The sequence below is a fragment of the Aythya ferina genome (genome assembly GCF_964211825.1).
Source record: "Aythya ferina genome assembly, chromosome: 21".
NCBI classification, from domain to species: Eukaryota; Metazoa; Chordata; class Aves; order Anseriformes; family Anatidae; genus Aythya; species Aythya ferina.
In genome coordinates, this window is record NC_140319.1 from 4597956 (window position 1) to 4725742 (window position 127787).

Here is a 127787-nt window from a genome sequence, read left to right on the forward strand (position 1 = left end):
TTGTGCATGAGGGCAGAGGAAGTGAGGCAGTTTCACTTAGAGCTCTCAGTAGTAGACAACTTCCTCTGTGGCTCCCGAGGATGTGTTTGTGCTTCAACTAAAGGACTGCCTTTTAATCTGCTGTCCAAGCCCAAAAAAATACCTTACAGTAACTACAGATTCCTATTGTTGCAGGCATCAATGGTGAAAATGGACTAAAGTCTGTCTGCTAAAATGAACAAAGGAAGTTTAGTGATGAAATGATTCCCTCCTGTCTGTGCTAGGTGATAAGAGTAAGCATCTTTCCCTGTGATTCAGAGCCCTTGTGGTTTTGGGTCTGTATCCTAATGGGTGAATATACTTCAGAAAGAAGCACTGAGTCTGCTGTCCCTGAGAGCTTCTGGGGTGCTTCCTGAAACTCCGAACCTCTGAAGACCTGGCTGTGCCGTGGCAATGCTTTGTCTGCTGTCTGCTGGTGTTCTCCAGCCTTGTCAGGGCTGAGTGGCAGAGAAATGACACGTCGTGGCTTGTGATGTAAAACACAGACAGATAACTGGCACATAGAGCACTGTAATCATCGGGCTGCCAAAGATCCCCCAGATGTACTTGGTTAGGGTTTAATAGTTCAGGTAACTGAAGTAAATATTGAATGGTTGATAAAGACTTACACATTGACCTTCTGAAAGCAGTATTGGATATAATTGTGCTGGTTATCAGTTTCCTGACTAATTAGTATTCAGCATTGTTTCAGATTTAAGAAAAATAAATCACAAAAGGAGTAGAATATAAGTAGCACATCTGTTATGAGAAGAAACCTCTGACTGCATGGAGGCTTCCTAGTCTGGGCAGAGCTTAGCACAGCCCAACGCTTACACCAGTGTCCCCTCTTGTGTTGATTTCTTACTGAGTGACACAGGCCCAGCCATAGCAGTAGGGATATTTCTCCTGTCCAGGAGACTTTGGAAGCAGTTTAATCAAGGCAAGAAAACCCTGCTATCTATGAACTACTTTTATGGTCTAATACAAGTAGTGGCCCAGGCAGCGTCTGATAGCACAGTACAGCAGGGGAGCTGTGCTGCACTGCATGTCAAAATGCTGATCAGCCCAGCACTGCTGCACTCAGAAGAGCTGAGCTGCAGGAATACGGCTGAGGAAAGCCAAAGGTTGTCTCTGAGTATCTGAAAGCTGCATGGGAAAGCAAAGTCTAAAAGATACCCCTATGCTCTTATCTGAATGCAACATTAAGAGTAGATGGAGATTGATAAAGTTGAAGAGCAAAATCCTTCTTGATTATGATATCTTTGTCCTCCTGTAATGAAGTGAAATGCACCAAAACGCGCTGCCATGGTTCTATTAATGGGCTGTGTTGCAGCAGAAAATTGGTGCAGGGTTTGGGATGATGTATGCTGTTTGGTGCACTCCTTGGCATCTTGCAATTGGAGCTTTATTTCATTAGAGCTGTGCTTTCTCTCATCTTCTCCACTACAGATTAACTATGTGTTTCTGGCTTGCAGAGTGAGTGGCCTTGAAGTATTGTGAAATGCTTCAGTAAATCAATACTTTCAAAGCCTTGGCAGTGCCATGTAAAATTTCAGTAAAAGAGTCGGAGAGTCAGGGGAGGCTCTTGCTGCTGGTTTGAGCTTTCTCTTGGGTTTTTCTGAAGGCCTTCCCTGGGCTTCTTTACACTCAGGATCTCCTCCCTGTTAATGCCAACTCTGCCATGCAGTAGTAAATACTGACAGCAAGGCATAGGTAACTACAAACACCAGGCTGTGTACTCAGCATTGTCTCTTTGCCCTTCTGCTGGAAACCCAGGAGAATTGAGCACGTTGCTTTATGCTGCATGTATAAGAAGTGGAGTAGGACCCAGTCCCTGAATCCTAAGGCTCAATGACTCCTAGCGTGCTGGATGTGAATCTCCATCTGCACGCAGGACATCTCACAGGTACCCTGTGCTTCTGGGTTATGCAACTGATAGGCAGGTGTAAGTGGCCCAGTCCAAAACTAATCTCCAAATGGAAGAGCAGTGGTGGTGAAAAGGAAGGGAAAGGCTTTCAGTCAGCGCCAGGACTCTTTTGGATGCAGATAATCAGCGTATCTGAAAACTTGATCCAAAAGCTTTCAAGGGTGGTATCAAAAGGCAACAATATATTTAGTTTGACCCTGATGTACACTTGGCATTCTGCTATGGTACATTGGAGTATGTGGATGAAAAATTAACGTGTTTCAAAACTATCGGTCTGCAACTGTTGGTTCTAGGGCCAGCTTGCTGTAGGGCTTGTGCCCACGTATTACAAATACTGCCTGGTTTAGTTGTGTCCCCCAGAAATATCCCGCGATAACCTTGAGCTTGGATTTTCTCCGTCTCGCTTAGGAGAGTCTGGAACAGCAGGACCAGAAATCACTACAACTGGTACCTCCAGGATGCAAAGTGAAGTCTCTTCTCTGGACAGTGTTTCTTTTGAGCTACGGGGTTGACTTTCCCATCCAAGCAACAGAGGAGAATGGAGCAATGCATATTGTCTCTGCAATGAAAACAGGGGGCTGGATCCACTGTGAAGCAGGGCTCTGAAAAGCTGCATTGGGTGTACCCCTCTCCTGGCTTCATCAGCGGAGTAGTTGAGGGAGGAACTGCAATCTGTCAAAGCAGTAAGAGGCAGAAATTAAATGCCTCCTGTACACAGGGCAAAAACCTTTCCTGGGCCTGAGCTGGCTGAAGGCAGCGTGGCATTGCTGAAGTTAGGGGTAGGTCTTTGGATCAGGCTTTGCACTGTCCTGTGTCTCAGGAAGGAAATCAGACTAGTTTAACGTTTGTGTAAGGTGTGTGCTTTTTTCCCAGCGCAATACCACGGAGAATGAGATTTCTCCCTGTGTTTTGACATCTCCTGTCCTTACTGATCCCAGTTCAGGTGTGTTCTCCCTGCATCTCCCCAGCGTGTGTTTGCCTGAGCAGGCGTGCTGACTCCTGAGCAAGTTCCAGCCTGCCCCCCAAATTTAGGCTGGCTTAGGTGGGAGCAGAGCCTGTTAGAGAGGCTTCTGCAGATGTCTGACTTGCTTTTCATTCCTTCCCTTGCTAAGAGCAACATCACCAGGTGAGAAAACCCAGCAGGCAATCAAACGGCTCAGCCTCCACCTTGTCGGGAAACAAGGCTGTGCCGAGAGCGAGCGCTTGCTTTTTAGCCACAATCCTATAGGATCAGGGTTCTTGCAGTGTCAGGGATTTAAGATTTTTGAACTCCCCATCCCCCCCCCCCTTTTTTTTCCCTGCCTGTCTGAGCAGCTCTGGGCTCCCCCGGCATCACTTCAGCGCAAGGACCCGTCTGACACTACTTATGCCAGGTCCTGCCTCCCGCGCAGGAGAAGCAGTCTGCAACTTTTGCTGCTCCAGGCAGCACTTCATCTCTGAGCAAGCAGAGCCCTGCAGAGTGGATTTGGGGTAAGAGAGGCAACTTCTGAGGGAGGGAGGGTTTCCTAGCCGGCTTTAATGGAAGCTTGTTCTCTGCATGCTTTTTTTTTTTTGGGGAAGGAGGCATTTTAAAGGGAGGCTGTGGTCCTTCCCCCCACCCCCCCCCCCCTCCACCCTCAGGGTTGTCTTTTATAATTGATAAAAGATGAAAAGGAGTCCAACTTATGGTGGGGGATTTGCTAATTAAACTTCATCCAGTTTGTGTCCTTCCTGCCTTTTTCATTCTCCCTGGGACCTGCATGAGGGAGGCTGAACCAGAACCAAGTCTTTTTTTTTTTTTTTTTTTTTTTTTTTTCTGAGCTGTTTTTTTAAAACGATACCGAGAAGGGGGAGGAGGGGGGGCAAAAAAAGGCAAACCCACCCCCCTGAAACGACTCGTCGGGAGCTGCGTTTTTGCATCCTCTCTCCCGAAAGCTCTTCGAGGCAGGTGCTGGGCTCTGGTGCCGCCGGGCTGGTGCAGTTGTGCTGCAGTCCGAGCCCTGTGCTGAGCTGCAGAGCCTTTGCAGGAGCGCATCAGGACGCGCCGACCTGCTGCTGCTGCTGCTGCTGCTGCTGGTGCAGTGCCTCGGCAAGGGAAACTTCTGCAGCCCCCCCTCCGGCACCTCCACCCCTCTCAGCTCTCCCCAAACCCCCCCGGCACCCCACCATCACCTCCCCCAGCCCTTTGGGGGAGCATCCCGGGGAGGCCGGCGGAGCAATGCGCCCCTGCGGCTTTAAAGGCGCTGCGCTCTCCGCTTTTAGCCTCCTGCGGAGCCCGGCCTCGACCGCGGCCTCTCCGGCCTCAACGGGGGCTTCCCCCGGCCTCTTTGGGGCGGTTTTGGGGGTGTCCGAGCTCGGACCTCCCCTCCCCGCAGCCTCTCCCTCGGTTCCCCCTGCGCGCCCCCGGGGTGCGCGCTCCCGAGCCCGCGGGCGCAATCGCCTTCCCACGGCCTCCCGGAGTCCAACAGGGGATGCTCAGCGCAGCCTTTGCTCTCCTTACCCGAGCACAAGTTGTGTTTTTATCTTTTTATCTTTTTATTTTATTTTATTTTATTTTTTGGAGGCTCCAACGCCGCTTGTGTTGGCGGTGCGGGGCGTGATTGCGCAGCCGCGAAGCACAAAAATTCACCTGGATGCGAATGGTTGGTGGCAACTTGGGGTTTCCATACATAAAAACACACGTTTTTAACCGAAATGTGCCTTCCTGCCCACTCCGCAGGCTTGGTAACTGAATGAATGAATGGGGCAAGGGGGAAAAACTGCAGTTTGTGCAATTGCTGAATCTGTTGAAATAGTGGTGAAGTCAGCGGGGCTGAAGTCCCTGTAGGTCTGGATTTCAGCTCATACCCCACACTGGGGGAAGCTGCTCAGCCCGAGTCAGATCCTTGCTGCTGCTGGATGACATTAGCCGGGTCTGGAATGACCAAATATTTGACTTCCCCCTTTTTTTAGCGATGTCTCCTGACGACAGGAGGGGTGTTCTTGTCCCCGCTGGGACAGAGGCAATTACTGGTGTCTGCGGTTCTGTTTGAGTAGTAGTGTATGTTTATGTTGATTAGATCTATAACTGGGGTGTTTTTTTTTTTTATCTTGTGCTTGCACAAGGACTGGGAAAAGTCAGCCAGATCAGTAGGAAAGGTGAGCGTTGCCCTCGTCGCAGAGGAGGGAAGCTGGGACCAGAGCTTGAACTCTCAAGGTCACGCAACGCAAGCCGGTGGTAGAGGCGAGCCCCTCGGCACCCTCAGCTGCAGAGGCTTTTTTAAATTAAATGAAACCAGCAGATCTTCCATCAGAGCTCTCTGGCCTCGGTCCTGAAGACCCAAGAAGAGTCAGAGATGACGTAAGGACCAAGCCTTTAACTTTGCATGATGTAAATCAAGTGCTAAAGTAACTGAAAGCCTCAAATGGCTGCGATGCAGGCACTTTTTGCACCCTGCTAAGGTTGTTACTTCTGTTTTCCTTATGTCATCACATTAATGAGCAAAGATACTTCAATTCATTTGTGAAGTACTTAGGCATAAGTTTGGCATTTATAAAGGACCACTCGAATTGGTAGAATGGGACCAAAATCAAAATAACCGAGCTAACATCAGGCTTGGTGTAAATTGCCAACGGATAAGGAGTGATGGGGTGTTCCAAAATATGGGCACTGAGAGGGCATCTGTCGTAAAATCAGATCATTCTCTGCCTTTAAAACTGCTACTTAAAAAGCAGTGAAGTGCTCTGGAACTGAACAGGAGAACAGGCTTCACTGGAGTTGGTACAAGTGATAAAAGCATGAGAACTGTAGACACACAGCTAAATTTTCTGGAATTTGGCTTTTTGGAAGTCAGTATGAGAGCCTATTGGAAGGGCTTGCATTGATTCCTTGCAAACTTAGCACGATGACTGTACCAGATATAGAGAATAAGGATCATAGGGGACAAAAATGAGCCAAATTGAGGCTTGTGCCTTTCAAGTAGGAGTCCCTGTTCTGAAGTGCCATCCTACTGGGGCTTCTATTCAGGTGAAGTGTAACTGATTGCATACTGCCAAAAGCAAGGTAAGGGCAAAAACCCTTCAGTGCTGAGCAGTGGGAGGAGAAGTTGCAAAAGGTGAACCAAGAGGAGGGGAAAGGAAGGGGGGTGTGCTTGATGCTCTGCCCTACTACATCCTATGCTGCTCCAGGCTTTACCTGCCTGGGGAGGGATCCTCAGCACACAATAAGTCTTAGCTGGAGCTCACAGCACCTCGAGCACCACCCTAGACTTATGCTGGGTTGCTGTAGGCATAGCACAGGATAGATACCTAAAAAGAATGACTATAACAAGTCAATGTAGTGTAAAGCCTGACTCAGTATCTACATTGTGCTTCTGGAAATCTGAACTCAGCTGCAGCTAGTGAAAGACTGCTGTGGTTGATTTCCTCCTTCAATGCTGGTCTCTCTTCTGGAAAGCAGCTCTGTGTTTTTGACTGCCATATCGTTGCTGGAGTGGGTTTTAGCATTTTGGGCTGCCTGGGGTATTTGCCACTGCTAGAGGTGTCTTTATAGGAGCATAAAGTGTTTTGAGAAAGTACTGGCATTATAAAATGTAAGGAAGATTATTCCCAGTGCCTGCTCTTAGGGCTCATGAGCTTGCATAAAAATCTGTCGTACCAAATTCTTTGTGGTTAAGGCCAGCATTGCTACCAGAGCATCAGATTGCTCTGCTCTACTACATGCTTAATGAGTGGGACTGAAACGGTGGTTTGCTTGTGGATACCAATCCCCCATCATCTGTTTGCAGTGGCTGGTATCACAATAGTTAAAGACTGAGTCAAATGACAGCAGGTATTTTTGGAGGAGAAGGTCATGGGTTCTGAGTGGTGCCCCTCTGCAGAAAGCACACATCTTTTAAATAATTGGAAATGTCTACAGTTTAACTCTTGCTCTTGATGGTGCCGTGAAGTCAAATCAAATGTAGTATAGTGCAAATGTTGCTTATTTCCAAGCTGTGTGCGCTTCTTCCCCCAGGCCCCCTAATTAATGATATACTTCCCGGGTATTATGTGGCACTGCAGCAAATTTGCCATAAATTATTGCCTTCCAAGAGGTCTGGGTTGGAGCAAAGAAATAAAAGTGTTGTGAGGAAGGGCCCGCTGTATTTTACAAAGAGGGATTTAAAAATTGCTGCTGGACCCAAACTGGTGAGCCACTGGTAATGCTGGTTTCGGTGGGGAATATGGGAGATACACTTGCCCTTCCCGAATAACTGTGTCAAGCACTTAGCACTTCTGCCCATTTTCCCACTGACCTGAAAGGCTTGGAGTGGGGCAAGGGAGAGAGGCTGCTGCTTGCAAAACCTCTGCAGATTCATCCAGTTGGCTCTTGCACTGCAGAACCCGGAGCGATGGGGAATGCAGGGGGCGGAGGGAAGTGTTGGCTGTCTCCGTTGTGCAATGTGATGCACCAGTGTATTAAAAAGCCTTACCAGCTGCTGTAAATTGCTTTCTGCCCATCCCCATCTGACATGTGAACACAAGAATTCCCATGTGCCAGGAATCTTAATGGTTTTCCCCTCTACTTCTGTGCCTGGGCATAAATGTCCTTAAGATGCAATTTTTCCAGCTAAACCCTTAGAATTTCTAATTATGCTACGAGATCAGAGCTGCAGCAGGCTTGCCATTCGGTTGCCCTCCTTGTGCCTTTCCCCTGCTTTTCAGACAACTGATCTTTTGAGAAGGAAGAGTCCCTGCTGCTGAGTGAGCAAGAACTGAAATTTGGCAAATCTAAATGGGTTTGAATTTGCATCAATATTCTGCTGCAAGTAACTGTTTATAAACTGAGGGCAAAGCTTACCTCATCTTAAAAGCTTACGTGTGATGAACAGAAAGTACTCTGTTCTCGTCTTAAAGACCAAAATTGAGAAAGGTTGTGCTTATTGAAGATGCCCTTCATTTGGCTCAGCAGTGTTTGTGTTGAATCCTGGGGAGGGGGAAGGTCCCTGCCCCATAAAACTCGGCTGAGAGCAGAATATATTCAAGGGGAGCATGGATTTGGCCTTGAATGAGCTGTTGACCTTGAATTGTTGGTGAAAAATTTGAGGCCTAAAATACACGGATTGTAATTTAGCACCAGTCAGAACTTGTCAATACCTTTTTTAAAAGATGGGGAGTCAGCTGATTAAATGCACTTTGATTAGACGGGGGGGGGGGTTAGCTGGAGATACATCTTCAGCTGTGAAGGTCACTGTCAGAACAGGGGGAAAGTTGCTGGTTGGGGTCGTCCCCAAAGTGCTGCTTTGGCTCGTGTGGAGCTGCCAGGCTCAGAAATGCTTCCTCACACATCCCTGCTCCCAGGGGATGCCCGACTGCAACTTTACACATAGTGCTGAACACACTTCTTTGGGTAGAAGTCACTGCTGGGCTACTGCAGCAGTGCTGTCAGCAGCGGGGCATGCAGCAAGAGCCTGTGTCTCCTTCGTGCAGTGTCTGGAGGTGCTCGCTGTGCTTCAGAGCAACCTTTGGGTGGCTCCAGGCAAAGAGGGGCTTGGGGCAAATGTCCTTGAGCTGGAGGGCAGGAGGAGGCTGGGCACTGAGACCTCTCCCTGGATTAACCTGGGTTGTGCACAAGCTTGTAAGTTAGAACAGCGGGTTGCAGCCTTGAGGGGATGGACCTGGGGCTGAATTTCAGGACATGATCCTGGCTTGAGGCCTTCTTACAGAGCCAGTAAAATCAGCATCCCTCAGGGCAAAAGTGCTCTGCAGAGAAGCTGCGTAAATGAGGTTACGGCATGCTGAGGGTAAAACCAAGCAGGATCCTTGCGTACACCTGGTTTAAAGGAGTTTAAAGGAGGGGTGGTGCAAATGAGACCAGCTCCTCCTCGGAGGCTCGGTCCTATGGACAGGCGAGGCAGTCTGTCAGTCTCCAGTTACCCAATATCAGCTCCAGGGCCCTGGGTAGCTGGGGGAGAAGCGGAGAGGAGGGAGCACTTGGTGGTTTGCTGGCAAGTCACCCGCTCTTTGATGCACTGCAGCAAAAGCCCTATCTGAAAACTCTTCAGCGAAGGACATTGCAGGGAAGGGAGGGGGGGGGGGGACGGGACTGAAAGATGCTGCTGCCAGCACTGTGACAGCCAACCCCTGTCCTCTGCTCCCCTCGCAGTCATTTAGCAATTGAGTTGGCCAAGCCCGTTGCCCTGTGTCTGAGCAGGATGCAGTGTCCTTTCCCTGGATGTCCTTCAACTGCAACGAGGGATGGTCCTGCCTGTAGGCATGTCCCGGGGGCTTTATTTTCACCCTTCGGGTAACAGCCGGGATGAGGAAGCAGCAAAGCTCCAGGAGGTGAGCTGAACTTGGGGGACGAGCCGCCACCACTGCAGCATCTGCTCCGCAACTGCCTGAGCCAGGATGCTACGAGGTTCTGGGGACTGAAGTGACGGATGTGGCGCGTTACGTAGCAGCAGGGCTGGTGGAGAATGAGCGTGGAGCCGGGGAACGGAGAACTGCTGATGCAGTGCAGGTGATGCTTGGACTCGTGTTGCTGCAGCATGCGCAGGGTGTCTGGGCTGCACCGAGACAAACAGCGAGATAAATGGCAATTCATGCGTCCTATCTGCTGGGGATTGAATCTCTTCAAGTGGTAGTAGCCTTTTTTGGACCCCCCCCACCCCAATGAATATATGGCTGCTGCAGGGGAGGTGGGAGCCTGCAGGCCATGCTACCAGATGATCTGTTCTGCCCCTCTTAGGAGAACTGCACCCGGAGCAGCAACCCAAGGGTGGAAGAAGACCCCAATGCTTTGTTGGCCGGCTGCAGTCTGCAGAGGGCTCTGGAGTGCTCCCGAAGGAGATGTGAGCTGTCCTACGGTGCTGCTTCCACGCTGGACCCCTCGGCAGCACAACCTGCTAGCGGAGTAGCGTTTGGCCACATTGCTGTGGAAGGAGTTGCAAGAGAGTGTGGTAAGGGCTTAACTCCTTATACTATGCTCGTAATATTGCAGAGGTGGGGGGACATTTGCTTAGATGACCTTGTGTGGAGTTTCTGGCAACACAAGCAAACTTTTTATCAATGGAAAAGCAAAGTTTGGATGAGACTTTAGCTATGAGAAAACTTGCAGTGGTAGATTTTGCTAATTCTGACTGTTCCTGTACAACACTCGAGCTGAATATATCACACGACAAATGTATTTCTGCTGGTAGGTAGCATTCACGATATTAATGCTTAGCTGATGTTTATTTTCAGGCTCTTTATTTTAAGACACTTACTCAGCTTTACATGTGATGAGTGCTTCTGGTAACAAAGCTATTAATGCAGAGCCCGGTTACTGGCAGTGTTGGTGTGTTTGTTGTCTAAACAACTTGCATGGCACAATGTCTAAAAACAGCCCCTTGAACTGTGAACATGGCATTGGTATTCATGTGCCTGTGCAGCTTGATTTAAAGCAGGGCTCTTTATGTCCCAAGGGGCTGCAGTAGCAGCCAGGAGGGATGGGGACACTCTGCTTGCGTGCTTTCCAAAGCTTTGCTGCAGTTCTGGTCCTGATGACTGCTGTGTGCAGTGCTGTCTCGATGGGTTCAGAGCTGCTTTTCCCTCGGCAGGAATGGGAGGGGAATTTGGAGCAGGACTGATTAGGAGAAGCATTTCTTCCGTGGCAATTGTGTCAAGAGGAATCACAGGGCTGCAGCAGCGATAGAGGAAGTGTGGTGAGGCTGAAGAGCTGTCTGTTTTCACTGCTTTCCCTGTGTGTGAAGGGAGATGCTTGCTGCTGCTGCATGGGCTTCCCTCCTTAAGCAGCTGTGTGCCAGGCACCTGAACTGGACCCTTCCTGGCTGGCAGCTTCGTTGGCTCTACAGTTCTGAGGCATGCAAGAAAATAATTAATACCTGTGCTCTGGTTATCTTAAAAATGCAGAGAACAGAAAATTTTATGGCAAAAAGCTCTCTGCTCTCAAACTGCTTGAGGAAAGTGACCCTTTCCCTCTACCTGTGAACTGGTAGGAAAGAAATGGTGAGCTTCTCCCTGCTGCCCCTGAAGGACTCCTGGATTTGCACCCATCCTGCTGCAGCCCCTGGTGCCTGCAGGGGCCCTGCTGGAGGGCATTGCTGGAGGAGAGCAGGGCGATGTGTCCCCAGGACACGGTGACACCTCGGGGGCTGCTGGCTGCCTGTCCCCCGGCAGAGGGAGGCAGCAGCACGCCGAGTCACAGGCACGCAGCCTACAGCTGCTCTGTGCTCTGTCAGCTTTCGTCTAATTAAAAAAAAAAAAAAATCACTCACCGAGAAAGGCATTTCTCTTGCTGCTTAACGATAAAGCCTTTGAATAGCAGGGATTTGCTACCTGTAATTGCTCCGGCTAATCCTACCGGCAAGCTCCGTCCTTCACCTCGGCTACTGCTCTTAATTCAGTCCCTGTAGGATGTTTGACAGAGCAAAAGCTCAGGCTTGGTCTGTGCCTTTGGAAAGATTAATTGAATGAGTGAATTTGGAAGCATCTTCCATCTCTTTAAGAGGCAAAGGCATGCAGGAGATTGATGGAGACCCTACTCTCCTCCTTTTCTGAGGGAGGTAAGTCAAATATCGGTGTGCACACTGAGAAAGTGGTGGAAATACTAACGAACTCAGCGACCTGCAGTTAGCTCTAACCCTGTCCGAGGGAGCTGACCGAATAACTTAAGTTTCTTGCAACTCTGCTCTCATGATCTTAGGACAGAAGTCTGCCTTCTGGCATCCTGCATTTTATTTTTATTTTTTGTTTTATCTGTTGCTGGGACCCTGGCTTGCTGCTCTTCATTTGCTCCATCAGCTATTGTGCAGGATCCCTGAGCCATCCAGGCCCTGCCCTCGTGCATGGGTGCAACACCAGGGAGGAGAGATGGTCCTGGAGGAGATTAGAGGCTGGTCGAAGAGGCATCTGCTTCTTGGAGAAGTAATGTGGCTGCATCCTCTGTAGCTTTCTCTTCTGAGTCTGCAGAGACAGGATTTTACATTGCAGAAAAGCAGAATATGTCAAAGTGCTTCAGCACTGGTCTTTTGCCTGGCTGGGAGCTTCAGTGTCTCAGTCCATCTGGCACAAGTCCTTTCTAAGAGGGAAGATGCAAACTCTGTCACTGCGTTGAGGTGTAGCTGCACCTGGCACTTATCTCTGCATGCCTTGCCATGCGCAGCATCTGGCGAGCTGCTGTGTGTGTGTGTGTCCTTGCTTTAGTTTAGGAGGGAGAGAAAGAATCTTGGAGGAAAATGCTGATCTTGCAACTGGTGCATGTCTGAGCAAGGCCAGGGTGGATGGGGAGCTTGAGAGGTCAGATGCTTCAGTCGTCACTGCTCGGTGGCCCGGAACTTCATCCCTTGCTCTGTGCTTGAATTAGTACAGTTCCTTCTGCTAATCGCTCTGCCTCCGTTTCCTGTTTCTGAAAAAAAAAAAAAAAAAAAAGGGGAAATGTTCACAGGCTGTCGCGAGGACTAATTACCCACAAAATGTGCTGGGGGAGAGTTTACCGGCAGCCTTGGAGACCAGGAGCTTCTGGGAGATGATGCTCCTGGTGATATCCAAAGAGGTTTTTAGCTGTATAATGAGGCAGTGCATGGCTGGAATGAACCCGAGCTGCTGCACACTGATGGGGGAGGCAAATTGGCACGTGGTATGCAGTGCTGGCTGGTATTAGACCATCTGCAAGGTGGTCTTTCAAAAAGAAATCTCAAATATTATATTTCTCCCCTCTTAGGCAAAATATACCTGCACAAATGAATGCTGAGATAGCTATAGATGTATTTCCTTCCACCACATTCACTGACTGCTCGTCTCTTCAATCCCAGCGCCTCTGGCAGTTGTGGAACCGTGAGCACAGCCAGAGTGCTGCCAGCCAGGACACCCCGCCAGCAACACAGGGGTTGGGAAGGCTCGCTGAGCTCTGCAGGCTCCTGCCTCCTTGTGGCTTTTCTGTTCTTCTTGCCAGAGCTCCAGCAGCTTGTTTTGTTACTTTCTCCTTAAATGTGAGGCAAAAGAAAACCCAGAGCTGGCAGGTGTATTTGTTCTGTGTGACTTTTTTTTCCTCTGTTCTGAAGACCTAAGTTGTTTCAGGATGGCTTTGTTCCAGGGCAGTAGCTGAAAGTTGTGTTCATTTTCTACATAACTTTGTTTTTTAAGAAAATATTTATTAGCCCTGAAAGTACCGAGAACTCGATGGTTGCTGGCATTTTTTTGTCTGTTGGTATAGAGCTAAAACTTGCAGAGACCTGGAACATGAACTTAAAACTTAAAGCAAAACTTTGGCTGGACGTGATGCTCGCAGGGTGACAGAAAAGCAAGCATGGCCTGAGAGCTAGAAGGGACAGAAGCAGAGCACAGACTTCTTTAGGGGCTGCCTTTCTCCACTCAGTAACCAGCTAATTGAGGTATTTGCTTTTATATCAGACTCTCACTGTTAGCTCACCAAGCTTTTCATCTTGTTTGTTTTCTACTCCATTCTTCAATGAATGACAAATAAGAATGTGTTTTTATGCACAGGGCATAGGAAAGTATCCAGGCTGTAGGTGCATGTGTGATTCCCTCTGGAGACTCCTAAGTGTTCCTTAAACTGTACCAAGTTCTCCCAACCTTGCTTTATCTCCAAACCCTTGTAAAAATTCAGTCTCTGGTCACCTACTTTATCCTCTTTTCTGTCTCTGCACCTGTAAACAGTGATTGGGTTGCCAAACTATTGCATTTTCCATGCCGTTATTCATATTGTAAATCTGAATTAGCAATTTTGCAGCCACAGGAAGGACCCAGGTCTTTCTAATCCTGTATGTAGTTTCTGTATTTTTTATATATTTTTTATTTTTTAGCTGTCATTCTGCAAAAAGGTATGGGGATGGGGAGTGCTTGTGGGAAAGGTTTCTTTAAGCTTGTGGGAAATGTGATGGTCTAAGTAGAACCGACCATTGTGCTCCCCCATGCTTTTTCTGCCATGCTAGCTTAGCTTTGTGCTGCGGCATAGCAGACAGCTTCACTTTGAGCAGACCTCTAACATCCCCAACAGATGTGTTTTGTAGAGTGAAAGGGTTACTAAATGTTTCCTCAGTTTAAAGCGGACTTCACATTTGCAGTGTTTCAAGGGTAGCGGTGGGGGCTGTGCCTGCAGCACGCTTGCTGAGTGGCAGCATGCTCACTGCTGCCAGTCACTTCGCTCTGGCTTTATGCCTGTGCAACTGAAGGGACTTTGTCCCCATCTCATTAGCTATAATTAGCCTCTACAAAGTATGCATATACAGGCGTGTGCATCTGTGGCAGCCTTACTAGAAGACAGCTTACAGAGAAGCTATCTGCAAAGGAGCTGAGGAGAGCTGGACTTCTATCTGAGTTTTCAAGTCAGTGAGTCCATGACAGCTTGTATTCATCTGGCAGCCTGAGAGCTGCTTTGGCTGATGTTCAAGTTCCAGGTGGTTAATGTGTCTTAGTCTCCAGCCCTTATCCATCTAGCTGCTACAGGTAATAACTCTAGTAGTGAGATCACTGCAAGAGTGAAGGGATGACATGCTTAGACTCTAGTTGTCTCATTTCAGGTTCAGATGGTAGATGGAATGTGCTTTTGTGCTTGCAGACTATGGCAAATAAGGGGCACCTGAGTCAGGTTAGCACTCCCTCTCTGAGCTGACACTCATTGCTAACTGTGAATGCAGGCTTGGAGCTTGTGCACACAGGCAGCAAGTGCAGCTCTGAAGCGAAGTGTGTGGAGCTAAGCTGAGGGAACTTGTTCAAACATATGACTGTAGTTAGATGCCTTCCACACTTACTTGCAGCTGAAGGTTCCTGACTTAGGCTCCAACCAAGCTTCTTCCCCAAAGGAAGATGTAAAACAGGTTATTGAGGTTTGTCAGGTTTGTATGAAGACCTCTGGCTATGCTTAGCCATGTTTCACTTAGCCTGTGGGAAATGCTCATGAGATAAGGCCAAAGGGCTTGTTGAGTAGGCACAAACTCTTTATATAACAAATACAGCTGTGAATACAATAAATGCTGCTGTATATTGAGTATTTAGGTCCATTCCCAGGCCTCCGCTGCAATTAAGGAAGCTGGTTTCTCTGCTTGGCACAAGTGGACAGCTGCACTCACCCGCTCTGCTCAGCTGCTTTTGCAAGGGAGACCTCGAAATACATAATCTGGGAAAAGTCTGGATTCTTTTACCTCTTTCTCAGGGAATTTACCACCTGTATGTTAGTGACATTTATTTAAGGGGAGAGAAATCACATATTAGTGGCTTTGTCACAGACAATTTACATCAGTGTCTGTGAACCTGTCTCCGTAGTGGTAGTGTTGGTGGGAGTGGATGGGGAGTGGTTGGGACCTTAAAGGATACACTGAAATTGCTGTGATCCTCCACACTATCTGATGATGTTGTACCCTTGGTAGGCGAAGTGGTAATATGGTGCACTATGATGTCTTGGATGTAGGATGGAGATCAACAAGTTGGCACTCAGCAGAGAGGGTAAGTAACTTCCCTGTGTATGTAAATTTTTCTCTTCTGGCATTAAAACCTACTTCCAATACCTGTATATAACGCAAGTTTTTAATTAATGCATGATACTGTGATCAAGGATAACTGAAGACATGAGTTTAAACAAATCCACATTTGGATCATAGTTCCCTGGAGTCTGAGGATGGAAGGGATCCACTGAAGTAATCTGACCACTAAGCAGCAATAATTCATTCTGTTACTCTATTAGCTCGCTGGGCTGAACTAGAATGCCAGAAAGGTGAATCACCTTGATTTGAAGATGAAATAAGCCACTGTTAGCTAGGGACTGAATTTCAGTCCCTGATGTCTTGTTAAATCTTCTGTTTAGTTTGAGCTGGGTCTCTGGAGTTGGCCTTCAGCCAGTAGCTGCAGCAGCATCCAGTGCTTCTCACTGGGAAGAGGGTCCTGCGCTGTAATCAAGTTATGTCTGAAGGCAGCTTGGTTTGGCAGTAAGGGCACTGTCAGTGGGATGTGCTCAAGTGCTCCCCAAGTGTCAGTAGAGCCCTGAACTCTCAACAAGAGTAAGCAGGGTTGAAACTGCAGCAAGAATAGCTCAGCTGTTAGTTGCTGTTCCTGTGCTCTGGAGAGCTTTCATCAGCAAGGCCCATCCTTAATGAACTTTAGGTGTAATCATGGTTCTGAAGTGGTGGCGGCTCACATGGTGTAGAGGCAGCAGTTGCCCCTTGTATGGCAGGGTGCCAGTCTGTCTTCAAAAACTGTTCAGTCATGGTGCCAGCATGCCTGTGGGAAGCCTTGGATTGTTGGCTTCCAGATATGTGCCCTTTAATGAGGTTGTTCAGTTTAATTTTTCCATTCAACTATCAAGTCTCAACTGTCTGGGCAGTGCCCAGAATTCCCTTGTCCCTGTAGTAATTGGGAATAGGTGTGTATTTACAGCCGTTAATCTCCTTGGGGTATGTCAGAGGAATACCCACCTGTGCTTGCCAAATCCCAGGCATTTGGCTCAAACCTCGTGTTTAGAGAGAATTTCCAGGCCTGCCCTAACCTGTGGTGTTACCACAAGGCTAGCCCAAAAGAATTGATGTGCAGTGTGGAGCTGGCACAGCCACAGACGTGCACCTGGGGATGCTCCTCTCGAGCTGCAGCCTGTCACTTCATGCACACAAGGATAGAAATTCATCCAGGCTGTCTATGCAGCACAGTTCCCTCAGGCCACTTCTCATCTACCTACTTATTGCTCCCTTCTTTAAACCTTTGGTTGGTTGGGTTACCGAAACCAGGTCTGGCTGGACTCTCTTGCTGAGTGGGGGCCCTTGATGTCTGGTGGAAGCTTAGGAGTTTGTAGCGCTTCCCAAATTGGGGATATGGTCAGTTGTTCTTTGTGAATATGCCAGTAAGTAATGACAGAGTTTTGATGCTTTGGCAAACCATAGCCTTGGTAAAAAAAGAGACACTGGTTATCTCTGCCTGATAATCCAGGCAGAAGCCTCCTTTTCCTTCTATATTCATCCTTTTTCCTGTGCTGAGAACGGAAGTGTTTTCCCATCCTTATCACTCCAGCCAAGAGGACTCTGATGAATCTAAGGGACAGCAGTAATCACCCAGGCTGGAGCCTGTTTTCTAAACTTTATTCCTGCTTCTGTTCCCAGAGTAGTTAACATCCCATCTTTCTTCCTAACTTTCAGATACAAACAAGGAGGCTGGGCAGCATTGTATTTTCTAGTGTTGGGGAAGTAGTAGCTCAGTTAAGCTTGATGAAGTTTTTGTTTAGCTTGCGAAGGACACTGCACACTTTCTCTGAATGTTTCTGAGATCTCAAAGCCTTTGCATTTTTTTGAGCAACTACAATCATGTCTACAGCTTCTTCAAAACTACAGCAAATTTTGAATTTCCTGACAAAAACTCAGACTTCAAATGGCTGCATGACACATCTCAGAGATAATTGCTCCATTCATCGTTAGATCTAATTACAATCAAATCTGCATCATGAGTGATCTCTGTAGGCATCATTTGGATATCAAAGTTATACCCCAGCTGGGTCAGACACTGAAATTCCACTAGATCATCTTAAATCTGAAATAGTTTTATGTTTTTAGTGTTCAAAACACTTCTCCAAACCGAGAAGCTCCACTAATGTTATAGTGAGCACAGTAATTGTGTGGCCTTTTAAGACTTCTTTCTTTTTTTGTGGTCATGAAATGTTTTTTTCCCCCTGCTCATCTCCCTTTCCAAGTCTGTCTTGTCACCCTAGTGCTTTGACTTATTAGATCTGTTCTTTGTGGCCTGGCTTTTCTCTTTGAAAGCTGAACAATTCCCTCCTTCATCTTGATAGTGTTTATAGACTCATAAAACATCCTTCTTGCTCCTGTCATTTTCTTTGACCTAGAATGTATGTTGAAGGTAAATTTCTCCAGACCCTCTAATTACAATTTCCGCTTATACCTATTTTTTATACTGTATATCATATTATAAACTGTATTTCTAGTGACTGAGCTCTTTCTAATTTGATTTTTGTTTCCAGTAGCTCTGTCTCAGTGAGTTACAGACAAGGGAGTTGAACTATTTTTATAGGATGTGGCTGGGGGGGAATCTTTGACTGGAGACTTGAAATACTGCTAAATTGTACTAAATGAGTCCACCTCTGTATCACTCTGAATATCAGGAAGTGGGAGACTCTGAGTGCCTCTGAGCAGTGTTTAGTAGGATAAAATCAACAAGGTAGAGTTCTTTTCAATATATAGTTATATACATCTTGGTGAAGCTATTACGTGCTGCATGGAGATTTATTAGCCTCTGGAAAATCACGCTGAAGATCTCCCTCTGCAGAAGGATAAGGCTGTGGTTGTGAGGGGTGGTGGGTGGAAAAGCAATGTTATTTCCTGGGCTGCAAAGAGCTCTCCTCTCTCACCTTCTAAGGAAAAGAGGCTGTTCAGTTGTTTCTTATTTGAGACTGCTCACCTTGGTAGCTCGAGTAAGGTGGGAATAAGTGTTGGAGTCTCTCACAGCAGCCCTGCTGCCTTCCTGGGCTTGTGCTGCCCCGAAATCAGGATCTGGCCCTGCAGCTTTCCTAATACAGAAAAGTAAATGTGATCACGCACTGATACGAAGGTGAGTTTCAAAAAAAGTCTGCATTATGTGAGAGGGGTGGAGGCTGCTGCGGTTGTCTCTGAAGGGCTTGTTATTAATTAGGTGTGTGCACAGCTCGGGAGAGGGAGCGAGGTGCCTGGGCCTCCTTCCACAGCCTCCCTGCTTGTGCCCAAATTGGTGCTGGAGATGAGGGGACACATTTGGGGTGGGTGGGATGGCACAAGGAAAGCCTCTGGACCCCGACGGCTGGGTTTTCATGCTTCGAGACCTGACTTTCTGGTGTCGCTGCCACAGCACGCATCTCAATATTTTTTCTCTGATTAACAGAGCCTCCAACGTGACTGAAGTTGTGGGTTACGTTCCTTTGCCAGGGAGAATCCCGGAGAAATCCTGCGTTCTTCCTCACGTGGGATCCCGCCAGAGAGAGATGAAATGCAGCCCTCACAGCGCTGCCCACGGGTGTCATCTGTGTCGGCGGCGATGGGCGATGCCACCATGGGGCATCCAGGCCCCACGTGGCTCCATAGAGCCCGGCCGCAGCGTGTGGGGCTGCTGAGGCAGGGCAGGCTCGGGGAGAGGCTTCCTTGGGGCTTGTCTGGGCTTGTCCAGGCCTGAGCCTGCCTCTAGCTGTGTGATCACAGGATCCCAGATCACGGATCTGCCCCCAAAAGCTCGCAGCAGGCCCAGAGAGCAGCGCCCTGCGACATCTTGGTGCTCCTGATTGTCTCCTTTCCTCAGGTGAGCTCAGCCCGGTGTGTGTTTGTGTGTTGTGTCTGTCTGTCTGTCCTCCGGTGCTGGCTGCCTGCTGTTGTGTGCAGCCTGCCTGTGGCTGTGTGGGGTGGCGGGGAGGTGGTGGTGGTGGTCTGGGCAAAAATAATCCGAATTTAGTGTCTGGAGGTCCTCGGGCTACACGGGAGCACTTTCAGGAAATGCCCTCGCTGCTCTGTTATCGGGGTGTGTGGGGGGGTTTCCTTTAACTTCTCCCGTTTCCCCTTCTGTAGCCCCTTTCCTTCCTGCAGGCATGTAGGTTGGTACCGGGGATGCTGATGAGTGCCTGGGGTCTGAGGGATCCCACAGGAAGATCCAGCACCCCAAAAAGCAGCCGTGTGCTCGTGCTGCCTGCGTGCTGCAGCCGTGCAGGGGAAGCTGAGGATGCTCCATAGCAAGCAGGGGACGGGGCATGAGCAAGCAGGGGGGGCTGGGGAGTTGCCTGACCTCTGCATTCAGGTGCCAAGGTAGCTAAGTTTGTGTGGGACCAGCTGCCTGAGCTGCCTGTGGTTTGTCCTGCACTTACAGGGGGGAACAAGGAAGCTGAGTGCTTTATGCAAGTGCTTTATGCTGCCTGCAGGCTGCTGACAGCTGTACCCCTTCTACTTAGCACAAACTATCCTCTCCATCCTATTTCCAGTGCTCAAAAAGTTGTTTCCATTCATTTTGTAACAGAAAGGATAAATACGTGGGGGAAGAAAGCTCCATTTTGCTGTCTAATTTTGTTCCTCCCTGTTAATGCCTCCTGAACACTGGCAAAGTGAAGCTGGGCAGTACCTGTGCCTGGGTGCCTTGTGCATCCCTCACCTGCTTGCCATGGGGTTTCAGGTGTCTGTGCGAACTGCCGGGGTGTTGTCCAGTATCCAGGTAGCGATTATGTTACACGGGAGGTGAGTGCATGTCTGAAAGTGCTAGCTCAGGTAAGAGTTGAAGAAGACACAGAGTCATTTCAGATCAGAGGTAAGCCAGTACCAGTCCACTAGAGCTAATTCCAGGTACCCTGTCTGCACCAGCCCAGACCTGGGCTCCAGGGTTTGGTGTTTTCCCCTTCTGCCTGTCAGGGGCATTTTAGGTGGGGTGGATGGATATGAAGTTTTCCTCTGTATTTTGAAGACAGGATCATGCTTACCTTTTCCATCTATGATATAAAATTTATGAATTTGTAAATAGCTTAGCCCCTCATACGTGCTTACCGTCTGTTTTAATATTTTATGCTGTAAATGCCAGTGTTTTGGAGTTTCCACTTACTGAGGGAGAGTGTTACTGAGGGTGATTATTGACCTCAAAACTTTTATGTTACGTGCTTTTTATTTTTTTCCTAAGTAGACTAGAGGTAAGGATTATTTTGCAGGACCTGAAAGTAAACACGTAATATTTGGTTATGATTGCCATTCTTTTCTTGTGACTGCTCTGCTTCTTACATTGGCAACCAGTAACGTTAAAGATGAATCATCCCAGCAAAGTTAGACTGCGTGCAGACTGACATACACAGGCAGGCAATTGCAGGGAGCTTCAGATTGGTCCTGTTAACCCTCTGACACCGACAGTACTGGTGAGGATGCTGATGAGACATAATCCACGCAGCTCTCCTGTTTCTTGAGGAGCTTTTAGTTGAGCAGTATAATGTATCTTGGGAGGGGGGAATCTAGGGCTCTGCTTCAAGCCGAGCAAAGCCACATACACTGTGAAACTGTGTTGGCTTTGTGAATTGACCTACTCAGCCTAAATCCCAAATGGGGGGAGGCAAAGGACTCTTAAATAGTAGGAGGCTCCTTTTCTCTTTGCCACTTGCAGCCTCTACACCTGACCTAAGGATGCTGAGTGCAGACAGCTCTAGTGGCCACACTTCACTCCAGTCATTGCAGTGGCTTGTCAGCAAGAGAAAGCTGGTTCACTTATTTCAAGTAGCTTCAGAAAGCTGAAGCACCAAGGAAAAAAACAATTGAGGGACGAATGATGTTGGAGCAGTAACGTGAGGTTAAAAGCACTGCCTGGGAAACTGCACTGACTTTGGTGGTGAAATGCTAGGGATGCTTTTTGCTTTGTCCTTTTGACTCCATGTGGAGATTCTCTAGCACTAGTTTTGTGCATTTGTGGGACTTTTTACCATTCTTCACTTAGTCTGACAAAAATATCTATGTAAACACAGAACTACAGGTAGGTTTTAGGTAGGGAGTTTGAAACTATGAAAATCTCTCCTTAGCTATTCTGATAACACTCATGTGGCAACAATAGCTTATGAATTGTCTATTGCTGCTAACTGACCAGTTGTTCTCTAATATTCTGTTCTGTTTTGAACTTTTGTATCATGGAGGATGGATGGATAAGCTTGTAATATAAGTGACAGGATCATACTGTCAATGAGAAGGGAATGGGGTGTCAGCAGGGCAGGCCAGGAAAACAGCACACACTTTTCTTGTTTTGAAGCATGGGGGAACTAGAGGATTTGCTTTTAGTACAGATTTTGAAAAATCTTTTCCTTGCGCTCACACTCTGATTAAATGAGAAATAAAACTGCTTTCTTGGTGAGATTTCAACCCTCCTTTATATTAAAACAAAGTTACTTCTATCTGCTCTCTACAGCTGGGTGGAGAAAACTTCTCAGCAGGATTCCTTGTGTGACTGGGGATCTTTCTGAGCATATGAAGAAACTTGCTAGTCCATTATGTAGGCACGTCAGTGTTTTCTTGCATTTGGAAGGTAAAATACAAGTAGTCTTCCAGTGACTGGTACAGACCATCTCTTACTGGAAACAAATTAATAACACACGAGCCATTGTTTGTTTCCAGACAGACTCAGCTGAAGGGGCTTACACAACTGTGGGACTCTCCCCCCAGCCTTTAGTTCATGTGCTTTTTTTCTATTTGTGTTTGAATGTATTGTAGGAGCAGTGACCAGACATCAAAACTGAGCCCAGTCCATCTGAAGCAATTTTCTGCCTGAAACAAGAATCCTTTACCCAGATAACAAGCGAAGGCTTTGGTAAGAATTATTGTACACAATTTTGCTGCTGAACAGCAATAACAATATACTGCTGAAAAGTGAGTCTGAATCTTTCACTGGAGCCTTTCTGTAGGTGTTCTCTGTTAGCGATATGTGTCTGGTGTTATTTCCCTTACAAGGGAAGCAGCTGAGATGCAAGACTCATACCCTGCACAGAACATTGCAGCGCATTCGTGACTGACATGCGTCTTACAAGGGCTGATGGTCTTTAGTGCAACTGTGTTAATTCCTGATAGTCCGTGCCAAGTGTTGCTAAATGCAGGCTATGTTTATCTCAGAAGCCACCTGAGGACAGAGCTCGATGCAGGAGCAGTGTCTGGCACTGCTTCGGTGCCTTTAAGCCCTGGATGGAGGAAATGTGGGGTGGGAGGATGTGCTGCTGGGGAGCATGCTGAGGGTAACTGCCCTTTTACCAGCCTTGGTGTCAGCATCTGTGCAGATGGGAGGGCAAAATAACGTGCTGAAAATAATCCTGAAATTCACATCTTCCTCCTCTCTATTCCCCCATGCTTTGGCAGTGCATGGGGAGCACCTCTCAGCACGGAGGATGATGGCAACAGCAGCCCGTGCATGGGACTCTTCTGGAGTCCTCTGGCTGTTGTGGTGGGCAGCTGACTGGCCGTGCTCATCAAAATCTGAATTTCCCTAATGTGGCTGGGCAAGGCGAGAAGCAGTGAGGGCAGCAGACCCTGTTCTGACACTCAGCCTCTTGCCCTGAGGCAAAGATACACAAATCTCTGCCTAGACCTGAAGAAAGTAAAAAGGCAAGTCCAGAAGGAGTTTCTTTAAAGATCCCTCAAAATCCTGATAGAGGAGGAGCTTAACAAGCAGGAAAGGCAGAAGTGCTGTGACAGTAAAATCTGCTGTGAATCATGCTGGCAGTGTCCCCTCTGCCCCAGCAGATTGAATTGCAGAGGAGGGGCAGGTCAGGAAGTTCTTGGGTTCAATAACCTCATCTTTCCCAGGCCCATCTGGGCTATAAAGCCACAGGCTTTTTTGAGTGGCAACCCTGGGGTAAGACATGGGGCTGCAGATGGCTGTTGACTCCAGGTTTATGATCTGTGGCTAATGTTTGTGCACTGCTTGGTTAATGACTCATGCATGCACGCTTAGGTGTGGTGTGCAGTCCTGAGAGCTGCGGTGCGCTGGACTCTGCCCAGGCTTCTCCTGCCGTACTGAATCAGCAAGACCCCTGAACAGCCTGCTGTGCTTAGCTGCTGCAGAGTGGAGCCCATTAGGGAAAGGAAAAACCTCGCTGCCAGGAGCTACAGCAGCGTTGGACAGAGCTATTTTGTCCAAGTCACCGTCGAACACCTCCTGTGGCATGTCTCCACAGAGATGAATGCGGCTCGTGTAGCTGTGGGAGCTGACACAGCTGCTAGCAGAGCTGTGAACTGTTTGGGTAAGCTCCAGAGTGACAACTTCTTAAAGCCCTTGTCGAAGATGCTAGACAGGGAGAACCGATGTTAATTGCATTTGACAAATGACCGCAGAGCAGGTTTAACAGAACATTTCTGCTGTTAACAGTGCTTCTGCTTAAGCCTTTGGGTGATGAGGTTCAATTTGTAAGGGTTTTGTTTAAGTTAGATAAGCTTTGGGGGGAGCATTGTTTAAAGGAAAGCAGACAGATAATATGCAGAAGGTTTAATGAGTGAAACATGAAGGTGGATCTGCTCTTCTGGTAACAATTGCTAGCCGCTCCTCTGACCAGTGAGGCTGGACTGTTTTGAAGAGCTTGCAGTCAAAGCTAAGATGTGGCTGTTGCTCATCTCTGAGAGCTTGTTTGCGAAAGAGGAGGTGGGGGAGAAAGGTAATGAAAGCTTCATTAAATGTTATTTGCGGGGGGAAGAACAGGATATACTAGAAGGCAGAAATCAGTGAGCTTTTTTGCTTCATGTAAAAAGTGAAGTCAAAGGGAAGCTGCAATGAATCACAGAGGGGTTTGGCTTGGAAGGGACCTTAAAGCCCATCCAACCCCCTGCCATGGGCAGGGACACCTCCCACTAAATGAGGTTCTTCAAAGCCCCGTCCAGCCTGGCCTTGGGCACTGCCAGAGATGGGGCACCCCCAGCTCCTCTGGGTAACCTGTTCCAGTGCCTCACCACCCTCTGGGTGAAGAATTTCTTCCTAATATTTAATCTAAATGTACCTGTTTCGAGACTAAAACTCTTACCCTTGTCCCATCACTTCACTCCCTGATAAAGGGTCCCTCTCCAGTTTTCCTGTAGGCCCACTTTAGGTACCAGGAGGCATTCTTGTCTTTAAGCAAGAATGAATTATTTGCCTCTGTTATGAAGGAAGGCACAAGTCTAGGGTATTGTGTGTGGATAGGGTGAGAGGGGTTCCACTGCACAGTATGTAGAGAAATTCAGCGAGGTATATGTGAATTCCACAGCTTTATCTTGTTTTGATGTGAAGATTTAATATTGCATGAGCCAGTGGGATTAGCCAGGCCCGGTGAGAACTGCAAATAAAGACTCATTTGGGTGAGATGTGGTAGATTTTAAATGTCATGTTTCTTAAGGTGTGGGAGGAGATGGTTACCACTAGATTTTCTTCAGAGTATCCTTAACTGCACCGTGTTTTACAGCATTTGCGTCTGTATTTCTTGATGGATGAGGTGATTTTGGCTGACAGACACAGCTGTCCTGTAGGTCTTGGTAATGTAATAACCTGGACTGCTGCCTCAATTTTCCCTGCTATATGTGAGAGGTTTTGCACTTCTTGGAGTGCAGAGAGGTTTGTGGAAAGGAGATGCTGAGAGCAGATCTGGCTTCTGTCTGCAACATGATCCCGGGGCTACAAAGCTACTGCTTTTCTGCTTGTCATCTGCAGTAAGGCCAAGCCTGCAACCCCAAAAACTGTTCCTCTGAGCTGAAATTAGGAGGGTCAGGCATGCAGCAGGCCAGGACTACTTTATTCCTGTCACTTTATCTGCTGCTTACCTATCTTGTGCAATTTTTGCCTGTCTGATTGTGTTTTCCAGAAAGGAGCTGGTAGCGTTTGCCTCTTCTTTTTCCCTTAGTTCTGCTTTCTTTCAGACAGCTCGTGACTCACTGCAGAGGTATTGTCCCATGTCTTTATTAGCAGCGAGGCTGGCCTGCAGGAGTGGTGGCAGGAGGTGGGGTGGAGTCGCAGCTATATCAGAAAGCCGGAACTGTCGGAGCTTGCAGCGAGCTGGAATTCTGAAGCAGGTGCTTGCACCTCCCTGGGACCGGCGCTCACCATGCCTGCGGTGTCCCAGACCTGGCATCGGGAAGCTGGGGTCACTCGGGAGCTCAGATGGACTCTGGGCACCACTGCCAGCTGGACCACCTACTGCAGAACTGCAAGGAGTCGGTAAATCTCTCTCCTACCTAGGGTCCTATCAGTGCATTTCATAAGGAAAGTTTCTGCTGTGTGTGTTGTTTTTTTTTTAATAGGCAAACGGTAGCTGTTAAGCAGTTTGTCTTGTACTTGGGATTATCTTCCTATGGGGAATTTGAGGATGGGAGGAGAAGGAAGTGCCAGGAAATGTCTGATAATGCTGCATAAGTGTTGCAGGGACTCAGTCTAGAAGCATTTTCTGGCCAACTCATTGGCGTACCCCAGGTGTTACAGTAGGAGACAAATAATCAACAGTAGTTCTGAAAACTTGAGACTAACCCAAAATCTGCATATTGTCGGACACAAATCAGCCAATTTATCAAATGTGTTATCTTAAAAAGGGAAACCTTTAGCTTACAAGTCAGGAAAACTACTTGGAGAAGCAATGGAGAAGTATGATGTTTCCTCCCCTACCTGAAGGTTCAGAATAAGAACTCCAAACAGCTTTGGGAGAATGGACAGAATTTATTCTTGTTCTGCAGCCACTGCTAGAGTGCTTTATATATAGCTTTAAGATTTTTCTCTGCCATGCCAGTTCACCCTAGTAAGCAGAGCAGACTCAGCTGGACATAACTTCTGATTCTGTGGTGTAGAAGCGGGCAAGGTTGATTAGAAGAGCCTGCACAAAAGTGAGCATCCTGATCTAGTTTTAACCTAGCTTTTCTTTAAATAGGCAGCTGAACTGGCTGGTATCCAGAAAGATTTAGGTTAGAAGATACTCCTGAAGTTTGGAAACTGGCATTTAATCTTTTTTGTTTTATTTTTTTTTTCCTGTTGCTGGGTTTCACCCACCAATTTCACAGCCGAAGCTTCAGCTGTGCTTTGCCTTAAAACAGGAAGCACTTGAATCCCCCAGTGATAGGATCTGCTTGCATCAGGCTTCCAGCAGGAGAGGCTTCAAACTTCAGAGAAACCTTGTGTAATTCTTCAAGTACTAGCTCAAGGCTTGTGAGTGGGTCAGTTGCTGCTTAAAACTCCCCCTGACAAAAGGAGGATGACAAGGCAGGGAGTGAACTTGAAATAAATGTGCCTAGTGAAACGCAGCTTATGGTATCACATAGTTCAGTGATGACAATGATTTCTGCAGATCTTACCTGACAGGACTCTTTACCTTTCTTGGAATGCAGTATTTCCGTAACAGGAGAGAATTTCTGTCCTCCACACCCATCAGCTTGTTTTTATAGCAGTGCTTTCTGTGTGGGCTAACTCCGTGTACTGTTATGTGATCCACCAAACTCGTTTCCTGCTGCTTTGTCACCCGCATGGTGACAGTGAGATCACTGTAAACTGAAACAGGTCTCGTGTTATCTTCTCTAAAGGGGAAAATCCCCTTAGGAGAAGCTGGTGATAGCAGGACAACCCCCAGCTGAGATCTTTGGGTACCAGGAGCAGGACTCCATGGGTTAGACCTGAGACATTTGTGTCTAAGATGCTGGCCCCAAAGCATCTTTCGCTGGCCCTGTTGTGCTTAATTTTTGGTGGCTCAAAAAAGTTTTACAGTCCCCCAGATCAGGTAATTCTGCAGTCTCGTTCCTCCCCGGAGGAGGATGAGATGTAGTCTCTTCCTCTTCTGTACCTGATTACTTTGGTCTCCTGTAGCTGTGCTTGTCCCTGACCTGGTAATTGCCTTTGAGATGGTCTGTTTTGTTCTGATCCTGGTGGGAAATGTTGGAGGGACGATTAGGTTATTGTTTAAACAAGATAGCTAGTTCCAGAGCGGGACGGACGCGTTTTCAGGGCAAGAAGGTAGGGACTGCTGTCAACTCTTGATTTTGATGTTTTAGAATTGTTTGCTTTTTTCCTCAGGGTTAAAAGGTTTACAGTCAAGAAGTGACTTGTTAATTAATCGTTGCCATCTCCTGGGAAGCAGGAAGCGGAGCCCTTGTTCTGTTATCACGATGCCTGGTGGGTATCTGTTCTCTGCCGTGGTGTGTGATTGGTGTGCAGTTACTGCACTTCATTTCACCTTTGCCAGTCATCTCTGATAGCATACAGAGGGCTTGAGCTCTCCGTCACCTCCACTGCTCTGCTGTAAAACAGAAGCCACTGAACTTAATCTAGCGACTTGCAATAAACCCAACAGGTCTGTCCTGAGTTACTGTATGCAAATGCTGGCCATTCTGAAGATTCAGCAATAGCCAGGAGTTCAGGATTTTGACATCTGTTTCTCACTTGGAGGCATTTTTTATCCCTGCCTTTCAGCTGTTGCTCTTGCCTTCCTTTGCAAGATGGCAGCTTTGTGATAGCTGTTGGAGGATGAAATGAGAACAAGACAGAATTTAGTGTCTTGGTGCTCCATCTTGCTATCCAAACAAACCTATCTTGCTTGAATTTCTGGTGTTCCTAACTAGATACATTAGGAAGAAGGGAAGGCGTAGATGTCTTGGAACATGTATGTGTTAGAGGCTGCTGAAAGCCAGTGAGCTTCTAGCCATGCAGCATGCTTTACCTTTATATTGCAGTGTTGCACAAGAGACCCTAGGAGTAATAACCTGCTTTTGAGGCTATGATGCAAGAGCTGAGGAATTGCTTTGCCCTGAAGGCTGCCTTCCAATGTGTTCACATGTTTCCAGGAACTGAGGACTGCAGGAATGCTAGATAACACCACGTCTGGTGCATCTCAGGCTGTTCCACATGTATAATAGGAAATTCAAATGGCTTTAATACAAGTGAGTATTGGTTCCTTTTTTTCTTCTGTTTTGCAGATAGTTGTGTTTCCAGTGAGTTCTTCTAACACCATGCATGACCTAAGAGCAGCGCTGTGCATTCAAGTGAACCCACCTAGAGTTTAAACAGTCCTGTGTCCCTAAACTATTAAGCATCTGGAAACACTCCAGTGGTCCATTGTCTTGCCTGAACAGTGTTGTGTGAGACTTGGGAACTATCTGAGATAAAGAAGGATTGCAGACATGTAAGCTGGGTTTATCTTGTTAATATTTGTAATGCTTAGAAGTTTTGAGACTGGGGTTAAGGAACAGGATATCTGTCAATTTAGGGGTTTGAGCCTCTTCTCCCTGGAGAGCTGTTTCCTTTAGTGCTGCTTCAGTTACTTCATTGACTCCTTGTTTGTCCCCAGACTCTTGTCTTCTGTGAATGAGAAGAAAGGAGGAGACCGAACAGCTCACCCTAACTTCTCTCCTTGTGCGATGCCAGCTGTGAGTGTTTCTTTGGCAGTGTCTTAGCTGGTTGTTGTGAGCAATAGTTAAGGAAGCAATCAGCAAGTATACTGCCCTAGAAGTGCTACACATTGTTGGGCCTGCTTCGTATCTCCCTGGCTTGAGAGGTGGATGGGGATCCGGGCTGGGATGCTGCCCAGATGTGCTGTGTTCATTGGAGCTTGGGTTGCCTGATGGAGCAGAGAGCTGACATGAAAAATGCTGCGGGATGCTTGATGTGGTGACTGCATCAGAGATGAGATGAAGAAAAGAAGATAAACATGTTGCAAGTTGCTTTGTTCTTCCTTTGTCCTTTCCACATGCATTTTTCAAAAAATAAAATTCCAACTGTCATTAGTAATGCTGCAGAAATACAACATTAGGTACTGGGAGAAGAGCCTGCTTGTAGGAAGAGCTCATCTGAGTAATGACAAGCTGGCTTTAAGCCCAGCTTGGGGAAAACTCACCTGTCGTCACTTTCTCCTGGCTGCTGGTCGGCAGCTGTATTGCAAGTACATGCATTCAGGAACCCAAAAATGTAGCTGATCTTTCTGGGGAAGAGTTAATTAGGTTTTAATGATGCAATGAGACATTTGATCTTACATCCTCTGAGTAGGAGGGAGAGGAGGAGGATTTGAGGGGGGGGGAAAAGCAAGTCTAGGATATCTGATCAGTTCTGTAGAAGGGAATGTAAGAGCACATCCACCTTGGAAGAGGGAAAGACCTCACCCAAACACTGTTTTAAAATTCCAGTATTCATGTAGAAGATAAGCTTTCATTAGTTTTGATTAAATTAAGTTGGCTTTGCTTTATGCCCTGTAGCCCTCACTGACTTGCCTGAGTGTCGTGATCCAGGGGCATCACACCTGCAACACTGACTTTGCCCACACTTCTGTATGCCTTCTTTTTTTCCAGACACAAACATAATTGCACCAGTTGCAGGGAGTCATGGAAATCTATGAACTGTCTGGCAAAGCTCTGCACTCAGAAGATAATGGATGGCCAGAAGGGAGCAGAGTATCTTTCTGTTGTGAGTCTTCTGAAGCTTCATCTCAAGCCTTTGCAAGGGTGTTTGACGTGAGACAAATGTTTTGAGCTAGTACATCAGCTTTCCTGATAAACTGCTATTTTTGATGGCTTTTGTATGTATTTCATTTTTAGGTTTATTATTTGTAATGTATTTCATTTTTAGGTTTATTTGTCATAGAGCAAAGGTAGACATCAGCCCTAGAATTTTGGGGAGAATAACAGGGTGCAGTTGTTTTGCTTTTTAACTTAACTCATTACAGGTAATAAGAACAGCTTAAAAAAAAACAAATACTGAAGGATTGCCATGAAGATTGCTGCAAAGAGTTCCCCTGAGTATCCTGTGCAAGTGCCCTGTCCCACAGTGTCACTGCTCCTTATTGTCTGAGCTGGGTGTTGGCTGAGTGGGAGTGATGTTTGAGTGGCTGGAATGTGGCTGGGTCAAATACATGGGCCTCGCTCTGTCTCACCCTATAATTCCTGAGCAACTTCACTTGTGTTAATAAAGTCATTGGCCTTGAATTCCTGTCTATAATGATGTTCTGTATATAAATTTGGAGTGGTAGTGCTTAAACCAGGAAGGTGGCAGTGACTGTCTGAACATGTATTTCAAATAGTTCTGTTAAATGTGCTGTTTGCTACCTGGGAAGGAACCATATGATGCAAACAACACAATGCCAAGTGACACCAGTGGGGATGTCACCATGGCTGACCCCTTGGTTGGGCAAATTGTGGAAGCTGTGCACAAGTCTGCTGGGACCTGAGCAGTCAGCACGTGAAGAGAGAATCTGTGAATTGTTTAAATGCAGACATTTTGCCTGTACTCACTGAGGGAGGGTGAGGAGTATGGCATGGTGTTTTACTACACATTTTCAGGGTGATCTTTGGATTCTGGACATTAGAGGTTAAGTGCCCTCATATCAATGAAAGAATTAATCTCATGGGCTCTGATACATCCTTTCCAGTAAGGAGAATTGTCTCTGCTGTTTTGCACTTCATCTGTTTCAAATGACTTGTGTGAAAACAGGAGGTTTCTGACTCAGTGACCAGAGAAGCCAGCAAACTTCATGATTTCTCCTGATTAAGGGGTCTCATTATTAGCCTTTATGTTCCTGTCTCATCTGCGTTAAAACTGCAGAATGTAGGCAGAGCTTTCTGTTGCAAAGTACAGTGTAAAAGCTGCACCCCCAAAATACAATGATTTGGCCTATTTTCCTGTTACTAACTGTAAGAGATGCAGTCCCTACATTTTTCTTAGACCAGATCTTAAATGTAGTATTGTTTGCAGCACAGTGTTCAACTGTGAATGTATAATATTAATACCTTTATTTTAATCTGTGCAACCACAGCATGAAGGAACATCCCATATTAATCTCCTAATTTAAATTTGAAATGAAGAAAACTACCCCAACACTGGGAACATAATTCATTGATTGTGCTGGCTGGGTTCCAGCAGTGTAACTCATTACATTCTGTCTGCATCACATTCTCCTTGCTGCTGGTGGCTTTTTTTTTTGTGGGTTGTTGGCTCAAATTCTTGTGCGGTCTCCGCAGCCTGACTACGCATTTTTAATGTAAGTGGAAAAGTGCTAGAAATGACTAAGCATCTCTCAAGGAAAGCCATTGGGTTGCTGGTTAGACCCGGTACAGCACGATGTGGGTGGGTTAGAGGTGTGCCCTGTTTCAGCAGTTGTGTGCATCCTCCTCCTTGCTACCTCCTATCCCAGCTGCAGGGCTGGTTTTGGGGTGCAGGTGGTGGGCTGGAGCCCCAGAGCTGCAGCCATGGGGAGCATCTGTCAGATCGGGGCAGTGGCAACAGGAAAATTTCTCTGCCTGGACCAGCAGTGACCTCTTGTGGGTGGCGAGGCTGCCTGGGTGTCAGCAGCCAGCACTCTGTTGTAATGAACGCAAAGGTGGGGAAGGGAGTTTGGATTTTGTTGGCTGTGTGGTGGAAACGCACAGCTATTCCTGGTGTCAGTCTCCTGTCGTGCTGAAGCTGTGATGTGGAGGTGTCCAAATGGTTGTGGAGCGATTCAGACTCTTCTCTCCCCTTGGTGAACCCAGAGCTGGCTTCTGAACCCACCAGAGGAGCAGGAAGGAGTGGGAGCAGGACTTGCATGCAGGTACCTTTTCCATGACATCTCCCTGTTTCTGCCAAAAGCTGTCTCCCTGCTTTGGCACTAAATTGAGAGTTATGAAGTACTATGCCAGCATCATGGCTGTGACATGCAAGAAGGGCTGGGGGGGGTCTCAGCCCCTAGTAATCACTTAAAAATCCGGAGGCATAAACCAGGTTCCCACTTAATAGACGACTGTGCCCAGCTTCCTGGCCAGCTGCAAAGGCGAAGTTAAAAAAACAAACCAAAATCTTATTGAAGCCTTTTTTTTGCAAAGTCAGTAGGCTACATCTTGGTTAGTGGAAGTGAATTTGTCATTACAGCTCAACTGATGTTTTGTAAGATGCAGGGGGCAGCCTGTGTGTCAGAAAGCTTTCTAAGTAGCTAAAAAAAGAAGAAATTGTGTCCTTCCACCAAGTAGCAGGTTACTTCACCACCCTGTGACTTTGACTTCTCCCTGCTCTGAGCTATGCACAACGCTTCCTTTGAATTGTCATGTATTTTTAGGCAGTTTGCAAATCTTTCTGTTCCCTGGACAGCTGCGGATTCCCTGGGACTGACAGGCAGACAGCTGCACCGCTGCCCTGCGATTAAAGGTAATGACACCAAAATTACAGGAATGCCAGAGAGATGCTGGCGGTGGATGGATGCCTTGCACACGGAGAAGTCAAAAAATAGAAGGTAGTGAAAATCTTGAAGTTATCTGCCTTTTATTACTCAGTTTTGGAGCATTATCTCTGCATGCCTTGCTGCTGAATGATGACTTGTGTGTGCAGATTAACCGTGTCCCTATTTTCAGGAAGCAGGAAGAGATCCCGTGCCTGTCCTATTAATTTCTGATTGCCAAGGGCAAAATGTATCTCTGTAAAACTGGACAACACCAAAATTTGCAGCTCTACAAACTTGTGGTTGCAAGTCAGGTATTCTCTGCTATCCAATTCTAAAAGAGTTTAAGTCAGGCCATAAGCTGTGGAAATAAATTGTCTTGCAAGGCTTCAGAATTAAGCTGTATTGTAGAGCTACATCAGTCACACACACACACACTCCCTCCCTCCCAAAAAGCAACTTTCAGGATCCGGGACTGGAGATGAAGTGGTTTTTCTGGATGTTTGTGCTAGGTGGGTGAGCCTGTCTCCTTTCTTTTGTGCTATAAAAGTGGGGGAAGGGAAACTAAGGAACAAGGAAGAAGCCAAAAACATAAGAGCAAGCTGTGGGAATGCAGCCTTGACCAAAGAAAAAAAAAAAAAAAGATAATTGTTTTTTTGGGGAGGTCAGGTGGTAGCTAAAGCAGGCCTGGAATAATGATTAGTTAGAGCTATATTAGTGTCAGATTGTGTGCAGGGGAAACACAAGTTGCTGCAGCTTCCTTTTCCTATAAAGAACATACAGAGGGCATCAGGCTCCACAATAAACTTCTGCTAAATGCACTTCTAAATGTAGAAGCCTGCTTGATGGAAGTTAACTGAGTGTTAAAGGTCAAAAAGGTATGTAGGAAAATGGTTCAAAACAGTGACTTTTAACACAGCAAATGACGGATCCATCAAGGTGACCAAGAAGTATGCCAAGCCCGTATGTTGCAGGAGAATTAGCAAATACAATTTTAAAATGTGCTGAAGTTCCATCCACTTCTTGGAAAGTGCTGGTGTGGCTTGTACTTGGATGTGAATCTGGGGCAGAAGGGATGGGTTTGGACAGCAGAGGAAAAGCAGCTGCGAGATGGTTTGTAGTAAAATGGTAATAGCAGAAAAAATAGAGTGAAGTACTGGTTATCCTGAAAAACATGGTTGTAAAATGGTGGTTTTTTAGTATAAGGTAGCAAAAATACATGATTTAAAATGTTGAGGAACCCCTTCCCTATTTGGAAGATGGGGATGTAAAACTGAAACAGCATCGTGGCAAAAAGCACTGCGCAAACAGAAGACGTTTCTGTTAGGAATAGGTTTTCTGGGGTATGTTGGATGGCTTCAGGCTCCTAGGATAAGGTGAGGTGGGGGATAAGGCACCTGCTTTTGTGGGTTAGATAAACCTTGCTAAAATCTGTGAGCTCAGCTGGGATCCTCTGTTGCTCCTGCTGGGGGAAGGATTAAGCTGTTTTAGGGAACGGGACACCTGAACCAACAACGAACTTCACTGGAAACTGAGCACATTGCTACCAGAATCAAAGCTGAGAGAGATGAGTTACCTGCGGGGAAGCCAAGGAAGTACCAGCAAAGTGAACCAAGTTGATTTATGACAGAAATACGAAATGTGCTTAACGTGGTAGTGAACCCCGGTTTGTGCCTGCTTAGGGGTGTCTGCCTTGCAGGTCCACGAGGTACGGTGTGAGCTGGGGGTGTTGTGGAGCGAGGAAAAGGTAAAGAGAAGGAAAGCAAAAGGGGTCGGGGGGCGTCCCGCTGAGTTTGGGGGGCTCTGCCTGGGCTGCGGGCGAGCTGCGCGCTCTGCTTGCGGAGGAGAGGAAGCAAGCATGGCTTCGGGACGAGAGTTTAAAATAAAAAAAATAGAGAGAGAATAAACCCAAGGGCACCGAGCCGGCCCTTCCCCTTCCCTGCCGGCAGCTGTGCGCCTCTCCCTGCGAGCAGAGCCGGCTGCGGGCTGGGGGGGCGCCGCCGGGGTGTCCGGGGCGGGGCGGCGGCAGCGGGGCTGCGGAGGGCGCTCCGCCGCTCCCGGCCCTTCCCTTCCCTTCCCTTCTTTTCCCATCCCTTCCCTTCCCCTCCGACCTTTTGCCGGCTGGGTGCTCGCTTGGGCTCCCCGCGATGCCCCGGCCGCTGCCCCCGACGGAGCTGTACGCGGCGGAGCGGGCGGTGGTGCTGGTCTCCTGCCTGCTGTCCTGCCTGGGCTCCAGCCTCCTGCTCTGCACCCATGCCCTGTGGCCGGAGCTTCGGACGCGTCCCAGGCAGCTCCTGCTCTACCTCTCCTTGGCCGACCTCCTCTCAGCCCTCTCCTACTTCTACGGGGTGCTGCGGGACTTCGACAGGACGTCGTGGGACTGCGTGCTGCAGGGCGCCCTGTCCACCTTCTCCAACACCAGCTCCTTCTTCTGGACCATGGCCATTGCCCTCTACCTCTACCTCACCATTGTGAGGGGCTCGCCCACGGGGGCCGGCTTGCTCTGCTGCTTCCATGCGGTGAGGTGGGTGCTGCCGGACGCCCCGGTGAGACGTGGAGCCCGTGGGTGCCCCGTGTGCGGCACGCTGCGCTCACGGCACCCACATGCTCCTTGGGGATGCCGTGCCCTTCTCGAGTTCCTTCTGACCAGGGGTTTTTCTGCTTTGGGACTAACCAGCCCTGCTTGTTCCCCCCCCCACTGCACCCATGGGAAGAAGTAGAGACGTGGAAAAGTTAAAACGGGTTGCTTAAGTTGCAAAGATAATGTGCCAGTGGCTTAAAATCCTGGCTTCTCCCCCTCCACAGCCTGCTCTGACACCCTAGTAATAATAACCCAAAACTTGTGTTTGCACTCCTTGCCTGCTGCTGCCCAAGCTCCCGCGTTTGGGATCCGTTTCCCGGATTTCCCGTGTCAGCGGGCTCTGTTTGTCCTCCCCCTTCCCCTAGCAGGTTGCTGTAACCCAGCGCTCCTAGGGGAACCCAGACCGCAAGCGAGGAGGCTGCGAGAAAAGCGCTCTGAAGGTTGTTTTGGCATGTTTGATTGAAAGCCAGACAAAGCAGCCCACAGTGTAGCTCAGTGTCTTGGTTGCTGCTGGTTAGTGAGCTGATTTTCCACATCATGTTCAGTAAAAGCCTTCATTATGCAATTTGAGCTTGTGTGATCATGTGCTTACCTCCACGCCGAGCAAAACAGTGATCCCTTAGTGCTCTGGGCTGCCAGGCTTTTGCACTAAATTATACAAGGAATGATTTCTTAAAAAAAAAAAAAGTGTAAGGGCAAGCAAAGGAATGGGTTTTATTTGTTCTGTTTCTCAGTGAAATATTTGTCACCTCTTATTGTCAACAGGGTGACTTGGGAGATGATTGAGTTAGAGCTAAGTAAAGATGGGGCAGTGACAGACATTAAGGTTAAGAGGGAATCAGGGAGGACAGGAATCCTGCCCCACCTCTTGTAATTGCTGCTTCATGCTCAGGTCTGCCTGCGAGCAAGCCCGAGGTGCCTGCACACACGTGGCCAGCCACACCAGCACGGGGTGCAGGAGATGAAGTGAGATGCAATGAGACAGGAGGCAGCTTGTTTTCTTTTTTTTCCTTTCAATTGAGGATGATGTTGCACTGGGTGACTTGCGGAGAAGAGGAATTGCTGCTGAAGACCTGCACGGGGCTGAGGGAACAGAAACAAGGAGCCTGACTTCTTCATGGGCGTGCTGTTTGCATCAGGCTGCATCAAAGAGCTGCTGCAAACCTGCCCCGCTTGTAATTTCCCTGTCTGCTAATTGCTCGCAGTGTGAGCTCGGTCTGTACTTAAACATCTCCGCCTGGTTTAATCCTGCTCGGCCTCATCGGGTACAGGGTGCAGAAGGCAGCTCGGGGAGGCTCAGCGAGCTGCTGCTGGCCCTGACCTGTGCGCTCCTTCACAGCAGTCAAATCCCAAGAGCACCGTGGCGCTGTGAGAGAGGAAGGGAGTGTTCAAACTCAACTTCCTCCGGGTGAATTTGCTAGGTTTATTTTCAGGGCTCTGCAGTCAAAATCAAATGCCATCTTCTGCTCTAGGTGTTGCTCAGCTCTGCTTGCCCTGTTTAAAGGGCAGCGTAGATAGCTTTCATCTAAGTCCTATTTCCAGGTTCTGCTTGATAAGTGGTGACTCCCATTCTGTGTTCAAAGAGTCTTCTTGCTTTACAACCTGCGTGCAAAGCAGGGAAAACAAGTGAGGACCTGTCCTCCGCCCAGCCCCTCCTGACACATCCTCCTTCCTGCATTGCTGTCACTACCTGACAGCTCCATCAGAAGCACAAATTCTGGATGTTGTGCTCAGCAGGGGCTCCCCCCATACTTTTCAGTGCTTCAAAGCCCTTCTGGGTGTCTGCCTTGCTTTTGGCCAGAAAAATCTTGTGCTACACACACAGGAATTTTTGCAACTCGTATGGAAAGATCCTAGCGTGTGCACTAGCTGCGGGGAGTGGGCAAAATAAGAGGGCAAAAATAGGTGATTCTCTAAGGATTTAGAGATAAGTTTACACATTTTTGTCTAGGCAAGAACATGGGACTTCTTTTTTTTCCTTTTATCACTTGACACGTTGCTGACATGGTCACGCCATGTGAAGAGCTGTGCTGAGACGGGCGTCTGGCAGGGATGGAAGGCAGGACGGGGTTGGTCGTGCACAAGTTTTCCAGCCCTCTCAAGCAGTTGCTCATCCGGGGCACATGTTTGTAGCAAGGCGTGCTCGTTTAACATTGAGCATAACCAGAGACTCTGTTCCTTAGCTGAGCAGAGCCTGGCTAAGTGTGTGTTGGAAGCTACTACCTGGAATTTTGTTTTTAGGGAAATCAGGACGTTGCAGGGGATGAAACCTGATGAACGGGTTTGTTCCTCACCAAGTTGAGTCACGGTAACGCATGCACCTCTTTTAGAGCTAGACTGGGCAACTGCGGGCCCTGGTTTGTTTTTAAATGCGTGTTGAGCTCAGAGGAGATTTGAAAACAAGCTTGCAGTTAGCTTTGAAAATATTTGTAGTACTTGTAAGCTGCAAGTTCTGGCATTGGGAGTATTTCCAGGCTACCTCACTTGTTCTGGGTTTCTAAATGTCAGGCATCTTTTGGCTGGGCAATGGTTTCTTTGCTCCGAGAGCAGCTGATCCAAACTCAGGGCAAGGAGTGGGCCAGATCCCACCTTGGGATTGCTTCTTGCTTTGTCTTCGATAGTGGTTGCTGTCGACCTCTGAAGTGTTTGCATTTCATGAAAGGGCTGTGCAGATGCTTGTAAGCATATATATACCTATATGGAACACTTGAGACCCTTCCATGTATAATTTATTGTATCATACATCTGTGCTGTCACGACTGTGTCAGTGCCAGTAATACACTTCAGAACAGGACAGTTGAAGTCCCTAAGCCTTCCCTATGAGGTGCAGGGAGCTCTTAGATTTTGCTGTGGTTTTGTCTCCTCGTTCAGAAAAAGCTGTAGGTGGTAAGGCCAAGCCAAGGGACGCTACCTGGTTGCTGCTGCCTCGGCTCTTAAATTCTCTGGGAGAAGTCTTTGTATAGTACCAGTGGCTTGGTACTAGCATACTACAGACTCAGTTAATGTTTGGGTAAGAAAATGCAGAAAATAAACCGGTCATATATTTGGTCTGGGGTTGTGCTACAGCATGTGCTCGAAGCTCTTTCCTCAAGTTGGCTTGGATCCCCAGAAGCCTGATATTTCTCTTGAAGAGTAAAAATTCCGGTTCCCATCAGGAAGCACCTGCAGGTTGCTGTAGGATGGCTGCTTATCCGACCTGTGCAGCCCAACAACTGCAAATCTTCCCTGCTTGCAGGAGCCAGTAGGGGAGGAAGCACCTGTCCAGAGTAAATCAAAACGTGGTGGTAAGCAATCCGACCTCAGGCACACTGAGGACAAGAAAACCAGCCCAGCGTGAGTCCTTGCCTTACCTCATATAAATGCAGCGCTTGTGTTGATCTGGAGTGATGTGCTAGATTGGATAAATTTGTATTAATAGATTGCTGGGTGCTCTGTTAGGGAAATAAGTACAGTTGTATCTGCCTGAGGGATGGGATTGCCTCCTTTTATCTCCTGCACTGATGGCATTTAGATCTGAGAGGCCCAACCTACATAATTACACCGTGGGGCTCAAAGGAAAATTTCTGCCTCTTCATGCTATCTTGGATCCTTTTTAGTCCAGTCTTCAAACTTGCTTTGGGTGTGTGTAATGTATTATTTTCTGGCTCTTCTAGATAAGTATGAAGCATTGGTATTTTCCAGTCCTCGGTAATCTGTTCTGTAGGGGTTTTTAAAAATAATTTAATCATGAATCTCAGTTCTCCTTTTCCCCTTTTCTAAAACATTTTCAAATAAGCTGGAACTGATGAATTTCCTTGAAATGTCTGAGTATTTTCTAGATTCTTTCCAATTTCACTTCGGGTTTGTGATCCTTTGTGCTTAATGTTAGTTGTGATAACCTTCTGATCGCAATACACTCTTTAAAATTTTCTCTGTGAAAATTGAAGCTTAAATTAGGCTCCTGATGCGTGGCAGTTTTTTTTTCCCCAATCTTTCTTTTATTGGTTAGGTACTTGAAGACTTCTTTTTTTCGGTCCCTTGCTAGTGAGCTGTTACTTCATACTGTAGCCTCTCCTTATGTGTCTGTATGTCTTCACACTGTTCTTTTATATTTATAACTAGTAATTTGACCCAGTTTGATCTCCTCGTATCATTCTCTTTCAGTTTCAGGTCACTGTGGAGATCATTATTTAGGCAAATTAGTTTCTTAATACATTTCCTTTGTCCTGGTGCTGGACTGATTTGTGCTTATGTCCTTTAATATGGTTTCTTTAAGGAAGGGCCAGTTCTCTTGAGTGCTTATCCGTACCTCAGTGGTCAGTTCTTCCAGATATTGAAATGTGAACCTCTGAGCCTAGAGTCCTTGTTCTTGGGCCACTTTACTGTTTTTACCAGAATGAGAGGGTTTTGAGAGGTGTAGAAGGAATTTTCATGGTGGTGTTGGTGCCTGGTGTGTGTTCAGAAGGCTCTGATAACAGCACAAGGAGGATTCCCTGCAGCAGAGCTGTCCTTAAACACCACCACCAGTTGACTCCGAATATCTTATACCTTTCTATTTACACTTATTTTGTGTGTATATAGGTGATGTTAGGAGCATGATCCTGTCCATGTTCTCTATAGCTCCTCCAGGCCACCAGCAATACAAGTATGAACCAGGAATATGCTGAGACCAGTACAGCAGTGGCTTTTTCTTTGCGTCTGCAGAGAGCAGGGTGCTCATGCTGAAAGCTCAATCTCAGCTCTCTGAGGCATTTGCCATTTTTTGAGGAACTGTCCCTCGTAAGCTTCCTCAGAAACATTTTCTGAGGGTGAATGTGGGAAGGGCAGGTGATGTGATTTAGCTCCAGTGTTTCAGCCACGGGGTGATGTGTGAGCTGTACATCGTGGGCCGGGGCAGCTCTGTGAAGTCCTGGGTATTCACAGCCGATGGGAAGGGGCTGGGTGTTTTTACATCTGGGCTGGGGGAATCTTTTGATTCTTGCTCACGGCTTTTTGTGGGCAGCCCGAGCTGCTGAGTGACTTAGTCCATGTGTGTCACCGCAGTTATTTTTCTGCTAGGTGCTTCCCTATATCTGCCTCTGCTGGCGGGACAGAAGCTGATGTCAAAACACAGCTCCAAATGATGTGAAACTGGCTCCTCTTTGCTTCCCCAGCTTTAATGCTGTTACCGCCAGTGCTTTTCCTTGGGAAGAAACTTTCCCTTGGTCCTTCAGAAATGATTCTTGCTACCAAAATATTAACTACACCTCCATCAAAACAACAAAATAACCCCACCACTACTACTAGCACCACCATCAACTACAAAAACACAAATGATGCAATGAAATCGTGGATTTCTTTGTGTCACCTGTGCAAAGCGTCATGTAGGAATCAGTGTGGGGTTTGGTTGCTTGTTTTTTGAAAGCCATGAATGTGCCAGCTTGTTCTCGAATGGCTGGCTCCTGCAGGGTGGGCACGTTGTACTGTGCTGTGGCCTGCCAAATCCTGGATCTCACCTGCTAGATGTGCAGGCCAGGTCTCATTTCTGGTGCTCAGGTTGGCACATCATCACCTGCCCATCCTTTGTGTGTCCTCCAGGACTGAGATCCCAGATTCTTAGAGTGGATCCCAGGGAATTGAAGCGGGGACTGTGTGGGTTTGTGTTCCCCACCGGGTGCTGTCAGAGGCCTGCCTGTCACAGCCACATCCCTTAGGCTTGGTGCAGGAGTGCTGGCATCCTGCAGGAGGAATTGGCATCCTGTGCGATGAAAGATCCCTTCGTCTGTCACCCATTTCTCCCAGGGTATTGGGGGGACTAAATTGAGTGTGTTCTTAGCTTAACCTTGCTGCTCTTGTTCTTTCCTCAGCTGGGGAGTCCCCCTTTGCATTACGGTTGCGGCTGTTGCTCTGAAGAAGATTGGCTACGATGCCTCCAATGTTTCTGTGGGCTGGTGCTGGGTCAACTTCGATGCAGAGGATCGGGTCTTGTGGATGCTGCTAACGGGGAAAGTTTGGGAGATCCTGGCCTATGTGACTTTGCCAGTGCTCTACATCCTCATCAAGAAGCACATTAACAGAGCGGTGAGTACTTTGCTGCTTTCAGATCACATTACAGGCTTGCTGTGGGATTGTATCCTCCCACTCTGAAGATTTCACTATGTATTAGCAGCTACACAGGCAGGAATTGCTTCATAAACTGCTGAAATATGTCCAACTGCTGGGAGAAGCAGTACTGCTGAGTCAGGAGCCCGTAGCATCATTGCACAATGACTTAGCACCAGAAGAATGTAAAAGCCTCTTGAAAACTTAAGGGGTTACGAGATGAAATGTGAGTCCTGCAGTAGGAATTGAGACAGTGTGTGAAGGACGAAATTCAGCTTTTATCAGTCATCCATACATTTCCACTTGTACCAAGCCTGAATTTGGCCTCTGGACTGGCTTACCTAACCACAGTCATTTTAGGATTGCTAATGACAGCTTGCTTCTGAGTCCCTATTTGTACTTGCAGGCCTCAGAGGGTTCTTTGCTGCTGTTTATTGTGAGCACAAAGAATCCAGACATATTGGACAATACTTGCATAATAGAAATGAAATCTAAATTATGACATTGGCAGAAAGAGCAACACCTAATTAGTTGCATTAGAAAAAGAAATACGGAGAAGTGTCCTTCTGGAATGTGTTGCCATGCACACCTGCTTGCTGTGGTGAAGCTATGGCAGTAGTCATGGATAAACACAACTCTGGTGAGGGCAGGATTCCCCAGACAAGCTGGCAGAACAGCACAGTCCGTACAGGTCCCAAGGGACCCAGGGAAGGGAAGCTTGTAAGGCTTTGCTCGTGCCTGTCACCACTACAGACACAAGGCAGACAGGACTCAATGTTCCAGCAGCTGTTGAAGACAACAACGTGACTGCCTGGAAAGCTGATCCCCCTGCTGCTCTGCCAGGGACACGTGGCTGCTCTGCTCTCCCGTCCTGCTGAGAGCCACTCGATGCTCGTAGCGGGGTCGGAGCAGCAGCACGTGGGGCTTTCTGGGCTGGAGAAGCCCTCCTCTAGGGGCTTCACACTTCCAAGGAAGAGCAACAGCCGGCCAAGGCTGGGTTTGGGCTGTACCTTTGGGTTTTGCAGGGTTGGTTCTGGCATGGTTTGAGATTGTGGAAGTATCTGCTGTGGGGGAGGCATGTAGTGGGCATATCAGTCTTTCTGAAGGAGAGCTGAGGAGTCACACCTGGGATTACTGGAGCCCAGGAGAACACTGCATGAAAGCTGTGTGTGCTCGGTAGCCCTGGTGGGAGGAGAAATAGTCTTCAGCAGGTGAGCTGTCCTGAGATTTAATCTCTTCGCCTATGTTGCCATCCTGGCATTCATGATCATGTGTCCCTGCAGGTGCTCCATGGGTTGTGGTGCCCTGCTCTCCCCCATCCAGGATGCTGCATCCATCCAGCAGCTTCCAGCATGGAAAGATCTCGGGGCCTTGTACGTCCAACTGCCCTTATCCAGGGCATAGATCCCAGAAACATTTTACTACCTGTAATGTTAGAGAGGCTTGCTGCCTTGTTAAACCTATGGAAGACCGTTGCTAACAGTATATGGTCAGAAATCAAGCACCAGGTCCTGCACAGGGATTGCTGGATCATAAAAGTGCCCAACCAGGCACCAGGAGAGCAGGTTCCTGCAGCACTGATTTGTTTGTCTGACCCAGCAATGTAGGGTATAATAAAGCTCTAAGAAGGGCTGGATCTCCTTTATTTGCAACTCCTTGGCTTTAGCAGGAATGTTTGCATTAACAAGGGCAGTATGTGGCTCAAGACCAGTGCTGTGTAACTGCATCCATCAACTGCCCACAGGATGCAAAAACTGGGTTGGCTTTGGAAAGAATCCCCAGAGCTCAATGTCCTGAGTGTGTAGCCTTTTTGTTCACATTTTTGTCTTTCCTCCATCTCCACGGAAGCATGCGGCGCTCTCAGAGTATCGCCCCATTCTCTCAAGAACACCGCTTCAGCCCCGGACTTCCATAGCAGACAAAAAGCTGATTCTCATCCCTGTCATCTTCATCATCCTCCGCATCTGGAGCACTGTGCGATTCATTCTGACGCTCTGCAACTCCCCTGCAGTGCAAAACTCAGTCCTGGTTGTCCTGCATGTAAGTATTGGCCAGGCAGCGTGTTAGGAGGAAGGTCTGGAAGGGAGATAAAGCCTGGTTGCTCTCGACATCGCTTTCTGTGCCAGGATGCAGCTCAGGCTGGCACAACACATGCGCGATGCGGGAGCATCAGCTCCCTGGGATGCTCAGCAGTGCAGTTCCAGCATCATCTAGCGGACACTGAGAATAATTGCAGTGGGAGTTTGCCACAGGCACGCTGCTTGTAGGAGAAGCTGGGTGCCTGTCCTGGAGCAGCCGGTGCTGTTTTGGGGTTTGAGACTGTTTTTTCCTCTGTTTCCCTCGCTTAGGTGGAAGTTGCTGACAGCACTACAGCTGGTCTCACCTGACGTTTGCTGTTTTGGATGGGGGGGAGTGTTGGTACAAACAGCACTGGTTAATTCCTTTCTTGCCCCCTTGCAGGGGATCGGGAACACGTTCCAAGGAGGTGCCAACTGCATTATGTTTGTCCTCTGTACACGCGTGGTCCGGGCTCGGCTGCTCTCCTCTCTGTGCTGTTGCCGCTATGATGACTCGGGTTGGCCTTCAACAAGGTCGAGCAGCACCCGGCAGCGCCCAGACCCTGCTGGGAGCGAGGATGTGCCAGACCCCGAGCGGACGAAACCTCTGCTTTCCAGCACCTGAGCCTGTGCTGCCCACGGCTCTGCACTGACCTCATCTCTGGGTAAGCTGCATTTACACCACTTTGGGACCCAGTGCAAGAACTGGGGAGCTGCAGTTGGGGTGGAAGGGCTCCCCTGCGGGGTAGGAGTCTGCTCCTGTTGTGTGGGTTCCCTGTCTGACTGCAGGGATGACATGTGCATGTCTTCAGTACTGCGCAGTTCAGATGCATTTAGTGCCCGAAGTGTTCCTGGTATCATAATCCAATCCCTGCTGCCATTTATAGCAACAGGGGACTGGGGCTTGGTGACTCATGCAGGTTTATGTAAGAAATCTGCAGGAGCCCAACCTTGGCATCAGTTCTTTGTGGCTTGAGGTACAAGGTTTGACACTGGATGATGCACTTGATTTCGTCTGTGCAAGTGTCTTGATTCCTTGGGCTTGACCTAATGAGTGATAACTGAAGAACATGCAGGAGTTTCGGATAAAATCCAAACAGAAGCATTTGGGGCCGGGGCTCTGTGTGGGCTTCTGCCTGAGGCAGATTCTGATAGCACTCTTGTGTAGCTAAAGGTAGTAATTAAACTGGTAAGAGCAAGTTTGGAACAGCTGCAGCCTGGAGAGGAGGCTTGAGGGGATGTACTGTAGGTCTTTGGTCAGCTCTCACATATTTCTGGTTTGGTCCTCCCAGACCACAAAGCCTGAGAGGAAAAAAAAAAATCAGGCAGATTTTTTAAAAATCAATAAACAATTTTTTTTTTATCTGTATAACAAGGTTTTTCAGAAAGAGCAGAAGGCTCAGGAATTCCTTGGGGAGGGACGGCAGCTGCCAGGCTCCCACTGCTCCAGGCACCCAGCTGTTCCAAACCTGCTCATACTACTTTAATTTTAGTCACCTTAACAACACGCAGAAGAAACTGCATGGTACAGTGACCTCATGGGACTAGGCAGAGGCGAGTCCTCTTAACACCAAATCTTCACTTCAGGAAATAACTTCATTAAGATATGAATACATCTGAGCCCTCTTGTACAAGAGCTGTGTAGGCTTGGGAAGGTGGAGTCCTCAAGGGCTTATTAGCCCATTTCATGGGGCTGGAGAGGGGCTCAGTTCTTTAGCATCCCCAGAGCCTTTGAAGGCTAGATGCAAGCATCTTTTATCTCTGGTATAGATGACTTCAAGAAGTTTTGCCTGCTTTCAGAAGTTTTTTTCTTTTAAAACTTCTAACAGCTAAGTAGCAACCTTGGTAACTCAACCTCATGTTAACCCCATGTGGCTTTGAAAGAGGAGCTATATTAAAAACTGTTCTTGCAGAAAGGCAGGATAGTAAATCTTAAATGTTACAAGACTTAGAATTGTGCTGCATTCATTTTTTTTAGAGCCACCCCTGAAGAGATGGTAGTAATGTCACCAACTTGGCTGAAGGAGCAGGGAAAAGCAAAGCAAACAAAATCAAAAAAGACTCCTTGTTCTCAATTTCCCTTTTTCCATAACAGCAGAGTGCTGAGAAATGCTTTTGGAACAATGTGCAGCTTGACAGAATAACATGCCCTGCTCCTCGGGGTTCGGGGAAGCATGCTGGTTCGTGAAGATCAGCTATTGGCAACAGCACCTGTGCTGATACAAGTGGAAAATCTCTGACAGAAGCCTTCATGCAGGCAAGGCCAGGGAAGTAAAAACAGGCAACGGAGAGGTTCCTAGAAGTGTCTTTAGTTTCTAACGCTGCAGCTGATCACAGCCTAAATAGAAGCAGGGATGGGATAATGGGAGAGGAAGGGTCTGTGGTGGGCTGCAGAAATGCGTGGCTGCTCCTGGCAGGTCCCCTCCAGTCTTGGCATGAAGTGTAGGAGCGCAGCGCTCCCTGCAGCATCAGCTGTCTGGGAAGAGGTCTGAAGCCTTCCCTGTTGGGCATGGGCTGGAGAAGTTTGATTCTGAGCCTGTTTTCCCCCCATGCCTGTTTTCAGCTTCTGCAGGGCGATGCCCCTTGCAGCTCAGGCTGCAGCAGGCCTCTTGTCCTGCCCCAGAGCAAACCTGTGCACCCTGGTGCAGGAAGAAGGGGACGGTTCGGGATTTTAACTGTGCTTCATGTCGTGCAGGTGCAGGATCACCCCGGAGTCCCACAGAGGGAGCTAAAGGCTGGGGAGAAGCACCGCTGGAGTGGCCGAGGAAAATGAAGATGTCCCAGTCCTGGGCGTGCAGATCCCAGCTGCGGTGGTCCTGAACTTTGCTCAGGATCTTCTGGAAGATGCTGTTTGGCTGCGCTCCAGGCTCCTGGATTTCTTCCCTCCTTCTCCTTTCCTTCCACCATAAATTTTAAAACTGTTTGGGGTTTTGCTTTTCTGTCTGACAGGGCAAAGATGTTGTTGTGAGTTCTGGGGTCAACAAATAGGGGGATAGGGAAACTTTAGTAGCTGCTGGATGGGACTGTCCTGGGCACGGGTTTCAGTCCTGAGGTGTGAGGCCTCCCAGGGAGCTCTGACCTGGCTCCCATTTTTCACTTGAATACGGACGACGGCGTGCAGACTCATTTGTTTGGTGGCAATGGATGGTTCCTCTTCATGTTTTATTCCTCCCTGGTGGTCAGGGGTCATCATCATCACCAGGGTGCGTGGCGGCTGCATGCTTTTTGCCTCCTGGGGATATCTCAATTCCGCAGACTCCTGGTGCCGAGGGGCACCTGGGCTCAGCAGCCCGGCCTCCAGCGAGGACGGCCCTCACCGTCCACAGGAGGGTGCCTGGCACGTGCTGGCCTCGTGCTGGCCTCCAGCCAGCCTCTGCCATAGCACAGCCCACGGCCTGCTCCTGTCCTGGGAGTGTTTGTCCCGGGAGAATTGTATCAGGGCCAGGGAGAGGATGGTTTGTTGGTTGAAGATACTGCGTTAATTTATTTACAGCTCCTCCCTTGCTTGTGTTTTTTGTTTGTTCTTTTTTTTTTTTAATATTTTCTCCAACTTCTACAAAATAAAGTTCCGTTTCTTTACCGAGATGTTGTTCAAGCATGTTGTGATGGGCCTCTCGGTGCCTTGAAGGATTTGGGTGAGGGGCTGTTGCGAGGTCAGTCTTCAGGTTTCTTGTGTGTCTGGCGTAAAGGCTGGCCAAGGCATGTGTCAGAAGACAAATCTCTTCTACTGATACGTAAATGAATATCTCTTCCTATCATTTTATACATATAGAAATGTAAACCTTTAATCAGTCTGAGCAAACCTGTCCACTGTTATCCATTATGTTCAGTTCCCCCAGCTTATTGCTATGATCTGTGGAAAAAAAAGTGTGTGGGACTTGTTTCCCATAAATTCTGTTGACCTTACAGGCTGTGGTGCTTCAGCTGTGTGAGATTACAAATGTTACCTAATCGTGAGATTACCGACTGATTTTTCTCCAGATGAGGCCACGCTGTAAGGTAGGTGGGACTAATGCTGGGCACGGCTGGAGCTTTCCCAGGGCTTGCCCAAATAGAGAAAATTCAAGTCTTTATGGAAAAAAATGGGCAGTCTGACAATAGTAGTGCTGTGTAAGTCGCCGTGCATTCACAGCTGTGAATGAACTTTACTCAGATTAAAACTTTGACCATTTTACAGAGCTAGAAGCAGCCGGGGCCCTGGAGCAAGGAGTGGTGCTGGCCCATGGCTATATTCAGAACTGATTGAGCAACAGTCTGTGTTACTGATTGATTGCACAACGCTTCCCATGTGAGGTATTTGCTGCTCTGTGGCTTATAGCTGTGCCCCAAATTTGAGTGGTTGATCCTAAAATGTTCTCTGCTGGAGGCCTGCTGCACGGCAGGCGAGGAAACGAGCCTGGATGCTGCAGAGAGCAAGCAGAGGGAAAGGTGTTTGTTCTGCAGCGTTAGAAGTGACTGAAAACCCCTTGAGGTATTTTGGCTGCTCTGTCAGGGGGGTTGCATCAACGCCCTGCCTTGTGCCTGCATTGCAAGCCTTTGAAAAAAAGTTATCTTGTATGTCAAGGGTTGTCTTTTAGTTTATCCTCTATACTGCGATGTCTTTTTGCCCCTTGGAGCTCCTGTGCTCAGTGTGCTCCAGTGCATGGACCTGGGGTTGGGGCAGAATGAAGGGCAGGAGCCGTGTGCTGGCTTCCAGCGACCATCCTGGGAGGGCTTTGGAGCTCACAGAGGTTTGAAGGATGCCAAGATGGAAAGAGCTGTGGGGAGGGTGCTGGCTGCCTGTTACGGACCGTAGGAGGGGAGCCAGAGGAGGGGAAGAAAGAAAAGTTGGGGCTGCAAAGAGCAGAGCTTGTTAAACAGAAAGAGCTGAAGGGCAACTGGGCAGGAAAGATGAAAGCGACTTGAGGTGGTTGGAAGGGGAGGACAAAAAACTCTTAAACAAAATTTTAAGGACTAGTTTGCAATCAACCCTCAGAGTGGAGGAGAGTGGTCTGTGTGGAGGAGGCAGGTGTGGGATGCAGGGACAGATCGGATGGAATACGACAACAAACTTTGAAATGAGGGGAATAAAGAACAAAAAGCTGTAGTGGCTGCAGGGTGCTTGCCCACACTGCTTCCTAAGGCAGGAGTGAGTTAGAACTTGGTGAGTTCACCCCACACCATTGCATTCATCTGCTGACACTGGTTTGGTCATTGCAAAATACCATTCCTCCTTTTCTTTTCTTCTCTTCACGAGACATGAGTCTAATTGTGCAAGGTGAGCCCTGGCTCCAGGAGTGAGCCAGGGGTTCTGTAGTGTGAGAGGGTTTAGGCAGCCTTTCACTTTGGGAAACCTGGAGCTTGTGGGTTTAATGAACCATCTGCTTCCAAGCAGAGGATGAATCTCTTGTTGCTAAAAGCAGAAGAGCTTGGAAAACTAATTTCTGGCTGTGTCACTACTATCTCCTCTCCTCAAGAGGAAGAACTGTTCTGGAGATGAGACCTGAGTGCAATAATGCTGCCAAAGCGAACATTTGCATTGTACAAATCACTTCTGCTACTCAGAAGCAGCAAGATGTCTCTAGTGCTGGGCTGAATGAATTCCCCAAGTCTTGTAGCCTGTGAAAAACCACAGGGAACCACAGGAATCGATGCAGGGTGGCGTGAGCTGGCAAAAGGTCTTGCTGGCATAGTCAGTGCTTCTGTCCTGCACAGAAAAGTGAACCCACTGAGGTCCAAGAGGGCAGCGGGGGTATTTTGAATGGTCGGGTGCTTCTGCTGAACAAAGTGCAGGTGGAGCTTTAATGTCCGGGCATTCCGACACTTCCCAAAGCATCTGCTGCATCTCACAGCCATGCCAATGGAGAAAGGACCGGACAGCTCCCAGTCCAACTTATCAGGGCGTGACACGGTAAGTTTACAGACCTGCCTGCTCCTCTGTGCTTATTTGGGGGATGCGTGGGGGATTGTGGCTCTTCTGAGATGGCCTTCGACAGTAGCTGTGGAAAGGAGAGAAGGATGCTACCCAGTATTACCTTTGTGCAGCAGAAACAGGGTCTTGATTACCTCGGAGTTGTAGAGCTTCTTGTGTGTCAGTGTTTATCTGCAGGATGTGCCTGTTTAATCCAGCACCCTGGGTAGGCATTCAGGCTGCCATGTCTGCCTCTTGCTTAATTGCCTGGAAGCCATGGATGCAGCTAATAAAGCACTGCCTGTATACAACTCGTCTGCAGGCAAATCACTTGTTACCTAAATTACGGTCTCGCCAGTGGTAGCTCAGGGCTGCGTTTGATATTGATTTAGCCTTGCTACACATGCAGTTCCTTCCCAAGGAGCAGGTGAAAAGGCTGCCAGTAGCAGTCCCTGGGCGTGTTGTGCTGCGGGGTGTCTGCTAATGAGGCTCCTTACCGCAGGTACTGCCATCAGCAGCATCACCAGCCCCTAACCTAACCACAGCTTTTCCACTGCTCGCTGCTGATGCACTCAGCTGCATCTGTCTCCAGCAGATTTACTCTCCTGGAAACGAAGCCTCACCTCTAAATGATGCTTGCCCCCTCTTGCCAAAGGTGGCAGGGCTCTGTAGGATCCAGCTCTGAGCGCAGACAGTCGAGCTGGTCGTAAATAGTTCTCTGCATACTTGCATGGGAGCTCATCGTGCAGTGGACAAGTGCAGAGGAGAGAAGATAACAAAGCTGGGTTAATGCCTCCAGGCAAACGCACTCCATGCTCTAGCAGATGTAAGAAGCTTAATATGTGCGGCAGCTGAAATGAGAAAAGTGCCTGTAAAATTCCTGTGAAGTTGTCTCTGCTCTTTGTTCAAGTCCAACGGGATCTGAGCGGTTGGAGGCAATAGTTATTTCCCTGCAATTACTGCGAAAGTTCAAGGAGAAGTTTGTTCACAATCCTGTCCTCCTTCATTGATATCTCCCAAGCTCAGGGCCAATTACCACCTCAGGGAGGTTGTTGCCAGACTCCTGCTGTGATTGGCAAATATTCAAAGTGCTCTACTGTCATAAGCAAATATTTATTCTCTGATGAAGGATTTCTGATGGCAAATACGTGTCCTGTTTGATTTCCGTCTATAACAAGGTTATTTCTTCAAACTCGGGGAAAGAGTTTATAAACTGTGACAGATGTCTTCTTTCGTATGATCACTGGATATTGGAGTGGCTGCCTGCCTGCCAAGAGCTCCCAGAAGAATGACACTAGCTTCAAAAAGCAGAGATTTTTCATGAGAAGCTTGTCCTTCAGAATTCCCCAGCCGTGGGGCAGAGCGAGTCACCTATGAAGCTTTTTCCCTCTTCTGACCCAAGATCTATGAGTGAGCTATAACCTGTCCCATTTATTTTGGGGTACTTTGAAGGGTTTTGAAGGTAACGTGAAAAGCTGAGTTAGCTCCAAGTGTCCCTGTTGGTGCCAGCTAGCTGCAATCCCTCAACGGGAATGCTGAGGCAGGATGAGAGTTTTTGAGCTAATGAATATTCTGGTTTGCATCTCTCTTCAGTTAAGACCCCCAAGGGATATGTAGGGCCATGATGCAGGAGCAAGCTTTTGGGATGTGAGCCACTGAGAATAGTTTCCATCAGAAAATACTGAGTGGGCTATGTGGGTCCTGTGGGTTCCAATTTACCACAATCTTCAAGCAAACAGTGTCTTTAGGTTGTTGGCTTACAAAAAAAAACAGGAAGGGACAAATGACAGCAAGTCTAGGGACCGAGTCACACTGTCCCGAAGTAGCAGGGCTCTGTTCCCCTTCCTATTTTTAGGGCAGGCTCTCTTGCCAGTTTTTCTTATGACAAGCTTTGCAGGCTGTGCTTGCAGTTTGAGCTGACACCTAGTTAGTGTGTCCGCCCCTGCAAAGGGCTACACAGAGCAATTCTTACTGCCAACAGCATCGTAGCGTTCATATCAGTAGCTGCAGCAAGTAATCGTGGAAGCACAGTGGGAACCTGACCAGCATCATCTGAGCAGCTGGACCATTCCTAACCAGCACTTTCTGCTCTGATTCATCTCATCTTTTACAATACCTCATATAAAAAAAAAAGTGAAAGGTATTCAAGGACTTAAAAACCCAACAAAATGCTGAGTGTAGAGTGACTTCACCACCCAGGAGGGAGGCTGCGGCCACTCGAGGCATGCATGCAGGTCGCGTGAACACCTCTGACTCAAGAGATGCATTTTTTAAGCTGGGTGCTGAAGACAGCCCAATAACAACATGGTTTCGTTCTAGTTGTTCTTGCTGCCAGGGGTATCTATGAACTTTGCATTTTGCTGATAAACTTTAGGAATTGTAGTTAATTGTTAACTAAGTCCTGTGCTATTCAAAGTAGCCTCCTCGTGTAGGTGGTTAATACTTAGCCGGCAGCATGGTACACCGTGTGTGGAAAGAAAACGAATATGATTTGCTGTAAAAATGACATGTTCTGTGCACTGTCAGAAATAAACCTGAGAAGGAAAAACCTGCAATCTGCTCTTTTGGCCATGGGGAGAAAAAAAAAAAAAAAAGAAAAGAAAGAAAAAGTATGTATTTAGTTGCCTTTGATTTTTCTTGCCCCACCAAAAAATATGAAATGATGTATTTAAGTAGCAGCCAGTGCTATTCAGCCACTGTTCAGTGGTAATGGGTTATTTTGTTTTTATAATGACTACCTGTGATTTTTAACTGGAATCAGCCAAGGTTTGTGTAAAACTGAACGTTCCTGATGCCAGTGCCTGGCGTCGTTCTTCACCCTCGCTGTGCGGGCATTGCCCTGGCTGCCTTGCTGGGTGCGGAGCTCCTGGAAGACAAAATTTTGGGGCTCGAGGAAGGGCAGCACACCTGGTGGCATCCACATAGTTTGGGGTATCTGCAGAAATTGGATGGCTGCATGAGCTTCCCATAGCGACCTCCTGTGTCATCCAGTAATGCAGAGAAGAAGCCTTTGTGCTCTCCTCACGTGTTCATGTTGCCCACAAATCCAAGTTTTAATGTGGAATTCTTCAATGTTTTTTCTCGTCTTGTTCTCTAATGAGCCAAAGCAATTACCAGCCCTGGCTAACCATGGTGTTACTCACCGCAGTGCTTTACCGTGCTCACTCTGGATCACTGAGCAGTGTTTGCACTTCCAAAATCGCACGCTTAAAGGTGTTCTATTTCTGGTCCTGACCAGGATTCCTCTGGCAGAGGTGGCTGCAGGATGCAGGTTCTTGTGATGCTCAACGAGAACCTGCAGCATTGTTCTCTCTGAATCCATTCCTGCTCTCCCCTCAGGTCTCTGCATTAACCAGTTGCTGAAGGTATTTCTTCCCATCTCTCTTTCAATCCTTGTTTCTCTGAGATTTATTTATTTTTTTTTTAATATTATTTGCATTGTGGCTCATGAATTGGATTACCTCACTGAATTTCACCTGTCAGTGTTATAGATGCTTCTAGATGTTAAGCTCTTATTTCATTTACTTTCTTTGAGGCCACGACTTAGACTAATTAGGTAATTTTTCAGAGTAAATAGTAACAAAGCTATTTTAAAAAACAAAGACAATCCCTTGAGGGTTGGGGTTGAGGATGTGGAAAAAGCCAAATCTATCAGCAGCTCTCATCTTGCTGTTCTATTTCTATCGAATGGTCTTTGCCCTGCAAAGCTTCTTCCTGGGAAAAATTACTAATGGGTGCAAAAAAGACATTCAAGGACATGCAAAAGAGAAAAAAAAATGCTGAGTATAGGTTCTGTGTGCGATGACTTCACCGCACAGGAGGGAGGCTGCGGCCACTCGAGGCATGCATGCAGGTCGCATGAACACCTCTGACTCAAGAGGTGCATTTTTTTTTTGATCTGGGTGATGAAGAAAGCCAGACTAATAACAACGCGGTTTGGTTCCAGTTGCTCTGCCTGCCTGGGGTATCTGTGAACTTTGCATTTTGCTGATCAACTGTAGAAATTGTAGTTAATCATTAATTCAGTCCTGTGCTGTTCTAAGTAGCCTCCTCGTGTAAGTGGTTTTAATGCTAAGCCAGCAGCGTGCTACACCTTGTGTGTAGAAAGAAAACTAACACATTTTGCTGTACAAACAGCATGTTCTGTGCACTGTCAGAAATAAGCCCGAGAAGGAAAATCCTGCAACCTGCAGGAGTGCCCCGAGGGAGCTGGGCTGTGTTGGGGTGGGACCAGGCGCGGTGTTTCTGCTCAGGGGTAGATGTGCAGTTGTGGCTGCAGGAGGGCCCGTGCAGTCCAGGTTTATCACTGTCCTACAGCAGAAGCCCTTTAGGGGCCCTGCTCCCATGGAACACCCCTTTTTTTTCTGGAATGTGGTCACCAGGCAGCGGTGCAGCTCTGATTGTGCTGGAGGTGCAGCATGGAGCAGCAGCAGCTCTCCTGCCACAGCCCCATCTGTTCCACATACCTGTGCTGCAGCGAACAGCTCCAGCAGCTCTGGTGATAAGCCTGCTCCTCCTCATTGGGCACATGAGGATGTTTCCCCTGTAGCTGGGCTCTATTTTGAGTCTGGAGCTGGCACAGGAACACCTGAGAGCGGTGACAGACTTGAACGAGGGAAGGGAGAGGAGACAACAAGGAGACGAACAGGACTGGAAACCCAGTAGCCAGCTTGGGCTTGGGCTGGTGTTGCTGGCCGTGGATTGGATACTTCCTTGAAAGTCACGGGAGGGATTTTCTGTCCAGGCAGGGCGTTTCCATCCCGTGTCATCTGTTTTGGCTATAAAAGTCCGTACTCAGCATCTGTGGTTCAAAGCCCAACATGGAGCCGAACAAGGATAAGCAGGAGAGCTCCGACTCGGAGGAAGGCACGAAGGGGGTAAGTGAGCGGACTCTGCTTCCACTGCTGCCTCCCCTGGAGATGTACAGCGGGTTTGGAGAAGCGAGGGTTTGTGGTGGAAGAAGAAGGGCTACATAGCCACAGCTGGTCTCAGAGGCAGAGCAGGGATGTTTACGTTCCCAAACCCAGTTTTTCTGCAGCGTAGCACTGCCCCCCTAACTCACTTGTTGCAGCCGACCTTTATTGTGCAACTTTGGGGTGAGATTCCCTTTCTGCGCACAACGTCTCTATCCTACTCTTGCAAGTTTTCTATCCTACTTTCTGATCATTTTCAGGCTGTGGATATTTCTGGATCGGGCTGCCTCCCGCAGCAGTGCGTCCATAGGTTCTTGCACAACACGGTGCTCCTGCATGCCAGGGGCTTTCCTAAAAGCGCAGCATGTGTATAATTAACATAAGCGGCTCTTCTGAGCTCTGGGGATTTGTTTAATGACAGCAAGGCAGTCTGCTTTTCACTGCTGTTGCAAGAGTCAACAGTCTGGTACTAGAAAGTGTTGCTGGAAGCCTCAGCTTTCTCCTGACCCTGCCTTGAGTTTCAGTCTCCTGCAGTCCCTTAACGTGCAGATCTCTGCAGGGGAGCTGCTACAGCTTCTGGAGAATTTGGGGGCTACAAGGAGCACCGGCAGCTATTTGGACATAGCTGTCATGGTTAGGGCCATGTCAGATCCCCCGTGCAGGAGCTGGGCTGAGTGCTGGGACATTTAAAAACCTGCAAATGTTGCCAGAAAATGGTATGCGTCTGAACGAAAAGCAGCTTTATTGCTGCAGCAGATATGAGACACATTAGCGAGCTATAAAACAAAAAAAACAAACAGCTTAGTCAATAACGTAGGGCCGGCTCCAGCCAAAGGACGGAATTACAACTAAATTGCTGCGGAAAGCTTGCACGGCTGGTAACCCTGAGGACTGTGTGTGTACAGACGTGGCTGGTGTGCGATTCCGCTCGGGGTGGTGATTTTTGTTCAAACCCTTCTGTTTGGCTGCCAAGCCCTCACCGAGCTACTTGGCCAAGCTGTCATTGGCTTCGGTGGTGGTTGGATAACCAGCTCGATCCTGAAACATGGGGGGCAGAGCGATCCAGCCTGTGAAAGCAGAGTAAATGACGAGGAAAAGGATTTTTGCCACTTCATGCAAAACCCCATCTTTTTAAAGCTTCCCTATGCCAGCATCCTGCTTTATGTCACTAACCAATTTGCATGTTGCAAAAAAAGAATAATTGCATGCAATTTCTTTTTTTTTCCCTGCGGGGTGGTATTTTAAGCACGATAACATCAAAATTATTTATCATCCACATGATCCATCAATGCTGGGAAAGGGCGGTAGAGTGAATTACTGTAATGATTATGTGCAAATCAGGCAGAACAAAGTGAGTTACAACAAAAACAACCCGTTGGGCTTTCTTTGTAGGGTAACACGAAGCCAAAAACACAGAAGGCAGGTCTTGAAGGTCTTGCTGTATTTTTATAGAGGGACATTTATGCCTGAAAGCCAAACCTGATTCTGAGGTGCTCTTTGTGTGTTCTCTCTGCAGAAAATGACGCTTTCACTTGCGCTGGTAACGCTGATCTCTGCCTTCGGATCATCTTTCCAGTACGGCTACAATGTGTCTGTGATCAATTCTCCAGCCCCGGTAGGTTGGACTGCGGACCATGACCTAGGAGAAGGTTTATAAACAGCAAAGTGGAAGAAGAATTAGATTGCAGGTGTTTTGTGGGCAGATGCCCATTGTCTAAGGTGCTCACACTGCTCCCCACGTTGAACCACCTGGCAGTGGGTTTGTTAAGGCTGTAACGTGGCCGGTAGGGCTCCGTGCCCAGCAGTGATGGGGCACGAGGAATGTCTTCCCTTCTAGGAAGCAGACAATTCCAGCCAGGCAGCTGAATTTGTGTTAAATCTAACAAGGCGGGATAAGTTGCGTTAACTTTTATCTAATCCAGGCTTCTCCGTTGCAACCCTCTCTTGCTTTTGTTTTCCAGCTCAGCCATTCTGGTTTTATCAAGGCATTTGTTTAAGGTTTTATGGCATTGATTGTTTGACACTGATTGATCTGTGCTTTCACAACACGGATGCTTTGCATACCGCTAACCCTGCTCTGCGTTTCGTTCCAGTATATGCAAGACTTCTACAACCAAACCTACACGGACAGGCATGGGGTCTTCATGGACAAGAACTTCCAGACGCTGCTCTGGTCTCTCACCGTGTCCATGTACCCTCTGGGTGGCTTCTTCGGGTCCCTCATGGTGGGGCCTCTGGTCAACAACTGCGGCCGGTACGTGACGGAGGTGGGGAACGCCCTCCTGGGGCAGCTCGCTGGGTTCAGATAAGGCTGGTCTCACCGGTCCCTGCAGCTCGCCAAGCTCATCAGAAGCTCAGTTGCATCACGCCACTCTGGTCCTAAAGCAGATGGGGTGGTGATTAGCAGCTTGGGAACGTGGTGTCTCACCAGTAGAAGAGCTGATATGGTTCTGGGATGGTCAAGGCCACCCTGGGACCTGAGCCAGGTGGACAGCCACGGGGAAAGCCCTGGGAGCTGGGTGCAGCTGGGTGCAGCTCCAGCCCCGGCTGCTCAGGTTTCCTGAGCTTGCTCTTCATTCCCTGCAGGGAAAATGAGACAATCCCCATTTTCTCTTTGGCTCGTCTTTGGGATGGCAAGTCCTTTGAGTTTTGGGCAGTGTAATCCAGGGGAGGGTCTATCTGATATTGGCCCAGCAGCTTCCTTAGCAAAATAAGCTGATTTCTGTCTGTCTCTCCATGATTTTGCAGAAAGGGCACCCTGCTGATAAACAACCTTTTCTCCATTGCTGCTGCAATCCTTATGGGAACCTCAGAGATAGCCAAAACCTTCGAAGTAATCATCCTTTCACGTGTGATCATGGGGATTTATGCTGGTAAGTGAGAGGTTGGATGATGAAAGGAGAGCAACAATATGATATTCTTGGCTATGTAAAGGTTTTTTTCCCCAATAGATGGCTTCACAGCTAGCATATTTTAGCCATACGATTGCATAGCAGTTCTGTACTTGCTTGAATAATGGTTCTCATCTGCAGTTTGCAGAAGCACCAGAGACCTCTAATAGGCAAGGGCAGTGGGGCTGGGGTTTGGGCTGCACAGAGGAGGTGTCTGTAGCTGCAGCTGCCTTCCACAGGCAGCATCTGCTTGGCTCCGGGGCACCATCAGCCAGGAAACCTGCTGCTGATAATCAGTTTTCCCAGACATCTTAAAGCAGATAGGCTGGCACTTTCTTTTTTTTCTTTTTAAACATAATAAAAAACAGAGTAATCCTTCCAAGCCCAAGTCATGGAAGACAATGCCAGATCCATTCCCGGAACTGGTTGTCCTTGCAGGGGAAAATAAATATTTGAGGGAGGGTAAAGGGTGCAGGGCCACAGGATTTACTGCAAGGCTCCTGGGGAGCCCAGGGGAGGGCTGTGAGGTGCTGGAGCTGCAGTAATGTGGACCAAGGAAGTGTCAAAGGGCTGGTGCCCCACGTGCTGCTGTGCTGGGCTCCTGCCAAGGCAGGCTGATAAGTGTCCTGACAACATTCGGACCTGAGTAATTGGCTTTGGCTTAGCGAGACTGACGTGCTCCATGATTTATTAGTGAGTTCGGATATCCTCTGTGGATAAAGTGAGAAAACAAACTGGCACAGGAAAACAATGCTATCTATAACACGCGATTGCAACCAGTGAGGTAAGGCAGGAAATGTCTGGTCTGGCTGGTTTTGTTTTGACTTTTCACTCTTGTAAGCCTGTCAGCTGCTCTTAGCATTGCTTTTCTGAGTTGCTGCAGAGGGATCTGCAAAGAGGGATCCCTCCTTTCAGCTAGTTATTGCTGACAGAAGAGTTAGGACTGGCTGTCCTGACCTTGCAGTGGGGAGGCTGCCTATGGGGAGGGAAGGGAAGCTGCTGGACCAAGCCAGCTTCGGGCTCTCTCAGGATCCAGGCATGGTTCCTCCCAGCAAAAGGGGCAGCTCTGGTGCTGGGAGCAGCATCGAGAGCCCCTCTGTGGCAGGGCTTGATCAGCATAGCTTTGAACAGTTAAAAAGACACCATTAACTGAATGCACCAGACTACAAGTAACTGCTAGCATGTTTTTTTTGATATATTTTTTTTTAAGGATGGTTGTAGTGGCAACATCAGACATTACACCTCCTGAATTCAGTTTTACAATGTTTTCTAGTTGTGTTAGTATTTTTTTTCTGTGCCTTTTGGCCTTCAGATAACATCTTGAACTCCTTTCTAACCCCAAGTGTGTGAATGCTAGGAACTTTGTTAGCAATGGAAGATAAGAGCAGTTTGGTCATTTGACTTCAAGAGTTTAGGGTTTACATGCCAAGATTTACAGCCGAAGTATGGCAGCTGGCAGCTCGCAGGGGTTACTACAGCTAACAGTGCTGTGCTCTGTAAAACAACCGGTCCTCAGTGTGCTGGTAGAACAGGAATACCTGCTCCAGCATGCTACCTGTAGGAGAAATCTCAGCCCATCAATGCTCTCTGCCAACTGTTACAGAGCAATTAATGGAGTTGTGAATTTCTAGGAGCAAGTAAGGGTCCCATCCTGCCACCCTTGCATCAGCTTGTTTGAGTACTGATTTCTTGCTGAAAGGAAGTGGCAATTCCTCCCTTACCTTTTGACTGTGATTCCAAATGGGAAGCAGCACACACAGTTTCTCTGTGTGTCTTCTGTGGAAGTCCTCTGCACCCCGTGTTGGGAGGGAGCTGCTTTAAGGAAGGTGAAGGGACACTGAGAGCCCCCACATTGTCTGCCAGCTCTGTAGAAGAGCTCCTCCCAGCCTTCTCAGGCTCCTAAAAACACTTTGTTCAGCGTGCTGAGGTCGGGAAGCTGCATAACTAACATTGCTCTCTACCTATCAGGTCTGGCTTCCAACGTGGTTCCCATGTTCCTGGGAGAAATGGCCCCCAAAAATCTGAGAGGTGCCATTGGGGTTGTGCCCCAGCTTTTCATCACCATTGGGATCCTCATAGCTCAGATCCTTGGTCTCAACAGCATCCTTGGGAATGCTGAAGGTAAAATCCTGGCTTGGGAAGTTTTCTATGGGCTCTGCTGGGGAAAGATTCCTCCCAGTCATCAGCATCTTGTCACGTTTGTTGCAGGCTGGCCTGTGCTGCTGGGGCTCACGGGGATCCCATCAGTAATTCAGCTCCTCACATTGCCCTTTTTCCCTGAAAGTCCCAGATATCTGCTGATACAGAAGGGCAACGAAGAGCAAGCACGACAAGGTACAGCACCATCCTTTACTGGAAGGGGAGGTGGAATGGGATAGGTCTGGCTGTGGGATGTGGCTGACAGCAGCCAACAGTGAAGCAGGAGAGTGTGAAATTATTCACTGATGTGTTGCTGGTGGATGGGATTCTTGCTTCTTTCTCTGTTTATGTGAATCCCTAACTGGGAGCACTGCTGCTGCCGCCCATGGTTTGTGTTGTGCTGCTGTGCTTGGAAGCAGGGGAGCTTTTTGGGGTCCGTAACTCACCTTCCTCTCCCAACTAGCCCTGCAGAGACTGAGAGGCTGGGATGATGTGGATGATGAGATAGAAGAAATGCGCCTTGAAGACCAGTCAGAAAAGGAAGAAGGACAGATGTCTGTACTCACCCTCTGTGCCTTCAGGGGCTTGCGATGGCAGCTCATCTCTATTGTTGTCATGATGATGGGCCAGCAGCTCTCGGGGGTTAACGCGGTGAGTGGGGAGGCAGAGGGGTGAGCAGTAACGGGACGAGATACACAAGTACCCCCTTCATCAGGGACATTGGTTCTGTAAGATGTTATGGGAAGATCACCCTGGCCAGTACCAAGCCAAGCACACACGTGGTCCAGAGTCCAGCATCCTGCAAGGATGGTTTGGATATTTTTGGAGTAAGATGCTTGTTCCTGTATTTAAACACCAACATCTCCAGTTCTGAAATAATTTGGGGGTTCCTGTGCACCAGTTCCAGGAGGTAGAAGGAGCCCAGATGGGGTTCCTGTGCTCTGCCTTTGGCCACATATAAACACAACTGTGGTTTTTGCCGCAGGTCTTCTACTACGCAGACAGGATCTTCCAGTCAGCAGGTGTGGAAACCAATAATGTGCAGTATGTCACCGTGTCCATAGGTGCCATCAATGTCGTCATGACTTGCCTCGCTGTAAGTGTCTGCTGGGGCTCTTTGGGTTCTCACTTGTCCGCTCTCACGATGTGTGACCCAGGTTGTCACTTACACCGCGAGATGCTTCGTGCAGTACGTGTTCTGCACAGTCCCTTGCTAAATACCACCTTGATAAAATTTGCTGGAATGAAGTGCTGTGCCCCAGGGATCTGGTCTCTGATCCCTTTCTGTCTCTTTCAGGTTTTCATCGTGGAGTCCTTAGGGAGGAGAATCCTCCTCCTCGCTGGCTTTGGCTTGTGCTGTGGCTCCTGTGCAGTGCTGACCTTGGCGCTCAACCTCCAGGTGTGTGGCTGGGGGGCTCGGTGGGCCTGGCCTGGGACTTACTGGGGAACAAACCCTTGGTGTGTTTTGGACTGGTTTCTGCACTCTGGGAGGGGGGCAGTACCGAAGATCTCAGTACTTGTAGATCTGCCTAAAGTAAACCCAACAAGAGCTACAGTCCTGCTTGGCTGGATACCTCTCCCAGCACATTGTGTTCATACTTTTGCATCCATTTGTTGGAAGCAAAGATCCTACATGGACCACATGCTTAGTGGCTAGGTATGTCTGTGGGGGCATAGCTGGGAACAGAGGAGGACACTGCTTTAGAAAATCCTTCAAATCTCACTGTGAATAGTGCCCTGAGTGTGTTGCTGACTTCCAGGCAGGACCCAGCTCTAACCTGTGATTAAATCCTTCACAGAACACCGTCTCCTGGATGTCTTACCTCAGCATAGTGTGTGTCATTCTTTACATCATTGGACACGCTATTGGAGCCAGTAAGTACACATAATCTTGCTCAGCCTCCTCCGCAGTTTGGTTAAAGTCAAGTATTATGCTGAACTTCACATCAAAAGCTTTGTGGGGCTGATCCAAGGAGATTGCATTTCCCCTGTGCAGCCATGCACCTTGTTGACAGTCAGCTCGATTTATGCTTCAGCGGGCCCTGTCCACGGGCAGGGGAGCATCCAGCTTTCAAGAGGAAAAGCAAGGCATGATTGTGCTCATCATACCTGGGATGCACCCGTTAGATCCGGAGCAAAGCTGTGCTGAGATGCCGAGTCCCAGCGGCTGGGCAGAGATTCTGCATGCTTGCATCCATGGGCAACAAATCAAATTAGAACAACTCGAAGTACATGTGTGGCACTGCAGGTCACTCTGCAGCCAGGAGTTGGTGTTGTAGATGAGGATATTGGAACGGCTGTTGCCTGATCTGGCAGCTTCTGAAAGCAGTCGAGTTGCCTGTTCAGTGTGGAAAGCCTGGCCAGGTCCTTGGTGGATGCAGCAATGCAGTTTGGAGACTCCTGTTGAAGTTTCACTGATAGATGGAATTACATTTAACCTCTCTCTTCTCCATGTATGCTGTCAGTCAGACTGAAGCGCCCACAGGAGGCATGTTGCTGGAGGGAGAACACCAGGCCAGCTGGAAACGTGGCCTGACCCCTGTTGTGATAACGTTATCTGTACCTGCTTCACCCCCTCACAGAGGGGGCAGTGCTGTGAGCAAGCCTGGTGGCTTGTTCCACTAGCACCTGTTTTTCCAGCACCTGCATATGCTGTGTTGTTTTTTTTTTTTTTTTTTTCTTTTTCTATTTTTAAGAAGCACTGCTTTGCTTAGATGCTGCTTGTAGGATGCTCTCTGGAGATGCATTTCACATTTATCAGTCTTGACAATTTTTTCGTGGTTAAAGCCATAGGAGAGCGAAGAGGCTGACTGCTGTGTGTGAGCTTAGGCAAGTCAGCCAGCTGCCCTGCTTTTTGTTTGATTTCCCTCTTGGATTTATCAGATGTTTCTAAACACAACTTGTTTAGTAAGCTACTGACATAAGCGATGTAATCTAGGAATTCAGAGTGAGGGATTGCCTTTGGGATTTACAAATATGCGACTCTCTTCCAGGCCCGATCCCCTTTGTGATGATCACCGAGATGTTCCTGCAGTCATCCCGGCCGGCTGCCTTCATGGTCGGTGGGTCCGTGCACTGGCTGTGCAACTTTGCTGTGGGGCTCTTGTTCCTCTACATGGAGGTAAGAGCAGGGGATGGGGCAGGCCTTCAGCTTAAAATTAGTATCTTCACCCCTGTGTTCCTACAGAGAGCCTTTTTAAGCCTGGGCACTGTGCCTGCCCAGGTTGGTTGCCAGTACCTGCAAGCAGGATTACGGATATTAGAGATAAAGGGCAACAAAGTGATGTTAATCAGCAATTCTTTGGTCACATCTGTTGGGCAATGCTTTAAAATAACGTTATTTTTCCATATGAATGTCTGATTCTCAATTCAGGACCATAGAAAAGACAGCAAATTCCCCATTTTCCATAGCGGGGTGGATGTCTCAGAAAGCCACCTGCAGGTCACCCGTTCAGACTGATCCCAAGTAGTTGCGACCCATAAACTGATTGATTTTAGCCTGTGCAGGGGGAGCTGATGAGTTTACTTTGATTTATGTAGCAGACCTTTTCCACTAAATCCATGGCGGTGGTATCAGGAGACAGAATCCAGAACCACCCCTAGCTTCCAGTTGCTCAACTTAAAGTACATGCACACCACTGTGGTTGCCTTTCATAGGTGATATAGGGTTCAGCATGTCCAAATCATGTCATGTATACATCTGGGGTATTGTCCTGGCCTTTGCTCAGTCTTCTTTTCTTGCTCTAGGCTGGACTGGGAGCCTACAGCTTCCTCATTTTCTGTGCCATATGCCTCGTCACCATGGTTTACATCTTCTTTGTTGTTCCGGAGACGAAGAACAAAACCTTCATGGAAATTAACAAGATCATGGCCAAGAGGAACAAGGTGGAGATTCAGACGGAGAAAGAAGAGCTCATGGATATTCACACTATCCAAGCTGGGCAGGCAGAGAAGAAAGAAATCTCCAATAGCTCCAATCTGTGAACACAAACCAACGTTTGGCCTGGCCCAGGCACTTTTCAGGACCTGCTCAGTGGGAGAACGTGGCTTGATACTGATCTTTCATCCAGACTTTCTGCACACTTCCTACAGCAAGAGTTTCTAAATAAGCCATTATTGTGTCTTAAAGAGTGTTCTCATTGTGAGTGATTAGCAGGACCGCCCTGCTTCACGGCACAGCACTGCTGAGGAAAATTCCCCATTCCTGGTTATTTGTCGCAAGGAAAGGGCAATGCCCGCAGCCAGCTCAGTTCCTGCCATCAAGGAACTGATGCCGCAGTACGATGTATGTCCCTCACGTCCTGACACATCACAAGTGCCACAAACCAGCACCTGGGCTGGGTTTTGGTCAGTCACGTGCAAGGAGTGCACCAGATTCCTCCTTCATGTAGCTGAGGGTCCAGCATGAGCGATGGCAGCTCTTCGGTGCTTGGTGTTCTCTGAGTGGAGAGGCAGTTGTGCTGAGATGCCTTGTTAGATGGGTCGATAGCAGTGTTGATCCTGTCCCCTACCGTCCTTTTGTGTGCTTCAAAGGACCATGAAAGTAGGAATACACATCACTCAATCTCACCCCGCTCTGCTCACCAGACTCTCCCTCACATCTCAGCCCTCAGCTGTTGCCATCGAGTCCTCCCCGAGCCTTATTCTTGAGGTTAGGAGTCCTCCAGTGGTCTGATGCTTATTCACAGCTGGTTGATAACCATTTGTTCCACCAGCACTCCAGTCTTTGGAAATAGCTCACTGCACTCTCTGGTGTTTACACCTCAGTTGCCCAAGGGTGGCAGTCCCTCTCTTAATCCTTTAGTGACCCCCAGATCCATGCTCTGTAGGCATGAGCCAGGTGCAGCTTGTTCACTCCCCAGAGATGGTCCTGAGCTCAGTGAGAACCTCGGTGCCGTGCTCCTGGGGTCAGACTCAGGCTGATGGATGCCTGTGCAACGACTGTAGGGCAGGGTCTGCTTCCAAGCATGGTCAAACCTGTCTTTAAGAAACTCAATGTGAAAAGCTTAAGTCGTTTTTCAAAAAAAAAAAAAATCATCTCTTGGGTACCTGAACCTTCTTGAAGAAGTCTTGAAAGGGTTTAGAGCTTGGTCCTACTACTGGTTTCTTTCTGTTGTGTTCCCTAAGGGCACAGCTCCACCCAAAGGCTAAAATGGTTTGCAAAAGCTGAGGCTGAAGGACTGGTGCTGGCCCACAGAAGAAAGCGAATTGCACGCTGATAAAAACGGAGGATTTCTTAAAGTATTTATTTAAGGGGTTTGAGGGTTCATTGCTGCATAACTTAACGTGTGGAAATTCACCCAATTGTTGTGCAAGGTTGCTGCCCTCTGTATGGAAAAAAGCAGAATTGTTCAACAGCCTGGCGCGGACTTGGTGTTGATGCTGGCAATAATCCTTCCCATGACGTACGTCTTTAACCCCAGGAGATGAGTGTCCTACATGCCCTCAGCCTTGTCTTGTGATGTGTACGTGTTGAAAAAGAAGCTGCTTCCATCAATTTACAAAAAGGACATATCACTGAGCAAAGCGCAACGACCGCGTAGGAGCCGCGCTGTCCTTTGTGCACCCTTCAGTGTCTGATACCTCTGCGTTGGAAGGGGTGGTGGTTTGGTGGTGAAAATAGGAATAAAGGATGCATGCAGGGAAGATGGTGAGAAATGGAGTTGAGGTGAAGGATGTGAAAATAGTTTTACCTGAGAAAGGGGTTCCTCTAACCAGAGTGGCTCTTTGGCATATGTGTATGGGGTCCTACACCAGACTCCTAGGAGGGATGTGACGATGCAAGGCGTTGGACTGTGCTGAGTTGCTCTCTGTTTTTTGCAATCCTACTGATTGATGGAGGCTTTGCCCCTATGTGCCTACTTGGAAAAACTAAGCAAGGTGCCTAGTGAACCTAGAGCAAGCAGAAGTAGAAACAAGCAATTAATCTAAAACAAATAAATGGAGCAAACTTCCTTTCTCATTTTCTCTAGCAAGTGGTTTGCATTTGTTTCCTTTTTTTTTTTTTAAAGGGGGGTGTGGGAGGGTTACTGACAGCTGGTGTCCGACTCCAGAACCACTCCTCCCAAGAGGGTCATGGAGGTTTCTCCCCATGCTATGACATCTACAGGTTCACATGCATCATCCACCCTGCAAATCTGTTGGAGAAGGCCCCAAGAAGAGTGTCTCTGTCCTTCCCAAGTACAAGTGTCCCTCCAGCCTGGCTCACCTACCCTTTCTGGATGCTCTTTGCTTTATCAGCAGCTCTGTTGAGCCATAAATTTGCCATTCCAGCCTGGGAGGCCCACGTCATGCAGAAGTGCAGCCAGTCCTGTGCCTTGTGGTACAGGAGGAAGCTGGTGAAGTGGCCTCCTATCCACAGCCCCACATCTGTGCCCACGGTCAGCACTAGCTCATTATCCCTCACCTGCATGGAGTAGGAAAGAACAGTCTGACTGGCACCGTGCTGGGCTTTTGTCCAGAAGCATAAGGTGAAGGCTTGGAGAGACATCTCATGGAGGGGATGAACAGTCACAAAGCTCTCAATGTTTTCCACGGGGAAGTAGAAAGCTGGGAAAGTGCTGGATTTAATACCTGAAATAACCAAAAAGCCAGCTGTTACGTTTTTTACTTGTTTATAAATCAGCCCAAACCCTACAGAGTGCACCCACAGGAGCTGGCAGGGCTTAGCAGCCTTTGCTGTCCCAAGCCGCAGTTCCTGGCACGTCGTACCACCAGCAGAGCGGTTTGAAATGATGAAAAGCTCAGCTCTGACACCAAACTGCTTTGGGAAAACCACTTTTTCCCTCTCTTTCTTTGTTCTCGTCTTCTATAAAATGGAGACAATTATTTACCCTGGGGAAACAGTGAGCTTAAAATCCTCCCTGTTTGTAAAAATGTGCTTACATGTTGCAGGACAAAGCTGCGATTGCTGTGAGAGTAACTAGATTGGGGCTAGATGTAATGATTTCACAGCTCATGGAACTTCCCCAATTGGCCTTGATATGGAACAAAATTCTACTTGTATATGTCAATACCAAACCTGTTAACGATTTAGGCCATGGAGCACAACAAGCATGGGCTCATCATCCTTGGAAGGTAAGCTGGACCTGGGAATAGACATGTTTCTTACCCACGTGGCTCACTCCATTCAGCGACTCTTTCTTCATGTCCTGGAGCTGCGTCTGGATCTGCTCCAGTCTGAGGCTGAGCTCTTCTGGCTGGCATTGTTCTAGAGCAATCAGACAGCTGGACTTACCAAAAGCCAGGACCTGCACGTGGCAGCTCTCCTGCTTTCTGGTTTGTAGGAGGTTTGGGGAAAAGCTTTGTTTTAAAGCAGCAGGGTCAGTGCTTTGGCCTAGAAGTGCTCAGGGTTAAACCCAGCAGCTTGTGGCAGGGGGACCCTGCAGGGTCTCTTGCTGAGCATTAGCAAGGGAAGGGAAGAGCCTGTCGAGGCTCTTATCAGCTAAGTCATGGTGAAGATATTGTGCCTGAAGGAAGTTATTTTAACTCTGACCTGGTGGTATGCACAGATGCAAGTGTTCTGTGGCTTGCTGCTTTCTCAGAAGCGCCCACTAGTGCCTTCCCCACCAAAAAGTATTTATGTGAGTATTTAGTCAGTGCAGAGCTGATTCTGCAGCGTTTTTCCCAGCTGGGCAGCTCCGGGTTTTTCCTTAGGCACCTATAAAAATGGTTTAATGCTTGTGCCTGGCACCGCACATCACATCTTGCAGGGCTCTGCATGCGTTTGTTCATCTCGTTATTTCCAGGGAGAAGAGGAGGGGGTCAGAAATAACAAAGCAACCAGCCTCACCTAACCCTTCACCATCATTTTCCATGTTCTGGGCTCTGTGGCTGTTAGGGACGGGCATGCTGGGCCAGAGCCCTGCAAATCTGAAATAGCTGCTTTGGGCTGGGGGGGTTGAGAGACAGAGCCCTTTGTCTCGCTTTGCTAGGAGCATTCACACCAGAGCTATGAAACATTGGTCTTCCTGCTGGTGAACTGCCACAGATTATATATTAGGGTAATAAATATGCTGAATTTAGGGCTTAAAATGGAGAATTGCTTCATCCTAGTGAAAGCCCAGAGCATGTTGTAAAATAAAATAGCGACTCTCATTGCTAAAGGTAGCACCGTGTGATTCAGTAGTCAGAGCTTGGGTTAGAGGAGAGAGTTTCTTTTGTTTATAAAGTGTTGACAGCCAGACAAGATGAGAACCTGTTTCCCTGTGATATCCCAAAGCGTCTACAGTGGGAAATAAACACCTACCTTACTTTTTATGTAAGATCCCTGCTGACTGCCTTCCATAATTAGGATTATTTGCCTCAAGTACCTCATTATGGCTTCTACCTTCTGCAAAACACAGCCAGTGAGATGTGTTCTGAGTCTAGGGGAAGGTTAAATCTTCGGAAAGGCATTTTGTGTAATTGCTTTGCTGCTAACAGCCCAGCTTCCTTCTGCTTCTTGCCCTGGATCTCCACGTAAAGGGGGAGAGTTACTGCTCTGAGCCGGACCTGCCTTGTGGCCCCACGATGTGGGTTCTGCAGGGGAACAGCACACGGGGCCGGGGTCTTCTCCCACCTCTGGCCTCCAAGGGGTTGAGGTAAGGAGTTAATGGATGCTGCACATCAGGTGCCAAAAGTGGATCTGGTTTCTTAGGTGAGAAACTTGTTCCTCAGCACCTGAGAGCTCGAGCAGAGATTCCTGTGGATTAATCCATTTGCTGACCTCCTTTAGATGTGGCACAGTGGGAGATTTTCCTCGTGGGGTATTGACACCCTGTGCCAGCCCCCTGAAATCAGTGGGGAAACTGCGCCTGCCTTCGCAGGAGCTGTGACTGCAGGCTGTCGTTTTGCCTTTGTGCTGTATTAAAACGCGCCACGTTAGAGCATCACTGTCTTGATGTTGACAAGAGAATAGGGAAAGGCACACGTGCAGAGATGTGAAAGCTAAACCTGCAGGAATTGGTGTGCAGGCTGTCGGGGTGGCAGTGCTGATAAGACAGCTTCCAGTTGAATGTCAGGCTTGCAAGGGGGAAAAACAGGAGCACTTATTCGTGATGATTTTTAGAAATACAATCACAGCATCCTCTCTCTGAAGATGGCGTGTCTCTCATTGCTTCAGTTCCTTGTTCTTGCTCTATATTCCTTTCTCCCTGCTGCAGAGAGAAGAAAGGACTGGCGTGGGGGATTAGAGAGCAACCAGGCTCTTCATGTTCCAAATGCCTTGAAAATACTCATCCCCCTGCAGCACTTATTGGGAAATTCTTCTCTCGCTGCTCATCTGTAGTCTACAAGCATTACCCCAGCAGCAGCAGCTGATGAATTATTTAGGTAATTCATTACCTGCAGCAGGAGCATCCAGGACCTCATAAAGGAGAAGCCCTGCTCTGAGGCTGTGCGGCCGAAGGCAAGGTGTTTAACTTGGGCTGTGCTTCAGCTTCCCTTCCTGAGGGCTGTAAGGAGGGCTCCTCCTCTGCCTTGTGTGATTTCGACTAACCAACCATCAGCTGCCAGCTCACAGCTGAGCTACAGTTCTCCTATCCCATCACTTCTGGTTCTCACTACACAGGGGCAAAAGATGCATTTTGTGAATGCAGAGAGGAGTCGGTATGCCTCAAACGTCACTTGCTCCTACAGTCCTGCAGCTGTCAAGTCCGCTGAAAAAGGAGCTGATCTGTCATGCTCCTGCTGCCTTTCATCCCTTTTCAATGTCTAACAGAAAATATCTTGCAGAAATGTAACTAATTCTTATTTCTCTGGTTTACATACGGGTTTCTGAAAAGCTTTTCTGTGTGATTGGGGAAAACAGCACAACCAGGAGAGCAGAATGAAGTGAGATGGCCAAGTGTGTCAAGTTCAGAAAACAAAAAGGACATTGTCTGTGAACAGCATTTCAATCAGCTAAACCCAATAATCTATTCCTGCCATGGCATGAGTTTGACATCCTCTCAGGGCAACTGCCCAGCCAGCGAAGAAAAAAATACTTTCTACCCCTAAGGCAATGCTGGCTCATTCACCCCCACTGGTGGCACTGGCCTTGACTTGGTGGGGGGATATGTGATAATGGCAGGGTGCAGAGATAGACACGTGGAAGGTGTTCCTGCACCCTGCCTGTGCTGGGAAAATACATATCCGAACTCTTAAAATCTCCTTTATACTCCAGTGATGAGTGCATGCTGTGCTGCCCAGACAAACCCTCCAGAAGACAGACCACAGCTTGCCTTACAACTTAAAAGCAGGATGCTCTCAGGTTTGTATTTCCTCCAATAAATGCACTGTGGGATGGTGCAGGGTGCTAACAAAGAGGTGTGGGCAAAAGGCTGGGGTTTCAGGCCAGCCCTACCGTTACCAACGTCTGCACTTCAAAAATGTGAGGTTTGGCTTTGCTGCCAGCATCGCCCATGGTCATGGCAGCAGCACAGGGGGTCCTGATGCTGCATGATCAGGGATGGTGCATGCACCGTGCTGTGGGTCAGGGACCACTGAAGCCTGCAAAATGGGGCTGAAGGGGGCTGTATGAGCTGTATGTCTGCTCCTTTGCCAGAAACGAGCTCCTCTTTTTAGGCAGGAGATAAACAGGCTCCCCCCAGCCTCACCTGAATGGCCGTTGTTGGTCATTTTGAAGTCCCCCTGCAAGGGCTCGTTGTAACCACTTAGCTCCAGCTGCAGCAGCTGGGGGTTGTGCACCTCTTTCTTCCTCTGGATGTCGATGGGAAACTGGTGTTTGCCCCCGGTGCTCTTCATCCAGCTCGCCCTCTGCAGAAGAGAAGCAAACCAGGTCATTAGGATGGGGCAGGAGCTGCTGCTAGCTCAGCAGTCTGAAAATATACATTATTTTGTCTGCAGGACAACTGTGCTGCAAAACATGAGACCTGCATTGCAGTAAGAGCCCTCTGCACCCACCTCCTGTGCCTGTCCATGGAGGAAGCAAATGCAGAGGACACCTGGCATGCTGGATACTGTCCTTTTTCCAATGGCTTTAAAACCTCTTACCCCAATTTGCATCTTTCCTGCAAGGTCTGAGTGCTGCTGAAACTGCTAATTGCTGCTTGAACCCATCAAGGCTATTTGTGCTCTCCATAGTGCTATATTTAAGACTTTGAGGTTAAGTAGAAATCTTGATGCTATCTCTGTCATGGCTGTGACAGACAGCCACTATGGAAACCTTTTATTCTGCTTACATCCCTCCCTCAAACTGCAATATATTGATCAACGGAGACTCGTCTGAGACGAACAAAGCTAGAGCTGAGGAATAACCAGCACGTGGCTGTTTATATTTGCTGAGTGCAAACCATGCAGAGATGGTCTGGGAGGAGAGGTGAGTGTTTTAAAAAGAAAGTAGATCAAAGCTATTTCATCAGCTCCCTAATTTTCTAATTATTACAATCAGCCACAGCTGGGGATTTGTTACCATTTGCCAACTCTTTTCTTTTTATTTCATTTAAGCAATTAAAGTTTGCAGGCATTTTATTTCCTGACATTGAATAAATATGGAGGGCTTAGGAAAGGGCAGAAGGAAATCCAGCAAGGACTTCTGCAAACCGCTTGGTGGGCTAATTGCAGGACTGCATCCACTCAGCAACAGCCTTTCCTTCAGCCTGAGTCCCAGCCCACTGAAGAGTGTAAAAGAACTGCCATTTACTTCAGCAAATTCTGCAAACAAGCTCCTGAAACAATTACAAATCAAATAAAGTTTCACAAGGTCTATAAATACACAGAGGAGCACTTTTTTTTGGTGACCTGTTCTGAATAGGATGCGACAATAAAATAATGGACAAGCAGTGTTTAAAGGTTTTTCTTTCAGGATCATCCAAAGGGCAGCTTTTATTCTAAGACATTGCAAAGATTTTCCCTGTTGTTCAAACCTTTTGGGTCTGCCAGCCCTGACCATGTGTCCTCACTGCACAGGGGAGCACAAAGGGGTGGCACTGGGGAAAACCAGTTCCAAGATACGCAGTCATCAATAAAGGGGAATAAATTAGCTGCTCGCTGGAGACCTCTCACTAACAAAAGCAGTGTCCAGCTGAGTGTTGCCTCTGCAAAATGAGAGCGTCTCAGCAAGTTGGCAGGCAGCAGTGATCCCAAACCAGCCTCATTTTTGTTACCTTTGTACGTCCAGTGCACGGTGTGAGAGCAGCAAGCACAGCAGCAGCAGCAGGCGCAGTGGGGCAGCTGGGACGCACATCTCTCGCTGCACCTGCAGGACCAAAGAGGAGAGCACATTTCTTTAAAAACCCTCAGGAGGCATAAATACCAATTTTCTCCTGGTCTGGTCCCTCCAGCACCCATCCTGCCCTGCTCTTCATCCATCAAAAGCTGTAGCTAACAATGCCACAGGGATATTTTGTGTGGGCACTCTGCACAAATGAGCCAAGGCACACAGAGTTTAGGGACCAGTTTTCCAAAGTGCTGGGCTTTCCCAGTCTTATTAGAAGTCAGAATTGTAGACACTTGGCTCCTGAGGCCAGATTTCAAGAAGCTCCACACCCGCTGGTCTAGGATTTCAAGGTGTTTAGCTTTCAACACCTTCCCTCGTCTCTGAAAACCTGGGTTTGTGTGTGAGATTTGAAACCTGTGGAAAAATCAGAGCTCTGAAATGCTATTTACTCTGCTAAAAGACGCAGGCAGGATGCAAGATCTTGAAGCCCTGATTTTTGGAACGCTTACAGGAATTCCCATCAGAGGCTAAGAGGTGTCAGATGTCTGAAGGCTCTCATGGGTTTCTGTAGCTGCTCTATACACCATCAGACACTTGATTTCCTTGAAAATGTGTCCCAACCTATGAATTGGCCAAGAAATACCAGCCTTAGAAGGCCTTTCCTGGTTTGGTGGTTTGTGCAGTGTGTGTTTAATGTTTGGGAACTGCTGTAGTATTGAGTTAATTAAGCAAATGCATATTTCTCCTTCTCTCCCCAAAAAAAGTCATTTATCCTGACAGCTGCACTGAACTGTGGCAGGACTGAGCTAACCAAACTTCCCCTGCAATGCACTCCATAATCCGTGTGGATCCAGTTGGGTAAATAAGCCTTGAAATTAGCTGAGGGAGATTTCAGGGGTTTAGAGCTGTTTGCACACCCGGATTCCAGACAGCAGCACACGAGGGTGTGAACAGGCATCAGGAACCAGCCCCTGCAGCCGTCTGTCACCCTGCCTGCACGGGTGGCGTCGGGGACAGGCTTTGTCCCTTGTCTGCACTTCAATCACATCAGCCTGTGCTAAGGGTTGGAAATAAAACCTCCCATGAGCGTGCTGGTGCTGGAGATGGCACTGAAGTGCCTCAGGAACCAGCAGCCACAGCATTGCTCCTGAGTAGATGGAGGTGAAGCAGACAGGTGAGCTTCAACCCAGCCATCAGCGTGTTCACAAATTAGGTGAAAACCTCTTCCAACAGAGCTCAGTCCGCTGGCTGAGTAAAGATTTTCAGCTGCCTTGTTATGAAGGGCAAAAAGCAGCTAGTCCTGGTAAGCCCCAGCCCATGGGTGAAGCCAGCAAAGGCTGTGTGGATTCAAACGTGAGATCCTTTTTCATCTTCCTTCCAAAGCTGGCCCTTGTTTCTCTGACATTTTGCCCCTTTTTCTCCTCTTTTTTTTTCCCTTTTTTAAGGGCCTGCTGCAGCTGGCAAAGAAAACGGAATGCTTTGCTTAAGTGTCACTTTGAAGCTGCAGCTTACAGAAGCTCCTGTACTGGCCTGACCTCATGTTACCAAAGAGACATCTTCCTGACCCCAGTTAGGAGCTCAGCAGCCCAGCTCCCACCCCAGAATGGGTAGAATTTCAGAAATTAAATGAGGGAGATTTTTTTCTTAATGTACAGATAAAAAGGTGTCCATAAGGAGTAAGAATTGCCTCCCTGGATTGTGGGGATATTTCCTTTGTTGCTCTGCAGTAGGCTTACGTTCATCACTTGTGATCTGTTTGTGGAGGGACCGGTCCCCCTGAAATCATGGGAAAAGAATGGATTAATGGGAACAAAATCAAAGGAGCAATGGGTTATTTTCCTGACTCTGCCTTTAGACAAGCTATCTCTCTACCTCTGCTCCCAGTGCCTCGTGCTGTCTGTAAAATTAGGAGTTTTGGCCACGCTTCCAAGTGAAGAGCTTTAGAAAGTCTACTTAAAACAGATAGTTCCGTGCCAGAATACGGAAGAAGCACGAGGGAAGGAGCAAAGGAAAAAGCTCTAGACATGCCACAAAATGCTTGACTCCAGGGGAAAATGCCACTCAAAGACTGCAGATCATGTTGGGAAAGTAAATTATAAATAAACAGTCTTGACAAAGCCCATCAGCAACAAATTCCTAGGACTGAGTTCAGTTTTGCCAGTAGAGGGAGGAAAGAGCATTTGTACCAGAAAAAAACAACAAACCACCTTGCCTGGATAGAGAAAGACTTTGCAAAAGGGGTGCTAATTAACAACGGAGACTGGAATTCAGATAAAAAAAAAAAACAAAAAGCAAAGTTAAGATGCAGTGGTTAACCAATTTCATCCTCTTGTTCAGAGGGTAAATAAACTGGAGAAAATGCTAAGTAATAGGTCTTTACCCCACCCAGTACACATGACAAGGAAATACGAGTTATTTTATTTAGACCAGATTATTTTTTTAAAAAAACTCTTCAGTATCTTAGGCCCATGTGGGCACCTACCTGGGCAGCCTGCTCTAAGGAACCTGCTGTGGCAGGTGCTCCTCTCACCAAACTTTCATGCTTGAATCACTTCCCTGGCAGACGAACTGAGCCACAGAATCCCAGGCTGAGCTCTGAAGAAAGCCTAATTTAGTGGTCAAAGGAAAGAGGGTTACAAATAATTGCATTATTACTTCCTCCAAACTTGAAGCCTACCTCCTGCCCACTGAAAGCAGGCACTTTCTGCCCCAGGATCGCGCAATCCCTTTGCATACCAAGCACTATTCCAAAAAGACCACTGAGGCCAAGTGAAAGAACCCCAGGTACGGATTTCAGAAGGCTTGGGGCTGACCCCTAGGATGCCCAGAATAACGGCAGGTTTACAAAATCAATTTTCCATGAAAACCCAATTGCGTGAAAAGCCTGCTCACGAGACCAGCTGCCAAGTCAAATACCAGTCTCCCAGCTGGATTAGCACACTATCTGCCAGGAAAAAATTAAGTGACAGCACGCATAAGAAAGTAAGAAAGTAAAAGGGGTCACACTTGTTATGAAGAATTTCCTGAGGCTGAACTAAAAGGCAAGAAATAGAATAGCACACAGCCTCCTTTGTATTCTAAAGGAAGAACAGAAATTCTTCAATAATAGGAGACTGACTAAGAAGGACCATGTTCATTTAAAGACTAAGTACAAGTAAATATCCACAGCAAAAGAGTAAAATTGTGTTCACTTCAAAATGATGGCCAAGACTGCAGAAGCAACTAGACATTTTCAGGAGGATTCACACTGTGACATCCCAAGAGTCCATTTCAAAGCGAGAGGATGCTCTGCACAGCCCGGTATGGCAGGTGCTGATGGAAAACCTTGAGGAGCCACCTCTTGTAAGGTTGAAAAAATAAACAAAATCCAACCACGAAGACTCAATAAAGGTCACACAAGTACCCATGTTAGTAATGTATGTGCTCTGCTCCATGCGAGTAAAATAAAGTCCTGCTTTATTGTCTGCAGGACAATCTCTTTTTCTTTTTTTCCCCCGGGACATTTTAATACCCTTCCTACAGAAGACTCATTCCTGGGAATAGCGATATCGATTTCAATTTCACAAGAAGCCTGTGTTCGCACCACCCATAAATATTGTGGAAGAACTGCAACCAGAAGAGGCTGGTTAATGGAAGAAAAACCATCCCCTTCTTGTAGGCCAGTTGGGAAATGTGAGCTGGCATTTCAGCTGGGAGGATTACACAGAGCCCAGAAGTTAGAGCATTAACCTGTCTCAGCTGCTGCCTTGTATTTAAAGATTTATACCAGACTCAGCAAGATCTTTCCTTCTCAAAACCGATGCTGATGCGAGCTACAGAACTGCAATTCGGAAGACCCCAGGAAAACACGGAGCTCCCCAGTTCATTTCCCCAAAATAAAAGAGGAGAAAACCTCAGCCTCCCATGGAGCTGAACCTGCTGTGAGGACAAAGCCTGTCAAAAACCATACCTGGACACACAGGCATCCGCTTCCTGCTGATCCCCTCCTGTTCCTGCAGCTCCACTGACCAGCTTGGTTCTTCTCCATTAATGCAGCAATTCCCTTCTTCTTACTAGGAAATGAAAGGGTCAAAATGGTGTTTAACAGCTCGACTCTTGTGCCTTGGGCATCAAAAGCAATCACAACAGAAACAGGGAAATGAAAGAACAGAGCCCCAGCCCCAAAGCTGTGCTTACAAACAGTTCCCATACTATGTAAGCAGGTACATCGTGCTGTGCAAAACTCCATCTTGCATTTAGCAATACAAGAAAAAAAAATCAGGAGCTCTTGAACAGGAATTTGTTTAAAAAAAATAAAATGTACAATTGATGGAAGCTCTTCTTTCTCTACAAGATCTCTATTAGCCAGGAAAAAAGAAAATCTCTGCTGCAACAACTGCATCCAGGTAGGGTACTGGATATTCTGGAAAATGATTCACTTGAAGCAAAGGGTAGCTCTTACTTCATAACGGTGGTTCGGTCTTCTTGTTCCACAAAGCAGCCTTTGTACCATCCTCTTCACCTGAGGCCTCGTCACAATACAGCAACCCCTTGGGTAAATACCTGCTTATTCAAGAGGCACACACCCTAATGTGAACTTCTAGGAAATAAATAAATACATCCACACTTCTGATTTCACCAAAGCTGATTCTGAAATTCAGCTTCAGCTTCTTTCAGAATTAAACGTGAGCCCATGTGGGGTTAAATCTGTTTCTTTTTTACAGCTCTGTATCAAAACCCCATTGAATTTGTAACAGCTTCAAGTGCATATTTGGAGGAAGATCATCTGTAAGAATCAGGGACTGTGACAGCACTTTTTCACACCATCAGAGGACTAAGAGCTACATTCATAGCTACCCCATATTGCACAAATCCAAGATTTCTTTAAAATATTTGCCATCTCTTTGCCAATGAACAAAGATAGTAGAGGACCACAGTAGTTTTGTTCCTTTTTTTTTTAAATATTGCTTGCAAGATGTAACAAACAGTATCACTTGTGTATAATTGTGTCATTAAAGATAGATACCACACACAAACACAGAAGGATACGTACACACACGCATGGCACGCTAGCCCTACAGGTTGGCACTTCCACCAACAGTTACTTTACAGGACAGAGTCACCGGATAATATTTCTTCAGTCAGACAGTTGGAAAACACAATACAGCCAGATCCATAGTTCAGCTACTGTTTGTACATTCATTTTAATGCTCAGGAAAAATATAGATTTTATTTTATTAAGTTTTGCTGCAAAACAAAGAAACCAAAATGAAATCCCTCTTTCTCATCTCTTAATTATTACTATTTATTTTCTTTACACTTTGATTGGAGTATTTAACACCTGCCTTTGGCATTATGGATAGAAAGCTCAGGAGTCTCTGAACACACCATTGTGCAGAAAAAAAACACATGGAAGAAGAGTGTCACGTAGAAGTTCCTGTTGTAACAACATGTTTTCTCCAATCAGTGTTCACTACTTTATCTCTAAGGCACACGCTCTGTTCCCAGGATCTCATCACATCCAGATTTGCCTCTGTCAGTCCGAATTCTTGTTGAGCCCCCAAGTTCCAGTTCAGAGAACACGCTGTCTGAGGACATCACCTCCCTACCAGCGACAGGCAAGGAGGAGGACTGATGGCCAGGACTGATCTCCTCTGATATCTCCTCCTGTGAAGTGCAAGCGTGTGCTTTTTGCCTCTGCCTGCCGAGGGATAAGGCTGGTCCTTCTCCAGCGTCTCCTTCAGAGCACTGCCGAGTGCCAAGGCTCCAGCTCTGCTCCTGCAGGGCACGGGACGTGCTGCAGGCACTGGAGCTGGATGCCCTTGAAAACACCTGCGTATGGAAGTCTATCACCTCTGGTCTGCACGTCTCTTCTGACTTCAGTTGACAGTTCAATGCTCTTTACTTCACATCTTTCTGATCGAGCAGCAGCCCCAGGCGAGGTGGCTGCCTGCCCTGCACCACTCCTTGCCCGTGTGACACTGGGAGCAGAGGGGACTCCCTCCCTCCACCTCCACCCCAATCACATTATTTGTCTCCCCCCCTCCCTCTCACGCTGGCTTTGCAGGTAGCCAAACCCAGACCGAGCAGCGCTTCTCATCTAAAATGCAAACAAAAAGGAAGTAAATGAGGGAGGTGGGAATGGGAAGGGAAGCAAGCATATCCTTAGACAAAGATCTGAATCCTCTCCCGGATAGCCTGCCGGCAGATGGGGCAGACAGTAAGGGCTGTGCTGCAGTCTGGGCAAGAGCCATGTCCACACTGGAAGACCAGTTTGATTTGGTCGTCGATGCAAATGGGGCAGGTGATGCGCTCTTCCATCTGCCGGTAGCGGTTCTGCAGCTCCTCCATCAGCTTCCTCTGATCTGTGGATTCAGAGCTCGGGCTGCACTCCACCTCGGTGCTGTCTGCAGGGCGGGAGAGCAGGGAGACAGTTAGTGGCTACTGTGCCCTGCCTCATGCAGCGTCTCTTTAATCAGACTGTTCCTTAATGAGCAGCAATTAGCTCAGACTAAACTCTCTTCACTGAGCCTTGTCCAGGGATTCCACAAACAAAAAGCCAGAGATGATGCTTTTTTTTTTTACAGACTGGCCAGTGCTGCTTTGCTGTTTTCTTGCTCAGCGTTTTTTGTTTGTTTGCTTTTGTCTGCCTGTTTCTTTTTTAAAAAAGGATAAAAGAATCAAAACAAAGAAAAAGAAAATGCAAATGTTGTCTGATCTGTCCTGCCTTAGCGTTCTGGAATATACTGGTGCTACCTTTAAGTAAAAGATTTTGGTGCTGGTTGTGATGTTCTGCCATACTAGTCCAGGAGTCCTCACAGTGCTACTGGTACCATGCTCTCTCAACCTCCTGATTACATTTGGGATTCAAATTTCTGCTGGTATTTTTCAGGACACACATGGTAAAACAAGACGACATCATTTGACATCACTTACAGTGACTTTTGCACACACGAAGCTACACAAGTAGAGTCCTTTAGTCGACTCTATATGCAAAATTCAGTGGACCTTACAGAGATAGTTGCTCTACATAGATGAAATGTGAAAGAAGAACCCCAAATACTTGAAAACTGCCAGCTCAGGGAAATGTACTCTTTCCAGTTTCAGCTCAATACAGCCTCTGCTCATCTTCTGCTCCTTAATCTTTGATTAGGTAGTTTTACACTTCAATACAGATGCCCCTTTCCCCTTTCCTGGATCAAGTTGTAGTTCAGTGGTGTAAGAAGTTACTTCAAATCCATAGAGTGAAGCAAGTTTGGGAACAGAGAGCTTGCTAAGACACACTGAAGACATCACTCATCGTTAAGTCCTGCTGATATACTCAGACTGAGATGTTCCTTTCTGTAACTGCAATCTGCATGCAAATATCTCCTCTGGAATTCTTGTTTCCATTCTGATGCCATTTAGCAGTCTGGAGCAAAGACAAATGCTCCCACCTACTGTCAGGCAAACTTTTTTTTTCCCTCTCCACTCTTTGGAGTTCCAAAGAGAATTTCTGTCTTTGTCTGATGCCATGTGACAGAATTGTTCCCCCATTGCATTTTTCCAGGCATCAGACAGAAAACTACAACCTGACTCCAACAGAATCACACAACACTATGACATGAGTAGCAGGACATGCAATCCTTTCATGTTCACTGCTAGAGTTTCCTGAAGAGGGATCTTGGCTCTAAAGACATCATAACCGCTGTCCTAACCTCTGTGGAAAAAGCTTCAGTGGGCAACCTGGATTAATTCCAAGGCAAGTGCAAAGCTGCCACCATCTTGATGACACACATTTGCCAATCTGGATGGAGTGATACGGACACAAGACAATCTGTTTTAGGTGGGGCTAAAGATCTTTATCAAAACAACCCAGCTCAACAATTCTTGGAGAGCTGGTCAATGCCAGCCCTGCACAGGCACTGGAATTTCAGCCAGGTGAGAAGCAAGGCTTTCACAAGTTGCCATTTTTCCTTTCTCACAAATTTTCATTGTTAAATCGCTGCCTGTGTAGATAGGTAGACAGGAGGAGACTGCAGCTCTAACTGCAGAGAACCTGATGCTGCACAGAATAAGCCAGGCACAGCTCTAGCTTCCTCAAATGTCCTGTCTCTGCAGCTTGATTTTGGCCCATGCCAGCTGAAAGTACTTTTTCTTCTCTGAATGTGATCAGTGCAACAGGTACTCCCCTCTTTTCTCTCCCCAAAACACAACTTTCTTCCTTATGCGCATTTCTCTGAGAATCACCGGTGTTGCTCAAACAAATGCTGTGAAGGACCCTTCCCAATACATAGCACTGAACAGTAAGAAAAGCACACATACCTTGCTTGATTTTTTTGGTTATTGTCACTTGACATTTGATGCACTTCTTCATTCTCCTGGAGCATTCTACCAAAACGATACAAGGAGGGATTACAATCAAGCCCACCAATGCCAGAAGCGAGAGGAAGAGAACAGGCTTAAGAACATCAACTTTTAAATGACCTGAGAACTCCCTGGGTGATTACGAGACTGTTCCTGCATGGAAATGAGGACGTGGCCTTCTTTTTGAGCTACCTCCTAGGCTTTTGGTTTAGTCCTTCCTATGTTAGTAGCAATTAAAACACCTTTACCTCCTCACATCTCCGTGCTGCCAGAACTATTGCCATCGTGGAGGCAAAACAGCTCTTTATTCTGTGTGAAAAGGATGCAGCCCTCACACACAGCCCTTACCAAATTCCCTGGGGTTGGACTGAGGGAGCCCTGATGAGGTTACAAGCTTGCAGACATGTTTGAGCAAGCTGCCATTAAAACAGCCGAGATACAAATGGGTAACAAAAGCCAGAGGAGGGGGAAATCCTTCTCAGGAGGTTTGGATGGATAAAACACTGCCAGCCAGAACTGAAACGTCTGGCCTTCCTTCTGAATTACCCAGGGCATCCATAAGCACTGCCTGGGGGGCCTATCAGCAGGTGCTCAGCACAATGGGTGCCTGTCATGGATAGTTTTGGCCATCCTATCTAGAAACAGTGTTGTTGAAGTCATTCTGGGGTTGTTTCAGGTCACACACAGCTCGAGAGACCTTGATATATGGGAGTCTAGACAGGGAGGCTGCATGGTGGAATGGGAAAGGGGGAAAAAAAAAACAAAAAACACAGAAAAAGCAGAAGAACTTACCTTCACAGACAATACTGTGCTGGCAGGGGAAGAAATGGATGAGCAAGGCCAGCTCTGAGCAGACCAGGCACTCTGTGGGGACTGCCACGCTTGAGACACTCAGGTTGGTCATCGTGTTGGGGGTGGTGTGCACGCGGCGAAGGCTGCAGGTGACAGCTGAGCAGTCTGAAGAAACCTGCTGTTCCCTGCAACAGAGAACACCTCGTGAAATTTGAGCCACATACTCCAAGTCGTTCTTCAGCAACACACAAAATTGCATTAATCCCTGGGAAACATTCCACGTGGAGACTGCTGGCTGATCAACTGCGGCTCTAACTTGTGTGCCTTCAGTGCCTTTGTGGGACCAACTCAGCCTCTACCTTGGATTCTGAGATTCCTTGGATTCAAAATCCCCAGATGTTTAAAAACGTTTAAAGAGATGTATTTCACCTGTTATTTAAAATGAACCAGGAGCATGGCCAATTACAGAAGCCGCTGCCTGGTTCCCCCTCCAGCAGTAACATACCTGCAGGTCTATGCCCTCAGATCAAACAGAACTCTGCTTTCATATTTGCAGTCAAAATCCAAACAAAAGTTCCTCAGAACCTGAGAAATTTCACTTGCTACTCTCCCCTTGGCACTTTCTAAGCTATTCTCTCGTCAGCTGAAAAACAACCATTTATCTAGCTCTGGAATAAATTCTGCAGATTCTGGCACCCACTCTTTCATTGCATTTCGTCTCTGTTCAGACTTTAAATACCTCTAACTGCAGAATCCAGTGAAAGCAAAACAGAATCCAAAATTACCCTGCAGAGACAAGCTGCTCTTGCCTTTGGTGGACAGTCTTCTCAGACTGCCTCAGGGCTCTCCAAGTCAGGAGGCTGAATTTGCGTGAGCAGCGTTCATCTGCTTTTGCCAACTGTTTCCAATGGCAGAAGGCACCCTTAAAGAGGCCCTGAGAAACACAGTGCCAGCAACCAGCTCCAGATGAAACAGGAGGTGCTCAGACTGACATCTGATGTGTTTCAGGAAAGCTTCATCCTTCCTGGCATGGCAGCTGTGACACCACAGTGCTGGGGGAGCACTCGACATTTTACAAGGAAATTTACTGCAGTTAGTTCCCAGAGGATGTGCGTTTACCTGAATTTCTGTGAAAAGTCTTTGATGATCTGGACAATCCTTCCGTCTGTAACAAGGTCTAAAGGAGACTTTCCCCGATGGTTTGCATAATTAATATCTGCTCCTTCTTGTGCTAAGTAACATGCAATTGCAGTTCCAATATTCAACTCTACGTTTCCAAGAAAGCCAGAAGCCTGCAGCTAAAAGATGTTGAGAAACACTCTGTTAATAGAAAAGTCTGTTACATAGCTGTATGAAATTCTAAACAGAATCTTAATCCTTGTATCGACAATTTAAGAGTGCAATTTTGCACTCACGAAATGCAAGAAGATCCTTCAGCATACAAATAACAGATTCAAGCCTTGCATTCCAGGAACAGAAGTACATAAAACTGCTCCTAAGTGGTACCTAATCATTACTAACCATAGCAATAGGCATTCACTTCTTCAGTTTGTGAAAAGAAAGCACAAAGTGTACACCGAAGGCAGTGCAGTAAATACCAGTTGCTGAGCAGCTGGTGTATGGATCCTTAAGCAGCAGCAGCTATTTAAAAAGCCAGGCTTTTATATACATGATCCAAACTCTGAACAATTTTCTACTGGTTTAAAAGATCGGAGTGTTTAAGTAGATCAGGGCATGTAAAATTTGACATGAGAGAATCTGCAGAATCTAGATACAGCATTGCTGTTAATAGTATTGGGAACAATATTCACAGACACATTGTGTTGAGATTTCTGCCCCCAGGACTGGCTATTGGCCACCCCTCGTACCAGCTAAAGCCCAGCAGCTAGGAAAGCTGTTGTGCAGACTTAATGAAACGATAAAACCCGTTTTTGCTGCTGATCCCTTTGCTTAAATTTATGGGCAGAGACATTCAGAAGTGATTGTTCGGCTGGTGTGAGATGCCATTGTGGATATCAGGACCTGAGGCTGGAGTATCTCTGGCCATGCACTGGTGCTATCAATTCCTGCTGTCAACGCTGGTAGCTTGGTAATGAGCAACATGAAAGCAGGGTGGTGCACTTTTTCAAGTGCCAACAGGTAGAAAGGAGGAATGGGAATTTGGTACACAGCATGTGCCCCTTCAGAATGTCAGTCTGAATTATGCTTATTTCAAATTACAATACAAACTCTATGCCAGATTTTTCAATATTATCCCCACAATGGAATAATTCTCAATCCATCCATAATGGATAACCAGTGTTTGCAGTCTTGGCTTGCACTGCAAATTTGGTGCGTGCACATGTTGGTATTTATATGGATGACAAAACACTTTGAAAAGCTAATCTAATATCTTGGCCAAAAAGACAGATTAAGCTTCCAATACTTGCATATCATGCACTGACTTCTAGATCTAAGGCCTATCCTGAAATGACCCATGTTCAGGCTGAGGAAGAAATTCTGCTCTTCTGAATGTCATCAGCCATGGTACACATACAAAGTCTATCCCTGAGAGGTAGCAGAAATGCTGAAAAGCAGTTTTTCCACTGCACTTGTGCTTTTGCAAATTGACAAATCTTGCAAAAAAAAGTCTAGCGTTGTATAATTTGCTTTTGCTCTGCAGTGAAAGATGGAAAAAGTGTATATATATATTCATATAACCATATATATGGATATATTCATATTTCCATGAATATGGAGCAAGATGGTGAAATCCAGTTCAGGCTTTATAGCAACACAGCCTTCATCATATATAATACGTCTCATCTTTCACATTCTGCAGTACATTTGCAGGTAACTGGGGTGTTTGTGGTTAGCTAGCCTCATATTTTCTACGCCATCAGATAGAAATGAATTGCCGTGGTTCTGGGGCAGGAATTAAACCCAAAAGCTCTTGGCTCTGTGAGCAGATTTATGATCTTTCCCATGTCGAGAAAGCAGCACACAATGCTAATAAAAAAATGGGAGGATACAGGATGAATTGGTGTCTGACTATGCAAAGTTTAGTGCTATAAAACCAAGCACACTCTCAGCAGATTTATTCACTGCATGAAGGTTTGCTTCATGTTTAGCTAGACGGGCTTTGCACAATTTCACTGCCATCCTTTGCCCTCTTAGATCCCGCCATCTGCAGCCACACCATCATCACCATGCATTCTCCTGCCCTTGGTGCTGGAATTTCTCCAGTTCCCAGCTCACCGTGGAAAGAAGGGACAACCCCATCTCCCCTTCACGCTTCTCCATCATGACTGACATCAGCTGCTGTCGTTCCAAGGCAATGTGCATGGCCGTGTCCCCATCCTCGTCTTCAGCATTGACATCACTGCCTTCGCTGACCAGCAGTTGCACCATCCCTACGTGTCCCTGGATGACAGCCAGGTGCAGAGGGGTTTGATTTCGGTTGTTCTTGAGGTTGACATCACAGCGACCCTTGAAGAGAAGAATTGCATCAAACAAAAAGAGCTATCACTGCTGAGTTTGGCTGAAGAAGAGCGCTGCAGTTATGGTACTTGCTAAAGCCCTGAGTCTCAAGTCCATCTGCAGGACAGAAATAAAGATATCTCCAAGAGAGTGCTGTATGATCTAGCTCTCTGTATTTTGGCCATATGACCCACACACCTCTGCATCACACACAGCATTAATTCAACAAAACTTAGGAGGTTGGAGGATGGGAGAGCTAAGAGTTTTGACGGTGGCTTTATTTTGTTTCTTACCTCTTTGATGAGAATTTCTGCCACTTCTTTGTGATTATTGAGAGCAGCAAGGTGCAGGGCAGTGAAGCCATCTTCCTTTTTGGAGTCAACTAACTGTCGAGCTCTTGCTAGAATCTTCTTTATGGCTCTAGAACATTGGAGGTAAACCAGAGACAGAAGAATTACTTTATTGGGAAGGAAAACAATGCAGAAGAGACAGGTCTGCCTCTTAGGTTCCTCAATTTTAAACAGGCAGCACTATGAGCTGTCAAATGCGATGCAGAGTGCTCCCACTATCTTGCAGACAATTACAAGAATAAAAAAATTACACATTCACTGATGATTTTGTCAGCATAATCATCACAGAACCACGCTCCTTTCTGGTATTGCTACACTTGCACACAATTCAGGGCAAATTCTGCCTTTGTCTCTCCAGTATTGGAACAACATTTTCTAACAGACTTTTGCTAGCAGCTTTAATGAGGCAGAGCATTATACCACTCTGCTGCCTTCAAATATTGCACACACTGCCAGGAAGCTTGCTGCAGAAAAGTCGCACAGCCTGTCTGTACTAGTGCTTTGCACTACTTGCATTGCTAAAAATATCTCAAATCGGATGTAATGAGTTGGATGATCTCAGCCTTTCCCTTCTTCCTTGCTCAGTAACCATTTCTGCAGAGAATTAACACATTAGCATAAGAATTAAGAACTAGAGAAGCAAGGAAAATGAAGAAAAACACTCAGATTCTTGAGATCATTTTTTTTTCCCAAAAAGAACACGTAGCAAATGTAGCAAATTCTCTGCTCTAAGTGCCTTATAGGTGAGTCAGTTCCCCCAGCTCAGCTGGGTGCTAACGAGCTAGGGTTCACAGCTTCTTAAGAAGCATTCAAGCAAGACTTTATCACCATCTAGCCCCAGACCACCTAGCCAAGCTGTGTGTTCCCCAGGAACACATACTGATGTTGGTTCACTTACAGCTTGTTGCCTTTTAGAGCAGAATAGTGGAGCAGGTTGAAGCCTTGGCAGTTCTGGACAGTGAAATCGATGTTGGGTACTTCAGTGAGAATCTCAATGATGACTTTGTAATCTGCAGTGATAGCATAATGCAAGGGGGTGTCTCCCTGGGAATCCTGTAAGAGGATACCAAAGCAGAATACAACACCACACATTAGCAGCAGGTCAGCTCTCACTGGAAGGAGGAGTCCAGCACAACAGTTGCTACTGGACTGAACTAAGCAGACTCGCAGTGATGAAGGGGTAGACCCCAAACTGGAATTTCAGAGTACAAAATGTAAATGAATACTTCTCTGGTGCACCTCACAGCATTTTAAGAGACCTACCTTCAAATTCTGCTAAGCAACAAATGATGCATGATGTTAAGAGAAGCAACCCCCCACCACAAAAGATAAAAACAACACCAAAACCACCAAAACCCAAATCCCTCAAACCCCCAAACTTACTGGGAGGTTGACATCACAGTTGAGCTCGCAGAGGGCCTGCACCACCTCTGCGAATCCTTGACTGACAGCAACATAGAGTGCTGTGCACTTTGCATTGTTTAGCAGGTCTCCGTTGGCTCCTTTACTAATAAGCACGCGGGCAACTTCAGCTTGGTTTCTGATTTAAAGGCAAGGAGTAAGACAGGTTAGATTCAATGCTGTACAGACAATAGATTTTTCACTTCTTGCCAGCCTACAGAAATTGTTTGTTTTAATTTTTTTGCATCCTCCCAGCCTGACCCCATCTCCTCTTAGTACTTAAAAAATAAATAAATCTTCCTAACTTGTACTCTAGAATCTGCTCTGTTTTAAATCAACAGGAATCTCCCACTCTTGATAATGAAGAATTCTTCCCTGGGAGCTAACAATGAAATTCAACCTTTTACGTTGCTCTGGAAAACACGTGCACTACCAAAAGCAAGCCACCAAACTAATTCCAACCACTAAAACTCCAATCACCAAATGCTCTTATCACTTGTTCCGATTCCCCTCAAATTTTACAGCATAGAAACTGACCTAGGTGTGGACACTAAGTCAGCATACTGAGAAATTCACCTGTAGTCCTTTTTAGATCACACGCCAATTTCTAACAAGGCAAAAGAGAAAAACCCTCCCTCCTCAGCTTCTCCCACGTGCTCTGCACACAGACAGTCCATTTACACCTAGAAATGTCCTTTTGCAGCCCTTTAGGTCCTGTCTCAGGGATAGCAAGAAAAGATCTCGTACCCAAAAGCTGCATAGTGCAGTGCTGTATCCCCCTCTTCATCCCTTAGGTTGACAGTGGCATGTGCCTGCAGCAAAATCTTGACCACATCCAGATACCCCTGATAGGAGGCGATCTGCAGAGCGGTTCTGCCCTGATTCTTGCTGTCGACCTACAGGAAGGACAAAGACACAGCAAACAGCTCGCTTAGTTAGGGGAAGACCTTGCCTTGAGTTCCGGCCTCAGCAGGATGAAAGCCACCAGCTGCAGACCTGTGGTATGCTCAGAAATGCTAAGCAGAATCTGTGCCCTGACACCTCTGCTTTACGTACATCAACTACAAGGCTGACCTTGTCCCAAAATATTCCTAACAGGGAAGGGGATTGCACATTTAGTCGAGAAGGGAGAAAAGAGATGGAAGCCAGGGCTCTGTTTGCAGCTCTGATGCCAAATTCCTCTATGCCTGCAAGCAGAATACTTCTTGATACCTCTGCCAACAATTCCTTTCCTAATAGGAAAATGCATGAGGAGATCAAATTAGCTTTGCATAAGGTTTGGATGCCAAGCCCCCACTGTTCTGTGTTACTCCAGGTACTTCACTGGGCACACTGGCAGGAGGGTAAATCAGTGCTGAGGTGCTACAATGACATTTCTTGAGAACTAAAGGGACTGAAGAACAAAGAGAAGGCTGTAGGAAATGCAAGACAAAAAAGGAAAGGAAGCTACTGAAATCAGCAGGAGGTTAAAGAGAAGAGATGAAGGAGCTGGCAAAACCTCAGCTGACTGGCAAGCAGAACAAAGTTTGTTTCCCCTGCAGCTGGTTCTGTGCAGCCGTCAGGAGAGCAGAACAGGCAAGACTTCAATTCACTTGATGATGGGTGAGTCATTCAGGCAAGGAGGCGTTAGAGGCCATTGCATTATTCTGCCATTTACACAAGACAGACAATGCCGGTAAGTTGGAAAGCCCTAGGCAAGCAAGCCTAACTTGCACTACAAAGTATATAACACTCTTGCTGTGTGTAATACTCTTACAGAAGTGCTAATTCATTATTAGAAATATTTTAATAGAATATAAAATAGAAATCTAATAAAACTAACAGCAATGTATTCCTAACTCTTGGCGCTTACTTATCTGATAACAAACACAGATGTTTGGCTGTTCCTCCCATCTCCAGAGCTCCTTTATCTTTTTACATAAGGAACTACAGCAAGTACCAGAAAACAATCCATTACAGCAGCTTCAAGGGGCTCAGAATCAGTCCTTTCAGCCATCTGCTTGCTCCTGCCTGCAGACACAGCCTCAATAAAACTTGAATCTTGCTACCACTGGTTTCCAAGGACACTGCTGAAATACTTCATTTCCCACTTCTCCTTTTTAAACCTGCTTTCAAACCTTAGACCCCTCACTGAAACGGCTGGAACCTGCAGTCAGCTGGAAAGAGTGACTTGAGTTGATGCGATCCTAACAGCAGCACTCTGCAAACAAATTTCTCTGCAGCAAATCCATCCCAGTTCCCTACTCCAGTCAGACTGGAGATAAGACTCTGCACAGACTTGCACAGCGCTGGATCTGGGCAGCTTTTCTCTTTCCTGTTTCCAACAATTTATTTAGCAAGGTTATGTAAGGACAGATGCATTCAGTCAGGCATAACCTGTGGCTTTCCTTTCAAAAAGGGGCTAGATTCTTGGACATCCTGGTACTGTTTTCATATATATATATGAATACAGGTTTTCCTAATTCTAAAGGTACAGTGCCCATATAGGAAATCTAGCAAAAGCCTGCTTTGGAAACACACTATAGGGACAAAGCTCCAGGTCAGCTTCAATGCCACGCTCTGAAGCCATCCAATATTCACATTTAATTTACATGTTTAATCCTAAATCACAGCAAAATTAGCTAATACAAGGTCTGAAAAAATCATTTCTCTCCCTTCTTTCTCCCTACTCAATGACAAGATTTGATGATAGTATTTTAAAGCACAACAAAGAGTAACCATTCAGGATGTTTCCAGAACTTGCCTTGTCCGGGTACTTCTGAAGGAGTTCCCGGACTTTAACTGCGTTGTTGAGCGCTGCCCAAATAACAAGACACCCCGCGTGGTCTGACTCTGTCTTCTGCGACAACAGCTTCTCCAGTACGGTAATCAAAGTGCCTGCAGGGGAATGAGAAACAGCAACGGGTTAACAGCCCCAGAGAGCATGTGTATAGTTGGCACAGCACAGCTGAAGAATCACTGTACACGCCTGCAATACCTCTTAGCTCACACAGAGCTTTACAGATTTGTAGCTTACACAGAACTCTGGCTTTATGTTTTGAGGACCCAAAAGACAAAAGAGACCACGATTCAGAAGACGAACACAGAAGAATTATCACCAAAAGGCAAATAATCTGAAGAGGAATGAGAGTTTGGGAAGATGCTGTTGGCAAGAATACAGCTCCTTTCAGGCCTGCCCTCCAGCCACAGGTTTTTGAATGTTTGAATGGACAGAGGTTCTACAGGGCAGGGCAAAATTAAAAAGCTTGGGCTTGTATGCAACTTCTCCCTGGAGTCTAAATTGAGGAAACAGTTTATGACCTATCTGCGTGGCAAAACAAACAGAATCATCAAGTCTGTTATCTCTCCCACATGTTCCTAACCTACAATGGAAACTAGTGAGGCTACAAGCAATTTTAGGAGCAGATGTACAAAGCAGGCAGAATCCCCTCTACACATCATAAGGTCCCAAGTCCAACTTCAGAGTGGACTGAGGAAAACACTCCTTGGTTTGACAGCACGTCCACATAAAGACCTGGGAATATTTCAAGCATTCACGAATTATTATCCTCCTACAGGAAAAGCAGCAGGATAGAACAGGAAATTGAGACAGATCTGGGCAGAAATAACTGAACCTAGGGCAGCACTATGGCTAGCAGTCCTGAATACAGAGCTCTGTATTTGCCTGTTAGGCCCAGCTTTGCTTCCCCAAAAAGACAAAGCTTGATTTTGGAGCTCCATCCAGGGAAGAACAGGCAGATGGAGTTTAGCACTGTCCAAAGCGTGCTGCTGTTGTTACAACCAGAGCAAACATTTCTCAACCCCTGCCAGCCCAGACGCCCTCATTCTCACTGTCTCACTTTTAGATTCCTTTGCATTCTCCGTTGTCATGAGATTTGCTTCCTCGTCTCTCTGGTAGGCTGTCAGGCAAGCTGGGTTAAACGTCCAGGACTGCTCCCCAACCGACACTCGTAAGTCTCCATCCCCATACACCTTGATCACTTTGCCAATGTGCCCTAGGGTCTGCAATGGAAAGAAAAAGGATTTTTAAAAGGTTAAACAGCAGGCTTCTCATCTCAGAACCAACGCAACGCTTCTAAGAGAGGTTTCGCAGGCGGCACTCCTGCTGTGTGAAAAGAAGCACTAAGCAGTGACACGCGCGCAGACAGCCCCCACTTGGAGGACACCAGAGGGTTCTCAGCACTTTCGCTATTACTGGCTTTACATAAGAAGGGTTTCCCAGACATAGTACAAATATCTACAAAGAAAGCTGGTGACACAACAAAACTTAGCCCGCAGAACCCTAAGAGAACTGAAAATCGGGGTTAGGGAAGGTTTCCTCTATGCATTTAATTGTTCCTGGTCCGATCAGACCATTTTCCCCACTCAAGCACTTTTCCTGTCTCATTCCAGAGAACAGGGAAGAGCTTAAGAGGACTCATTTACCTCAGTTAGTGAAACCTCTCATCTGACTTACTGGTAGTCAAATTCTTTGCCAGATTCCCCACCTACCCGCTTTGCTTTGGGTTCTGCAATAGGATTGTATCAGCAATAGCACTAGGCAACGTTTCTTTGCAAGGCCTCAGCAGTCCCAGCAGGGTCTGTGCTCTCACTGACCAGCAGGAATGCTGGAGGGCCGTGCAAGCCCAGTCACCATTCCTAATTGCTGAGGAAAACTCAGGAAGTTACTGGACTGTCCTGGAACTGACGCGCACTCACAGGTGCCATTTCATCTGTCCACTCCCCATGACCAGGTTGGAATCGCTTCACTGTTTCCATATCATCTATCACTCGGACAACATCACCAACCCAAAAGGTGTTGAGCTACAAGAAAAAAAAAGTCATAAGCTTTTTGGGGGATGAAGCCAAAAAAAAAAAAAAAAAAAAAAGCGATCAGTTCCCACCCCCACCCTCAGCAATCCCAACCAAACACCAAAAACCCATCCACGCAAAAACCAAGGCATTACAAAACCTAAGTACAGTTCCCAAGAAATCTGAAATCAATGCACTGCAAAACAAACACAGCCCAAGGGCTCCAGTATTGCTGTCTTAAGCCAAGCACACATTTAAAAGGGAAATAGCTTGGGACAGAACAATTTTCTTCTTTTTCTTCAAACCATTCATAAATAATAGCATCATGAAGTACTTGGAACTTTCCTTGGTCTATCCCCTCACCGTACCTGGAGACTTTAATTCATTTTAATAAGGAAGTTAAATCCATTTTATTTAAAACAGGAAAAGCTCCAGTTTCTTTCTGAAGCTTTGCCAGATGCTCCCTCTGCTCACTGAGCTAAGAAAGGGGCACTCTCAAAACCCACTTCTTAAGGAGACCAATTCTGCACAGAACAGTCTGACACTGGACCATCCATTGGTGCTGGCTGGAGATTTTTTGCCCTGGTGTTCAATTCTTTCAGAATTTTGTAGTCTTCCAGCAGCTCCTTCTATACCTATTAGCCCCATTTCTAATAACCCCCATTTCAAGACCATGACCCTCTGGAGAAGGCCACAGCGATCAGCTTTAGAAATGCAAAGTTAGAAGAGATGGATTAAAGGCTCAGGTCATCCAGAGAGAAGCAAGAGAAAGATGCAAGAAGCCGAACAAAATGAAGATATAAGGAAGGAAAAGAAATCAAGTGGAAATGTTGTGGATGAAGGTTTGTCACAGATGAAAGGCAGCAGGAGGATGAGTTGTTGTAGGTCACTTGTTACCCTTCTTATCAAGGGAACAGAAATTAAGAAAGAATCTACCTCAAGAACTTCCAACATTTAAAATCTAAAGGTTCACACAACTGGACCTCCTAGTAGCCCAACTCCCCCAGTCTGCAGCTACCTGTTTCAGCTCTGAGTGCTTGCACTACTCTGCCTAGTACCACTGCTTTACAGCAGCAGTTTATTTCTTTGGCACTTGCTTGAGACCCCTTGTGTCCTACCACAGCAGGCTCAATTGCCAGCTGCAGCATTTCTAGTTCTGGCCAAGCTCCCTGGTCAGTACGTACCTTGGTCAGAGCTCCAGGATGGAAAGTCCAGCGGGTTTCACTGTTGAACTGGACCCTCACGTCCCCTCTGTCCGTGATTCTGTGCACAGTCCCTGTCTGGCCAATGAACTTTTGACAGAGGGGAAGAAAAAGCAGGGGAAAACCCCTAAATGAATCACATTGCTTAATCCCAAATCTGCTTTAAATGAGATGCAGTCATTTTTCTGCAAAAGGAGGGAAAGAGGCTTAAGAAGCTCCCTTAAAAGGAGCAGCATACGGGAGGCAGGACAGCAATTGGTATACAAACTGTAAAAATGCCTGAGAATGCAGCAGAAACTGTCCTCCTCTTTCCAAATGATAAAGGTGAGCAGAGATTACTACAATCTTTTTTTTTTTTTTTGTAAGACTTTTTTTTTTTTTTTTTGTACTGGCTTCCAAGATGCTGAAGCTACTCTTTTGACCCATCTCAGAGTCTTAGAAATTCTGCAGGGCTCTGCAAGGTATTCTCATACACCCCCAGATTTATCTGAACGTAAAAATCCGACTCCTGTGTCTTGTCAATAAAGGATTTCTACTTGTGATTTGCCTACCACAATATAAACATAGAAGGGAACATGCTACACAAAGACATTCAGGCAACCTCCTAGCCAGTGGTTACTTCTGCAGTGCTGAGAGAATGAGAAGGAGCAGCAGCATACCTCAGCCATTTTAGGATTCCAGCCCCCATGGCCCTCCTGCATCTCCCGCAAGATGTCGATGTCCAGGAGGCATTTCACCTTGTCCCCGTGCTGGAACGGATGCCTGTCTGTGCTTTCTTTCCTCTGCAGTTCAGCTGGCTTTCCTAGAGGGATGACACCACCCACACACATGGAGGACGCAATAAGCAGCTTTGTGTTGTGCTTGCCTTTGTAACAAGGGCAGCAAATCTGCGTAAGGCTCAATTGATGCAGAACAAGGGAATTCTACTTGTGGAGCACGCTGTACTCACTCTGTGGGGCAGCATACACAGAGAGATCGAAAGGATTTGACTCTAACTGGATCGTGGTATGGATGAAACATGAGGTACTTCTAACAACACACACCACAGGCATTCCTCGGGGAGTTTCATGCACCTGCAGCACCAAGAAGCTGCCTTGGCAGATCTCTCTCTTGGGATACAGCTGTGGGTATCTGATGGCCTTACACGATCTAACCACTAAAAGCCCAAACTGTTTTTACCAACTATAAAGCAATGTGTTCACACAGACTTGTTTTCAAGTCACAGTTTCTCAGGCTTACGCACCTAACTTGGGGAGATGCTCTTTGTAGTAAAAGCCACCAGATGCCTCCACAGTACATTTCAAGTCCACTTTTCCCTTGTGTCCAACTCGGTAGACGTTTGTGGTGCCATCAGCCCACGTAACGCTGGCCACGCTGCGTCCAGTCTCTACATCCCAGCCGCGAATATCGACCACACGTCCAGTTTTACCTTCACCACCTGATGGAAAGAGAGGGGAGAAAGCGTCCGGCTTGTATTTTCGCAGAGACCAACACACAGGAACACACCTGAGACAAAAATTAAACAACATTTTTCTTAACAAAGTCAAAACCAAGGAGAAAACATGTCTGTTCAACTATTCACCACAGATGAGCAGGCCCAGAGCTGAAAGTCAATAGCTGATAGATGAAATCCTGAGGGAGAAATTGCTGCCAGGAAGGATTTCTGTGGGGCCCTATCATAGGCTTTACACGCTCCATCTGTATAAGGTGCAAACAATCTCACTCACTCTTTAATTAGAGAAATTAAACTATAGGACAACTGAATTTGATTGACGTAGAGAATTTCCACGTGAAGCTGACTGAAAGCCAGGCAGCTATTTGCTTTGGAATAAACATGAAAAAGCTGAACTCTGTAACAGTGTAAGTGCCATTTCTCCTGGTCTACAGAAACGCTGCCCAGGTAGGCAGCACGCTGTGTCATGGCACCACACTGTGGCAAAGTAAAAACACAGCAGCGTTGGAAAATCTGCCCAACATCACCCCAGCACTGGTGAGGTGGAAGAACATCGGGTACTTTACCTGCACAAAGCAGAGAAGAACACCACTGAAACAGTCCAGAAAGTGGAGATTTTAGATTTATATACAAATGCACCGAATATAGTGACACAGTCTGAATTTGCAGCTTGCCTCCCTCTTTCTGCAACATCTGTCTCACCGGGTTGCCAGCGAGGTTCTGATTGCCTGCAAAGCTTTGGAAATTACCAACTTAAAGGAGTTTACTTCCTCATCTAACTGCACAGGATCTAAAAAATGACAATACAAACTAGTGTAATCCTTATTGCTTTACTGTAACTCCCCCTCCCTGTCCAGGTGCTTTTTTCTAAGGAGAGTGTTAGCATCCACTTCCATGGCGTTTGGGCTCAGGTGGCACCAAGGAAAAATATGTATACAAAGAAAAGATTTAAATGACTGAAGAGTTGTGAGGGTCAACCCTAAGCACAGCTGAACAAGAAGTCTGGTCACTTGGTACATTTTGCACTCAATGCTCTTTTTTTTGCAAAGGGCATCAGGAATACTAAAAGCCCCAGGCAAATAAAAGCAAGACCACACAATCAGCTTTATCAAGTAGATGCCACTGCCTTTAGCAGGCACAGGAGCACGTAATTAACACCCACACTCCCCTGGACGCTGTGACAGAGTTTGCAAGGTTCTGTATTACCACTGCTTCCATGTTGCCTCCTTAAATGGAAACAGAGCTGATGTTAGTGCTACCAGGAAGGGAAGTGCTGAAGAGCAAGCAGTAGTGGAAGGGGGCAGCTCCACCACGGAAAGACAAGGCAGTTTGAGAACAGCTGAGCACCTGGCCTTAGCTTCTCACTTGTTTTGCACCTACCACTGCTTTCACGTCACTGTTGTACGCAACACCAGTCTCAGACATGTAAATGTTGATCTGATCTCAAAAGGATGGCTAAGCTGGACTGAGCATAAGCTGCTTTTGCTCTCAAACCTGCAAGCAGCCACGTCCTCCACTGAACCCAGAGCTGCAATAAATGCTGGGGTCAACACCAAATGGGGAACCTCTGGACTTACAACTTAAGTTGTAATTATTAAGGGAAAAAGGAACCTATAAGGCTCTGGAATAGAAATGGACCATAAAGATTCCTTATCCCTGCAGCACTACAAAGAATTGCTATCAGTGAGTTAGTTGTGACATCAGGTCTAGAAAATGCTTTTTTGTCTCTGCATTTTCATCCTGAATTTGCAGTTCATACAGAAAGCAGAAGTCATTCTCCAGTAACCACAGCACATAGTTCTTCATCAGTGCTCCACGTCAAACCTAAACTATTCCTCTTCACTGCTCTTAAGTGCCCAAATAAGGGTAATTCCAAAGAACTCCAAAGGAAAAAGGAATACCACACGTCAGACAAACCTTAACTCCCACCACGGACAGAAGCGTTTTCAGGAGAGGACAGGTCTTTATTGTCCTGTAACATTCTGCACACTTACAGGTCTATAAAAGATCTGCCAGGATGGTTCCCATGAGCTTTCACATTTATGAAACAGGGGCAGCAAAACTTCCCTCCCACACCCTGAATGAATGCATAGGGTCTATGTCACAGGTATGTTTCTAAACAGATACAAGAGAACAAATATTTAAAAACCAGCAACCTGCATCATCTGAACAGCTTCCCTCAAAGCTGCAGCTCAGCACACGCATTTTCAACCAGCAATACAGCAAAAAGGAAGATAGAAAAAAATGGAATGGTCTTTTACAGGAAGTCTGAGAAGCAGCTTACCATCTTGGTTACCCCATTCCCAGTCTGGGCCGCGAACTACTTTAGCCCCCTGGAAAGTCCCTTTTAATGTGATACGAGTCAGATTCTGTCGGGGACTCACGACGACTCTGAAAAACAAAATCAGGAAACAAATTTATTATTACCGATCACTTCATAAAGCTCTCTTCCAACTAAGGTCCATTGTATCAGGACCAAGTGGGCCACACTTAGAGAAAAGCATGGCTTGAGTTCTGAAAAGCACATAAAACATGCTAGAAAACAATAAAGTATCTGAACAGGGACATTGGTCCTAAAAGCTGGTCTCCCAGAAAGGTCAGAATACTTACAGAAAGACAACTAGTGAATAATATACTGGACTAAGAAGGATCCAGGCTTTTCTTCAAACATTATCAAAATTTGTGAGACCCACACTGAGCTTTATAAAGCTCTGGACTTCCCTCAACTGTGGGATGCAGATAATTGGGGATAGAGGCTGCTGTGCATGCATGAGGAGAGGCAGATGTCAGTGAAAGTCCACGGAGACAGACATCTGCACACGAGCGGCACAACTGTGGTGGGGCTTCTCTCTCACGGTGTGGGACACCAGAACGTCACCTCGCTGAAAGCTGAACACAAAAATCCCAAATAACTACACTTGCTCACTTGCACACAGCACACTCAGCAGTGAATCGAAGAAAGAACGTCATTTAAGAACTTCAAGAGCTCTGAGGGGGCTGCGTAAAGCAAAAATATAACCCAGCAGCTCCAAAGAATTATTATTTCCCCACACGTTCTATGGGATGCACAAGCTGCTAATTATATTAGGACAAAGACGCTCGCTGAGGACCAACTATGACTGCTGTGAACGCATGCAAACTAATATTTTTATCCATAAGCACTTACCAGCTTTCTACACCAGAAGGTGCAACATCTGCAACCCAGTTATCCCAATCTGGCTTTAGTAACTTCACCCCACTGCCTACATAGACCAGGGGGAGCCTTGCAAAAAATACCATCAAGGAATCCTGAACGTCACAGCAGCAGGGCACGCTGGTTTTCATTGCCACCTGTGCCCTTTAAGACAATCCACATTTCCCCATGATGAGCACCCAGGTCAGTTAATACAGGTTTCACACAATGAAAACTTCCTTCTAAAATAGGTTCTGAGAGAGGGGGAAACAGAGGGACAAGAACAAAGCCTGTAACTCCTCTAGGAAGCCTGACATCACGTCAGGGGGAGAGGGACGCTGCCTTTTGGCTGCGTGGTGTCCCTCTAACTCCAAGGCGATGCCCGTGGGCATTACCTGCATGTAAGGAGTGGCTCAGGCAGCCTCCGAGCCCAAAGCCCTCAGGAGTTCAGCACATTTCATAACTAAGCTGCGGGCTGCACTGCCTCACTCACTTTCTGAAAAGCAGAGCAGATTAGACCAACAGCGCTGTGGCTAGCCTGCTCCCAGGATAACACACACCTTTATCTTCCCTGCCCTCTGCATCACAGGCATACACACCAATTCATCCTAAGGAGGAAAAAAAAATTACCTACGTGATAGTGAACAGGGGGTCTGACGTCCTGTTAAAGCAGCTCCCAATTCCCATAACGTTACAGTAGCTTCTCTGCTGCTCCTAGTTCCTTACCAAAAAGCTTTTTATAAGATACCGAGCCACCAAAGCCCTCGGAGCCGTTTGGTTTGGTCCCTGGGGTGCAATTCGCTTTGCTAGGTGACCACAGAGGTGCTGCAATCCATACCCTTAACCGCCCAGCTCCTCCCGCCAGGCTTAGTGGGTCCCAGACGGAGTGAAAAGTTCAGCAGCCCTACTACAGGGAAGGGGCGGGGAGCCTACCAGCAGCAGGGCTGACCTCACACCACCTTATTTATCTCCCATCTAATGCCTCCAGAGAGAAGGTAGAGACTCAGAAGGATAAAAAGCTTATGCCTGAACTCACTGTTTACTGATCCATCAAAAGCCTAAGTCTTTTACCTTTCTTAACTTGTTACCAGGTCTCCCACCTGGGTGTTTAAAAAGAGGGAGAAACTATTTACACATATTCCTCTCATCGTTTTCATTATCCTGATTGTAGCTCTGTAGGGGAGAAGATGAAGACAATTTTTTGAATGGTTGAGGGTTTTTATTTTTGTTGTTTGTTTCAGTGTTGTTTTTATTCTTTAAACACCATCAGTTGTTATGGAAGACAACAATGAAAGAAGGCACGGAGGCTCAGTGAAAAGAAATGCTTACCAGTGTTCATTTTATTGCACTGGTCCTGCCTTAAAAAGGGATAAACTACTGGTTTCAAGAACCAGCGTGGATTTGTGTATCCCATCTGAAACAGCTGAGCTACCACGTGCTATGTGCCCTGTATTTCCTCGAATACTTTCCTAACAATTTAGCAAAGATGTCTTAACGAAACCTGGAGACAAAGCAATAAAAACACACTTCTTTCTCTCCCCCTTTTCCTTTCTTATGCTCGTATAATCCTAAGAGCAGCCCTTCCCCATCTCAACAGCTCTCACGTTAGCTGTCACTTTGGGTAAATTTGTGGCTAGAGACCACGAAAAGAAAGCTGGGTTTCCTTAATATCACTTATAAACACGGACGGGATCAAATTGCCTGTTAGCGGATCAAATTGCCTTCTAACTGCAGCCCTCTGTCCTTAAGCACCCGGCAAGCACAGCCCAAACTCCACCTATGCTCACGTCTGTGCCAATTTACTGACAAACTGGCCTGCAAAGCATTAGCTGCAAGCAAGCAGAGCCATTCCACCAAACGTTTTGGAAACCCACAAGAAAGTTACCTACAGAACATCACCAACCCTGCGTGTTTACCATTCTCTCACAGGTGCTGACCTTTCTTTATTCCCCTGCTGCTTTTATAGCCTACAATCTGAAGTTCTCTCTCATCATCCCCAAGTACCACCACAGACCCTTTCTTGATAGGCAGGGGTTCTTTAACTGATGTTAAAGACAATTCCAGAGGCAGAAAACACCCAAAATATTAGCTTTGGAGCCATCTCCCAGGAATGGATAACTCATATCAGGTATGGAACCACTTTCCTGTGTCTACTGTGTAGGTGAGCAAGCAGAAACAGAGACCGTCTTTTTTTTAGTCCCCACTCAAGGAACTCCACGTCCTGTTCCACTGAAATGCTGGAGACAACCCACCACGACTGCCTCCTGCCCTTGGCCTCACAAAAATTCTGACCTTGTCCTGAACCACGCTGCTGACCAGCAGCACAGAAGGGCGATGGAGGAACGAGCTGTCCCGAGCCAACACATCGCGGGCGGTAATCTAATTTGACATGTTTTGCTCCAAATACTGCGCAACAACCAACGTTATTGGTGTGTTTCAGCAATACCCTGGAGATAAATTTCATCACTGCAATATTGCCTTTAATAACAATTTTAATTATAACAGCCATTCGAGGACTGCAGCCATTCCTGTCCCACAAATTCCAACGATATTAAATTACTGCGGAGTCCAGAAGACACTCGGGAGCGTGTTCTGTGCAGAGTGAAGCCATGCATCTCATCTCTGTCCTCAGAGAGGCACGGCTCTAAGCCAGAACTGCATTTCAGTGGTTACAAACCCACACTGCCTCTAGGATGGAGAAGGATCTACCCAGGTTGCCTCAAGAAAAAAAAGAGGCAGCACAGAGACCCTGCAGAACCTCCACGTAAAACTGACCTCGGCAGGAAATTCTGGATTCTTTAATCTTCCCTCCAAATCTTTTACTAAAGCACTTCCAGCAAAGGATAAAGAAAGGAAATTCTGACAGATGGCAGGCGGATGCTGATTGCTCAAGCATGAACCAGCCTAAGACAAGGACGTTGGTAAGTGAGGGATCAGGATCACATAAACCTATTTCAGGAGCTGCCTTTACCAAGAATTTCCATTGTCAATCCTCTGCTTCCATGCCGAGGCGCAGCCTTCACCAAACTGATACTCCAAACTGAAAAAGAGAAGCCCTACTATCAGGATATGCCCTAAAGTTCACATAAATTCATACTAATAATAAATTCATACTCAGTGAACATTTTTAAGAGCATCAGGAAAGAAATCATCACACAGGAGTCAGATTTCACTCAATGTTACTCACTGAAATTTCGTAGTCTAGCATCTTAAACTGACATTGCATAAATAGCAGGCACTGCAGAGGTTACTACAGGGAATAAACCTGCATCCCCTTTATTGCCTAGTAATCAAATGCCCAGCAGCTGCCACTCAGCTGCTCAATCAGCTCAGGCTTACGCTATAAGCAGGCACAGAGGGAAGGCTGGACTATTAAAGCTGCCTTCAGATGGCCAGCATTGCACACAGGTATCCGACTGCCAGCATGTGCTTGTTCTTTTAATGCATCTCATTTGTAAGTCCAGGTGGTGAACTAAGCAGAGCTGTTAAGGATTATGGTTGAAAATAACTGCAAACGCTGTTTCTGACTACAGGATAAAATGCATTGCTAGGAAATATTTAGATTTTTTAAGCTTCATTACACAGAACTTTCAAAAATTGTCAAGGATGTGGTTTACTGGGGAGTAAAGCTTAATCCCAGTAACAGTCACTAATGGGGAAAAATGGATGTAGGGAAAACAATGATCGAGTGAGAAGTACAAGGGATTGTGCCATCCTGCCAATAGGATGTGCAGCTCTCCTCTCTTTTCCCCTAAGCAGTTCGATTTCTATTCAGAAAGCTCTCAGGAACAACAAAGAAAAAGGCCATCGGACTCACATCCAGACACCAGAAGCTGGCAAAGCTGCTTGCAAAGTCACAGCACCCGAGGCAGAGGCAACTGGCACCTCCTCTACCGGCTGCAGGAGACTGCCAGGACAAAACTTGGGAAGCTTTGCTTTGCTTTGCTGCTTACAGACACTGATTTATCTTCCATTTACTGAGCAAATGGATACTTGATTATGAAAAACATAGTTCTTCAGTGAAATTGAGCTATCTGGCCTTTTAAACCAAGGATAAAAGCCTCTTTCAAAATTAACAGCCATAAAATTCAAACCAAAGAAGACCAATAAACAATGTCAGCAGCTGGCAGATGCCAGGAAGAGATGAGTTCACATGGCAAAATATACAAAATCCGTACTTCCTGCCAGCAGCAGGTCAAACCAGGTCATTTAAGACCTGAAATAGCTTTCAGGTAAAAGTGTCTTCAAAGCCTCTTTAGGAAACTGTTTGGGAATGCTCTGCCGTGTCTGCCTGGCCTTAAGGTCTCTCAAAATCCTCAGATTAGCGAGCTCCTAGAAACATTTACTCGTTGGCCTTGCCCAGGTTTAGCTGCACAGGTATCATGCGGTGGTTCTGGCAACAACAGTGCAGGTGGCAGCACTTTGCTGCACAAGGACATCGCAAGTTGTCCTCCCCTCAGCTTCCTACAGTGAAGGAGCAGCAGTGGCAGCAGTCCTGGAGGCACGGCGATCATCCACCCTGTCACAACAGGCTGAGAGCACGGGGAAGCTGCCAAGCCCCAGCTCCTGATCTTTGGTTAAAGGAGAGCTGATGGAAAGCTCCCAAACACAGCTGCGTTGCACAGGGCTTGCACTGATGCTCTTGAAAGAAAACAGTTGCTGTGCTTGAGGCTGTCCATTTCCCATCTGAATAACCAAACCCCAGCCATTCCTGCCAGAGAAAGGAGGGGAGAGAAACCTGATCTCCAAAGGAGCCTACTTCTGTATTTCACAGCCACTCAAACAACAGCAGGTAACAGCAAAACCCCGAGAAAACCCAAATCCACACAGCAGTTCCCGTGTTTTTAAACGCACTGCTTTCTTTTCCTTTTAGTCTTTGGTGAACTGCCAAAGGTTTTCTCTTCTACTTTATTGAGCACAAAAAATGAGATGAATGATCCAAGCCGTTGTCTTTTCACAACACCAGGGCTCCAGTGATTCATAAGCAAGCAATTCCCGTTCTTCGAAACGGATGCTGCATTGCCTAAGGCGGTGTTGTATTTGCAGCTCAGACCTCAGTTATCCCAAAGAAATCCTCTCCATGGTGCTGTTCAGAGGTGATCTGCCCCATCCCCAGCTGCTGCCGTATTTTACTTTTTTTTTTTTAATTAGAAAGTTCCATTCTTAATGCAACCACAGGACAGACTGAGAAATCACAGGATTTTGTCTGCATTACAGCAAAAGTGTCCTGACTTCTTCCTGCTCCTGCACATCTGTTCCTGCACTCCCACATCTGGCAGGCTCACACAGTGTCCCCCACTTTTTTTTTCTTTTTTTTTTTAGCTGCCTAGTATTAGGAAGACCATTACTTCTGCTACCATACAGTGATGTAAATCAGATTCCCACTGCTATAACAAAAGGCTCGATATCACAGACTCTGCCCTATGTCTAGACTTCCTTTTATGAACTAATAAAAGCCTATTTATATCACGTCTCTAACCGCTGGGTGGTACAAACCTGCAGAAAAAGGAAAGGAATTTTAGGAAAAAAAAAGCAAGCCGAATAAACCAAAAGGGCACAAAGAGGCAACATCATCAGACATCAAGTTCTGCTCTAGAGGAAAGCTGCATCCAGAGACCCCAGCAGAGCTCAGAGGTTTCTCAGGCAATGTTCCAGAGCGGTGCTGCAGTGGACTGGCAAAGTCAAACAAGTCACAGAGGACAACTCTAGGTCTGGCAAGTTTACCAGCAGCCTTCCGTGCTCTCTTCTCACTGATGGCAAGCACTCTATTGCCTAATTCAAGAGGTCTGAGGAGAAAACTGCCTGGCAATCTCCCTCCCAGTAGAAAAAATAGCATTCTGGGGTGTTCCTGATAAGGGTCCACAAGGATGACAGAGCAGCCCAAGCACCAGTTGGCCCAAAGCAGCAGCACCCCATAGAAGCCATATGGCAAAACTGGACAGCTCTGCAACAGTGCAGCCTCGTATGATAGCTGCTGTCTAGTTTTTTTTTCTTCTTCCTTTGAACGTTAGGAAGATTATCTACCTTAGCAGCAGGCAAGCAGGTGCCCCTGAATAACTGTCTAGAGCTAACTATAATGCTGAGAGTAAAAATATAGGTGTATTTATACTTCCACTAAATACACACAGCCATATATACATTCACACACAGTGGAAATCATGACGCTCGTTTCACAATAGGATCTGTCTGGATTGTCGTATTAACACAAGCTCAAGAAACATCCTAATCTGGTGGATAAACACGAGCCTTAAAGCTCAGAGACGATCCCTTTGGACAGCAGCAGCTACCCCTTGCTAGCACTCAGAATTCTGGCTCAACGATACTGTCAAGACTATGGTAATAACTCCAGAGCTTCCCATATGGCAGGAAAAACAGCTGCAGATCAGACAGAGTTGTCCATGGAATTATGTTGCTAAAGAGATGCTAGAGTGATATTTTCAAGGCAAAAAAAAGAAAATCAGTGACAAACACAAGAGCTGATTTCCTGTAACATTCTAGGATTACAGAATTCATCTTCATGCCCACCTTAGGAGGCACAACCGAAACTAGTGCTGACAATTTTTCATGCACACCACTTCAGAGACCACTGGTACAGAAGGGCAGTTTACAAATCTCAACACATTTCACTGGACTCCCCCTGTAGCTCCACTTACGGTTGTGAGTGTGCTGTCTCGTAGCGCTCAAAGGAGTGGGACAGATCGTGCTTGTTGTTCATGTAACACTGCGTGCACAGGTCGTAGTCGAAGCACATTTTGCACTTCCACCGCATTCCCCGGATGCCGTGCTTCTTGCAACAGTCACAGATGATGTTAGGGTGACGGACACCTAGCAGAACAGAAGGAAAAGAATATAAGATCCACACCAAATTCAGAGAAACCAGGTTGACAAGGCTGTTAGAATTATATTAGCATGTTTTAAAGGGATAAAACGTCCACGTACTAAAGATGACAGAACATCTAAGCTTAATAAGGGAAAGTCTGCACGGCATTCTAGGGCTGAGCAGAGTTGATCTGGCTGCCATCTAAGCAAATCAGAAACCCCACAAATGCCCTGAGGTGGCATTAAGATTGAGCCAACAATCCTTTTGTCTCCACGGATTTGTACGTTAGGACAGGCCCACCCCACTACTACCCCACAGCCCTGAGTTTGGCACTGCTTCACGTCTACCTGCTCTCTTCCACCAGAGCAGCAAAATAAGGCTGCTCACACTCAAATGGTTGCATGGGAATGAAATGAAAGCGGGGGATGCTGGAAGAGGATTAGAGCTCATCCAGTGCAATAAACCAGAGCAGATTTTGTATTTGTTTAAAGATCTCTCCCATACATTATCTTTCTCCCAACAACAGATAACTCCTGCCCTTACTCAATCAAGTAAGCACAGCTACAACAAATGAGCTCAATCAGGAAAATTCAACTGTAACAATTTTTGGCTGCTCAGTTTTTCTGATGCTTGACTTTTGAGCTGTTTACTATGCAAAACAGGCAATATAAATTCTACTTAGCTCAAATAACACTTGGGAGCTTGTTCTGCACAAACAATTGACAATGAAGCTCAGTACGTTTCAGATACAAAGCCTAAACAAGGGAACCAAAAGAATTAATATTGATCTAAGAAGACATCTCGTTTGTTCTGAATTATCTTGCTCAATTTCAATGCCTTTCCATGGTCCTGCCATAGAAAAGTAGCACAACTGAACTCAAACATTCATTACAACGCAGTTGCAAAAGGCTCAGGTGCCAGTTAGCAGGTGAGGCAGGTTCCACATGCTGAAGATGGCTTTACAGCACATCCTTGTGCTTCTTGTCCGTGCCACACTTACCTATTTGTGCGTTATCGTACAGAAGAAGGTCATAAGCTCCTTGAAATCCCGTCCGATAGTTGGTTCTGTTGCCCTGATCCCACTGCACGACCACAGTTTTATCCGGAGTGGTTGGGCTGCCTGTGCGACCGATCTCCACCACGGTCCCAACGTTCCCTTCGCCACTGTCCTGGCTGCCCCACTTCCAGTCCACTCCGCGAACCACCCGCATCCCAACCTGCATGCTGGCATAGGGGTCCGAGTCCATCGCTCTGCACAGCAACCCTCAGAAATCCTTCACGCAGCAGCTCTGGGAGATGGGCGGCAGCAACTCATCCAGCAGCAGCAGCAGCAGCATGTTCAGCACACCTGGGAAGACAACGTGGCATTAAGTGGTGTCACTCCAAACATCACAGCCCTCAGAGCAAGGCGAGCAGATCCCATTTCAGCTCGTGCCCCTGGTGCACAAACTCTTGCTCCGTTAGCAGGGCCAGAAGGTTTTCTAGATTCCACTTCCCAAACGAAAACAGCTCAAAGCCCACCTTGAGGTACTTATCCCACTCTGCTGTAAACACCATCAAATGAAATGCTGTGTAAAAAGATTACCAAGATGCATCCTGATTACCTTCCATTCAGCTTCAGTCTTGATTGCAGTCCAGCTGCTGTTTTAGAAAATGACAGCTGCCTTTAGCAAGAAATTGGAAGTCCTGCTTTGTCATAGCACTACAGGTGAACTTAACATCAACTCCACAAAGAGTCAAAATGGCAAGAAACATGCTCCCTGCCCCAAACAACCCGGCCACAGACTAGGCCTGACATGCCGAGTAGATAAATCTGTATTTTATTCAAACAGAGCTCTATTTTTGATGAAGACTTCATATACATCTTTTCAAATGATACTGCAGTGCTGTGTTCATCTTGCCCAGAAAGTTTGTGATTGATTTTGAGATACAGGAAGCCTTAAAGATGCAGAGAAAAGCAATATGTAACTGTCTTCCAAAAGCAACAGCAGTTTTAAAACAAGAGCCAGTGTTAGAGAAATGTCAACCTTTGTTGCTATTCTAGCTAGAGCAGGAACAGGAAAGGGTGGGCAGCTAATCTGCAGCGAGCACTGCAGGAATAGCTTGGGATAGCCTCTCCAAGTGTTGCCATGACAATTGGTAAATGAGGTGAACACCACATGGATGCAGCACATCCACAGCTCTGAATTCAATCACAGATTGTCAGTCTGGTTTGTGGATTTAGAGATGTCTTTTTTAGAAGATGACGGAGGAATACAGCTTTTGGTTTTTAGGGCCAAGCTCCTCTCAGAGCTCAGGAAAAATCAACTGTAGCATCCTTTTACCTTTGGGCATCCCTGGGTCTCCACTTCAAGCTCTAACACCCCAAATTTTGTGAAATACTTGGGAAAAAACCCACATATATCAAAAATGCAGAATGCCAAGGGCCAAGCTGTGCAGGTTCCAAAAGCACAGCAAATCTTACCAAGTGCCTCGACACGCAGCCAGCTCTCACCAGACTGACAGAGCCGCCACCAAGCTCATAGGATGTGCACCCAGACGTGGCAGCAGGAGCAGCTCTGTGCCGCGCAGCTAACGCTGCCGCCTACCAATAAAGCAACCAAAACCACCCAGGGCTAAAAATAAACTCTTCCCCCAGCCAAACATCCCCTTTTAAATGTATGGAGGAGTAATGTGATGCAAAATGAAGTTTCTAACATGCAGAGAGCCGGATTTCTGTTCAGCTTTAGCATCTCCCCAGCCTCAGGCTTTTTCTGCTGCACATCACTGTCACATCCAAACAGCAAAAGGAAACGTCCTTGTGAACTTTGTGGCATCTTTACTTCTAATCATCCCTAAAAGATGCCTTGGGCAACGCTTTCATTTAGATCTTTGTGGAGGTGGACGCAACATTGCTGAGTTTAAGGTGCACCGCTGGTTATTGCTTTTAGGAAATGAAGAGACAGAATATCCTTTTTAAAAAAGCATCGCAAAACCTAAGGAGATTTGCATGATCTGCTCCTCCTCCAGATCAGAGAGAAACGGCAGACTCGGCAGTGCTCGGTTAACGGTTGGGCTTGATGATCTTGAAGGGGTTTTCCAACCTAGATGATTCTGAATAAAATGGATGCCTTACTAGCAGTAACTTTAACCAAGAGCTTTCACTGCTTTAACGAAGTTTTCCACTTTATAGAAAACACTTGGCTGCCTACTGGCAGTTCTGTAATTACAGGCCAGGAATGCAATCTCTGTTGATGCCCCAACTACCAAGCTGCAAGGACAAAAATCCACCTCATCTGTAGCCCGTAAGAAGCTGGATGTGGATGGAAACAGTTTTACTGCTGCCACATGCATTGAGCTTCCCTGGGTTCTGCAGGTTCCTGTTACGAAGGAGCTGCACATGGACTCATCCCACGGCTCTGTGCTTATGTCCAGGACTCCACCACCCAGGAAAGCTGCTGCAATTTAACTGTACCCTTGTGATGCTGAGTGCTGGTTAATGCTGTTCCGGGCTGCAGTGACCCTCATGTAATCTGCTCGCTGATCTGAAGGCTGACTTCTTAATGCCAATCTTCTCTTTTCACCCAAGAAAGCACCAAAGGCACCGCATTCCACTTAATCTGCAGGGCAGTGCATTGTAACAAGAGGAAAAAGCATTTGAAGTCTTTAGGAGATGAATTACAACACACATGTGGTCTAAATCATGCTAGAGACCAGTATTATTTACTTCCTAAGTGGAAATGTTTCACCCATTGAAACAAATACTCCTGCTCCTCCCTCGAAGCTGTTTGAGTGTAAATGATTCCAGGGAAGGATAGGTGTAGCTGCCAGAAACCGTTTAGAGAAAACAACAGCTTCCCAGAGGAGTTTAAAGAGAGCTCTGAACAAATAATCCATCATAAAACACAAACATGTCTCTGAATCCTGACCTAATGTTCTGACCTCATCTACTGTGACATGGAAAAGCACAGCCCAGGTGTAATCAAACCACTCTTAGGAAATAAAAGTAATATTTAACTGGAACAAAGGGAAAGTGCCTTCAGTCTGCAACGTTTCTCTGCTAACAGTCAAACACCGTGCTGCTGGTAGAGGTGCTCTAGAGGCAGCCCCGCACACGGCTTGTAAGAGGCAAAGGTTGCTGCTCTACTGGATACACGGCAAACAGAACCGAGCGATGGTGTAAGCAGGTTGGCAAAACCCACGCACGTAACGTGGTTATCAGGTTATTTCAACAGCATGGTAAACAGAGGAAGAGGCAGCTGTTTCTTTCCCCCCACTCCTCTTTTTTTTTTTTCCTTCTCCTTCTGAGATGTATTCTGCAGTTAGAACTGTCTTCTGGGAGGAATTACTTCACCTGAGGGAGTTCTGCCAATCCTAAGGATGCTTCCTTAAGTGCCCTGGGCCACGGCAAATGCTGTTTGTTTTTTTCAGAAGAGCAGCACAAGCTCGCAAAGCTCAGGTTTTGATGCTCCTCTGGAGTCCCTGGCTCCTTAACACCCTCTGGGAGCTCACGTGGAGACGGCTGCAGCAGAACTTTTATTACTGGGCCCTTTCCACAGCAGCTCACACGAGCTGTGGAATTATTTTTAATAACTTCACTCGGGCGTGAAACATCCATCATCCCCAGCCGGTAATTCACAAGCCCCACAAGAAGTCATCACTGCACTAAGCATTTGGGGAAATAACATCATCTCGCATCTCTTATTGCTGGTTTCTGACTTCTCCTCATTGCACGTCCAATTGCTGACGATCTGCAGCACCCAAAACCTACCACAGGGGTCAAGCTGCCTGCTCCTCGTCCTCCTCTTGCTCTTTGGCAGCCTCCCAGGAACACCAGACTCGCGTGGGCTGCAGTGTGTGTGTCCGGACCCACGGGGCTGCAGGCTGGGGCTCCCCGGCTTCAGGCAGCACAGAGCTCGACACAAACACCCCCACTGGGCACGCAGGCCAGACAGCAGAGGGTGACAGCCTCGTGGTTGTTCCGGGAGGCAAGATTTCTGCCATAAATTCCCACCCAGGGACAGAAAAGACGTAACGCTGCTAGGAGGAGAAAACACGGTGTCCTTTGCCTGCCAAAAGCAGGGAGGACGCTCCCTGAAACTACAGGCTTATTTGACACCCGGTGCGTTCACACTGCGCCCACAACAGCACCACGCAGCCATAAACCCATCCTTCCACACGACCTTTTGCACCGGGTGTACCGAGAAGCAAGCGAGAGAATTAAGCTCTTGCATCCTCAGCACGACTGGGAGGCGGGTAAATAAGCTTCTTTTAATTAGAAGAGGATCTGGGGAGTTTTACATCCTGTTTTCTAAGACCCACCCTCCTGCCCTGAGTTCCCCTCTCATAAAAGAGTGGGTTTGTGCTTTGCTCTTTGATCCTCGGCTCATCTCTCTCAGGGAAGAGAGAAACAGAGCAAGCAGCCAAGGCATTCTTCACTTGACATCTCAAAAATAACCGCAAGCCCATGAGGTCTGTGTCAAGACCAACGCCACTTGCTTTACCCTCCCTTGGTCCCAGCGCAGACTGGGCAAGCACCAGGAGATGTTTACAGGCACACGATGCAGGCAGACAGGAACAGAGCACGTCCCCAGTGCCGCCTGCATCAGCAGAAATCCAGAATAACCTCACTGCAGCACAAGCAAGCGGTCGGCACGGTGGCGCTCACTCTTCAGGAGACAATTCAGCAACAACCCTCTGAGAGGAGCTGGTTGTGACCTTGCTGGCCTCGTTGGTCGTTTCAGCAGGATTTTACCCAAGAACAGAGGTCTGCAGTTCAAGTCGGGGTTCAAAACATTAAGATCGATCGGCTACCACTGGTGTAAAGGTTCAAGATTTACTTTTTTATGTCCCCACACTGGTAACAAAGGCCTCTAAACAACTTAAACGTGATGGCTAAATTAAGCCAGCTCCTCCTGGCTTATGAACGGCTGTGCCTGTGCAGCTGGTTTTTGGCAGGACTCTTTTCCATGCTACTCTTACGCCCTACAGAAGTGGGATTTGACTGAATTTTCCCCCTTTCCTGACACAAGCAGTGTGAAACCAGCGCCAGTTCACTAGCTATCTGCACAAGTAACTATTGTTCCCCACCCCAGTTTCCCTAGCTGCAAACCAGAAATAAACACTTTCCTATTAGAGATCCTTTACTCACAGACAACAACCAGGATCAAATACCTCTGACTAAGGCTCCAAGCTGCTCAGTTACTCATTACCAAAGCGAGCTCTCACGCCAACAAACCCAAATTCAGACCTAGCCTTCGCTTTTCTTCCTCCTCAGCAAGCAGGAAGACCCCAGGACAGCACAACAGCAGAAATAGGTGTGCTCTCCCAGCAGAACCCAGTCTAATTTCTCTCAAGGCTATTCCCACAGCCGAATACACTCACTGTTAAGTGAGAGCAGAACAGAAAACAGTCCTTTTTGACTTACCACCATACAAAGACCAAAAATCCTTAACTTCTTAGCAGACCTCCTCTAAGCTGCCTGGTAATGGTGCCTTCTGGCCAGCCTGCTGCTTGTTCCAGCTGTGTTCCTTCACACACAGCACCTACATAGTTCTGGGCTAAAATTGTAGCACCAACAGGTGTAAAGACATCCTGTCAATCTGAAACGATAGGCAAACCAAGGCTGTATCTCCACACAAGTCTTTCACTAGCATTTTAATGCCTGTTTTAAGAAAAGCCAGACGTATAAGCATACATAAGAGCAATATGGCATTTATCTCAAGTAACCAGAGCAGTATTTTTAAGATGCTCTGAATCTTAAATCCCGTTCCAATTGGTCCTGTGATGTTGCAGGTACTACTTTCTCTCGTAACGCTTGCAGCCCTAACATACACATGACTGTCCATTTATGTAGGAGTGCAACAGGCACCTACCTAACCCATAAACTGGCCTCTGAAGGAGTCATTTATGGGCAAAAGTTGGGTTTAGGTTTTGCCTGTATTTGGAATTTATACTACCTTAGATGCCCAGGCTGGCTGTAAAAGAAACAAAAGGCCGCAGAGAAAGCCTCCATCTCTTTCATGCAGACATTTATTATAAAATCAGTTGTGCTAAATCATTTGCTGAAAAAATTGCGTAAAACCCTACCAAATGAGAAAAGTACCTCTAGTATAAGGGCTAATATTAAATTGCAACGCACGATAAAGATTTTGTGCTTTCAATACATCCTTAATGCACAAACACTGGGCTCTAGCACTGCCTCCTAACACAGCACTGGTGCCAGTCCCGCTTCTTGCTGTGGCAGGGCATGCAGTCAGACCCACGTTGTTGTGTATTGTTCCCCAGATCTCACTCCGCAGCCCATGCTCATACAAAGAGCTGCGCTGTCTGCTCAGGTCTTGTTTATCCGCTCAGGCTGAAGAACAGGGGCTGGGTGGTGGAGTAGAGCAAGCAGGAGCTGCACTGCCACTGCACATGGTGCAGATCGGACCCAAGGGCTGGCAAAGCAAAGCCAAATGCTTCCAAGTCATAAAACAATGTCAGCGATATCAGACCAAGTCCAAAAAAGACAGGGATGGCCCCCAACCCTGACAGCACTGCTCCCTTTAAAACAGCCATCTGGTTCTAACTAAATATAATTAAAAAAAGAAACAATTAAAACCTCAGCAGTATGGTCCTACCTTAATTTTGCCACTAAGGTTAACCATCTGAACAATGCTCTAGCGTAAACTGGTGATAGGTACCTTAGTAAAAGACAAACAGAACAAGCTATTTTCTGGCCAAAAGCACGTTCCTCTTAGCAGGAACCAACAGCAAGCACCAAGTGTATTACCCCAGCGCTGTTACCTGTTCTGAGGCTCCATCTCCCGTGGCTGACACAAAGAGCACAGAAGATACAGGCTCCTCGCTCCCAGGCCGAGCAGATCTTCTAACACAGAAGCGTGACACCACCTCAGGCATTATGCCACAAACTTAACCACTGAGAATCAGCCCAAGCCCGTGGAATTCCTCCTTATGCCACCGAAAGAATTTGCAGATCCGGAGGGAATCACCCTCTCCTCCCCTGCTAAGCCACAGAGTCTCCCTGCCGCTTTGCTTCGTGGCTCACCGAAGACGGGGATATTTTTTCTCCTGCTGTCAGCATTTCTGCTTCGTCTAAATTTTGCAAAATGGCATCACTGGCACGGAGTGGAAGAGAAGAGCAGATGATGCTTCCGTGGGTTAAATATCAATATCAGATAAATGAAGCCATCCCTACTGACAAACCATTCTCAGCAGAAAGAAAAATTAGAAGCGGGCTAGCTGCCTTGTAAAACCAATCAGCCATGAAAAAGCCTGAATGAGGCTGAACCATACCCCAAACCTCACCTGCTCTCGCAGTATATTGAACTGTATTACATAAACAGAATAAAGCAGGTGATTAATATGCCTTCACTCGGGGATTAACATCTTGTCATTTCAGCCTCACTAATTATTTTGTGTAAGAGCAGGCACACATCCTGAAATACTGGGACACAGAGCGAGGAAATGCTAAAAATAACGAGCCAGCCGTCATGCTTAAAGCCTGCTTTTCACCTCTACAATCAACACTTGTCCTATACAAATGCCAGCCTATTGATCCGTTTGGTCTACGCTGAATTTTGCATTCAATTTACACTGATTGTATTCTAGCGCCGAGTCCTCCTGGTGAGAAGGGAAGGCAATGTTCCCTTCACAAGTTGGAGGAGCAATACTTTTTGTGGTTATCATCCTGCCTTTCTATTCTTTTGCCTTGATAAAGGATACCGGCCTAAAAGAAGCACCAGACAATTTATTAAGATGTAATAACAGTAGTTATGTGCAAATCCTGCTCAGAAGCTTGCTGCCAGCATTCTGGTTGGTATTTAAAATTCTGATGGTATTTAAAAAAAAACAACCTGCAGGGTTATCTTCTCTTCTCCTTGTTCCAAAAGTTAAATTTCTTGGGTTTAAGTAATTTTTTTTAATGAATCAGCTCAGTGCTGACTAATGGACCAGGCTGATGAAATCCACGGAGTTGCGAGTGGGTCAATATTTGCTTTAGCCCATACAGATGAGAACGCAGCCTTCAGGAAACACCACAGGTCAATCAAAAATAAACAGCTGTCACAAGCTTCCCACAACAGACGTCGTGGCGCACCACAGAGAGGTGGAATACCTTTTGCCAAGTCAGAGGCGTTTGAAATTCCTATTTACAAATCACCCGCAGCCAAATCCAACAAAAACTTCAAAAACTTGAAACCCGTGGGATCGCTGTTCATTTGCTCACTGGAGAATTAAGGGTGACGATAAGGGAAAGTTCACACTGGGAATCTGGTGTCTCTCTCTTACTACATCCCCTAAGATAATTGCTCATGAGCCTGATGAAATTTCCTTCTGGCTTTTGATGAACTGTGTTCTCTCCAGGAGGGAGAAAAACACATCAGCTCCAGCCATTTGCTTTAATTGGACCTGACAGTTTGCAGATTGCTGCCTAAAGCCTTGAAAAGCTCAGTAGCTGGGGCTGAACAGCATCTACTTTTTCCTCAAGAGCAGATTTCATAAACCCAAATCCAACTCATCCAGGGAAAAATCTGTTACAGTACAAGCTCGACATCACTATCAGGAATGGCTTAGATGGAGCTTATTGAGCCCTTTGGCAAAAGGAGGATGAGGCAGCCTCTTGAAAATCCCTTCCAGCCCTATTTTCAATCCCCTCAGCACGCAGTACCACATAGAAACATATTCCAACATCCAGAAGTCTCTCCTGCCTTCAGATTTCAACTGTATTCTTACTTTGACGTTGCTCTGAGCAATATGTAACTGGCCCACAGCTGGTGGTGTTGAGACCCAGCGCAGAGTGAGCAGTGTTTTGGAAAACACACCCTTGTGGTTCTGTGACAAGGTTGTTCATAGGTATTTAGACTCGGGAGCCCTTGGTGGTGACACAACAGGATTACTGACCATCTGAGTTATGAACCCAACTTTTTCCAACTTCTCAAAGTGAAAAGATGCTGCCTCAGGCTCTGGCATAGAGCAAGCTGCAGCATATAACCCTCTGAATCTCCGATGAGCCTTGATGGCTCATCCTACCAACTTTCAGATTCCCCTTCAGGCTTTTAGAACGGCCAACGCTGCTCTCCTGCTGGTTTCCAGCCTAGAACTCGCCCTTTCTGTGCTCTGAAAGCAAATCAAAAGGTTTAAGTCTAATCTATCCTGACCTGCCTTTGGCTAGAGAGACATCAGCTGCATAGGAGCAGAACAAATTGAGTAGTAAGCTGTTACTTTCCTTCCTTGGACTTAAAGGTTTGAGGGTCAGCACACGCACCAATTCACTTACCAGTCTACATTTTAGAAGTACGGATGTTTCAGCTTTGGATAGCTTTAAAGCATGCAAGAACACTTCGCAGATGGAGAATGGAGCCATGGTTACATATGGATTTGGTGGCAGAGCCAGCAAGAAACTCACATATCCTTGCTCCAAGTTTCCTGGGAAATTCCAAACAAAACTACAGCTCTCATGACAAAGGGAGCAGAAATAGACAACAGACTCCATTTTCTCCATCTTTGCTTAAAGACGGAAAAATATCTGATGTTATCTACCACACAGAGATATAATTTTATCAGTTTATAATTATTCTATGCAATTTTTTTTTTTCTTTTTTGCTATTCAGACAACTGAAGTGTTCATTCTGATCTAAGGTCTCTTTGCCTGCTTTTGCACAGATGCACATCTCCCAGGTACCAACCCCAACAGGAGCTGCATCGCAGCTCCACGATGAAGGAGATAACTTACAGCAGCCTGTAAGAAAGGCACAGGCTTTTAAATTCAACCACCTGCACACAAAACGAACTGGCTTAAGAGGCTTGTATTCTGACAGCAAAGAACTCCCAAATGACCCACCGATATCATCAGCTCGGTACCTCTGGAGAGAACAGTTCAGTGTTTGCATGCATGCAAAGCCCGATCGTTATTGGATTAAGGCCTGCTGCTTCCAAAGAAAACCACACAGGAGAACCAGGAAGGGGAAGATGACGTTGCCCAGCTCGGGTAGGATAGCGCTGCCTTAGAAAGACATCTCTGTCAAGGAAAGGAGCATCCCACCAAAAACCTTGATGGGGAAATAAAAATAAAAGAAAAACAGAACAAGAGAGGGTATTCTTGCTAACAGCTCTTCCAATAACATGACTGCTTGAAGAGTGCGATCATCAGGTACTTTGGGAATCAGAGAGGAGCCAGCAACACGATTTGACCTGATCACACTTGAAACAACGGAAGGAGCAAATAAGGGGAAAGCAACACCAACATATCGGAGGGTTTATGGGGCTCCCCAGTGAGAGTTTCTAGTGAGAACGTGCTGCAAGTTGTATCGCAATACTCAGGCCCCTCTGTAAATGCCCCTGATAAGCCGTGAATCAGAATCCTTACAAAACAACCAGGATTCTGCTCAGCCTGCTCAACCAGCCTGCTCACCAAGCCCTGCATTCTACTCCTGAGTCCCTGAAATACAAAAGCTCAGAATAAAAGCGCATGATCGGTACTGCTGCAAGTGGCACGGTCACATTCAGTGTGACCCTGAATCCTGCCGGGGCCCGGGAGCGGTTCTGTATCAGAGACGATGAGCAAAACAAACAGATTTAACAGGAACAGGCAGGCAGGGGCAACGTGACCTAGAAGAGACCAGCTATCAGGTTGGAGAAAGTCTTCACCTTCAGCCAAGCCACTGGCAACTTGTCTGTGAGCAACCAATAATAACACCTCACAAAGGCAAGGCAAGAGGTGAGCTTGTTTGGGAGAGTACCGCAGCCTGGAATAGCCCAGAGCGGTCCCAAATAAATGGAAAGGAGACATTTGCAACCACATTTGTGGCACTTCCACAGTTTTTGCAACTTCTGAGACTTCCATAAAAGTTTTAGCAGAAATACGCTGTGCACGGAATCCCAATTCTTCCAAACAATCCTAGCAGTGCCTTACTGGCCACTCAAGACCAAAGCTGGAAAACTGTAAGGTTCTTTATATGCTGACCAGGCACAGGACTTCCACAATCACATGGTTTCAAACGTGCATTCCAGACAGACACCAAAACACAGGAAACTACCCAGCAACATCACAGCGAGCAGAGAATTGAGCCAACATCAATAACATACACTTATGAAAATTATTCTCATAACAGCAAAACAGAGGTGTGCTGTGGAAAGGGATGGGAAACACATTCACTTTGTTGAAGTTTAACTCGAGAAATATCATTCACGAAACAGAACCAGTAGTGATGCTTAAATGACCAGAGAACTCTGTTACATACGTTGCAGGCACGTTTACCAGTCCTACATGAACTCATTACACCTTGTCACCACAGAAATCATAGAATCCTGGAATCATTTAGTTTGGGAAAGACCTCTAAGATGTGAGTCACCTGACGCTTGACCTGCTGCTCTGGTAGTTGTCTGCCTTCAGGAGGCACTTCTTGAAGGGAACCACCACCTGCCCACCAGACATTAGCTGCTCCAAGTAAAAAAACAGACACCCATACGCCAGAGCAGAAAAGAAAGCTCAGAATAGGCTTTGCTAGCTCTGCCAAGGCTATTGAAGTTTCTTTCTGATTTCCACTACCCCTATGACATGTGGCATCACTCCAAACACGAAAATGGGGGTTATTTACAGTAAACGAGTCCCTCATTTACTTCTTACTCAAGTAATTAAATTCCAGAGTTGAGCATCTGCAGGGAAATCGGCCCAAACACACACAGAGCATCCAATGCAGCTGAACGGCCTTCTCTACATAGAAGTTTTGCCCTTGTTTTTCTTGCTTTCTCTGTGCAAGGAGATAAATCAAATCAAACAAATCAGAGGAAAAAGCAAATAATCAGAGGGGGGAAAAAAAAAAGCCACACGTGTTTCAGTTCCGAGTAATAATTCAGCATAAGGCCTATGCTCCGGTGATACAACAGGAATCCATCCCAGCGTTTCTGTCAGCTCTCACCTCAGCAGGTGAGGGCTTAGCAGCAGTTCCTGCTTCAGGACAGGAACACACCTCCAGAACAGGCACACACCTGTGTTTACACCCACTGATGTATTTACACCTGCTGAGGTATTTACACCCTCTGCTGCAGCTGCTGCCGGCCACCCAGAAGAAAAGAAGCAAAAAAATAAAGCAGGAGCAAGATCCCACTGCGGGCTCAGCCCTTGGTAAACGTGGCAAGGAGGAGAAGCGGCTGCTTAGTGTAAACCCATCCCTTGAGAGGATGGAAATAAAAAGCAGAACAGGCACATACCTGGCGGAGAGCGGAGCGAGCAGAATTCACGCAGCCCTTCGGCAAGCCGCTGTCCTTTCGCCAGAGCCGTGTTTGTCTCCTTCCCTCTTTCATCCTGGGGGCAGGAGCCTGCAAGCTGCCAGCTCTGCGGCCTGAGGGGAGAGCAGAAGACACGAAGCTGCGGCTCCCTCCGGATCCCCCCTGTGAGGCAGGAGCCGAGCACCGGCCGCGGGCCGGGAGTCGCCCCCCACCAGAAGCCTCCCCCGGCGCCCTCAGGGCTCCCTCCCCGCTTCTCCCACCCCTTCCCCGGTCCCCGAGAGCCGCCGAGCCCTGGGGGCTGCCTCGCTGAGGCACCCGAGCCCCCCGCAGCCCCTCACCCCCGGGGAAGCGGCCGAGAAGCCGGGCCGCGGCCCCGCCGGCCCCGCGGGTGCTGCAGCAGCGGCGCCGCCCGTCCCCGCCTCCCCTCCCGCCCAGGCCCTCTCGCTTCTCGGTTCATGCCGGGAGGTGTAGTTCCTAGCTCCTCGCCCCGGTGCCTCTCCTTGTTCGGGGGAGCTCTGACTACAAGTCCCGTGAGGCAGCGCCAGCACGGGGGTGAGCGCCATGGGGGCTCCTGTGGTGATGGGGGCAGCGCCCGCGGTGCGCCCCCCGTGCCTCAGGGTCCTGTCACCTCACCTCATGGTCTCCTCACCTCATGGTCTCCTCACCGAGCCCCTGTCCTTGTTGAGTTCTGAGCCTCAGATCCCTTCATCGTGTCGAGAATAAACGCTGGGGGTCGTCTCTGCCCAAGCAAAACAGCTGTTGAAGTCAGTGGGCTGTTCTGACTGGAAAAATAAAAATAAAAATGCGGTTATAAGGTCTGAGGTATGTTTGGTAAACGTTTGAGTGTTACGTTTGAGGGTAAGTTAGTCCGCTGTCAGGGAGATTTGGGGGTTCAGCATTGGGCCCAGAAAGGTGCTGTATCACTTGGGTGAGCAGGAGGGCTTGGAGAGGCTCAGCTTGCCACCAGGAATGTCAAAGAAAGGCAGCCCAGCTGGGGCCTTGCTGACACTCATAGTCAAAACAGGTAAGTCTAAAAGTACAAGGTATTATTACCGTGTTGATAATGATTTCCTGCTCAGAGAGGCATGAATTTGCATTGCTTTTCTCCACCAACACTGATAACGTTCTCCTGTGGAGCTGTTGTCCATGCAGCAGAGCCCACTCCATCTCCTCTTCCACTGCTGAGGCCAGACATGTCCAAATTGGGTTGTCAAACTGTCCAGGTCCCTAAAATCCATAAGGTGGGAACAAAAACAGTGGGGAGCAGCGTTGGCTGGAGCCTGTGAAGACTGAAGAGGGTAAAATTATGACACAAAAAGTCACAGTATTCTAGCTGCTACCATAACAAAGACCTGTCCCAAACCAAGCTTTTCACTGCCATTTGATGAAAGCCAAAGATTAGGATTGAGCAGCCAGGTCTCTTGACCTCCTTGTTGTGTAAAAGTGGTGTTGGCCAGACCACTTAATCACATATGTTTGGGTAATCATGAAAATGTAAATGTGAAAGGGAGTGAATGAAATCTGACAGACTGAGTGCAAGGCTTTAGTTGGACACTTTATAAAATATCACCTTCCCCTTACAGAGGGTCTTGCACTGATTTTTGTTGTATTATTTTCCTACAGAAAACATGTTCTAACCCTTTTAAATTTTTTTTTCAATGTGACTTTGGTCGTGGTAGAATTGTTTCCATAGGTCTGGCTCTAGCCACATCAATGTCACTAGCATCTCTGCTACAACATGCAATAGATAGTAATGCTAAGGAGGGAGAGAGAGGGGGAAACATAGCTCTGGATATGGGAGAGAAACCTCTGCTCTTACACGGTCATATCCTGATTTCTCAAATATTTTGCTGGGAATCTCTTTGTGCCCACTGGATGCCGCTGTTACACAGAAATAGTCACAGGCTGCAGGCTTCGGCTGTAGGCACTTTATCTAACAGACATGGAAGGCCACTTCAGGGTCAGCTGATCTCTGTGGATTTAGCTCTATTAATAAGCCTTTCTTACAAAAGAGCTCCTCTTAACATTTTGCAGCTTACTAATATGCACCTGTGAACCTTGGGCCATGTGGGTAAATGCCTCCATGATGGTAGTCTCAGCAGCAGAAATCTACAGATGTTCTTTGAAGGTGATTGAACAGGACTTAGAAAAAAAAAAAAGTCTGTTGAAGGGAAAACAGGTTACCAAGAGGTGTCTTCAAGTCATATATAAGATGCTTTGGCCAGAATCTATGTCCTGCAGTGCCTATTTTGAATGCCCAATACAGGAATTTGCATGTGGAAAGCCAGGTTTGGGGAATTCTGTCCTTAAAAGCCTGGAAATGGCAGCTTTCCCTGGCTCACATGTTGCAAGTGTGTGCTGAGGTTATGATTACACCTTGTGGCACTGCCTTCAGAAGCAATGATCTGTAGAGAACAGAAAGGATATCTGTGGCTTCTGCTCTGTATTGAAAATTGCAATATTTCAAACTCAGCTGAATCTCAAAACAAGCCAGAAAGTGACCTACATCCAACACCAAGCTTTGGGAATTGACTCTGAGTAAGTTAAATTCCACATCTAGGTCTCTCCTCTGAAGCAAATGAAAGCATAGCCTAATAGAATCCACACCCTAGGGGAATTCCTCTTTATTCCTTGCCAACAACTTTTAGCACTGAAAAAGAGCTATCCTGATTTTTTAACCCACATTTCGTACTGGAAGAAGTATGACTCCAGGTTAATACAGGCCTTAGGGTTTAAATCCTTGAGATTCTAACATCCAAATTGTTTCCTGATGTCTTGAGCCTTGGCCTTTCAGGAGCCAGTCTAAACAACAGGGGATTTAAAATAAGCCAGGAGTCTTTGCAAAGCTAATAGATGTATATGTTAAAAGGACTGTGTCTGTCCTGGGACACCATCTGTATCCAATAAACATAAAGGCAAATAAGGTAACCGATAAATAACAGGCAAAGTGTGAGTCCAGCTTTGTGTGACCTGTGTGGCTGTAAATCTGGTAACTCCTGAATTTGGTGGAGATTTGTCAGTTTTGTACTGGTGTAATTGAAAGCAATGTCATATAATTGGCCCGTGATCATTAAAGAAATCATTTGGGCAAATAAGACTAAGACGGTGATGATTGTTTTTAGTGTTGTGCATCAGGTATTTTAAAAGCTGCTTGGAAAGGTTTCCAGCACTCTGTGGAACTTGTCTGCATTAATTTGTTTAAAAATAATGTCTAGGGAAGGTGAAAGTAATTTCATTGGTTAAGGAGAGGAGATACTTACCTGTGGTTCACACCAAAAATGTTAGTGCTGGGTGTGCTGGACTGTTTTGCTCAAAAATACAGCACAATACCATGAATAACTGGAAACAGTACTGGTAGTTTCTGTTGACAAAGGACATGAAGACTCATCTGTGCCAGATTTTGTGTTGCCGTTACACGGTCATTTTCCCAAATACAAATGAAGTGGAAAATAGAACCAAGAAACACACAGCATTTTAATCCCATATAAACCGAAGACAATGGAGGAAATGTCTTGCCTTCATTGTTTTACAACGAACCAATGGACACAACAGGGTCCTTAAGAAAGTTAGCTCAGCTCCCAGCATCTCACAGAAATTAAAACAGTAGAGCATTCAAAACAAGAAAGAAATCCACAAAAAGATCATGCAGGGATGTCAACAGTGTGAAGGTTGGATAGAAACTGGAATGAGGATGACTGAAGGACAGCTCGTTGGCTAGTCAAACTGTCCTCATCCAGAGAAACAGTCGGATTGCTCCTCTTTGCAAGGACAGGCGCTTTTCTTCTGTTAAAAGTTTCCTAGCTTTTGGCTGCTGCTGTCTGTGTCCTCTGAAGTGCTGGTAGTGTAGATTGAAGCTCCTCTGGCCTGCTCTGTGACTCTAGCACAGCTCTTGGCTGTGAGTTTTAAACAGAATTATTTTGCTTTAGCTCCCTTTAGCCTGTATTTGGTGGCCTGAAAAAAAAGATAAGGGGCAGTCTCACACCACTGAAGAGAAACTTGCTTATCAGCCTTAAGTGACAAGCAAGCAAGACCTGGTCACTGCCTCTGGCTTTTGTCTTGCAGAAGAGAAGAAAGTGACTTAGGGGCCATCTCCCTGTGATCCCAGGGTGACACAGTTTTGAGTTTGGAGCATCTCAGCCAGACGACCCACCCAGCTGTTGAGGCGTATAAAAGGGCCAGGCAATAAAGGGGCATGTTGAGAGCATCTAGATTAAACTCAGATCTCTTCTGCTTTTAAAAATATATAGGGAACGATATAGATAGAATTGGGGTGTAAATAGAACTAAAAGCTACTAAAGGAGCCCTGCTTAATGCTTGTTTGGCTGAAGTTCTCTGGCCATGTGTGCTTGCACAGTCCACTGACTCACTGAGCTGGCAGTCCTTTGCCATCCTGCTTTTTGCAGCCCAGTCGCTGTGATAAAAAGCACCAGAGGCAGCCTGGATCTTCATACATCAAACTGAAATCTCAGGGGGAACTTTAAAACACTTGCTAAGAAATTCTGCAAAGAATATGCTGGATGGAGCCTGCCATCAATAAGGCAAATGGCAAATAAATATAATGGTGTCATGTATTCCTCCTGGGGGCAAAGCTGGGTAATTGTTCTGCTATGGTGTGCGGAGAAGCACTCTTCTCTGCTTCTGAATTTCATCCAGTTCCCTGGAGCCCTATAAAAAGCAGTCTCTGCCTCAGTTTCATCTGTAAAACGAGAAGAGGAGGATCTATCCTCTTGTCCTGTGCACCTCACCGAACCAATTTTGCGTCAGGATCTGATCCCTTTGCACTGCTGTGGAGTACTGTGGAAGAAGTGATGCGTTGGGTCACAGCTCTCCTGTTGGCGATGTATCAGCACTGGCAGTAAATAAACCAGAATTCTGCAGAGAATAAAAAGAGGGGAAGAACATGAAAACAGAGAGGCAGTGACTCTGCCAGAGCTGCTGGGTCAGCCACCCAGAACAATCCCAGCTTAGCAAAGCTGCTCCCTGTGTCCAAGCAGCAATGTGGCCTTGGCAGCTTGAGAGTTAACAGCAGGGGGATTGCTTGGCCGGCTAAAGGAGCAGCCAAATGGGCTTGCTGCTACCTGGGGACCAGTTTCACACTTCCCTAAAAAAAAAGGTGTTATATACAGAGAAGAATTAAGAGTTGTTCTGCTGCTCAGGTGACAAACTGGGGACTTCTCCCTGCGCCAGGGGTCGGTATCAGCCCCTGTGGTGCCCTCAGTGCAAAATTCCTCTGACTGCACTCTTCTGGGGAGGGCACAGGCTGGGTGGCCTCCCTCTTTTCATGGAAACAGCCGTAGTTTGTCCCAACACTGCTCCAGCCTCTGGCTAGCAAGCAAACACCTGCCTGTCAGCTGTGCTGCAGCAATGCCGTCTGGAGAAGGATGATCAGAAGCTGGTCCTACAGAAGTTGTGTGCACCAATGCTGCCTTCTTGGCAACTTCTAGATGGAGGCAGTCCAGAGCCCCTGGCAGCTGTGGGTGGTGTGGTGTGGTGATGCAAGTTCCTGAAGCTGACTCCTCGCTCTTTAGGACTGATGCTTTATTCTGTGCCTGCGTGTGCCAGCAGTTCCGTTCTGCTGTTTAATGTCCATCTGAGGTTCCCTCTCCCTGCAGTGGCTGCTGTAGACGTATCTAAGTCAAACTCCCTCCAGTGCTGAGCACCACTGCAAAATAAGGAATACTGGGCCTGTTTCATCCAGTGTCTGGCCTTTGCTATGTCCCAGGTGTGCCAGGTGCAAGACTGGTGGAGGTCTGTGATGGCTCCGTGCCTGCAGCCCAAGGTGGAGTGGAAGAGTCCAACGAGGAAACTCTTAATGAATTGCCAAATGGTGAGTTCTTCCCCTGCCTTCCATCCCACCCACGTCAGCAGATGCGCGCCTACAGACGAGAGGGAGGGCTAGATGATAAAAACAGGCAAATGGTCATTCAGTTGCTCCCTCTATTTCTAACCTTAGCTTTAGAGGATTTCAAAATCAGCAATGTTTTCTCAGCCTTTCCTCTTTAACACAGTTAATTTGTCATGCTGGCTGAATATGGCATATGGAATTGTGTAAGGGAAGTCTGTCCGTGCTGCTATAATTAGCTAGCAATGGTAACAGCAGGCAGCTTTGCCTTTTTATTATCTTAAGGTTCTCAGTGCTCTATTATGGCATGAATTTCTACCACATCAGAATGCTAATGCTTGGGAAAGCCTGTGAGTGCAGCATCTTGCAGCATTAATGTAGCCTTCGATATCCCAAAGTGATCCCGAGTGTGACTGCAGTGAAGTCAGTGGGATTACACCAGTGATGTATCCAGCCCTTGCTTTGTTTTCCCAGCCACAGAGCAGAGAAGGAAACTAAACCTCTTTTTTTTTTTTTTTTTTCCCTGCTGCTGCAATTACTTAAGCAACTTATTCGTGTACCTGAGGTCCGTGTGGCTGTAAATGAGTGTTTGGTATTGAACCTCCCTGCACCAAGGGGAACGAGGTCCTTCTGCCTCTCTGCCTGTACTTAGTATGCCGTGTACACAATCTCTGTATGAAATAGTTCTCTTGCTGCAAATGTTGCCAAATCCTTTCTTAAAACCATGTCCGTTTTAAAAAGTAAACACAGGCAGAGCAACAACGCCTTTCCAATCTTTAACGAAGGCTTGGAGCCGGTTGCAAGTCCAGGTTTAGAGATCTTTGCAAATGTGCAACTGCTGGCTCTGCTCGTGCAGCAGCTGGAAACCCAGGCCATGAAATCCTCGTGCTGCTGCAGACACTGGGAGACTTGTCAGAGGGGACGCTACTGCCTGAGCGGGTAAATAAGCAAGGAACAAGGAAATAGGGGAGTAACTGGAAGGGTTTCAAAGAGAAAAAGCTTGAGTATCAGGATCCCTGTCCAGCGCTGTGTTCCTCAGGGTGCTGGACAGTGCGCTGTCAACCTAACCATTAACAGTCCAGTCCTCTGGAGAAGAGGGGCTTGAATTCGTTTGCCCCAAAGGGGCTTTTCCATTTTCTAAATCACATAAACAGAGCCTGCAGAGTCACTTTCCATGAGGTTTGTTACTTAGTGTTACATAAGAAAGAGAGTTTATGTGACTGTAATTGCTCCTTGAGGTTGAGTTTGCAGGCAGTGCTGGCTAGAACATGCATTTTCGTGCAAGAGCTGAGTGCCTGCATGCCAAATTGGCTGTTTGTGTGTACAGCCACAGGATCTATGAGAGTAACAGGCACTTCTGCTGATTTTATCTCCAAAGACGGCCTCTGGTATTTGTGCAGGGAGGCAAATGGGCAATAATACTTTGAGACTTCTGGGCTGGTCAGACAAGCAGAGCTGGAAATACAGACAGGTAACAATTTTTCATATTGAGAGGTCTTTCCATAACTAGTTTAGTGTCAACTTGATTGTTGGCCATGGAGAGATTTTTTGACAGCTTAATATAGAACAGGAGCTGATTTCCATTTCTATCGCCCCATGTCTTGGTTGATCTCCCTGTTGAATTCCTGCTATTAAACACCCATCCCATGCCAGCTGGGGGTGTACACCTGGAAGAAGGCTGCTGAAGACAGTCGCCTTAGAAGGATTCCCAGCCAGCCACAGGGGAACAGTTGTTGAAATCCTCTTCTCACTGGACTGCAATGTGGACTTCAGACTCAACAAGGTGTTTTCCTGCCAAAAACACTTGGATCACGTTCCCATGATCTATGTGCAGGATAACTTGGGCACAATAAAATTTGCAAAAGCAAATACCCGATTCACAAGCCCTCAGAGGATGCTCTATGTTACACCATCAGCTGGGCCCCAAAGACATGAAGCTGCAGAGCTTTGGGCCAGCCCTGGCAGCCCCAGAGGGTTTAGCAGCACAATGTGTCTTTGTCCCATGGGGAAAGCAAGGCTGATGGCAGAGCCCTGTGAGGGAGGCAGGGAGGCGAGGTTAGCAGCACCTACAAAAACAAACAAAACCCCTTTGCCAGCTTGCTATTGTTTTCTGGCAAACTGCATTTCTATTACCTTCGAGAGCTGGAATGTTCCCTGGCTTGCATATAGATGCTGTCAGCACCTTGGTAAGGCAAGAGAGACTTGGTGCAACACCACTTCTTGAGCACTGCAGACACAAAACAAAACAGCGAGAGTCACAGGGCTCTAACTGTACAATGATGCACTTCCTAGAGAGGATATGCTCTTTGCCCCTTCTTGTTTCATCCCTGTGAAACCAATCCTCGCAAAACAAGCCTTGGTTTTGCTTAAAAAGGAACCCGAATGCCAGGTTCAGTGGAGCTTCCTCTCACTCAAGGCCAGGGGCCCTTTTCGCAGGAACCAGTCCGAACTGTGAAAGAGGATGTCGAGTTAAAAGCTGCTTTCCTTTTCCAAAGGAATTAAGATGCAACAGTTCATGTTGTGGATCTTTATTTTCACTGTAAACACTTGCAATATAGATTTTTTGAAAGAATACCTACTTTCTCCAATAATCCTTTGATGCTGAGAGCTGATTTTTAAAAAAAAGTAGCAAGTAACATGCCAAAATATGCAGACACCAATTATTTCCTGCTAGGGTATTGATGGGTGCTTCTTGGTAAAAAAAAATGAAGCTGGAGGGCTGTGGTCTTACTGGCGGACCAGGAATGCTGCTGTACACTAAACTGGGGTTGAGGTGTGATCGTTCAGGGCCTCAAGGAGCTTATCAGCTCTGTGCTTTGATTGCCCTCTGCTTAAAATATGTGCTGTGGGCTAGAGGTTGCCAACAGCCTTTTCAGGTGGGTGGAAGCTTTATGCTTGTGTGGCCTGCTGCCTGCATTGATGCATCTTCTGGTAGTTCATGGATGTAATTCTAGCTCTCCTGGAGCTCCACTTTCTGTGGAATATTCTTCTAGATGATGAGTTTGACCTCGAACCTCAAAAAGTCAGGTTTATGTTCCCCTCATTCACTTTCCCTAATGTTATGGCCATGCCCACAGCTGACTCAGCTCTTGTACCAGGGTCTGGCAGGGCTGTGAGAGCTTCAGGTTTTCCTCAGATTTCAAACCCTTACTTTTAAGCTGGGAGGTGGCTCAAGGTACACACACATAGATTGGGGAAGATAATCCAGGGCTGCACCTCCAGGACACGCGTAGCATTCAGGCACTTCTACCGCTGGAAATTCATGCACGTACGTACGCAGATGCACACTTGATTTGTTAAACCTTTGTGCCCATCATTTCTCATGCACCGCTCAGCCTGCGCCCTCCAATATTTGGGCACCAGATCCCTGGATGTCACTGCAAGACCGGTAAAGGCTGCAGGTTATGGTGTCCTGCTTAGTCATATTGAAAGGATCGTGGCCATTGCCAGTTTGATCGGTAGGTTTGTAAATACTGATGTGAAACTGCAGCCCCCGAGCAATAAAGCCTCCCCCCTGTCTCCTCCTAGCACTAAGGTACATTTCTTCCAGGCGTCTTTTTTAGACGCTTGGTTTCTTGACAGCATTTATATAACCTGGTTGAAAACACTCCCACAGCCGATTAAATGCCTGCTATTGCCTCCAAAGCTCTGATTAAAATGATGGAGCTTTCCAGGACTGCAGCGTTTGTGCAGATGGTTAATACTCACGGCTTGCTCTACGGGGGGAAAAGTGGCATTTTTTTAAAGTACCTACAGTCCCGATGGGAACTGCTTGTTTTGTCCAGATTATTATTTTAAAGCTATCATCAGATGCGATCGCCCATCAGATTAAAGAAAGCAAAAGGAGATGATCAGATAATCCCAGAGAAACAAAGGGGTTTGAGGCAGATTTGAAGAGAGCTGTCACCTCTGGTCAGTTTGTTTAGCTCAGGAGGCTTCTCCTCTGTGTCCCCGTGAAAACACTCATGCCTGGTGGCTGTGCACCTTTTGGGATGTGGGAAGTTGTAGCAATATACTCACGGAAGGCAAAGAAAAAGGGCACATTTAACAGAAAAAAAATGCAAAAGAGAATGGCAGGTAACTATCCAAACTAGGTTTGTAATCTAATCCCCATGTCCCCTTGTTTTTTGGGCTGTTTATGATGAGTGCCCTTCCCTCCTTGGGCTCCTGCAGTTGTTTAGCTTCTCCTGAAACCTAGAGAACATCTTAGGAGAGCAGCTGAAGCTGAGGGGGGCCCTGGTGCTGTTTGGATGTGGAAGAGCAGGACCAAAAGGGAGGATTTTGTCCCTGACTGCCGGGACGTGGAGTCAGCTCATGGCCTGTGGGGATTTCACTAGCAGGCCACGCAGCACAAACATTGGCAGAGCAGCAAACCCTTTTGCTCTGTTCCTCTGGCCCTGGGTCTGGTACAGAAAGATGGAGCTAAATCCGTAACTAACTTTGTTACAGTGGTAGAGAAGTGCCAGACTGCAGCGACTTTGTCAACCGAAGCTCTCTGGGATCACCTTGGTTAAAATCAGGATTTTAACCTTTTCCAGAGTCCTCTCTGTCAAAACCTCAGGAATCCCCAGTGTTTCTCAGGCAGGAACCAGGGAACCAGCACATGAGGAAGTAATTAATGAGAGCAGGCAAAAAAAAAAAAAAAAAAAAAAAAAAGAATGTGCTGAATAGAAGCAAAACTGAGACTCAAATCCCTCTTTCCCCAGGCTGCCTCCCCAGTCCTCAAGACGCAGACAAAAGACATTCCAGCTCCTGACAAACAGCCTGGGGAGATGCTGAAGCATCCAACAGTCCCCCCAGGATATTTGTGCTGAGAAGAAGCAGTTGGACAGCAAGGCTGTGGGTTGCACAGAGGCTGTGGGGTGTGGGAGGATGCCTCAATCAGCGACGGGATCACCGCGGTCCCACCTCAAAGGCTCTGTGGCAGACACAGGCTGCGTGAAGCATCACATTCGGAGGATTCTGGCTCTCAGAAATACCTGAGCAATAAACCTCAGCCATTTCTCGCTCCATTGTTTGAATCTGGAATAATCGGTTAATTCATTAAAAAAAAAAAAAGTGTGTTTTTTTCCTTCGGAAGCTGTGCCCGGAGCCAGGCCTGTTCGCCAAATCACCTGACTTCCCGTCGGCTGTCTCGCCCTTCTGCTGGCATAGACCTCAAAAGGCATGCCAGATCTGATTAAAATGCTTTAAAACGATAACTTTAAAAATGTAGGTACTTTGGATAAAGCGTACCCTCACGGGATGCCATGCCTCCGTTTCCCCATCTGCAGATCTCAGAGGCAGAGGGATGCCATCCTGCTCTTTCCCAGCAGTGCTGTAAGGCCCCTTTGATTAACGTTTGTAAAACTGCCTCTTGGAGGGGGAATTGCTGCCGAAGCATTAATTGTGATGAATTTTGCTTGTTCTCCAGATGCCTGAAACCCGGAGCTTGGCAGAACTCCAGAGGAAGCGTCCTTGCGAGCTCCGATAAGGGACGAGCCAACCTGGCAGCGGGGCCACTGGGGCGGGCAGGGCTCACCCCACACCGGGGGCCTTCAGCGCTGGGACTGAGCTCTGCAGGGTGCCAAAAGTGAGCCCTGTGTGCGTGTCCTGGACCCTAGGGCTGCTGTCTCCTGCTCCTGCCCATCTGCACACCTTCCCCTGCCCGGCTGGAGCAGGCTGGGCTGTGCCAGGAGAGAACAGCCCGCGTTGAGGCACGGCTTTAGGAAAGGCGACAGCCGCTTGGAGCACCTTGAAAACACAGCGTGCACCCTACTGCCGTCCTCAGGCTCGTGTTTTCCAGAGAAGGGAGCACTGCTCTGAAACCCCTTAGGGTTTGGAAGATGTCCTCCCC

At 47.1% G+C, this 127787-nt stretch overlaps 4 protein-coding genes and 1 long non-coding RNA gene across 7 annotated transcripts; 3 read left to right on the forward strand and 2 right to left on the reverse strand.

Annotated features, from left to right (window-relative positions):
• Window positions 1-19054: 19054 nt before the first annotated feature.
• LOC311422160 lies at window positions 19055-30264 on the forward strand. Its single transcript, XR_014685208.1, has 8 exons — window positions 19055-19162; window positions 22078-22174; window positions 23309-23597; window positions 25283-25534; window positions 27368-27466; window positions 28024-28230; window positions 28638-28716; window positions 29632-30264. It is a non-coding gene; the product is annotated as an uncharacterized lncRNA (long non-coding RNA).
• A 4221-nt stretch (window positions 30265-34485) lies between these two features.
• GPR157 (G protein-coupled receptor 157) lies at window positions 34486-46746 on the forward strand. 2 transcript variants are annotated; one of them, XM_084494929.1, is made up of 5 exons: window positions 34486-34989; window positions 40872-41085; window positions 42955-43146; window positions 43567-43828; window positions 45259-46746. In XM_084494929.1, the coding sequence occupies exons 1-4, from the start codon at window positions 34613-34615 to the stop codon at window positions 43786-43788; spliced, it is 1005 nt and encodes a 334-aa protein (XP_084351055.1). In that variant the 5' UTR covers window positions 34486-34612; the 3' UTR covers window positions 43789-43828; window positions 45259-46746. The 2 variants fall into 2 exon arrangements, with proteins under 2 accessions (XP_084351055.1, XP_084351054.1); XM_084494928.1 differs by having other exon boundaries at window positions 34487-34989; window positions 45859-46746.
• Window positions 46747-53782: 7036 nt separating this feature from the next.
• On the forward strand, window positions 53783-63124 carry LOC311422162 (solute carrier family 2, facilitated glucose transporter member 5-like). The gene is made up of 12 exons (XM_084494930.1): window positions 53783-53930; window positions 55483-55581; window positions 56060-56220; window positions 56715-56839; window positions 58826-58978; window positions 59066-59191; window positions 59460-59647; window positions 59982-60092; window positions 60294-60395; window positions 60796-60871; window positions 61990-62117; window positions 62744-63124. The coding sequence occupies exons 1-12, from the start codon at window positions 53874-53876 to the stop codon at window positions 62978-62980; spliced, it is 1563 nt and encodes a 520-aa protein (XP_084351056.1). The 5' UTR covers window positions 53783-53873; the 3' UTR covers window positions 62981-63124.
• Window positions 63125-65022: 1898 nt separating this feature from the next.
• Window positions 65023-76061, reverse strand: LOC311422084 (uncharacterized protein; the record flags this gene model as incomplete). Its single annotated transcript, XM_084494782.1, has 6 exons — window positions 75577-76061; window positions 75085-75187; window positions 69574-69733; window positions 66108-66206; window positions 65209-65569; window positions 65023-65125 (listed from the first exon to the last, which is right to left on the reverse strand). The coding sequence occupies exons 1-6, from the start codon at window positions 75579-75581 to the stop codon at window positions 65023-65025; spliced, it is 831 nt and encodes a 276-aa protein (XP_084350908.1). The 5' UTR covers window positions 75582-76061.
• Window positions 76062-76289: 228 nt separating this feature from the next.
• MIB2 (MIB E3 ubiquitin protein ligase 2) lies at window positions 76290-116519 on the reverse strand. 2 transcript variants are annotated; one of them, XM_084494931.1, is made up of 20 exons: window positions 116448-116519; window positions 116092-116222; window positions 103901-104248; window positions 102734-102905; window positions 95193-95299; window positions 92699-92893; window positions 92115-92257; window positions 91438-91545; window positions 90161-90265; window positions 89302-89464; window positions 88206-88339; window positions 86210-86358; window positions 85445-85601; window positions 84960-85114; window positions 84005-84131; window positions 83490-83720; window positions 81372-81550; window positions 80253-80437; window positions 79419-79484; window positions 76290-77521 (listed from the first exon to the last, which is right to left on the reverse strand). In XM_084494931.1, the coding sequence occupies exons 3-20, from the start codon at window positions 104145-104147 to the stop codon at window positions 77280-77282; spliced, it is 2865 nt and encodes a 954-aa protein (XP_084351057.1). In that variant the 5' UTR covers window positions 104148-104248; window positions 116092-116222; window positions 116448-116519; the 3' UTR covers window positions 76290-77279. The 2 variants fall into 2 exon arrangements, with proteins under 2 accessions (XP_084351057.1, XP_084351058.1); XM_084494932.1 differs by lacking the exon at window positions 90161-90265.
• Between the last annotated feature and the right edge of the window lie 11268 nt (window positions 116520-127787).

Bases quoted from the DNA above. Each gene is read 5' to 3' on its own strand.
- MIB2 (XM_084494931.1), bottom strand. From the start codon at position 104,147: ATGGACTCGGACCCCTATGCCAGCATGCAGGTTGGGATGCGGGTGGTT. The intron at 92,258-92,698 runs GTGCGTAAGCCT...TCATCCCTCTAG, and splicing joins AGAGCATCTCCCCAAGTTAG to GAAAGCCAGCTGAACTGCAG. The intron at 86,359-88,205 runs GCAAGTTCTGGA...TCCTTCCTGTAG, and splicing joins TTCAGAAGTACCCGGACAAG to GTCGACAGCAAGAATCAGGG.
- LOC311422162 (XM_084494930.1), top strand. From the start codon at position 53,874: ATGGAGCCGAACAAGGATAAGCAGGAGAGCTCCGACTCGGAGGAAGGC. The intron at 60,093-60,293 runs GTAAGTGTCTGC...TGTCTCTTTCAG, and splicing joins TCGTCATGACTTGCCTCGCT to GTTTTCATCGTGGAGTCCTT. The intron at 60,396-60,795 runs GTGTGTGGCTGG...AATCCTTCACAG, and splicing joins CCTTGGCGCTCAACCTCCAG to AACACCGTCTCCTGGATGTC.
- GPR157 (XM_084494929.1), top strand. From the start codon at position 34,613: ATGCCCCGGCCGCTGCCCCCGACGGAGCTGTACGCGGCGGAGCGGGCG. The intron at 34,990-40,871 runs GTGGGTGCTGCC...TTCTTTCCTCAG, and splicing joins TGCTGCTTCCATGCGGTGAG to CTGGGGAGTCCCCCTTTGCA. The intron at 41,086-42,954 runs GTGAGTACTTTG...TCTCCACGGAAG, and splicing joins AGAAGCACATTAACAGAGCG to CATGCGGCGCTCTCAGAGTA.